Below are 142,096 nucleotides of genomic sequence, written 5' to 3'. Positions count from 1 at the left end.
TTACCCTTCACTGTAAGGTAATGGCATGGCCTTTAAGACCAGAATAGTTATTTCTCCCCCAAGGAAAAATGAAAAGGTCAGGTCAATAAGGCTATGTTAAGAACTGGGAAGAAAGATGGCCCCAGACTGAAAGCTTGGAGCACAATTTCAAGATGCTCCATGGCAGGAACAATGATGCAGGCAGGATCTCTTGGTGCATCTGGCAACTGGACCGAAGAAACAATCTGAAGTCATTTTCGCACAAACTACATGATGGTATCATGAGGCCATTGGGAGCATACCATTCTGAGTTAACCCCCGTCCTAGTGAAGGTAATGGGTGTGATCCTGAATGAAAGGTGGATTTGTGACAGACACATGGCATGTGTGACGCATGCAGGCTCCAAAAAGGAGAGGACAGTGTGACAGAGATAGTAAATAGGTGTTCTGGTTGAAAGATTTGAATATTGATCCCTTTTTGACATTTTGGTGTTTCTAAAAGTATCTTTCTCATGACAGGGAGATAGCATAGGGAATGCCAGCTTGGATTTGTTTGTGCCCAGTGTCTTAGATTGATCTGTGCATATTTCCATCTGGGAGTACATTTGGATTTATTTAATTATCCAATAGTGGTCCATTTCATGTAATTTATCTCTAAACCATCTTGACTGAAAGCACTGAATTCTATAGATTTGTTCTATAACTTCAGTAATTGTGCAGTGTTAAAGGTGGTTAAGAGTCTATACAAGAGATAATGTAAAAGGAGTTTAAGCAGAATCAGATCCAGCCCATGGTCCACTGGCCCAGAAGAACTTTTATAACCTCAGAGGTTTTATGTTGCACGGTGACAGTGGAAGCTTGCTATCTAGAATACTGTGAGACTCGTGTTTCTGAGCTCTGACTGTTCAAAAGCCTCAGTGAAGCTTGTAGTAAGCCAAACCCATTCCAGGATGAAGACCTTCCTCATGAAGACAAAAAAAGCCTTATAAGAAAGGTTGTGTGACTGGTGGGAATAAAAGCAATGGGATTTTACTGTGATTAAATTAATATTCCCTGTATTTTGGGGCTGTCTTTAAATAGCTTCACTTCACTCATAAGCATCGTGGACTAGATAATCAAAAAACCCATCTGGATTTCACTGTTACTGCCAAAGACACATTAGTCTCTTTGGCTTCAGTATCCAGAGATGAATAATCTTTCACTAAGATGTCACTACTGGCAACTGTCTGAGTGGTGCCACACTCCATAACTAGAAGCACAAAGGCAGGAACCAAGTAGGAAATATCCACTATTTTTCAGACACATAAGGACCTTCATACTTAGAGATATTATGGTCAAAAACATGTATGTATGTGTGTGTGTGTGTGTGTGTGTGTTTCTTTATTTAAACAGGGTGGTTTTCCAATCGCCCCATCATATCCAATCTCCATGTGTTAATTGGATGTCTTTGCATTGAAGACCTCCATCTTTTAAGTGTTAATAGCTAAACTGACTGTCTTCTGTCATTGGTCCAAACTTTTAACTATAGCTCCTTTTGAAAAATAATTTAAAATACTGCATGCCCACACATGCTGGCTCAGAAACACTCTTCGATAATGACTTCCCAAATCTCTAGACACTGATCATGGCACCCGATGCACCATGACAAGCCAACGGGCCAAGATATGGGTTGAGCTGCATCTAATAATGTGCACGTTCACTGCAGTGCACAGCGGACACGCGTCAAGGTCTCTAGCTGTGGTTTCAATTCTCCTCTTCTCTCCCGGGGCTAAAAAGCTGGCAGTTTTGGAGGCTCTCGGTTTTCCTGGTAAAAGTAAATTCAGCCAATCGTTCTAATCACCAGTTCTGTTTGTTCCAGAAGAAAGCTCTGCAGAGGATGATGGGAGATTAATGACGCAGGAGATCCAATGTGTGCGCACACAGCTGAGATATGTATATATAAATAAAGGGGGGGAAAAAAAAAACACTTTAAACTGCTCGTCTCAGATGCTAAAATAAGATAGTTTAATGCATCAAATAGTCAGTCCCAATTAAAGCTTTTACTTGTTTTTGATTAAAGATCAGATAAATGCGGTATTTATGTGGTGTACAGTGTATGATGTTCAGCAGACAGGAGGGGAAGATTAGAGAAAAAGAGAGATCGAGAGAGAGAGAAAGAGTCAGAGATGGAGAGAAAGAGCAAAAGAAAGGGAAGGGGGGAGAGTGAAGGAAAGAGAGAGAGTGCACTTTACAATTGTTCTAGGGCTAAACAAGCCAGTAACTATGAACCCTTGTCACTTCCACACAACTGCCTCGGAGGCTGGAAGCATTTATTTATTTTAAAGAGCATAAGCTTACGACAGTGTAGAGGGATTACAGTGTAGGTCATCTGATTTGCTTAGATACTGGATCACTATAATATCTTACTGTAATCATTTTATAATAAAAAAAAAAAATCTCTTACACAGTAACAGCAGCTCACATATGTTCACTCTCAGACTCAGGATCCATTCAAAGTTCAGTGTATGTTCACGTTTCAAGGTTTTGCAAGAACCCTTTAAACCCTGGGGCTCACATGGAGACCAGAACCGCCATTTCCCTCAGTGCGGAACGCTCCAGCTGAGCCACTGAGCTTCCTGCCACCGCAGTAAGGGTAGGGACGGTTCTGTCTGGCCAACAGAGGGATGAATGGCCATATCCTTGTGCAGCAGGTGAGCATTCATCACAGTGGTACTGCGCCTACCTCGCATCAATCTGGCAAGCAGAGCACAGCCCTGGGGCGATCAATCAATTTTTTAACACCTAGCTAAGCATATTGGAGAACTGGGGGAGTTTCTGAGATAACATGAATTGTCCAAAGATGCTGGAAGAATTCAAGCATTTAAATAAAGTCATGTGACTGGACCTCACGAGATTTGCAGCTTCTGGGTAATAAACCCTCGAGGCTGTGAAGGCCTAAAGGAAGGTTCATGACATGAGGACTGCACCCAGAACCACACGCTACATGCCATAAATGGTGCCAGTGTACGAGTGTGTGCTGTTTATGATTCAATGACTGTTTCAAATATCTTTGAAAACTACCAGATCAGTACACAGCATGGGAGGTGTAACCTTTATGAGGAAAACAGCAAAATCATTGGCAGGAAATCTGAATGGCTTACTATTTTGACATACTGTTTAGTATTGTAGTGTGTGGTTTTTGAAGGCAGCCTAGGACTTTTCCGGCTGTCTGCGCCACTTCTACAAATCAGACGGAATCAGTGCCGTGAGGGTACACCCACAACTGTCACTTATTATGGCAGCAGCTGTGCGGGGAGGCCTGTTCTTATCCGTTTCAGCTGCTAGTCCACACTGCTTTTATGCCACACTTCAGCTCAAAGAAGCATTTTCTAGTTATTATTCTCAGTTCTGGTCATGACAGTAAAAGTTTCTTTAAAACAAACTGAATTGAAGTGAACAGGGGGTAGGGTGGCTTATTTTCCCAGAGGCGTCAAAGTGGTAGGGATGTTTTAAAAATGTAACATGCAAAGCAATTCTGCATGAATTAGAGAGCATTCAGGATAGGCTGGGGAGAGAATGAGAAAGAAGGAGGCTCAAAGACAAGTGAGTAAAGAGTGAAACGGAGGCAAGTGGAAAAAGAGAAAACAGGGAGGGCAGACTTTAATCTGAATTGTCTTACTTTTTGGCGAGAGCTCTTCTTTCCTCAGGGGTGTAATCAAGTGATCCTATCGCTCCCTCTCCTTTAGTTGGCATGAAACCTATAATCGCTATTAATGCTGTCCGGACTGTAACACAAACACACACACACACACACACACACACACACACACACACACACACACACACACACGAGTCATGACACGTGGTTCAAAAGAGATCTGCCATACCGCATTACACAACTGTGGAACAGGATGATGTCCGTCACGGACAGCAGTACACACTGTGGCGCTTAGCACCCTGGTTTAGTGTGTGCGCGCGTGTATTACATAACACCATGTAATGCCTTGTCCACCGCATCTAAAGGAGGACTTGTACTGCAGGCAGCTATATGGCTGGGTGGCGAACAAAGACTGTAGTGTTACAGTTTAAAGAGGGACCACAAACAGAGTCTAGCGAAATATGGGGTGATGCTCCGCAAATGGTCCAAGCCAAAGCCGGATTTATCCCCGCGCTGATGGAAAACACAACCACGTCGTCAAACAAGGCCGTTGGTATTTCTTCCCAGTACCAATTAAATCCCACATTCTTGAATGTGTCTGCTCTAATACGCATAATTAAATGCACAAAGGGCTCGATAATTAGGGTTGGATGAGAGGAGAACAATGACGCAAACAAGCTCATGGTAGTCATCACCCAAGGGCTGGATTCCACAAAGCCCAGACATCAAAACATTTGACAGCAAGCACAGGGGGGGTTTGATAAGAAATGGTGCCAATACAGGTCATGAATACAGTGCTCAGCAGTGCAGAGGTGTGCCCCGTCACTGCAGTAAAAGACCCACTGACTGGACAGAAACATGCGTGGGTGTGGTTGTCCCCTGACATAAGCGACACAGCAGCAAGCTTGAGTTTTCAATTGCTAATGGAAAATGAAGGCATTTTTCAGAATTGTGAATTTGGGATCAATCGACTGATCGATCGATCGATCTATCCATCCATATGAATGAATATATGAATGAATTAATGATCGGTAATGATAAGATCATTCAAGATTACTCAAACTATTTCCAGATAATGTTTTATCAATTCTAAATAACTATCACTGCATTTGTAATTTGCTTCTTTCAAGAAATAAATACTTCTAGGAAGTAAAACTATATGCCAACAGGGTAAGAAGTTTTCATTTGATAAAATATCTAGAAACAGGTTAAATAAAATTTAAATCAGAAATATAGCAGGTGAAATAAGTTTTGAACACGTCATCAATTTACTAAATAAATATATTTCTAAAAGGTGCTATTGACATGAAATTCTCACCAGATGTCGGTAACAACCCATCCAATCTACATATGCAAAGAAATCAAACCATAGATGTCCATAAATTAAATTAAGTTATGTGTAATAATGAGAAATGACTCAGGGAAAAAGTATTGAACACACTTACTGAAATTTATTTAATACTTCGTATAAAAGCCTTTGTTAGTGATAACAGTTTCAAGACGCCTCCTAGTCGCATGCATTGCTCAGGTGTGATTTTGGCCCATTCTTCCACACAAACACTCTTCAAATCCTGAAGGCTCCTTCTATGAACTCTGAACTTCTTTCCATAGATTTTCAATTGGATTTACAGAACCACGGAACCTGCAGTTTCCTTGGCTGTGTGTTTGGGATCATTGTCTTGCTGTAATGTCCACCCTCGTTTCATCTTCATCATCCTGGTAGATGGCAGATTTTCAAGAATGTCTCGGTACATTTGTCCATTCATCGAAGTGTGCCAATGCCATATGCTGGAAAACAGCCCCACACTGTGATTTTCTCACCTCTAAACTTCGCTGTTGGTATGGTGTTTTTGGGGTGCTATACAGTGCCTTTTGACCTCCAAACATGTTGTATGTTATGGCATCCAAAGAGTTCAATTCTGGTCTCATCTGACCAGACTATATTCTCCCAGTATTTGACAGGCTTGTCTAAATGTTGTTGAGCAAAATTTAAATGTGCATCAACATGTTTTTGCTTCAGCAATGGAGTCTTGCATGGTGAGCGTGCATACAGGCCATGGAGGTTGAGTGTATTGCTTATTGTTGTCTTTGAAACAATTGTACCTGCTGATTGCAGGTCTTTCTGTAGCTCTCCAGAAGTGGACCTTGGCTCTTGGACAACTCTTCTAATAATTCTCTTCACTCGTCTGGCTGGAATCTTGTGGGGAGCTCCTGGTTGTGGTTGGTTTATGGTGAAATGATGTTCTTTCTACTTCTGGATTATGGCCCCAACAGTGTTCACTGGAACCTTCAGTAGTTTAGAAATTCTTCTGTAACCAATACCATCGGTATGTTTTGCAACAATAATGTTGCGAAGGTCTTGAGAAAGCTCACTGGTTTTACCCATCATGAGATGTTTCTTGTGTGGCACCTTGGTAATGAGACACCTTTTTATAGGTCATCAGTTGAACCAGCTGATATTAATTTGCACTAAGTGGCAGGACTGCGTTCTAATTACTGATAGATTTCAGATGGTGCCATGACTTTCCATGGCTTTTGACACCTCTTTCTTCATGTGTTCAATACTTTTTTTCCCCTGAGTCATTTCTCATTACACATAATTTATGGACAACTATGGTTTGATTTCTTTGCATGTATGGATTGGATGGGTTGTTACCGACATCTGATGAGAATTTCATGTCAATAGCACCTTTAGAAATATATTTACTTAGTAAATCGGTGACGTGTTCAATACTTATTTCACCCGCTGTATATAGTGCCTTGAATATGTTTTCACTTGCTGAGACAACATTTGATTTGTTTAAGGAGAAATACTGTTATCAGTGGGGGAACAATGTTGAGTGAATGGATATAGAAATTTCCAGTGGATACATTCATGTGCTTAGAATGAAGCCAAAATGTAAAAATAGCACTGAACCAATCACTGTTCATTCTAACTGGTGCCAACTTTGCAAATCTCTCTCTACAGCTGCTCTTGTAGGTGGTATAAAGAGGCAGCATAAACTGGAGGGTAGAGGGAAAAAGAGAGCCAAGTCAGACGTCCCACGAGTCATTTTAGAACACAAGGCACTGACATAAAACTTTGAATACAGTACCATAAAACAACAACAACAAAATAAATAATTAAAAAAACAAAAAAACAAAACAAAAACAACCCCCACAGCTTTTAGATGCCAAGGCTACAAAGCACACAAAGAACACTCAGAGAGATTTCAAACATAAGGTGTTAAAAAATACAGCTCCATGTACTGTATTCAAAGGCCTTTCCAAGTCTTTAAATCCACTTTCGAGGTTGATTTTCTAACTCTGAAAAATACAGCTGCGAGTGGTGGATAATAATAATATATTATTATATAAACCCTCCAATAATGCAAGAGGATCCTAAGGGACAGAAGCCCTTTTAGACATGCTGGGGTTTAAAATATAAATCTGTTTGCATAATTAAACACAGGCCTTTCTCAAAAAAAAAAAAAGGATGTGAAACACATACAAGAATATTGTGTGGATGCAAAATGCTTAATGCAGAAATTCTGCTACTGACTGTAGTCTGGCGTCCATACTTAGAAGGCAGGATGCAGGTTTACTGCATAAGGACCAACATGCTGAGAAGGTTAGGGGAGTGTGTGGGTGCAGGGACAGGGAGACATTCTACGAGCAGAGAGGGACGCCTGTCCTGTCCCACGTCTCTCCTGGGCTCCTTCAGTCTAATCAATTACGAGCAAGGAGAAAATGTGCTAATAGAACAATGTGGAAGACGCCCATGCCTGAGGACATTAGCATGCCGACTTCATTTAAATTTAAATGAACCCCTTAATCCCTCATTTGCTCTCTCCCTCTCTTTCATGTACCAGCCGAGCATGGAGAGCTAGCATTATGTTTAGTCAGGCTGTTGGTGCTAGCCCAGAGTGAGTGTGCGTGTGTGTGTGCGCGCACGTGTGTGTTTTGCCAGGGGGATACCCACTGCTCCAGGAGGGCTGCCAGGTCTCAGGGTGATGGCCAGATATGCTCAGACAGATCTTTTTCCCGACTTCAAACCTCCCATTGGGCTGAAAGGGAATTCAGCACTGATTAGAAACATGGCAACCTGTCACAGCAAAACAGAATAAAGGATGTGGAATGATTAGGGGAAAATTAAGATGGAAATCGGATTGATGGTGAAGGGCAAGGAAAGCAGACACTGATGTCTGAAAATCAAGAGGACTAGACAGAAGAGGCAACATAAACTGCCTAAAATGCTGGAAGGATTCAAGCATTCACGCAAAGCACAAGACAGAAGAGTGAGGCAGAAGCCCAAATGAAATAGTGAGGCAGAGGACCAGAAGAAAGAGGACCAGACAGAGGAATGAACAGAACAATAGGCTCATCCTTGACAAATGCAAAATCTATAAACCAAGCAGAATGAAACAAACAACAATGTAGTCTAATGAAAGAACTACCCCTATACACAGGTAGTAAATTTAACTGCATGAACGACTCTGGTACTGTGTATGCTCCTCTAAAGAAGCCCTACTGACTGTCAGAAAGGAACATGGGCCTCCCCACAGACAAATTCACATTCTGGGGTGCAAAACTTAAAATAGCTTCAGATCTCTCATCATGTCAGGCAGTTGCAGCCAGGGCTTTGAGGTCTTCATGTCCTCTTCATCTAATGTTGCCTACTGTCCCAGAGAGGGCAAAAATCGGGAATGGGAGAGGCAAGAGAAAGTCATACAAAAATGGTGTGTATGGGGTAATCGACACAAGAGGTTTTGGTATTACTATCTTTCATGATTTAATAATTAAATAAGAAGGGCAGCACTAAAGCTATTTCAGTGACAACAGCGTACTCTTTGGAGAATTTTAGTTTTACTCTAAACATGAGTGACTGAACTACACCCCAGATCCATGAAGCAGCTAATAAGAACCTAAGACTTCTGGAATTTATAGAGATTACTGTGCCTCTGATATCACTGTGTATTCATAAGATTTGTTAATTTCTCTGAAAACATGCAAACGCCTCAACATGAAGTGGCAGGTTTTGAGGTAAGCTGTTCCTTTCAGGTTGGGAACTGGTCCCTGGGGAGTGAAACGACTTACAGTGAGGAGGATGATGCTGGGGGGCTTCATCGGGTACTCGGGGGGGAGAACGATGCGGCCGTGGTAGATCCCACCATCGAAGTCTGAGTCTGGAGGCCCGCGAACAGAAAAGTGCCACTCAAAGAGGTTGTCCTGAAGGGTGATACAGACATGAGCAATCAGCATCTGACATTACCACATGACGATCTGTTAACATGTAATGCTATGGAACACTCAGGAGGATTGAGAAGTTTTCTATATTTCAAACATGTTCTTAAATGGTTGTTCAACCTAACCATTAAGGAATAAAGGACACATTCTTGTATGCAGACAACTTTAACAGGCTTATTACATTTACAGCATCAACCAGTCTGAAGATATTTGCTGGATGCAATGCCACCCTGACTTGACAGAATGACAGTGACCATTTTAGTAAAGGTTGTGCCCAACCGAATGTAAACTGATCCATGTTAATTTACTGTCATTTGTTCTTACATTCTGCCATAAAATCAACATTGTTTTTCAACTTTACAAAGGACTGACTACAATTTATTAATGTTTTAATGTTTCCCATTTATTCAGAATAAACCCTGTTTGTCAGGCAGGCTGAATGTCTGTCACCATGCTCATATGTGCAGTGTCTGTGCTGCTGGTGAGAAACAGCCAGACTGGGATTCATGTGAGACTCACCTCCAAAGGCTGGGCGTGGTAGTGCTCTGTGGGCTCTCGGAGTTCAGCCGCCTCCTTCATCAGCCTCTTCACAGCTGCCAAACAGAAAAACACCCACATCAAGCCAAATGAGCTCCTCCGCTGTCCCAACAGCAAACTGACTGCTTGTAAGCTTAGATTTATGCTCAAAAGATTTACATTCTACACTTGTCAATTCATTTATTGGCTGTTATATTTAACAGGAATCATGTGCTTACAATTGTTCCATATTTACTGATTTTGAACTGAAGATGATCTGTTCAGAAGTATTTACTTTTTTGCAGTTCAACTGCTGATTTATTCTGTTTATCTCTGCAGAACTGTGGTAAGCTGAGCAGAAAAGCAGAAGCTGTGGTGACAGCAGAGCATCAAAGCATGAAGAGAGGAAAACACAGCCACACACACACACACACACACACACACACACACACACACACACACACACACACACACACACACACACACACACACACACACTCTCATGGGTGCTCATGCACACGCGCGCGCACACATACACAAACACATGCAAACTGCACTGTTCATAGATTAATCCACCTGGGGCCACTCTGTACAGAGGCACAGAGGACACAGCGTCCTGACTAGCATTCGGCCTAAGCAGGAAAGTGTGACGGAAGCACTGGAAAGACAGACCACTGATGCTTTTCCAACTGTCAAAGCCTTGGATACTTTTATCACATTTCTCAAGGGAAAAAGCTTGCTAGTGAAAAGCTGGCCAGTTAGAAGTCTTCCTGTCCTAAAAATGAACAATCCCGGTACTGTCACAAACACTTTAAGCATTTAAAAACAAAAAGGAGAAGCTGCAACAGTAGTATAGTAGTGAAATGTGGGAAGATGCGAACAAAATAACAGCAACTGGATACTGATACAATTACAGAGTGCAACATGGAGCACAGATACAGACCAAAATTTGCATCTGTCTGAGTCCCTCAAAGGAACAAGACATGGTTTGCTAGTTTCCAAATGAATGAGTCCTGTGGTGTAGGATCGTGATAGATGTATGAACGTGCTTGATTTAATGATGTCTGAGGTAACTACTTTACAAGCCTGGGTATTACAACAGCAAGTTTTGCCTGTTCACAAAACCCATTTAAGTCAGATTGACACCCCTGCTTGCCTCGTACAAAGCAGGTTGTAACCAACATCAGTCATTAAACTCCCCATTACACAACAGCCCATCCCACCTGCTTCACCCCCTCCCCCTCTCTGTAGAAGGGTACAGTAGACGAGGGGCTTAAAAGTGCACACTCGTCTTTTCCTTTAACAACAGGGACTACAGCTATAACTGAAATTGGAAAATAATTGACAAAGTGGAACAAACTTGTTATCACAATGAAATTGCTTCTCGAATTAAACTGAATTATGAACAGGGAAAATGCAACAGAAGTGAATTCAGAAGACACAGAGAGAGAGAGAGGAACAGACCAAGAGAGGGTGGGAGTGTGGGACAGATTGAAGGCAAGAGGGTAAGAGAAAGAAAGAGATGAGACAGAAATACAGAAAAAGTGGTGAGAGAAAGAAATAGACTGCCGCCTGCCAGTCAGAAAAGAAGAGTAAAGCAACTAAAAAGCCAAAAAGTAGGAATACATATGTTTTATGTTTTATATAAAACACGCCTAGAATCCGTATAGCCAGTGTGTCCAGCGGTTGGTAATGGGGGGTTGACGCTGCACATTCCCAACTTCAAAGAGAACATACTGGAATAGCGAGTGACATTTGCAGTTCTGTTCTTGGATCCAACCTGAAACATTGCCGTGCTGCAAGGCGGGAGCGTTGTTGGCCATAAAGACCAACAGCGCTCCCCGGCACCGACATGAACGAGTCTGGGAAGGCCTGCTAAAATCATCAGACGACTCCTTGATTCTTGCTGCTATGCATTCACACTTCACAGCGTGGAAGCTGTTTTCATTGTCACAGTGTGAGCGTTGTGCGGCAATTAAAACGGAGCAACGCACTCACGCATTCTCCGGGGACTACGCTTACACGCCACGGGTAGCGGGATATTAATGACAAATTACGAAACGTGTTCCGCAAAAGTCGCGTCGAGGCACGCTCGCGTTAATGAAGAAGTAAAATTGCGCCCTAATTACCGCGCTTAGATCGCTCAGAAAATGAAAAAGAGAAGTGAAACGCTTGAAATAGAAGCGATGCACAGCTGCGATCCGCAGTTTTCACTGCTGAGAACTTTCCGCTGTTTCGGACAGTCTGTAACCGCTGACACAGGCGGGGCGGCTGTTATAAATGGGCTAACTAGTGAGGCTAAGTAATAGCCAGCAGAATAATCTATCATATTTTTTATATATCGTATTATTTGCTGTTAGGAAATGCCTTGAAGCAGGTTATTTTGGATTCATGGGCACCCAAGAACAATAACACCACCTAAAGGTCATACCAAAATGATGAATTAGCCATAACGGGCTGATTTGATCTAGCCCCGAGCTGTAGCCTATCTGACAAGCGTGTTGGACGTATTACACATGAAATGCCCCCTTAATTAGATATAGATTTGGTCCATTTTTTGGCCTTCCACCTTCCCGCCGTCTGCATTCAGTAGTCTATTCTTTGAAGTAGACAGGCCTTTAAAAAGAAACACAATGACTATAACAATGTTGGAAGTTAGAGAAAATACATGGACGACCATAGCAGTGAGCACGTGGTAGCCGTTTTTCAGTTTGTTCACGCCCAGAAAGGATGGCAAATTCTTAACTAGGTAGCTAATGTATTTCGTGTAGGCTATCATTAATAAATAGCTGAATGATACAGAACACTGGGAATGATCGCAATGTATTGATTAATAAGGCTTAATTAGTGAGCAATAAGTAATGTATAAATTAACATGCCCCTGTGACGGAGCCACTTGTCCTAGCCAGGCCGCCCCCCCCCAAAAAAATGGTGCGATTCTTCTCAAAATCCAACTCAGATTATGATGGAATAACCTGGGGCGCAAAAATAATCCGGCTCCCAAAGCAAAGGCTAGAGTCTTATCGCGTTATCCGCGTTTGACAGAAATCAGAAATGATTAGGAAGTACGTCTTTCCCCTGGCTTTTCACCCGTTATTACTGAGTGACGGCGGCGATGAAGCAATAATTTGTCGAGAAGACGATAAAAATAGACGTGTCGCTCCTTATCCGGATCTGTCAGTTTAAAAAGAATGTCACGGGGACGGTCTACTCGCCTGTTTATTCACTTTTGTGTCAGGTGTTTGTATCAGAAATCGTTAGGTTCCGGTGAGATTTTGTTATCTCACCAGATTTTGTTCACTGGTGAATTTGTCATTATAATCTGAATAAATGTGTAATTAATATTCGAGTACATAAAGCATTTTTGGAACGGCCCGTGGGAATAGGCAAGCGCAGAGTTTAACTGAAGCTGTCGCAATATGCCGTTGGTGACCCCAAGATTATCATATTCATATCATTTTTAAAAACAAAAATCCAGTCTACGTTGTACGAACTCCAACATTGTTATAGCTCATTGTTTTTTTCTATTCCAATGAAACGCGGAAACGCATTCTCAAGATATTGTTTGATTACTTCTTGTGATTACCAACACCGAATCTCAGGCAATTCCACTGTCATTATAAGCAGTACAGTGTTAATTTAAAACTGGAATCTTTCAAACCGCAATAAGACCAGTTCTGAGTGCGCCTTGATAAGGAATGAACAACACAGGACACGCCACCACCCTCAGTGGCGCTCGTTGGTCCGTAGTGTTGAGTAAATATGCCTGGGGGAAATGACCATAATTAATTTGTACCGCATAGCTGAAGCCATCAGTTCAGTTACGCTGCTCAATGTATTAAAACTGCTGAATTTAATATTATAGTTTGGTATATGTAGCTGACTTCTGTCATATTCAGCCTCTGAAGAAATCCACCCGTGCACTTCAATCCCATTCCCGTGGAATTAACTGCAATTTGGAGTTTCATGTTATCTATGTAATATGGAACCCAAGTATCCATTTTACTTTATGATATTCAAGCTAATACCATCCACCAATAACCAATTTGTGTATTTATTTGGACTCTGGGTATTTTGTTGTTTTCTTGTTTTTAAAAAAAAATTTTTTTAGGCACATCAGTTATGAGGTGTGCTTTTCTTGTGGAGCAGTGGAGCAATTTATCATAGCCTATCCTCACTCTAGAAAGAATGAGCATCCTCTGTGCTGGCACACTGGATCAGTTTGGCCTGCGAGCTATGACATCCATGTCCACACACACTGGACTGCAAGAAAGAGAAGAAGACAGGGAGAAAGAGGACCGGAGGAGATCAGGTCCTCCAGGCTCTGAAGCACAGCAGGAGTCTCTCACAGATGCAGTCACATGTACAAGGCATGCTGGGTAATGAGCACAGAGAGACAATCTTGAAGGCCTTTGATCAGGAGAGGAGAAGATGGAGAGAGGGAAGGAAGGGGAGGGAGCGAGAGAAAGAGAGCAAGCGAGAGAGAGAGAGAGAGAAAAAAAAAGATTGCAGAGAGAGAAGGCAGACAGAGACAGGATCATCTGGAGTCGTGTTAAGTGGAGTGCATAACAGAGGCTGCCAATGGCTCTGTGGGAACTCATCCAGACACCAGCATGGATGCCTGGGCATGCCCAGTGCTGGTCTTCGAGCTCCTTGGACCAGCCTTGCCCAGACAAAGGCCAGAGAGGAGTCTCGCTCCAGGACAGCAGAGGAGTTGGAGAAACTTGAGACAACCCTGCTTAAAAGTGACCATACAGTTGCCATCACATGAACTTGGCATCCCAAGCAGTTGTTACTGAACCATATATATTAGGCTATGATATGTTGCAGAAAAATTCAGCATCATGCACCATGTGGTAAACTAAATGTGGATAAAACAAAGGTCGTGTATATATAGAAAGTAGGATAAGAATTGCTTCAATGTGTGTCAGAGTTTTTTTTTAGGGTGATAAACATGCAGCAAAAATGTAGGACTACAATGTGGGACTGTGCAATGTGGCATGCTGTTGTAGCACTCTGAATTCATTATGAAGCCATACTAATATCTCACTCAGCTAGGAACCTTTTCTTAAAAGCATGCCATTTAATCATCATACTCTAAAAACAAAATGAGAGGTGAGAAGACAGAGAGAGAGAGCGACACACACACACATTAAATATTTGAGCATGTGGGAGCTCTAAATCGGCTTGGTCTTGAAGCACCCTCACGCCTCCATGTCCTCTACTTCCTTGTCTTTCTTACCTTCCATATGTTTGTGTTTGCTGAGCTAGAGGCTTAAAAAGGACCATGAAAGAGAGAGCGAGAGCATTCCCTCCTCTTCCTGTGATCCTCCTAGCAGCACTGCTTTTTTTCTCCCATGCCCGAGTGGCTCGGCTCTGCCTGCTTAGGCCGCTTCACTCGTGGGTCAGCCCCCCCCCCACCTTTTAGTCTCAACACAACTCCATCTTAATGGCTCCCGTGCAGTGGCGGTAATGCAGCCAAACACATTGAAAAAACAGCCTGCCTAACAAGAAGCTGTTGCAAGCTTCGTTTCTATTAGGAGATACCAGTCTACGCCCTGATACTGCACCTGCAAGGGCCTAACCTGAATCTGTGGTTTCTTTCTAATTAGGTTAATCTCAATCTTTTTGGCACACACTGTAAATATGCAGAGCAAGTACGCTGAATAGTTTCCAAGCTCAGTAAATGACAAGCGCAGTAAATTTATTTAGCCACAGTTCCTCCCCTTGCAAATGTAAGATGACTAAACCTCAAGTCGGATAAAGTTTATATAAATTTACTCCACCTTCAGAAAGCTGAAGCCCCTACCATGCACTCTGCTTTCTCACTCTCTTTGAGTCTAACTAACCTAACTAACTATCTTGCAAGTTAAAGTTCTCTAGCGAGAAAAAACCTTGTACAGTATAACTTGCATTTTTGGGATAGCTCTGCTTAAGGCCTATATAAAACTGTGCCATCAAACTGAAATGTTGATTGCATAATTTCTACACATAGATCAATATACTGAAGTAACAGATTCTATGCAGATCTAATTTGATTTTATAGATTGTACTCTCACACACACATCAAGGCATCTCAGTGACACCTTTATATTCACCTCTGTTTGAGTAGCATAGTAGGCTGCAAGTCTGTGACAGCGATATGTCAATCAACTGTGGTTTGGTTGGTTTTTTTGAGCAGTGATTCATCATATTTCTGCTGGGGTTTTTTTTGCATGAAAATGAATGTTTGCTGAATGTTTAACAATCATTTTGTATGATACAAACATTTTCAATACTCTATATATTCCCTGAGTCTTTAACAATTCCTAGATTAAATGTAGCCTTTCCTCTCATTACTGAAATGTAACACCTCTCTATGAAGAGCTCGGTCTAATTACTCATACTGGAAGTATTAAAATGTGATGAAGCCAAACTGTCTGTGTGAGGCATTCCCAGAAAATTCCACAAGGTGACACTTGGACAGAAAGAGAGAAGCCCAGTCACCAATGGCTTGGGATGGGGGTGTCTGAAACTGCTCTCCCCACCCCCTGTCTCAGTGATACTGTCTCTACAAATAGCACAATCCAATCTGACTACAAAGTTCCTGCCTGCTTATTCTCCTGCCTGTATATTCTCTACTCCCCCCCCCCCCCCATTCATTCCCTCTCTGTGCCAACACCATCTGTCAAGAAATGGTGACATGTTTAGGTTCCACCTGCAGTTTGGCCCCTGGCTCAGGCGGTGGACAGGGTGCTTGGATGCTCACTGACCCCTAGGGGAACAAGCCATCCATGAAATCACCTTACATATCACTCACGCTCCAAGGACAGAAGTGGTTAATTTACAGGTGTGCTAAAACACGGCAGCCCTCAGCCCTATGCACATCCTCATATACTGAATGACACCATTACAGTGTGCTGTAGCAACCTTTGTCCCCCTCCAGTGGGCAGGAGCAGGCCGCCCAAGATGGTGAACAACAATGTGTTAACTTCATTGGCAACAACATACATGTTTTGATGTTGTTACTCCAGGGAAGCTATCATAATTTTAAAATTTACCTGAGCATGATTCGATCTGATTAACTGAATATGTAAAAAGAGAAAAGGGGATGTGACATAACCGTTTTAAGATGCGCTGAGAAACTAATTGTTATTTCTGAACTGTTATTTCTGAGCTCAGTTTGTTGCAAAGGAATAAGTGAGATGAGTGATATAGAGAAGAGCATGTAAAATGCCAAGTACATCTGTGTAATAGTATTAACAGGGCTACATAAGTGATCTTCAGCTGAGTCATATTGTGAAACATCTGCACAAGTCACTAAAGTAGGAAGTTAGAAGAATGTGATATGCAAATAAAGGCAGTTGAACGATCTTGTAAATATTCTGCACATTCAGTACCTGCTTCCTGTTTGCACTTTATAACCAGCCAAATAATCACAGAACTTCCTGGTGGCAGCACCAGGTCTCGTAGAGACTTGTTGTTAAGCAATCAACACAGGCCTTAGTTCATGCTTCAATGACACAGGACATGTGGGCGATTTAAAAAACACCTATCTAGCTACCTTTTCGCGCAATTTTAAGAGGGCTCATTTCAGATTTGTACGTATTCAGATTAGCCAATCCGAAGATCTCAGCGATTTACAGGGACAACCCAGAGGTGAACTAAACACTAAAAAAGACTTGGAAAAACATATTTTGTATTTTCACTGATAAGTACAAGTGAGCCACAACAAAGGAACACCCCGGAACTCTAATTTCATTGGATTTTTATCCACAGTGCTTTGTTTACAAACACGAATTAGGTCGACAATTCACGAAATAAAAAAACACGACACAATCGACAGTTCACGGACCGGTCTGAGAAGTTAGGCACCTGTTTCTAGAAAAGACCATAGAGAAATAATACGGAGCTGCACGACAACATGATTTAAACTGTAGTTTCCATGTTACCCAAGAATTTCAAAATTCAAATTATACTAGACAAAAACATGAAACAGCGAAATAGCAATAATTCTTATTAGGTTATGATTAAAATGTGCGTAGCAAATCGTATTAACCTAGCTAACTATACAGCGTTATACAAGCTATTCACACCGGCAACCTAGCTTGTTAAATCACACCGATATAACTAGATTAGCTAGATAACTGTCAAAAAGGTCAGCATTTTCAGAAGTATAAAACCATCATTTAGTTTGTCCAACATCACAGCTGACCACAGCTACAGCTAACTAAGATAGTCAGCTAGGTTAGCGTTAGATATCCAACAGATACATTCAGGAAACGTTAACCTAGCTAGCTATAAGATATAGGTTAGCTACCTAGATGTCTTATACTGTGTACCGTAACGTTAATTACTAAAACATTAACTTTGGCTACCGAATTAGACAGTTATCTAACGCTCGAATATGTTAACTGCATATCTGGATGCTTTGTATAATTCAAACTAGCTTGCACCGACGGGAGTGAGGGGCTAGTTAGCTTAGCTAGCTAAACAAACAATAGCACAAACTGTATAATTTAGCTTGCTAGGTTAGCTAACGTTGAAACCGGAAAGTCTGGATTGTTTACTACAACGCGTATTATCAAATGGCATTTCATACTCCGTAACAATCTTTTTGGCTACCTGGACTCTTGAGGTTGTATTTGTTCTCCATCTCGATGAGGTATTTTGCTTCCTTTCTGCCTAGACACAGCCAGCCAGCTTTCAACTGCTGTTGTTAAAAATTTGTCAGACGAATGGCCTGTTAACCTAGCTAGAGGTCGGTTTTCCGTCTACTCTTTCAGCTAACTTGAGCTCTTGTCATGTCCTATCGTCGTATCGGTTTGCAAAATCTGACGTGGCAAAGTTTGTTTTCCTAGTTTCGAGCGGCAGCATTAAATTACAGACTGATTTCAGAAAGTCTCGCAAAACGAAAGCAACAGCTCATCAATTTTTGAATAATAAAACTTTATTTGAAAGCGTTATAATATAAACGTTATTCGGGAACGATATGTGTTCACTTATGTAACTAATTATATCAAAGTTAGGATGGCTACTTTTATAACCCCTAATAGGAGGACGGGTAACACTACTGTTACCAACTTAGTGACTTTGTAGTATATTTAGCGCCTTTTCAGAGCTCTTAGGGACTTTTTAAAAAGGCACCTAGCTAATGTCCGTAGTGATTTCTGCGTCTACTGTGTTCAGAAAGTGTCGGAGAAGCGTTCGCACGGCAGACAATGTTTGTGTGCGCGGCTTTATCCTGAGTGGCAGCTCAGCCGTGGCAGCTCAGCCGTGGCCTTTACATACCGTTATCTATCTGTTAATCATTCTCATATGTTTCCATCATTTTGTATTTGTGGCACTGTATTTGTTTTCCGAATTATCAGATAAAATGTATTCTACTTCATTACGTGCATTCTATTAAATTAGCACTTTGTTATAGTTACAATTCCAGTATTTTAATCAGCATGAACATACCGTTATTTTGAAAAAAGTAAATTTCTTTTGTCAGACAATATCGCGGTTATCTGAATTTTAGCAGTGTAGAGCAGCAGCTCTCAAATGACTGATGGTTAACATGTTAATAGGCCGCGTTTCAGCCACTATTTCACGTCCCGTTGTGTGACAAAAGAGACAGAAAATTATGTAGACTAAATCAGAACAGCATTATTTTGATTTCGTATTAAAATATACTGTATTTTAATAAGAGCTGACACCATCTGATATTAGGCAGCATGCAAATCCGATGCGAAAACCTCACAAATATGCTAATCAGCTGTAATGATGTAGGCTACTCTGGAGACATTTAGCCGCTTTGCGATACGACTTTAGCTACTTTCTATTAAAGGTAATTACCAACATTGACCACTGCACGCAAAATTAAAACCCATAATCTAGCTATCTTGCTAAGAGACCTGATCAATTTGATCTAGAAATCTGCAATATGAATCAATGTTTTACTCAGCAAACTCCATCTTCTTGCAGTGTTTAAGTCTGGCATAGTGTACAGAAGGTATTGAAATTAGTTTTTCCTATTCTTTGTAAGGAAAGGATGTGCTGAATGTGGAGAACTAAAGCTGCTTCTTTTTCATGTTTTTGCACTGCTGTAAACATCCTAATTGACTACCATTCAGTAGACTTTCTGCAGTTGGCTAGGAGGTGAGGTTGGAGGCGATCTGTTAAACACAATGAATGAATGTATTTACTTTTGACATGTATTTGATTCAGTGACACAATGAATGAATGTATTTACTTTTGACATGTATTTGATTCAGTGACACAATGAATGAATGTATTTACTTTTGACATGTATTTGATTCAGTGACACAATGAATCAATATTGATTAAAGGAAGGTAACTAACAGTTCATTCTAGAGGGAAGACAAGTGTGTGATCGTCCAGGCATTCGGTTGGATGGATGAGAGGGAGTTGAAAAACGAGAATGTCCAGCCCAAAAGCAGAGGCCTGCCCCCTATATCAGAGTGGTAAATGCATGTGAAATGCTGCAGAACATTTAAGTGTAGTACACAATGGTTTCTGAGAAACAGGATGTTTATCAGGTTTGAGTGCTTGTAATGCTACTCAATGTCTTCATTTCAAATGGAGCATGTTCATCAACTATGTAAGAAAGGTTTCGAAGCTTTGGGGGTTTTACTTCCTACTGTTTCAGAAGCTCTGTGCTTGTACAGCTGATAAAAGGCTTCTGACTGAAGTGTCCTGTTTCTAAAGAAACCTTGTACTATACAAGAATTTTTATAGCCTCTGCATTTACTGAGGCAATACACTTACTGCAGTTACTTACTGGATCTCTCTTTGACCAACAGACCAAAAAATATTTGTGTGTGTGTGTATGTACGCTCGCTCACACACTTGTTTGTGTTTGTATTGTAATCTATTATATTGTGTGTGAATACATTGTATTGTAATTGAAACAATGGTTTTCTACTTTAATTCGAGGATATTTATCTGCACCGGATGAATCTTTATACTCAATTACCCCATTTCAAAGGACCCAAAGTAATTAAAAGTAATAAATTGTGAAATGCTATCTAGAAGGGGTTGAGGAATGTAGCTGGATGTAAGATACTTCTGTACATTTCAGAAATAGTACTGCTGTGGCCAGTAGCAGACGCCTGTTGAATTAAGACAAGTGTGCTGCTTTCTACAACAGCCATAAGTGTCCATGCCATCATGTTTCTTAGATCAGGTGGAGCACTCTGTATCATGAGCTGTTCTTGTTTTTCTTTCTGCAAACCTTTCTCTTTCCATCGCTCTGGTTCATGTTAGTCTTCATCTGATCTGGAAGTCTTCATCTGATCTAAGATTCTGCCCCGGATATCTGCTGGCTGTTTTTTTATCCTTTGCTGTTCTTGAGCTTCAAGTGATTTGCATGGTTATTTGTGGTAACCACCGGAGCTCATGCTGGTGTATATGTTTAATTTTGCTATAGTCTTGTTCATCCACACAAGCCACAATGTTGGCTGTGCCACTGCCTCAGACTATGTCTCCCAGCCTCCACCTGCCAGCAGCGTGTCTGTCACTTCACCCCAATCCACCAATCATAGCTCTCTTCTTTGTTCTGCTTCTCCTAATTATTTTCTTACCAATATAATTTGTCTATTCCGTTAGTGTTCTTTTGAAGTATTGCCATGTGTCTGCATATCAACTTGTTCTGTTTACTGTTCTGTTTCTGGTTTCTCCTGTGCTGGTATGTCTGTGTACCAGTTTGTTCTGTTTACTAGTTAGCTTCTTTTTTTTTTTTTTTTTTTTTTTTTTTTTTTAATTCTCTTTGTCCTTTTTAGTTTGGATGCTTGTTTTGGCTGCTTTTCCTGGTATTTGGACGGGACTGTTTTCTAATTTCTCTCTTTGCCTGCCTTGAATGTTTTGGTTGTTTTCGCTCTTGTTATAGACCCTTAACTGGTCTACAGCTTTTAATAAAATGAATGTGTTCGTTCCTGTCTGCAGGTATCTGGGTAGTGTCTTTTTGTGGTAGAATAGTGTGCATATGGTCAACCTTTTTCTTTATGGATTAAAGTATTTGTTGGTTATTTTCTACTGCAGGATTTCTTCAATTTTCTGATATTTTGTTGTGCCTACAGCATGGCTAGTCCAGTATGAATCTACAGGCCCTTGAATTAGAGCCACTTTAACTTCATGATCATTGTTTCATTTTCTGTCCAGAATACAATACCAAAAAAAAAAATCACAATTTGTCATTTTCCAGTTACTTAAGGACTGTACTGTATATACTGGAACTGCATTCCAACAAGGAAGGTGTTCAGTTTGGAAGTGATCGCAAGCCACGCTGGAGGACGGGATCAAGCCTGTGGAATTGTACTTAGATGAGCTAAGTGATGTGCCTTGCCACTCAAAATAGGCAGTTGATCAAAGAGAGGGAGAAATGTGTGTGTGTGTGTGTGTGTGTGTGTGCGTGTGCGCGTGTGCGTGTGCGTGTGCGCGTGTACGTGTGTGTATCCCAGTGAGGATTTCTTAGCTGTTACTCTGCTCATTCTTGACTCATTCATTTCATGTGTTCTTTGTAAACTCTATTCACACTCATTCACACTTTTAATGTTAATAATTCACAGGAAATTCACAGGCAATGTTATCTACTTATCATGTTATCGCAGTGTTTCTCTTACAGTTTAATCCTATGCCATTTATAGTTCTGCAACCTAAGTGTCTTAGCCAAGGCCAGCTATCATATTAAATTTATTCCTGGCACTTTCCATTGGTGGTGCATGAGATTCACTTTGCCTTAAAGCAAAAGCCCTTTGAGTGCCCAGAAAAGCAATAACTAGACAAGTGTGACTAATCAATCATTTGCAGAAATTGAGTTCTTATTATATGGAATGCTTAAAGTAAACAACACTCTGTAGAGTTTTGAAGGGAATGGCACACAGCCTAGTCACCAGAAATTAAATGCTATTTCATTAGACCTGTGAGTTGCAAAATTGCAGTCATTCTTAATTTTTTTCATCAGTTTTTTTTTTTTTTTTTTTCATTTAATATTCCAGTTTCCTTTTAACAAATACTGGTGCACAATTATTTGCTGTGATTTTACAGCTTTATTTTTGGTAGCAGTGTATTGAAGTGAAAAGCAGATATTCTCTCAGATTTCAAGGAGGCAGCACCCTGATGGATCATCGCTCTCTCCCCATGAACTATTTTCTCACGATAAAAAAAGTGTAATTATAGAGCTTCAAAGTTCCTGGCAATATGAAACACAGAACTTACCATGATATTAACCTGTGATGTGGGGATGTGTGTGTGGGTGGGTGGGTGGGTGGGTGGGTGGGTGGGTGGGGCATGAGATATGTGATGAAGAACCTTTGAATCATGGTAAGATGCGCTTCTTCAGATAGAGAATCTGGTCAAAGCTGTGTGGCTCTAAAAACAACAAGACTTACTTTTTCAGAGACTACTGAGGTTTAGACAGAGTCAAGGTAGCAGCCTCCAACTGTGATTATCTTTATTGTGGACTGACAGGCCGATTAGCTCTCTGATCCCGTACATGTGTGATTGTCTTTGGTTACGTAGCCTTAAATGAGCATCAAAATACTGACCTCTGACTGATTTGTTCATAACCAGCAACAGTTCCTTTCTGCTTTCATGAATCTTTTATCTTTTTGTTCTAGAAGTAAGTCATGGGCCTCATAAGGTTGTCATTTAGTAGCATATGAACAAGATCCATATTTTCTCTCAGACAAAGCTGTGGGCTTCCTATAAAGAGCAGTTCTTGACATATGGAAAATCTGTCTGCCTCAAACCTGATTGAAATTTTTGACATTCATGAGGAATGTCCTAACATGTTAATTCACGATTTCACCAGAATGAAATGCAGAGAATTCGTTTACTGAGAATTCTTTAATGAAGCCTTCTAGAACACTAACACTGCTCTGGCCTTCCATCCACCCAGATGCCAGTGTCATTTCTTACTACAGTAAACACCTAATGTGCCATTGCTTGGCAGTAGTTCAGTGCTCCATCAACAAGCTCTATAAATGTTAATTCTGTTTGAGAATGCTATGTGACATCTGAAGAAATTTGTTTTCTCAGTTTATTCATCACCTCTTAAACAACAGTAAACTGCACATGAGTTAGCCTAACATGATAAAAACACAGATGAGTGCACAATAGCAATGAAATGGTCTGAGGTACAAAGTCAAGGGACAAGAGAATGTCAGGGGAAAAAAAACAACCAGTGTCAAAATGGTGAATTAAAGTTGTCTTTCAAAAACACCAGTGCATGGTGTAGACAAGACTCCATCTGGAAAATTCTATATACCTATTTCTTGTCAAGGGTACAAAATTATATGAAGCTTCAGTATACCTTCAGATTTTGAAAAGCTCCTCAAAGTATATCATAGCTCAAAGACCTCTGGCTTGACACAAATCGAATGTGGTTTATGTCAAACTGGAAGAAACAAAAAAAAGCTACTGTCTGAGATAATAAAATACACTACTATGTGAAAACATGCTGTCTGAAGTCAGGAAACCCAACTGTGAGATTTTGGCAGACAGTTGAGTATAATGAGAACCCATCCTAATTCCTAACCGATGTTGGTTCTGGCCAACAGGGTACTGCAAAAACTCACAGACCAGTTCTTCTATTAGGTTTATGGGCCATGGTGCACAAGCCATAATAAAAAATGGCCATCATGATAGCCTGGCACCATTTACATTTACGGCATATGGCAGACACTCTTATCCAGAGCTTACAAAAGTGCTTTGTCATTTACTCTTAGAATCCTAGCCAGTACAGTAGGTTAGAGATCAAGATACCACTGAACTAGAATACTGTTGAAACACAGGGATCAGTGCTGATGCCTAGAAGTCAAAACACGTATAAGTTCTATCTCAGACAACGATGGATGCAATAACAAACAATACCCTACAATAACTATTAAAGTTTCAGTTTCTCAACATGGGTTCTTTTTTTATAATTCACTCAATGTCACCTTCCTTTAGTAACTGATCTTCTCTCTATGAAAAGTTGTGTTTACTCAAAAAGAAGTAAATTGAACCACAAAGGTTAATGTGATTGACAGGCTAACTAATTGATTCATCTTAAACTAAGTAACTGAGCTCAGAAAAGGACATTTCCTTCAATTATTAACTGTAAGCAGGGATGGGCACAAATACATCAAAAATGTATCTTGTTACAAATTACGAACACTTGGCCATCAAATGTATCACAATAAAATTCAACATAATGAAAATGTATTTAATTAAGGTGCAAGTAATTTGTCATTTGAAAATACAAAACTACATTCTATACAAACTGATATCAACTGTAGGAATGCAACTGGAGGAACTGAACATTTAAGTCACGATGATGCAATAATTCTTTCAGATGACCCTAAGCCTGGCGTTTTGCAGATGCAAACAGTACCATTACAGCAGATTATGTGATCAGTGGATATGAGACCAGTCAGGAAAGGACCTTTCTGGGGTCCTCCGGAAAGGGAAGGATCTCCAGCTTTGCTTTGTTGTGGCTGGGCAACATTTCTCTGTCCAACAGCTCCTGTTCCTGGGATTGGAGACAGTAGAGGCAAACAGGGAAACATCTTTATCTTAATTTAACCAAACATTAGTGGGCCAAATGAGCACGAATGAAATACAGTAGGTCGCAATTAGCAGGTTTCTGGCTAACTCATTTCCCCCCGCCCGCCTTACTATGCCTCTGATTGGCTGGTATTTACTGCCTTTGTTGGTTAGTTTGGATAGGTTTAGTCATGAAAGGAGTAACATGGCAGGTATCTATAAAGGTCAGAGCCAGTCAAAGTACGAGTGGTAAGGAAACAGGTAAGGGAAAAAAAAAAAGTGCCAGCGCTTTGTAGACCTGACAGGACATGTCATGTGACTCACTTGAATTTAGCCAGAGATTGCAAGTAGGCTAATTGTAGTACTTTAAACATATGGATAAAATGTGTCTTATTTGAAAATGTCACGGGCGAAGAATGTGCTTAAAGTAAAGAAAGAAATGCGAGACTCCAACTGGACAGTTTTTTTTTAAAAAGACGAAAAAAAAGACGAGGAACAGAAACGTGCACAAACAGTAATTAAAGAAAGCCAATGTAACGTTGATGACGATAGACGGCCATACTAACACAAAAGTTTATAAAAGGAACAACGTATCGACACACAGCTGACACGGAGCGAAGCTCAACATGTGCCACCTGTGTGGGGCGTGGTGCAGAACCAAAACATCCAACACATGCAGCAGAAAATGACAACATAAACAAAAAGTCAGAGACACCGTCACAAAATTAAATTACACAAATTAAGCATTTCAAATCACAAATATAAGTTCTTAATGTATTGTGTTACAAATTACATCTTATTTTTTTCTGCCTAGCAAAAGACAAACTCAAACGTAATTAAATACATATTTTAAATAGCTTACATTTAATTTAAATACTGCCCATCTGTGACTATAAGTCTGATAAAGAGTAGAACACTGTGAGTTTGAACAATGTGAATGCCAGCCTTTATGCCAGGAGTACCCCTTCATCACGCTAGAACATTTTGTTTATGGCATCTGGAAAGTGATGCTGTCAGCACAATTCTCATCAGTTTGTCTGTGTAAGGCTGTAACTCCAGTATGGCATTTATGCTGATGGTATGAATCTCTTCATAACTGTAGTTACAACATGCCCTCTATGATGCAAGATAGCTGTTAATAATCTCTACATTGTGATTTCCTCTATCCATCCTTATATGATTTTTGCCCATAAAGAAAATTTTGTAAATACATTGGAAAATGGAGTAATAATCAAAGACAAAATGATAGGTTGTGCTGCAGCTGCAGCTGTTTCATTTAGGCAAACCTCTGTAGTTGACTCCAGAAACTACTGTAGCCATTGGCATCTCATCTGCAGTTTTAGATGTACTTTATATGTGTAGAGAGATGTGTGTTTATATGTTCAGCTTTGGTAGGTGACAGGCAAAGTCAGGCCAGAGGCCTTGAGACATCACAGCCAATGCCAACTCCTGTCACTGTGTTCACTGCACAGCCCCATCTCTCTGAAGCTTCAGAAACAGACGATCACAGGCTACCTAAGGGCTGTGCAACTGTAGCAGCAACTAGTGTGGGTCGCTGTTGAGATATAGTAGAATCAGTTAGGTCGCTTTTCTATAGCCACTGTAAGTATCTGAGTCAGAGATGTGAGAAGGCAAACAGCCAGTCAGGTGTCAGTTAAACATGACACAACGCCACAGATAGTTTAACTTTCTCAAGGACACGTGTCGCTAGTTGTGCACAGGACTCCTTTCTTGTCACTGGAGTAATTACAGGATATGCACCATGTAGCCTGTTTGGCCTACTAAAAAAAAGGCAGCTGCTTTTGCAGTATGTTGCCTTTGAGCCTCGAGCACAGCTCAGTTTGTACCACCATCCTGACTTATTAGCCAGGGCTTTAGCCTGACAGTATTTTGACACAATCATATTTATGCTAGGATATGTATTTCTCAGTCTGCCAAATGCTGTAAATGTAAATGCAAATGACAAACGACAAGACAATTAGTGACTCTTTGTAGTATTTTGAGTATTTTGTCAAATATGCACATTGGTTATATCTTTGAAAATAACTCCATCATATATATTATATATATATATATATATATATATATATATATATATATATATATATATATATATATATATATAATAAATTCTTACCGTTTCTTTGGGCTACAGCGCCACATCTAGGACAAATGTTTTTCTTATAACTGTCCACAAGTCATTTATTTTGAACCTAACAGCATTGAAATATAGAATTTAAATGTGACTCATGAAATATAACACATCTCCTCATACTTACCACCTGAATAGAGTGATAGGCCTGGAATATAAAATATGTGAGCAAACGGCGCCGCGTGATATTTTCACCACTTGATGGCACCAGTGGGTACGGATTGCCCCTAATGAAGGGCGCTTGAGAGGTTTGTTCTCGGCGTTCACCTGAACTTTACCAAGGACCAGGTCACTTTGCAGCGCACTGTTGTTGAAACCAAACCTACGGAGTTTACTCGACAAGGATACCCTAGGCGCAGTCGATCAGTTCCTTCTATGAGGTAAGTATTGTTTCCTGGCCCTGCGTAGTCTGGGCTGATGTTATGGACGTTTACTAAAGATTTCAAGCATACATTGCGTATTGCGCGCTTTGTTTTATTGTTGACCAGCGCACATGGCGACGCTCGGAGGTCGAACACGCTAGCCAAAGCTGTGGTCTGGTGGAGTTGACGTGTTTCCAGGTTTCTTTTCCTAACTTCATGCGATGTGTCGTACTATTGGAAAGTTAACTTTGCCGTGGCTAGACGTGTGTATATTGAACTGCGCGTTTAGGTGGAAACACCCTTGGGATATTCCAACGCGATGAAGTAAGAATGAAAGAGTGGGTCGTAAATCGATGCTGCTATCTTTATCTTTGTCCTTTCTTTTTGCGCTATGATGGGCTTGGTGGTTTAGATTGCAGAACAGCTCGAACAGGCTGTAGTCTGTTGGGGAACTTGTACACCTACGACCCGACAACTCATGTATATGCCATAAACAAGAACGCACGTGATTCACGTTACTTTTAAGTGAGCATGTCTGGACAAAATGCTCACCAGTTGACTTCTTAGTTTTCGGTGACCCAGAAAATAGAAAGAGCTTGTGACATCTTAAATTGCAGGTAATAGGTGGTGGGGGGGGGGGCTTATCTCTTATCTCTTATCTTGGTAGTTTTTGCCAAGACATGTCCCCGTTGCTGCTGGTACCCTTTTTACTGTCAGGTCTGCTTGTAGAAGCTCCCTCAGTAGGTACTTTCTCTCTTCTTGTTCTGTTTCTCTCTCCCATTCTCTGAGATTTACGCCCCTCTCTCAGTGCCAGTTTATCTTTGAAATGGAATCAGTGGACAAGGGAAAGATGTCTTCCAAAAGCTGTTTTTGATGTGCCTTATTCAGGGCAGTTTTGCTGAATGACTTTAACATGTGGAAATCTTTTGGTCAGTGTTTTTCAGTGTGGAAGACTAAACGTTCTGGCACATCCTGCAGCGCTCAAGGGGATAACTTGGACTGTGATCACTCAGATTTGAAACCTAGCCCTTGAGAATGATGAAGATGTCCTTGTGTGTCGCTTGTGCCCGTGGGGGATGGGCGTTCTTTGGCACCCTAGGACTGAGCAGACTGAATGAAACAGCTCTTTGGCCATTTTAGAGTTCTTTCCTTTTGGTCAGTTCAGGCTGGGGGGTGGGGGGTGTGGGCTGGGTTTTAGAAGTTAGCTGACCTAAGGCTCAAGTTTGAAGATCTGCCCCAAGATAAACTGGTCAAAAATACTTTGTGACTCATATATCTGAGTTCTGACAAATGGAGGAAAGAGAGAGAGCAATGTATATCTGTGAATCACGGGTGCTATTTCAACACCTACATAGTTAAACTGATCTGTAACAATACTTTGGGTATTTATCATCCCTTGACAGTAAAACAGTATGGTTTTGTAGTTGATAAATGAACACCTAGCAGGCCTAGTGGAGACTGGTTTAATACTATAGGTTTTTATAGCTAGTAATTTTACCCCCACTGACATAACACTTCAGGATGTTTATATTTTGGATTAGCCAAATTTTGCAATTACAGAGAATGTTACATGACTGCAATTTACATTTACACGTATGGCATTTAGCTGACGCTTTTATCCAAAGCGGCTTACAATTATGACTGAGGTTTAATGGTCTTGCTCAGGGGCCCAACAATGGCAATTTGGATATTAAGTATTGAGGGATTAAGGGATTAAGGTAGAAGTATGTTCCATTTAATTCCATTTAGCAGCTAATGGCTCTTATTTGTAAAATGATTCGGGTTTTGTGTTCGGCATGGCTCTGCATGCTGTTTCAGGATCTTGCTCACATTCAAAACAATGCAGATTGCACCTGGTGTGTGTGTGTGAGAAAGAGAGAGAGAGCTATACATTGGTTGGACCAAACACAATAAGGTCAGGCTTAAACTCAGGTGTCTGGCACTCATTAGGCGCTGTAGTTGGCTCTTGTTACAGATCCCTCCAGGGCAAAGATGGAACAGGAATTATAATAAAGACACACATGCACACATAAATACACTTACACACACCCTCCACACAGACACAGGACTCATTCTATCAAATCCGAGATACAATTTAGCAGCTACTTGTTAACAAATCTGCTTTGTGTAGTAGCTTCTTTAGAGGAAACTGACAAGATTTTTCTTTGTCATTACCTTTTCTCCAAGGCATTCTCTTCAACCACACTTTCTTTATATGTGAAATGTCTCTTCGGTGGTCCATCTTTTCAGTCTCTGTTCTGTCTCTGCTCTCTCTCTCTCTCTTTTCCTATGTCTGGTCCATAAGCCTCCAGGCTATCAATCTCCTGTAGTATTCCACACCCCCCCCCCCCCCCCCCCCCCCCCCCCCCCCCCCCCCCCCCCCCCCCCCCCCCCCCCCCCCCCCCCCCCCCCCCCCCCCCCCCCCCCCCCCCCCCCCCCCCCCCCCCCCCCCCCCCCCCCCCCCCCCCCCCCCCCCCCCCCCCCCCCCCCCCCCCCCCCCCCCCCCCCCCCCCCCCCCCCCCCCCCCCCCCCCCCCCCCCCCCCCCCCCCCCCCCCCCCCCCCCCCCCCCCTCTGTCATATCTCATTTTGTTGACCATCCTGCCGAGAATCCCGCCAATCCAGCCTGCTATTCCCCTCCCTGCGGTAACCGGATCGCAGGAGGGCGTGGCCACTCCTCTGCAGTGACGAGGTCTGTTCCGTGCTGCCGCTGCGACCTGTGGAACTTGAGCGGTTCTTTATGACATAATGCTGTCCTGATTCTGCTCTGGAAGAGCTCACTCTGCTCTCTACACATGCATTAGTGAAGTCTCCTTAGCCCCGTTTATCCACGGCAAGGAAGAGTTAGTATCTGCACCTTCTCTTCTGTATTCATAAAACCGTTAAGAGAAATGAAGGATAAGGAGTTTAATGTATATAACCATTTTGTCTGAGATTACACAATGCAGACTTCCTGAAGCCAGTAATTGTTAAAAGCTATCAGCCCATTCCCCATAATACATGCCCTCAGTGTTTGCTCATGATACATTTATTTAGCATGTCCTAGGATCCTACAGTGAAAGCACTGTAGTGCTATTGTCAAAAACGGCAAGCACATTTTTGACACGTGATACTCCTCTTCCCAAGCCTGGATTTCTCAGTCTCCTGATGTAATTTAAGCCCTTACAACTCTCAATTCAGGTATCGACCAATGGCTCAGAGCAAGAAACAAATCCGCAAAACAGCACAATAGTGTCCATGAAGGTGGAAGGTTGGTTGCGTGGCTTTTGCTATCAGATGTAACACAAATACCAGAGCAAGCCGGATGACTAACTTTTTGGACTTTGTCGTCGTTCTTTGATGATAAACTGTCAAAAACTCTCTCGCCCAGCTGTTGTAAAGCACAAAAGCTGAAATGCTTAAACGATTGAAACTCTTTTGTGTTTCGTATTCTTTAGGGTGACTTATGATACCTAGTTATTACGAATGACTGACCTGATAATAAACAAATAAACATAAATAAATAAATTTTTCATTTATATCATATAGCATGGACGGCCATGTCTTTCCTGGAATGTCACGAGGCGATAATGTGTCCGCACCCGCGCGCTCCTGTGACGGTACGCCCCTCGTCCTCGCGCTGTTGTCACAGCCCGAAAAGCTACAGACTGCGAGAAACGTATCCGCGCCGCAACACTTTTCATTGCACTGTGAGAATTGTCTGCTGCCTTCGAGTAAACCCTGCTAACAAGAGAACAAAACGCGATAAATCGGTGGTTTTTTGCTAGCAATATTGCTTTGCCGACCTTTTCATCTTAGATGTTTCCGACATGGTTGTGTGCTTCTAATAGATCCGTACGTTAGGAGGATGGTGCATATACATTAAAACGCTCAGGTGGAATGTCTGAGATCAGGGGACAGGTAGTACACACAAACAAACGGAGGCTCATTCTGCATTGAAATGTGCCGCTCTGATTTTCGGGAAGTGCTGGAAATTGGAGGCCTGACCCTAGAATTTGACCGCTCCTGACTAATTTCCCAGAATCTGTGTTGAATGTTGGTCTTATGTGTAGTGAGGTAACCAGGACCGCAGTCACACCTTTAGTATATCCGTTTTTAGAATTCAGTTTGACAAAATCAGTTTGGGAACATCAGTTTTCGAACAGAAGACCATGGCTAAGTCCAGCTATATAGGACATTTGTGTTTCCTGTTTTTGTATGTGCGCGCGCGCGTGTTTAAGTGAGGAAAGAGTGATAGATTAAGCGACCCCAGCACTGAACATGCAGGTTTTTTTTTGTTGTTTTTAAAAAAAATAATTTTGGAAAGCTCATATAGGGTGGGTTTTACAGCCACCCATGTTAAACAACTGTAAAGTGTAAGATCCAGATTAAAATTTTGGTCTGAAATGTTTGGTTTGCTTGCATGTCATCTTGGTGTGCATTACATGTGATGACCTCATCGTAAGTTGTTCTGCAGCCTCTTAGAATTTTAGGAAACCATTTTATCAAATGTATTTTTTTTTTCCTATTTGATAAAATATCCACCCTGAATTGCAACTTTTAACTTGCAACAAGTACCTTTTAAGAAGCTTAGACTTTCATTCTTAGGCTGTATGTGCTATTTCAGTAACCACTCTTGGGGAAGGGACTGTTTCAGAGCCCTACCTATAATTGAGTTGGGAGGTGAAAGATTTGCCCACTGTGAGAACAGGAAGGTTTTAATGTAGAGTTTTGACAGTTGTGGTGATCCAGTTTAAAAAGGTGGAATGATTTAAAGTTCTGACAAAAATGAAAAGGGGAATAAAAGCTGCCTTGTTTTTGCTCCTGTTCCAAAAACGGCTAAGCCCCTTTGCTCAGCCGGCAAGCTTTCAACTAAAGCAAGGGATTAACCGTCAAATTCTGCAGCCGGTTTCATCAGAGACGGGGAGGCCGGGAGCCGGAATGGCGGAGTGTCTAAGCCACTGTGACGGAACGCCAGAACACGTGAGTATTCCCAGGAGGCCCGTCTTAAAGCCTCCCAGCTCTAACCCCTGTCTGACCCCCCAGTAATGACTCACCGTTAGCGGGCTCCTCCCAGCCCTGCAGGATCCATCAGCAGAGCCTTTCAGAAGAACTCATGTACAACCAAGGAATAGCCGTCAAAAGTAGCACTGTGAGATGAAATTAGCATTGTGTGTGTTTCTGTTCAGTGCCAGCAAATCTTCAGCCTGGCCAACTCCACACTCTTCATATTAACCGCCGGTGTCCCATGGTAAAGGATACCATCTGTGTCCAGCAGAGAGAGGGCACCATGGGGGGGGGGGGGGGGGGGGTCTTTAATTCAGGGGCTGACGGCACATTAATTCAGGGGGCTGTTGGGGGCTGCCAATCTGTCTGTAGATATGCTAATGCAGCCTGACTAAAACATCAGACCCTTCTCTTTACCAGACTATAGTCTGGGAGAACAGTCACCCTCTCCTTCTGTCTCTTTATTACAGCCTCATGGGCCTATGTTAGCTTATGGCAAAGCAGTAGCCTCGATTTTAGGGATCTTTTCACAGAGGCCAGGCAAACTACAGGAATTGCTTTGGTGAATCTGGAGTGTTCATGCTAAGGATTTATCTGTAACATCAATGATGAACTAGCTGTTTCTACAGGTAGGAAAGTACATTTTGTGGCACATTCCCATCTTGGAGCATACCATTGTTGTTAAACTGTTCACTTGTCAAACTCTTATTAAACTTCAGTAGTTGGCACAGAGTTGTCTAATATAATGAATAAGAACATGGCAGGCTGCCACAGTTATGGCCGTGTGTGTGACGAGAAGAGAGAGTGTAAGGTGCATCCTCATTTGTATGGCAGACCTGTGGGAAGCAGGAATGTGAGAGGAGCCTGTCATGTTGCTTCTGCGCGACTCAGATGGTCAGGGGTAATTACCACAGCAAGAGCCAGCAGTGAGCTGAAAATCCTCTTTGGTGTCCACCAAACACCCCCTCACTGGAGGCCCTGTGCTTCCGTAGTTGACTGCATTCTTCCACTGGGTTTATTCTCTGCTTAATCTGTAGAGACAGAGAGTAGGCAGGGAGTAGGCAGTAGACAGGGAAGGGAAAGATGTATGCCTCAGTGCAGATGAGCAGTCAAGGAAGATTGAACTGAAACATCTTGTTACATTGTTTTCCATTCCACATGAGTGGTTAAATGTATATACAGAATATAAACTTGTCACAGACACAGCTAATCACTCTAGGTTTCCTACCTAGATGCTACTGTAAAACGGTCTGGATGGTGTATACGGCTCCGTTAAACCATCCGCGTGCGGTAGGACATGCACGGCGAGGTGAATCGCAGTCCATCTGCTTCCAGCCTGTTTGTCTTGCCTTTGGGATGAGGTCCTGGCATGGTAAGGCAGCAGCTACTGGTTGGATTAATATTAAAGTACCAATCTTCTCATACTTCATGTTTCACTGTTCTTGGGAGCTGCTGGGTAGACTTTAGTCACTTTTAAGTCTCTGCCATCCAGGGATGATGTCACACAGAATGGGAATTAGATCAGAGACCATTTCCACAGTTTGTGGTTTGATCTCAATCATGCTCATGTTTCACTAATGCCTTAAAAAGGCATCCCTGCAGCCTCGGCCATGCAATTAAGTGCACTTTGTGTGAGTGAGTGAGTGAGGGGGAGGGAGTGAGAGAGTGAGAGTGACAGTTGCTGTCTATGTTGCTGTTGGGAAGGGGGCATTTTTATGTATTTGCAGATGGTGTTTGTGTGTGCATGTGCATGCATGTAGCCTGTGTTCTGTTCCCTGGGGTCTGCAATTAGTAGCAGGACAGGCCTGTGGAGGTGAGTGGACAGCAGGTGTGTAATGACTGACTGATGGGTACTAATGGACGTAACCGGACACAAGCCACAGGGACTGTTAGTGCTGTTAGCTTCCTGCTGGGGCTGCATGATGGGTGTATGCTGGGGTGGGGGAAGGGTGATGCACGGTAGAGGCTGGCTGGCTGGCTGGAGGATGTGGGTGGAGGCCTTTGAAAGCCACAGCAGCACTAAGACATGTCAACGTGGCAGAGTAGGGGGTGGTTACGGAGGGCATTCCAATTAGCACATGCTCGTTTCACCCTGTGGCCGCCTTCAAAAAGACATGCCTACTTCCCGCCAAATGGAAGAGCATGACATGAATTACATCAACTTGTGAAATGTAACTTTTCCATGATAAATTGTTTTGACTGGCTGATATCAATTTGTTGTACTTGTAATTATGGATGGGCTTCATTAATTATGTGTTACATGCAGTCCACACAGACTTCAAGATGGCCTACTGAAGCAGGCAGTGAATGACCCCATGACCTGCTGAAAGAGGCCTTTATCCCTGCCAGGCATATTTAGACACTTTATGGTCAACTCAGAAAAGCGAATGCTACGTTCTCCTCTGCTCTCTCTTTTGTGTGTGTGTGTGTGTGTTGTGTGTGTGTGTGTGTGTGTGTTGTGTGTTTATTTGTACCATCACCCAGGAATTCCTTGTAGCAGTAGCACTTAAAGCACAGCCTTTTCTTTCTGAAACACAAGGAACGTTTTGTGTTCTCAGGAACAATGCCCTGAGGCCAGCTTAATAATGATAACTCTCTTGGCCATGCTATGCTGCAGGGAGCTGCCTCCAGCCGTGGGCTTTCTCCATACAGTGACTTAGTAAGTAATAGTACTCCTGTCTTTTGGCAACATACCTTGACCAAAGGGGAGATATATAAATGACTAATTGCTCAAATAACATTTTAAAGGTGTGAACTAGGAAACTACAGTTTCTTCAAGACTGATTTTTTAAAAGCAAATTTTGGGTCTATTTTCTCAGTAGTGTCTGCTTCAGTATATACTTTTTAATCACTAAAATTTGGCAAATGTCTCATGGGATAATAGTAGTATAAGTCACTAAAATTTCAAAGTAAATTGAGTATGTTTAGGTGTGAATAATAGTCATGAGAACTGAATCCATTTTAATGCCTTCTTTAAAAATGGTCTCAGTTAAAGTGATGGCCTGCCTATAGCCCTGGTCTCACTGGGACTTTTAAATTGGAGTCTTTATTCTATTGATTTCTTTTATACTCCAGAAAGACTCAAAACAACCAGATGCATGGCACTGAAACGGTTTGGTAAGGCTTGTAGTAAAATATGCAAACTAGAATATAGTCTCTCTTATCGCCAGAATGAGGAAATTAAGCATGTGCTATTACACGAGCAGCGTTTTTAGGAGGTGGCCAGCTTTGCCTGAGTGCTGTCCCTCATTTACCTGCAGCTTCAGGGTTTGCTGAGGATGGGGAGAACCCACACAGTGAGTGCCCCAGGCATATTGTGTGCATGCCGCATTGACTTAGACACAGATGGGAAAAGCCTGTCAGTTTGGAATGGCTTTGTGTTATGATTGGTAGCGTGTGACCTAGAAAGTGAAATGGTGGGTTTAATGTCAAAACTTGGGGCTAGAGCTGGGTGAAAAAATCTTTGTTTTTATTTTTTTTTAATTTTTTTTAAATTTATTTATTTTTAAACTCATGGAAATTTCTTGATTATGATTTAACTTTTTTAGTCCTTATATAGTGTAATTGAACAATGAAAATTTAATTCAAACTGTATTGTTTTTATTAGAATGGACTTTGGATGTGCAAAAATGATAACCAGCCCAAGCTATAGCAGGCATTTATTGAACAAAAACCTCTTTTAAATCTCCTCAGAACAACATAATTGTTCAAGTATAAAAGCTATGCAAGAAACGTTTTAAGCCATTTTTTTTTTGTGATTCTCATTTGGTTTTAGTTTTGTTTCTGTCTCCGCCCTCGTCTTGTTTTGTATACCCCCACCCTTCACCTTTGCGGGCTGTGCACTTGCACCTGTTGTTTTAATGCATTAGTAATTCAGTCTTAGTAATTATCTCTGTGTTTCAGTTTGTTTTTACCGTTTTCTAGTTATGGGTCTTTTGTCCAGCAGCTATCTGACTACGGACTGTATGAAGGATAATGAGTGGATTTACCTTCACTATCACCGCACATATGTCCCACCACAACTCACTTTGTTATAGTATCGCTCACTCTCTTTTCTGTGAGCTCTTCACTTTGCCAAGTGCTGCCTGTTTCCATTGTTGTTGTTTTTTTTTAATGAACTTTTATCATATTTTGAAAATCGCGTTACATACACCTATAACGTACTCGGTTGTTAATCTGCAAATTTGTTTTGGTACAAGTTTTTCTCTGATCAGGCTTTGAGCCCTCTCACTTTGAGAGAAGAGGGGAGGGGGAAAGAGAAGAGGATGTCATGGTTGTAAATAATGGTGCCCCTCTCCCTACATGCCTGGGAATTGCAGCAGTTTCCAAAAATCACTGAACAAAATCATCTGTCCAGAAGCTGTCCACTGAGTGCTCTCTAAAAGCACTTGGACCAGGAATTGTTCACCACTTTTGGGCCTCGTTTCATTTAGGTCTGGGCACCCCTGCTGTAAGAAATGTTCTTGTGAGAGACTTGATGAGTGTTAACGTCTCTGTATTGATACTTGACGTAGGACATGTTGCCTTGCAGGTGAACTGAGCACAAAACTATTGTAGTGTACTGGGGATAGCGTACCTGCATAAAGCATGACATGGCTTGCTGTGTTTCGGGACTGTGCCGGTGATGGCACACACGTCTGATCTCTTAGTCCCCTGCAGTGCAGCCAGTGGTGGAATGCACAACCGTCTGGGTGGGCCATGTAGGTCAGCACCTCCTTTAGTGTTCCTGTCATTCCTGATATGTTTCATTTATCCCTAATCCCCACCGTCACCCTTGGGCACCTTCAAACAGGACAGCTTTGCATTAATGTATTTAGTTGGACGGGTGACACCTCCTATGCTTTGGCTTAACAAGAAGAGCTTGTAAATTGCCTCCTATTATAAATAATTTGCACTGTGTTCATACACTGGGTCTCAGGGGTATGTGTTAATGTGTGAGCTTCAGACTTCAGAATTTCATATTTAGAATGTCTGATACCTGTTGTACCAGGTGTTGGCTAGCTTCTTAATGCTTGGATTTGTTTCAGTAAAATATATATAAAAAGCATTACTGATGGTAACCAAGTGAATGAGAGATGGATGTTTTCTGTTTTAGTGCAATCAGTGAAAAAGCATTAGATTTTATACCACTGAAAAACATTTGTGTCATCCTGGTATTGTAGACAAGCTTCAAGCATTTAGTGTTATGTCTTCTGACTTCTCAGTTGCTCAGAAACAACTTCACCCATGTTTTCTGAGCATTATTTGCCATCATCCAAAATAATGAAAATATTTTTCCTTATAAAACAGATAATCTGAGCATGTAAGATTAAGGGTTATTTTTCCTGTCCAGACTCATGTCATTGAAAGGTATTGCATTCACATGCTTCTGAATGTTTGACAGCAGTTTGAACTTCAAACTTTACCTTACTCGGCAGCCAGCCTGAGGCTGAAGTTTCTCTGGTCTAAAGCAGTGCAGAGTGTAAAAAAACAAAAAACAAAAACAAAAGCTCAGTTGCCTAGCTGCATGCGAGGATTCTGGGCCCGCTTGCTATTGTATGGTCCTGTGGCAAAATGAACAGACCCCTTACGGAGAATCCTGCAAAAATGTAGAGGGAGGAGGGGAGCGAATGTTTCTTCAAGGAGGGGTCCTTTTCAACCGTGGCTAGTTTTGGGACATTTTACTGACGAATAATGGTCTCTCAGACTTGACAAAAGAGGATCTGTATTCGATTTCTAGACTGGCGTAAGAAGGGAAACGGGCAAGACTTCTGCTTATTTTAGGGATATTTTCCTAAATCCCAGGCTTGCTTAGAAGCTTTTAACAGTTTTAACACAGTTTCTACATTACATAACCGCTGTTACAATAACAATATTTGTATTTCATTCTGTTCTAGCTCTATTACCATGTTGTTACACTGTAACCTATGGTTTAGTTACATTTGTCACAGTCAGGTGTACAGTAAACTGTAACCAGAATGTCACATAAACTGGAGACTCTCCCACACCAGCACCGTCCATGTTCACAGTGTATTAAAGTTGTATTGCTTGTGTTGTATTTTAAGTGCTATACCATGTAGATTATTTGATAATTAAAATATAGCTGTCCACAGTTAAGGTGTAGAATGCTGTCTGTGTTGTCATGGAGACTTCGGTAATAAGGCATTTAAGCAGGTGTTTTAACCAGATGTTTAACCAGCTCTTTGCGGCAGCACTGTAATTATCGTAAATGTGTGTAAACATTAAGATTTTTGTCTCTCATTATTTTAGATTTTGTCCTTACAAAGTTAGTGCAGGGCCCACTACAGTCTTGGTGTACAATGCACAGGGTTCAACTGTACTGCTGTATAACATTTTGTTGTTCGAGTGTTTTTTTTCCTGCAAGGAAAAATCAAGTGCCGCTGTTTGTTGCAATAACAGTCCAGAGCCTGATGAGGTTCAGCACCGCACAGTTTAGTATTCTCGCACTCAGCTAAGGCACACACAATCATTCACTACACCATTATTTGCAATGCTAAAGCTCCAGAGGACCCTGGTGTAATATTTCCTGTTCTACAAATCTCTGTCTCTTTCCTGTAGTTCAAACCTATGTGGTTTTGGAGCTATTCCTTCTTTTACAGGCCCAGGCCTTTATGATTTAAAGCAGCACAGCCTGTTTCACTTTCATCTTGCTAGTTTGCTGCTGAATTGGTCCTGCTATGGTGACAACCCCTGTCATTCTATAAAGGGAACTGACTAGAGTCCTACCACCTACTGTAGCCAGAAATCCAACCTGCAACCAGCCACGTAAAACCAGCCCTAACTGTGATGCTTCCTAGTGGCTTTAAAATGGTTTCAGTGCATTAAAGGGGTTTTAGCAAATCAGTGGGGAGGAATGAAAGGCAGGGTTAGGATGTGGTGTGGAACTGTCCCACGTGGACAGCCTGTTCAGGCAGTTCAAGGTCACTGTTCTCTGTAGTTATGGCCCAGAGGTGACCTGCCCACAGTACAGCCCAAGCCCTGGCTGGGGACTGAATAATCCTGCCTCGGGGTTCACTGATGAAATGCATAAGAGAATCTCGTGGTTGAATAGTGTGGAATCATATTGCCACTGTGGAGTGGCTGGGGGGAGCAACCACTACTACTGCATGACGAAGTCGCTACAGACATTGGCGCTCGGGCTTCTGGAGAGCCATGTCTGGATGCACATCTGGATTTTGGAAGTCTGCGATGCTCGAACCACACGTTGAAGTCTCATCATTTATTGTTGCCTGTTGGTACGTCTGTTAGAGGCATTCCACTCTTCAAAGAATATAGACAAATGAGGTCACAACACATGCGCACACATGCACCAACACACTTGCATTCAGACAAAATATACACTCACCAGTAGGCTTACAGGAGCCGCCTTGGTAAGTCATAAAATAAGTGTACAAGAAATTTTTATGCCATTGTGGTACACTGAACTGAGCAGAGTATTTCAGGTCTTCGTTTCTAACCCATAATTACAACTCTTTATATGTTCCTTCAGCCAATCAGGAAATTGTGGGAGGTGGAGGCTCAGGAGGAGCCTTTAATGGGTTCTGCATAAAGGCCCCCAGACACTGATGTCAGTTTCTTTGTGCTGCTCAGTTTTTGCACTGTCAGTAACAACTTGCAGTTGTGAAACACTCGGTAATGTTAGCAGTAAATGGTGTGACTTTCCCTCAGCACCATGGTGAGATTGAATGAGAAGGTGATGCGGTGCTGGCTAAAAAGCAGGCTGTTAGTAATATACGTGGAACAAACAGATACTTTTCCCCCGTCTGTAACTTCATTTGAAACAATGCCCTTTACCTGACACTCTCTTGGAGACACATTTTGAAACGCCACTTTGAACCAAAGCATCGCGCAGCTTCGAAACCATTACTGTCTCTGTGTTTCATCTCCTCGTATCTGCATCTTGGCACAAGATCCTGTAAACTCCTGTAAATGACAACCACAAGCCTGATTTGTGGCTCTGACGTTTTATACACCCTGCTCAGAAAAAAGAGTAGTCTAGCTGCTGGCTCAACTCGTTGACGTCTGGAAATGAGAGAGGCAGGTGTTTTGTTGAAGCTAAGAAGCTTCAAGTGGCGTACTGAGACGCCTGTGGTCATATTGCGCGTCTCCCACACAGATTGCAGCATTGTACCTGTGACAGCTGCGGCCATGTAGTTGCATGTATAAATTGTAAGTTCTGAAGTGTTGCTCCTGGTTGTGTTTTATGTTCATATTGTATCGCCAATTCATTTTACACCTCAGGAAGGTTTGATATTCTTACATCATCTGGAATGGCCTGATTTTTTAAAAAAGAGGTACCCTCTTGTATGTATTTGTTAACATTTTAATAATAGATCTGGATCTGTTTTTGAATTAATAAAATGAGTTTTTCATCTTCTAAAACAATTTTGTTTTTTTATGAGTTGGAGAAAGTACCTGGGATGTGCTGGGCAGAGTCCAAGAAAACTTCACTCCAAACTGCACATTCCTCACATTTGTTGTTATTGACACAAAGACTACTGTTATTTACCTGTTCAGCACATGCGTGCCTGTTTTCACACCTGGTTTTGCGTGCTCTCTTGCTCTCGCTCCATCTATGTCCTGCCCAGGCCCGCGGAAGGACATGCCGGTTTGATCGCCCCAGCGGCGGACGTCAACGGTGCCTCCCTAACTCTGCCACCCCAATCGGCAGACATGAGTTAGCGGGGTGCCGGCCCTGCGCCTTCCTGCACGGGATCCCGCGCTCCCGCACGATCCACGCCGTGCTTCATGACCCAGCAGGATGCATCGTCGGTGCGCGCACTCTCCGAGCGTCTCTTGGTCGCCTCACACAAGGGCCACGCCGACCACGTGGTGCAGCTGATCAACAAAGGCGCCAAGGTGGCTGTCACCAAAGTGAGTGGCTCAACACATAGAGATCCGCCAGCTGTATATACGAAAACATTAATGTGCTGTCTGCGATTGGCATATAAATGTTCCCTCAGTATGCAATGTTTGTTTTACTTTTTTGGGTTGTTGTTTTTTTTTTCCCACTGAATCCTGCAGTTATGGTTTTGAGCTGTTGGGCAGTAACAAACAAGACAAAGGGCGGTATCCCAGTCAGAGACAGTCCTCTAAACTGCTTTAACCTCAGTGAGAGGGAAAGAGGGTGAAGGAGATCAGCTCCCCAGAGAACCCTCTTTTACCACACCTCTTCAGTACAGCCGATACATTATTTATCTGCTCCAGGCTGCACCAGACATGGTTCTACCATTCCGGGGTATTTAACACCTGTGAAAATTGTCATACAGTGTAATTTGCCTGTTTTATGTGGCAAATTACTAAAATGTGTCTACATTAGACAATGTACTCTGAAGTGGCCTCTTTCTATAATTGAACATCTGAATAGGTGCCACCCTGATGTGTCTTCTGTACTTTGCAGTGTTTGGGGTCTAGCTGCAGGAAGACTAAGCAAATTCTATCATGGGTTTACACTGGCAAGAGCCCACTGAGGGAGTCAGTTCCAGGATGGATCAGAGGGTACATACACAAAAGGGCAAGGGAGGGGAGGGTCTCACCAAATGGGAGAGCGCATGTGGCAACCCAGGGCGGGGCGCCCCCGGTGTTCAGCTAGTGCCATGCCAACAGGGGTCACACCAGGTCACAGCATGGTAGCTATGGTGACTGTGCGCCCATAGCCCACGAGGGGCGTCCACCTGGAACTTGTGTGTGGCAGCTCTCCAACACAGTGCCCAGCGAAACCCAACCCAGGAGGCCCTGCAGAAGCCAAGCCAATCCCTCGACTCACTGCCCCATCCCCGAACCCTGAAACAGTGCACCCTGCAGCCTGTTCAGAGCACTTACACCAAAACAGACAGCTTTTTCCTCCAGATGAAAACCTTACTGCAGACAATGCGAATGTTCCTAATTGCAAAGTTAGCAGGGCGCAGCTAGCATTGTTTTAACAGCCTCTTGCTAATGTGCTTCCTGCTAGCTTTTATTAAATGAGGTTAGAATCATTATAATAATTAATTATAATCTTTTTTTATACTCATTCTTATAAGTCTTTGAAAACAAAGGGACCTGAGAGAGACCACCTTCTAGGTTTGTGATGCTGGTGTGTGGTTGGACAAGAGGTTCTTGAATTAAACTAAATGTATGTTTGCTCAGTGGCCAGAGATTACAAAAATTTGTGTAATCTTCTGCTGTGGTGGCCAAGACAAAAATAATCTAGCACACAGCGGTGGATGTCCACAGCCCACTCATCACCCTCAGTCCGTAAAATGATGCGTCACGGTTCTCATCAGTGTCTGACTGCCTGTCTGTGTGTGTGTGTGTCTGCAGTATGGTAGGACTCCACTGCATTTGGCTGCATATAAGGGCCACATGGAGGTGGTGAGGATTCTCCTGATGGCCGGCTGCGACCTGGACATTGAGGACGACGTGAGTGTGAACTCCACTCTAACCACTATACCTCTTTTCCACACTGCTGTAGAAACAAAAATGCTTAGACCAGGGCTGAGTCATCCAATGTTGCCTATCAGCAGTTTCAACACAGAATTGTGTATCTTATGGAAATTATGATGAAGTAGTTGAAATTGAGTTAATGTTTGAGCCATTGTAAACTATCCTTGATGTGAACATAATTGCTGGAATGTATTCCAAAAGCATTGGTATTGAGTACAAACTACACTCAAGTTAAATGATTTTGGAAACATTTAGGCTTTTTGCATATCAGGAGTGTTTTTCGTGCTTGAGCACATGCAAAGCCTCTTTAATAGCCCTGAACAGGTGCAGTTGCAGGGAGCAGTTCTCAAAACTACATCAGCACAACCACTTTTCAGCACCAATATGGCAGCAGCAGATCCACTGAAACCACTGTGTTGTGTTGATGTTATTTCTGTTCAGTGTTATTCCTGTTCCTGTGCCAGACTGTAGATATTGTGTATTTGTCAGGCACGCATTACGGGATAAACTAAAGCTAGCGGATTTCCATTCGCAGTACGTTTGCTATAAAGCTCAGTTGCATGCGTGTGTGTGACTGACAACTGAGAGTAATGACATGCTTTCTCCATCTCTCCTGCCTTTGGGCAGGATTCTTTCTGTTGCTGCTTTAATTACCGTTTGCTGCTGTTGTGGGGTTGGTGATCTGGGAAACTAACGTCTCACACAGTGCAGCCTGTTTTTGCATTGCGTGCTTTGCATGGCCCGTAGCGAAAGTGGCTTGAATTTTTTGGCTAGTATGTGTTTGTATGAGATTGTGTGTTTGTATGGGACAATTGTATATATTAGAACTGCTCAGTGTGTGTGTGCTGTATTTTAGGGGTTACTTTGAACACTGGTGATTTTACAGTTCAGCAAGAATCACTCTAAAATCAGCTCGTCCTCTAACAATAACTAATGATGCTTTGGAGAACAGTGTCATCCTCTGGTGGTTTGGAGTGGGATTACTATAACTGGCAGTGAGAGGAATCTCCCATCAGACCTCCAGCAGACTTGGATCCAAGACTAGAACCAGAGCTCAGGGGTCCCTCTCCCAGTTCTCCCCAGGAATCTAACCCATGGCTCAGGCAGGTCTTCATCCACCAGCCCCCTCTGCAAAGCTGCATCCAACTGCATCCAACAAGCACTCAAGTCTCCCCATGAAGGGATACATTTTAGGGATGTTCACCCTAGTTCACACATGGCCCTTCACCCTATTTCTCTTGACCAATCAGTCCTTTTCTCCATTACATGGACGTTTAAGGCCAGCAGCACAACACCTGCTTTGTTGGGATTTGGCTCCATATGGCCATGGTTTAGGAGAAGGGAATCAGTCTGTTGTGAAATGCTCTTTATCCTCACCACCACCCTCCATTCTTTTGACTTTTGATTAGCTCCCCACCCAACCCACCCCGGCCTTGTTCTGCACTGCTGAGGTCACTGGCACCGCTAACGCCCACACACCCCCTAGGGGGCCTACTAGTTCTGGCCTGCATCCAGAACTGCAGAAAAAGCAGTTTGGGCAGTTCCATAACTGGACACCTGCTGGATCTGTGTCTGTAGATACTCGAGCCCTGATCATGTTCCATGCCAACTCCAGGGTCGGTCTTGGCAGAATGATCAGTCGAGGCCTCGCTGAAGCGGCAGTCGAGACATTTTTGCATTGGAAAGTGGGGAAGGAAAGCTGCTGACCTAAATTCTGTGGGTGAAATGGACTGTGGGTAAAAAATGGGCAAAGGAAACAAAAACAGGAAAAGTGTGCTTTCACATGAATTCCCTTTCATGTGGTTTTACTTGGTCTTTTACTTTACTCTCGTCTTGTGTCTTGTTCACACTTTGCTATTTGGCTATGGCTTCTTCTTTTCTCCTAAAGTTGTGTTTTGACGGACAAACTGTTTGCGTTCCTGTATTTGGTCTCCGTGCGACACTCAGGCTTGTTCACGAGTGACTGAACTGCTGTTTGAGATGGGGGTCGGGGGAGAGAATCAGGACTTGAATTTTGATCCTGTCAGGACTCTGACACAGCTGACCAGTATTTGTGCTCCTCTGCTGTTACCAGGGCGACCAGACGGCCCTTCACAGGGCAGCCGTGGTTGGACACAATGATGTCATCTCGGCTCTCGTTCAGGAAGGGTGTGCGCTGGACCGGCAAGACAAAGTGAGAGATAGATAGATAGATATAATATAAAATACACACACATAAATGCTTTCAGTATGTCGATGTGTGATTTCCCTTCTTGCTGATGGTTTGACAGGATGGGAACACGCCGTTGCACGAGGTAGCTTGGCATGGGTTCAGTCAGTGCGTCAAATTGCTGGTCAAGGCCGGTGCCAACGTTCACGCCAAGAATAAGGTGCACCAATGTTCCCGGGCCACTAACCTGCACGAACACGCATGCAGAGTGTATTCTCTCTTTTTCCTTCTTTTTGTATTTTCTCTCTCTGTCTCTCCCTCTCTCTTGTTCTCTGGTTCTCAGTGTTGAGGCTCATTTATGCAAACACTGGTTGTTAAATGTTTCTAGAGAGACAGTGCTGAGGGTTTGGAATCACTGAGGAGCTCAGGCTGCTTTGTCAGCTGCTGCACTCTTTCAAACATGCTATATTTTAGTAACTCTCATTCCCCTATTCTGACTGACTGCTCATGTTAATTACAGAGAACATCTTGTAAGAGATTTGCTGTCTGAAATGCTCTTTTAATCCTTCTCCCGTGTGCTCTCTCTCTCTCTCTCTCTCTCTCTCTCTCTCTCTCTGTCTCTCTCTCTCTCTCTCAGGCTGGAAACACAGCTCTGCATTTGGCCTGTCAGAATGGCCATGCCCATGGCTGTAAAGTTCTTCTGTTGGCAGGAGCCCGCCCAGACAGCAAGAACAATGTGAGAGCCTCTTTTCCTACCCTGCTGTACCCATATCTCTCTCTTTTGGACCCTCACACTAACTCTCTCTCTCTCTCTCTCTCATTCACTCACTCACTCACACACACACACACACACACACTAGCCATGTGTTAGTGTTATGTTACAATTGGGCCTGAGTGCAACACACCATCAGTACTGATTCAGGAGATATGCTTTTTTGTGTGTGTGGCCTTAGGCCGGTGACACTTGCCTGCACATCTCTGCACGCTACAACCACGTGTGTGTGATCCACATTCTGCTTGGAGTGTTCTGCTCAGTGACTGAGAGGAATCAGGTGAGTGGCAGTAAATCCAGCTCTCTCCTGAGACCAAATGGTGCTGCCTTTGTCTGATTAGAAATGTGGACAAACACTGGAGTCAGGGCATTTGTGGATGAACTCAAAATCACTCAAGTGAAATAAAGCAAAACCTTTTTCATCCACGGCATTTGGAAGTCCACCCATTTATAAAGAGGAAATGTATTTCTTTCTTGAATATATGCCTAGATGGATGTATCTGAAGTGTGTGTACTGTGTATATGTAATAGATATGTTTAATGTGAATGGTGAATTGTGCTCTGGGTTGAGGATGGTCATGGTGTGTTCTATAGCAGTGTTTCCCCACCCAGTCCTCAGGGACCCCCAGATGCTCTGACCCAGCTCCTGGCCCACCTGAACCAACCAAACAAAGTGCACCCAAGACCTGGTTCAGGTGCACTAGGAGCTTGGCTTGACCAGATCACGTAAACTATGGATGGGATTGGGAATCACTGCTGTGACCCGTGTTCTGTTTGGCTGGCGTCGCAGGTGGGAGACACGGCCCTGCACGTGGCCGCCGTCCTAAACCACAAGAAGACAGTCCGTCTGCTGCTGGAGGCCGGTATGGACAGCGGCATCCAGAACAACGTGAGGCCCTCTGGCATGCAAACTCGCACCACCTTTCTTAAATGCTTTGCACTGGCCACTTGTCACGGACCACTTGCTTGTCTGGCTTGCGCCGAGGCGGTTTATTCCAGCCCCCTTTTAAAAATGATTCACGTGGTGCCTGGTCATAATGAAATCTGGACTTAATAAAGCAAGAGGGAACGATAAAGGGGAGAATACTTTATGGAAAGTTGAAAAGTATCATTACGAAACTTTATTAAAGACTTTATGAAGTCGAATTTATCTGCTTGGAGTGTTCTGCTCAGTGACTGAGAGGAATCAGGTGAGTGGCAGTAAATCCAGCTCTCTCCTGAGACCAAATGGTGCTGCCTTTGTCTGATTAGAAATGTGGACAAACACTGGAGTCAGGGCATTTGTGGATGAACTCAAAATCACTCAAGTGAAATAAAGCAAAGTGGGGGTGACCTCAGACTAGGTGGATTTGGTGCTGTAACTGCTTTAAAACGGGAAGTCTTGTGATTTTTTATTTAATATTTTGAATACAGCATGGGAAAAAAAAACACCTTCGTCTCCTGTGTGAAGAGATAGACATGTTTAGAGGTCTATGTGTGATTTTAATTGTGTAAAGCTCATTATTAGTAGATTTACACTGGAGTGTGTGGTTTTTAATTTTTTTTTTAAATAAATCGGTGTGTGTATATAGAATACAGGTCTGGTGGGCATTAATCATGTGTGTATGGGGGTGGGGTATACAGGCAGGACAGACAGCACTGGACCAGGCCAGAGAGCATAACAACCCTGAAGTAGCCCTCCTTCTGACCAAAGCACCACAGGTGCGCACACACACTGTTTCACACACATGCACAAACACAAGCCTTAGCTGCTTTGAAAAACACCACACATAAAAGTTCATAAGTTTTACAAACTTTTCCAAAGTGTTGACACAGATTCAGGCTGCTTCTGACACTGAAGCTGCAGGCACATTTAATGAAGTTGACTGTGGCAGGTTTTAGGTGCAGCTCATAAGAGCACAGCACATCACAACACAGATTGTGGTGAAACTGAAATTGGATACAAGTACGGGCAGAGACACAGAGGTGGGGCACAGTTGATCTAAACCCATGTTGTTTGCCCATGCTGAAACCATAGAACACTGCAGAATCCACACAACAACCACCACTATGAAAGAAGTGGAACCGCCTCACTAACCTTTCTTTGGAATCTTTGGTCCTTCAAGTATCATTCTCATCTTATTTTTATTGTACACCTTCTTCTCACAGTTTGGCAACCAATAACCCTAAATAATAACTCTAAACTCTAAAACTAGCAACTAAAATAGCCGCACCCTCCTCTCTGGATTACTGTAAATTATTGAGGTTATGATCAGAAACATGGTAATTATGAAGGGTTAGTCAGCTTTGTCAAACAGCCTAGAACTCAGCTAAAATAAAGTTGAAGCTTCTAGTTTATGCACCCCCTATTTAAATGGGGGGGTGTGTGCATAAATTAAAAGCAGTTTTTAAATGAAATATTCATATATCTGAGGTTGGGTTGGTTGTTTGGGTTGTAGCGTTCTATAAGGAGTCTTATGAATGTCACCTGTGTCTGTGTGTGTGCGTATGTGTTCAGATTCAGAGCTTCACCCGTGGGAGGAATGTGCGGAAGAGGAGGGACAAGCTAAAGGCTGAAGGACGAGCACAATCAGTCCCTCGGGATGAGCTGCTCCAGAGTAAGGTAGAAAGAAAAGCATACACACACACACACACAAACACACACACACACACACACGTGCACACACACACACACACACACACACAGACACAGAAAGCAACTTTCCCTTTATTCTTTCTCTCTTCCGTAACTACATACACATTCAAGCAGTTCTGAGATAGAATGTGAAGTTAACACTCTGACACCAAACATGCAAAATAGATGCCTTCACGAACACACGCACGCCATCTCTCTCTCTCTCTCTCACACACACACACACACACACACACCTAAGTCCTGGATCATTGATTTGTGAAGCAACATCTTATAGGGTCTCAGTTCAAACCCAGTTCTTGCGTTTAGAGTAGACCTAAAACACAGCAGACCTTGAGTACCAGACCCATAGCTGGGTCAGGTGAATCCCCAAGACTCCTCATTGAATTTCAGCCTGCTCAGTGGAACTACCTTGACAGGCTGCAAAAAATCGAAATCAGTTACTGCAGATTATTGATTACCATTTACGTCAGAAGCATTTGAGATTGGCAAATTACTTAATATGCTGTCCAAATGTCCATTGACTGAATCAAATCATAACATTCATGGGGTTTGGGATGTTTTTTCCTTAGGCACTATATTAAAGTCAGAAGGATTTCATTTTTTATAGGTCAACCAATCTGAAACTTTTTCGCAAAATCAAAGTATACAGCATATACAAAATCAAAGTACATTATTTATATAAGTTAATAAATCTGAATATAGAGGTAATCAAAGTTACAGTGAAGTTAGGATGTTTCAGACAGCTGGTGGAATGAAGGACGACTTATACATATTTTAAATTTAAAATGTCTGATTAAAATGTATGTATTAGCACCTCAATATGTTGTCCCCATAGACTCATCTGAAACATGGAATGGCCACCACAGAAATGTCTGGGACTGTTGTTTTTGTTTTTTTTTTTTTTTTTTTTTATTGCTCTTTTAGCCGTGTGCCGACATCCTAAGAATCTGCTCTGGTTCCAGGAAAGCGTCTCCCCGGAGGACGACAGTCACGGCAGCGAGAGGAGCGTACGGAGACGCAGTGTCCGCGCCAGTGGGCCCCCTGGTGCCACAGACGCGCACCCCAACACGATCCGCAGCAAAAGCCAAGTCAAAGACAAGGTGGGACATATTACCCTCCTTCAAAAAAAAACATTTGCTACACAGTATCGATACTGCAGAGGCCAGAAAATCACAGATCGTTCATCCCTATGCCGTAACGCCCGGGTCCTGGCCGCACTGATTTTTTGTTTTGTGTGTGTGTGTGTGTGTGTGTGTGTTTCATTGCAGCCCTCCCTGTCTGACCCTGTCTCAAGTAGGCAGAATAAGCATACTGAGGAGAAGAAGAGGAGCAAACAGAAGGCCCCGCCACCCACCACGTGCGCTCCACCGCACAGCTACAAGGCCTACCAGCTTTACACGCTCTACAGGGGCAAGGATGGCAGGATCATGCAGGTAACGCTGCCCTTCTCGTCCAGCGCCCCCTTCAGGGAGCAAAGGAAAAGCTTTGCCAGCTTCCTGAGCCCCAGGGCTCAATGAAATCAAACTCCTTTTAATGGTTTCATATAAGGATGCGGTGGCGCATTAAGTTAAAAGGCATAGATCACCCAAAGAGTGTTAATGCAGCGCACAGTACATTTCCCAATTGTTACTAGCGGCATCGTTTTTAAAGTTCATATCAAATCCAAATGGTCATTGCGCTCAGTTAAAGACCCAAAATCACCTCAGTGCTGGAAATCACCAATATGCATTGTTTATTTTAGTGGTGGTGTTTTGTAAAGGCTTGACTATGCACTGACTCACCACTTACAAAGACTCAAGTGACTCCTTGGAGTCTTGATTATATGGCTGACTGAGTGTTTTGGGGCACTTGGAGCACCCTGCCGAATGTGAGGCAGTGCTGGGGTGTAGTGCAGGGACCAAGCTCTTTATTGTCTGTCCTGGCATCCTACAGGCTCCTCTGAATGGCTGCAGGTGTGAACCCCTCATCAACAAGCTGGAGAACCAGCTGGAGGCCACCAAAGAGGAGATGAAGTCTGAGATACACACTATCCAGGAGCTCATGAACAGTAAAATGGGACAAGTAGACTGCAAAAGCCAACATCAGGTACGCACATACGCACGTACACGTGCGCGCGCGCACACACACACTCACATCAGTACCTCTCCCTTACAATAAAGAAGATGCACTGTGAATCCTTTGTGAATGTTTCAAGAGGCTTTAATTTATGTTTACATGCACATTTCAAATTAGAATAACTTCTTCACTTTTTTAAAAAATAGACCATCGTAGTTCTTGGGTGGGGTGTCATGGTAAATGCATCCACAATTATGGTATATCTGCTGATGATGATAGAGAAATCATGTAATCAGTGGCATTGTAAAAACAAAAGTGATGTCCATAATGATAAGTGAGGTGTGATATTGTTGCTGATCTCAGATCAGGGCTCTAGACAAGCTGATGATGGAGAGAGTGTCTGCTGAAAGGATGGAATGCTTGCAGCGCATCGACCAGAGAGCCAAGCAGGAGCAGCTGGCAAGCAACAAGAAACAGGTAACTGGCATGTTCTGCTGGTGGCCCTGCCCACAAGGCCTGCTGGTGCAGATGTTCCAGCCTCCATGCAGCTGTAGGTCAGGGGTCAAGCAGCCATGCGCATCATATGTTTTAATTTACAGCAAGCAAATATATAAGCTGGATTTGAAGGTCTTGTTTTTGTACTTGTGTAAGAGACACTTAAATTGTGCAGGGCTTGCATGAGGGTCTGAGGATGGCGCAGGACTAAGTGATAAACATCAATAACATGATTGTGGAGATAAACTGAACTCAAATTTGGGTGATGGCAGTGTCACTGCAAGCATCCCTACTACCTCACATCACTGCTACTGACTTTTTGAGCTGAAGTTGGTTTAGAAGCAAAGTGTCAGTGACCTACAGTGGTGACCTCCTCTCTCCAACTAGGCCTCCATGGTGAGCGAGCTAAGGAGCTGGTGTTTGTCAAAGTTCCAGCAGATGGAGGCGCGCCTGGCATCAGAATCCGGGACCGGTCCCCTGCGCCACACTACCTCCCTGGCCAACACACTCTCTGAGCAGGACCAATACGGGGGCAAGGTCCTGGGGAGTCAACCTGCGGGATTCCCCATCACCAACACCCTTTCACGGCCCACGGACTCGCCTGAACCTGCGGAGCAAAGGGCTGCTGGGGGCTTGCAAGAGGACTGCTCAGCCAATCACTACTTTGTGGTTCAAATGAACAGCTCTCCTGGTAGGTAGAACACACATGACTTGTAGAGGTAGACAATGTAGCACATGGTAAGATGTGCTCCCATGTGCATATGCACACTATAAAACATGAATCATAAATCCAAACATTATCTCTGTGTGTCGCACCCTCACACAGAGATAAGCAAAGCAGGCTTCTTCACTCACACACACACTCTCTCTCTCTCTCTCTCTCTCTCTCTCACACACACACACACACACACACACACACATGCTGCTGTCTCACGGCCTACCAAACCAGAAAATGGCCAAACACTCAAGGATTTCATTTTACTGCATGTTTCATTAGAAGTATAAATCATTGATAGTGTCTGCTTCCTCGAAGATGACAAGCCGAATGTCCGAGAAACGTCCTGCCTCCAGGCTCAGAACAAGTCTATGCCGTCTTCTCCCTGTGTGGTCCGGCCAAAAGGGCGCATGCTGCTCTCTGCTGAGCCCAGCTGTCCACAGGTGGAACTGCAGGACACGGTTATAGAGGAGGTGCAGCCCGGCGGCCGGCATCCGGACCGGGCCAGCAGCCTCTCGCCGACTGCAGCACGCCGCAGTGGCAGCAGGCGGGACCGTGACCGTGGGCGGGACCACAGCCGGGGGAGGCACCACAAGCTGCACTCCCGTTCGAGGACTAAGCCGCGCACCAGGCCCCTCGAGGTGTTCAGCAAGCGCACGGTGGGCGGGGCCTCGTTCTCAGCAGAGCAGGAGAACATGCATGCACTGGAGGTGACGCAGTGCTACTTCGAGGCTATGTCAGCACATATGGAGCGCTGGTATGAGAAGAAGATCGAAGAGGTGCGACAGCAGGCAGACCAGCGTGCACAGGCTGACAGCGCCGCCCTGCTGGAGAGGATCAGCTATCTGGAGGATGAGCTAAGGCTTCTCACGACTCAAGCAGGAAGGGAGCTAATGGCCAGCAGTTCTAAGGACAGCTAATGCTACATGCATGCTCTGTCAGAGATGGCACCTGCTGACCCTGCAGAGGCATGTATATACAGGCTAACACAGAGCTAATGGCAGAGTGGCAGACTTTTAGAGCTGAACACTTTTTTTCCAGAAATAGCCCATATGTAGAACTCTGTAAAGAAAGTGCATCTGTGGCTGGGACATAAGCCACATGTGATCTTAAACCTATTATTTTGTGTTGCCATAATTTACTGCTCTCTTCACTATTCATGTGTTGTACAAATTCAGTTTATATAACATATTTAAGGGCTTAGATATGAATAAAAATGTGTTTACATTATAAAAAAAACAATTACACTGGTAGTCAGTCAGACATCTAGCCTATAGAGGAGCATTGGTTTGACTTGGTCACTTTGAAAGATTTTTAAAAGTTAATAGTGTATAAGCTGTTAAGGGAGAGCAGTGCAGGGCGTGAATGGAGTATGATCCTTAATGTTTATTAAATAACTGCAAATAACTTGCCCATGTCAGTGGATAAACCTAATATTTGCTATTGACTTATTTTGCATGCCAATATTAAACTATGTGAGGAATGATTTAGGACATGTAAATGACCCAATTTATTTAAGATGTCCACAAATAATGGGGGCTAACAGAATATGTATACTCATCAGAGCACAAAGGAGTCACAGTTATTGTTTTAGTATTATTTACAATAAATTGAAGTCTTGACTTGTGTTGCAGTCAGTCAGTCTGGAGTTGGATCACCCTTATCTATTTTTGGAATTTGTTTATAGCAAATTCCAGCTTGTGTAAAACAGTGGTCTAGCTCATTAAGAAAGCATATTTCCATCATTTGAAATAGAAAGCCAAACCATCTGTATCACGCTAATATTAGAAGGCTTTGCCCTTTCCCCAGTTAAAGCCATTACGAGACAACAAAAGGACTTGTAGCGTGCTCCATGGTCTGTGACAAGCCAGTAGAAAGGCAGGGTGTTCTGACCCAGTCTGCCTTCAAGGCTGCCATTGCTAAGCTATTTAACATGAACCGCAGCTCCATTTCAAAAGAAGCTTGTCTGGCAAAGGGGATATTCCTTCAAATGTTGTATGATGGAGGTTTAAGTTTTATGTAAAATGACAATTATTTGCTTTTATGCTGCCAAGTGTAAACCAAGAATCTATGATATTCTGCTTGTATTATGTTCTATATTACAAACGGTTGTAATAGGACATTTGCCTGTATATAGTAATATATTGACTGCTGTAGTGAGGCATTGTTTGCTGTTGACATTTGTATGTGGAAGGACATCCTCTGTATTAAACACAACAATGAAACATTTGATAAAGAAACCATAAATTAATGCAAAATGCATTTTTATTCTCATCTTCACCCCCGAATCACCTTATTATAAACAACGTGATTTGAACAGTACACACAAGCTGATCTGATTGGCAGATTGGCCTTTTTCAAAAATGCACATTAGTAATCATGATCTGAGTTGAAAACAAAGGCTATGGACCTCTGTTACAGTGTACACAGGGTTAGCGACCTTGTCAACTGTGCCAAGCCTCTGTTCAGTTCAGATCATGCCATGTTCCAAGTCTAGCTAACAGCCTTGGCTCATATAACATCACCACCAGGCTATTTAGTTCTATTCCTGAGATCAAGACAAGCAGAGGGGACAGGTTTCTCCGTGTGCCACGCCACTGGTGGTTTTGGATATCGCCTTTGTCTGCAGACCACAAGTCAACATCCTGCCAGAGCAAGGGTTTTTCTCAGCTCGCCAAGGTGGTTCTGGGCTTGTGTGATCATCATACGAATGTCGTCCTGTGGGAACACGATGGAGTAGTGAATGTGACAGAACGGCACTTTGCCTTTGAGTTTGCGAGCAAGATACACATAACACGTATGTTATCTAGTCCCATATTTCAATTGTTTACTGATGAAATATAATAATCATAAAAAGAAGAAACATTTTAGGTCTAGTTCACTTGGTGTATGAGTAACGTTGGCTAGAGGACCTGGTTGGTCGCATCCTTGTTCCTCTTGAACTCTTCTCTTGCCCAGTCCCTCAGATATTTGCGATCGGCGTCATCGGGAACCTGACGAATGGTTCTCAGCATATTGCGGTACAAACTTAACACTTTCTGTCTCTGTAAAAACTGAAAAATATTATTAATCATGACGGCTTACTACCCACAAGACAGTTGGGTTAACCTAACGCTAGCGAGGTTGGCTAAACTAGTTAGGTTAACGTTTTCAAAATGTCAATCATCACAGCCGTTACATTGCAAAGCTTTATAAATGTGTAGAAAACAGAGCCGTAGACCAGCTACTGTTACCTGCTTAAAGCTCAAGACAGCAGGTGGTAATTTTGAGACGGACATTTCAGACCCATGACTCCCGAGTCCCGGCGGTACATGTGTTTTCCTCGTTTTTTGTTTTTTTTGCCGTGTACCGATTGCGTGCAGTTTCGCCCTCTATCGGGAAGGAGAAGCAACGTTCAGACGCGCATTTTACACCCGAAATGTTGCGACGGGCGCGGTAAAACCGCAGCTACTACGAGACGCTGTTTCATCATGAACCCGATTTACCGCGGTAATCCGCAATGAAGATGTTTTTCCAAAGTGAAAGCGGGAATGCGGACGAGTTTTCCGGCAACACAGTCGAGTGAGAATGATAGTAAAATATCTATTAATAACTCGCTAATGATGAGGGTGTTTTTCACGTATGTTTTTAATCTAAATTAGTATATTTGCTCAAGTGTTTTATCATAGCTTTCTTCCAAAAATTTAAAACACAATCAGAACAGCTCATTTGTCTCACATCTGCCTTAAAGGCGCAAACAGCCCGTTTAATTCTAAGGGATAAATGGTAATAATGAATTATTACTATTGTCGGAGCATAAAAACAAACACCTACGTGGACATCAAGTAAAAATCTAAACTAAAAGAAAAAATGTAGCATACCAACCCTTTAACATCAAATTTTAAGTTAAAATATTTTAATGTCTATAGTTTTACTTAAATATAACTAGAATTCACCAAATAGTTTACCATAAACATAACCAAGGAAAGACCAAAGCTGAAAATACATGTGCATCATGGCACATGTGCAACTTCATATTTAACCTTATCCTTTGCTCATGCATGCACGTTGTGGTTGCCAGCTCCCTTGAGTATCTACCCCATTGTCTTACGGAAACCAAACCAAAATAAGCCTTATGTATTCCATCATCTGCTCGCACAATATGTATTGTGAAACATGGCCTTGTGGTATCAACAACACAGTGAAAAGATGTGGTTTGTTTTGTTCTGTACTTTAAATGTTTTTCAAATGGAGGGAACTGGCACACCACATATCAGTAGCTTTCCTGTTAAGATCACTAAGCTCAAGGACTTGCTGAGGTCACTTACATGTGTTAGGGTGCAGCTTAGGAACCACTGGGGTACAGGAGAAAAATAAAATCTTTTTCTGAGAACTGACATCATGCCTGGTCTCTGTTTGTGTGTATTGGCACGTCAACAGTGAATGTGTGCATAAGAAACAATGTTAGAAACAAAACACAAAAGGCCCGATGACAGTAAGAGGAAGGGAGCTTGCCCTTGGGTTTATTTCCTACACCAACAGAATCAAGAATGAAAACATAAAAAAAGTACAAAAATGTACACTCCATAACTTATAAATACATTTTTCAGCATATAAATTAGAAAATACACAGAAGGCTAATAATACATTACACAAATTTATCGCCAATCTTGCATAAACTAATTGTCAGTTCAATTGACCAGCTAAGATGCTACTTCCCCTCGAGTTTTTGGTGAAATAGTGTAAAATAAAAGGCACAGCAATACAGAGAGTTAATGATTCAACCAATCCCTGTACAGGCCATTCAAGGCCAGGTCAGAGCAAGAAAGAAGCCTATTCAATCATAAATTAACATGTAATTTGTAAAGAAGGCTGAATGATGTTTTCCACTAATGTCCTCATTTTACAATGTTTTAAATAAATTAAGGCTTAAAATGGGCTGGAATGCATCATTCATTCAGACTCCACTGTTAAGAGTGCAATCAATAGAATAAGTTATATACAACCACGTCATGTAAAAGCAGACTCAAAATAGATGTGCGGCTGAAACCCCCCCCACACACACACACCCCCACACGCACACCCTGACCAACCCACCCACCTCTTTGTGCAGAACCAAGCTAAACATAGACCAGGTCCCGCCCATGTCCCACCTCCTTTCCATGGGTGGGGATTTCAGGCTCTTCCTCCCCCTCCTCACTGTAGTCCTCATACTCGATGGGCTTGGGGCAGCTGTACGGGTGGCCATTGTCGTCAAAGAAGCGGCGGAAGGTGAACTCGTAGAAGGCATGCTCCGGGTGCTTGCCGTTCTTGAACCAGAAGCTCAGCGTGTCGTTGTGGCTTGTGTCATCATCGCTCCACAGCTTACCCGGGTCAACTGGGTCGAAGTTGGATGTGTCCGTGCAGTGGGCGATCTTGGGCACGTAGGGCGCCGGGTGGTGCTGTTGTCGCAGGTCCACGGAGAAGTCGACGCCTTTGAAGAAGGGGTGGGCCTTTATCTCGTCGGCGCCATTCTTTCCCAGGCGGTCCTCAGGCCCACGACACAGCTTCACAATCAGGTCTGATGCCTGCGCGCTCAACTTGGCCTGCGCCGGGATGTGCAATGTGGTCTGCCAGTTTATCACCTAGGACACATACGTAGAAGGACACTCGAAGCTGGAACAGATATCTTTGAAACACTGTCTACTTGCTACAAGTTTGGGGGTCACAAAATGGCACTCTTATTCCAAAACATTCATCAACTCACCAGCTTTAGTACAGTACAGTTTAAGCTTTTTCTGTATTAAAAAAGGTAGTTTTGACTCAGCAGCTATTCATCCAGATCTTCTTCAGTTAAATCAATTGTGCTTGAGCAGGAGTATAACGGGAGTATAAAAGAATATAAAAGCACGACCATAACAGGGCTGTTTTACTGTGTGAATTTTTGTTCGCTTTTTGTGTTTTAAGTTTTACATAGATCTTGCCTCACCTTCATCTGGGTCTCCAGGGGAGTGGTAGCCAGGAAAGGAGGCTGGCCGATCAGCATCTCGTACAAAATGACGCCCACACTCCACCAGTCGCACAGCTGTGTGTAGCCTGCCACAGCACACAGAGCAATATAGTGAGTGTATGCACTGTGAATGGAGTGTGCACAGAGAGGAATGTGGGCAGCAAGTGTGTGCATGGAGGGAGGGCTGTACCTGTGCGCAGGAGCACCTCTGGGGCAATGTAGTTGGGCGTGCCCACCAGTGAGTGGGCCAGGCAGCGTTGGTGTTGCCTAGCAGCCCGCCGTTCCAGTGGCTTGAGCCTGTCGCCGCAGCGACAGTTCGCAGGGTCCTCCCACTCCCTACTAAAATCCATACTGTCCTGTCTCACATGATCACCTAAAAAGAGACAGACAGAAGTACAAACACATTTATTATAACCCTTACCAATCTGTGTCCACTACACCTGAACGAGAGGCTAAACACTTCACGTGTCTTGACAGCATCCCCCCACCCTCCAGCCACTCACCGCTCTGGTAGTACTTGGAGTCGTGGGTCCAGCGGAAGCCCGTGCACAGGCCGAAGTCGGTCAGCTTGATGTGGCCATCGCGGTCAATCAGGATGTTGTCGGGCTTGATATCGCGGTGGATGAAGCCCATCTTGTGCACGCTCTCCACGGCGCACGCCAACTCGGCGACGTAGAACTGCGTTAGCTCCTCGCTGAACACGCCCAGCCGGATGAGCAAGCTCATCATGTCACCACCGGGGATGTAGTCCATCACAAAGTACAGGTTCTCCTTGTCCTGAAACGAGTAGTAAAGGCGGACCACCCACTCATTGTCTGCCTCGGCCAGGATGTCCCGCTCTGCCTTCACGTGTGCCACCTGGTTGCGGAGTAGCACGTCCTTCTTGCGAAGCGTTTTCATGGCGTAGAGTGCGCCTGTGTCCACCTTCCGCGCCAGGCACACCTCGCCGAACGCGCCCACACCCAGCGTCTTGATCTTTTCGAACATGGACTTGTCCATCTTGGCACGCTTCAGCCGGATGTAGTTAGACTCCTTCTGGGAGAGCATCATGCGCATCTGCTCCTGGGCGTCCTCGGACAGGCCCACCTGCAGACAGGGTACAAATGTCTTGCAACAGTGTTCTTCAACACGGTCCTTAGGACCCACAATATGGTGCATATTTTTGCTCTAACCCAATATGCCTGTGCCAGATATTCAGTCTCCAGAGCAAAAATGTGGAGCATCTGGTGGGTGCAAAGGACTGGGTTTAGAAAAACTACCTTAATACCCACAAACCCAACACACACATACAACACTGAAATCAGACCACTCTTTTATGATTAGAGCATACTTAACCCACACAAAATCACACAGTACACCTTTAGAGAGATGGACCGTCACATTAAGGTTATCTAGAGCAAACTGGACTGCACATCATGGCATTGAAAAGAATACCTCACCCAAAAACATGAACATGGAGTGAGAGAGCAGGTGCAACAATAAATGGTCCCCAGCAGTGACGCTCTTCATCTTCAGTAGCTTTCAATTAGTTTTTGTTAGCAACAGCAGCATTTTGATGTGAGGTATTCCATTCCATTCATAAGAACACCACTTCAGGCAAGAGATGCTTGCATTCAACTGGATCGAGCCATGCAGTCATGCATTCTGCACCTTAGCTACAGAAGCACAATGTAAGCTCTGTATGCATTTGATCATGCTAGAACAGACTTTCACATGCTGTTCAGTCACCACCTCTCCGTCTACGGAGCCTTACTTTGTCAGCCAGATGTGCGGACTATTCGGCTGCCGGCAGATAACGCTATACCCTCAAAAACTGCTGCCACAAAGAGAAAGCGAGAGAGAGAAAGAGAAATAGACAGGCCTAGGAGCAAAGAAAAACACCAGAGAGTGGAGGAGAATCTCCCACAGAGTATGATGTGAAAAGAGATAGATGGAAAGAAGGAAAAAAGAAGAGAGTGAGCAACAAATGGAGAGCAGGACAGAAGAGGCGGTCCTAACCCGCTGCATCTCGCTCTCCAGCTGTTTCTTGCGCCGTATCCGCTGCTGGTGGTTCTTCAGGATGTTCTCCACGTGCTGTTCCATGAAGAACTTGAAGGCCTGTGGTGAGTAGAGCTGCACGCGGCCCTCCCCCCGCCGCTCCTCATCCCGCTTGTTCCGCCTCACAGGCACAGGCGATGTTGAAATCTGCTTCTTGTCACGCTCCCGTTCCACACCAGCTACCATCGCTGCCGGACCTGCCGTCTCAGAGATGTCCATGCGCTCACTGGAACACGTGCTGGTGTCGTCTGCTGCATCGTCTTCACCTTCTTCCTCCTTGCCCGTGCTGAACCTACTGCTGGGGTTGGGATCGTAAACTGGGCAGGGAGCAGGTGCTTGTTGCTGCTGCGGCGGAAGGAGGTGCTTGGGGTAGGGTGGTGGCGGGCCCTGGTAGCTGGGTACCTCAGAGACAGCTGGCATCTGGGAAGAGGTGAGACCAAGCCCTGGGGCGTCCTGGTAGGCAGACGGAGGAGGTGGTTGCTGCTGTTGCAGCCAGGGCGGGTGTGTTGGGGCCACGGCTGTATGCAGCTCGGGCTTCTGCACGCGCATGCTCTTCACCGGCTGCAGAATGGGTGCCTGGGTGATGGCGGTGACGGTGGTGGCAGAGGGCTGGGAGCTGGGTGCTGGTGCGCATGGGCGTCCCCCTGTCGCAGCGTTAGTGAAGGAGTTGGAGCGTGCTGGGATGTTGTGGGGCCACGAGTGGGGAGGCAGCTCTTGATTGCTGCCGTTTCCAAGGGAGGGCTGTGTTGGCTGTGCCGGAGGCCTGGGCTGGGACAGGGCGCCCAAGTTGTACATGTCCAGGTTGTGGCTGTTGCGGCCAGGCGCCAGCATGGATGGCGGCAGGCTGGCTCCATTGCAGTAGGGCGGGGAGGGTGCAGGGCTGGCTGCCTGCATCTGCTGGGCCGTGGGACTGTGCCTGCTCGTCTGGCTCAGTGGATATGGAGGAGGGGGTTGCCTGCTACCACTGGCAGCCATGCTCATATACTCAGCCTGTGCAGAGCCATTCTGGGGCCAGGAGGGGGGAAAGCTGAACTTATTCCCCCCAGATGAAGGCATGATGATGGGCTGGCGGCCCATGGGCACCGGGCTGAGTCCACGCTGAGCCTGGGCCGGAGCAGCCACGTAGTTATCGGCCCACTGACCCTGGGGTACAGGTGATATGCGGGGAACAAGGTAGTCCATGTTCCCAGAGTATCGCTTAGTGGAGGGGTTTGAGTCCCAGGAAGAGGGGGGAGGTGTGACACTTCGCACTTGAGGCGGGAGTGGGGGGTTCACCCGCTGGGCACCGACCCCTGCCACGTGGCTCTGGGGGAAGACAGAATTCCGGGGCAGCTCGGACTGGGGGCTGGGGCTGCTGGAGCGGTACATGAGGCCGTCGGCCATGAGGGGTCCATGCCGTTGTGGAGCCAGGGACTCCTTGGAGCCCTTCCAGCTCAGCCGCCGCAGCACAGGCTGCTGGATGTGGGTGGGGCCTGCATGGGAAAACACATGAGGGAAAATACCTTCAAACAAGACTTCATGAGAAAAGACCACAGCATGAGCAGATTTAAAGCAGGCCATTTTAATAACATACACAATACAGATACTAATCCATTTGGCATTAACATATCAGAACTTTCCTACATTTTAGAAATAATTATGAACAATTCTGAAATGAGAATAAAGGCTGTCCAGGTTCCTGATTACTACAGCATTCCTGCAAAAGATCTGAACCATAAGCACAGAGTTATACTAAGGAGGAGTGAGCCGCCACTGCACCCACCGGCTGATTTGATGGCCGCACTGGTTGGGCGCACTGCTGCAGCTGCCATTTGCTCCCACACTGGGTCCTGGTAGCTCATCTTACTGATATACTCTATAGCTGCCCCGACACTGCGACTGTTGGTGTGCTTCAGAGCACAAATCACCATCTCCTACTCCCACACACACACACACACACACACACACATATATACATTTTAAAAAATGCACAAATTCTGCAAATCAATCATGCTGTCAATCACAGGACTCTGGGTCTCATTAGTGAAGTCTCCTGTCTGAGCAGCACATAAGAAGCAGCTCAATCAGGTTAGCAGCAAATGAACCAGATCAGATGTGGACAGGTTTCTCATGAATTAACCATGCATGTTATGTGCAAAACAAGTCTGTCTCCCAGGTCCTCTACAAAACCATTCCTCAGATACAAAACATTACTAGAATCTTTTCTCCAAGAGAATGCTGCTTTCAAAGGAAACACAAAGAACAAGGATCGCATACTTGTGGTCAAAAACAAGTCAGCATAATGATTCGCTGAGCCTTGTACTACAGCTAAAACCCGTTTGTCCACATACCATCGCTGTCATACCAAAGCTATGCCAAATGATCACCTGACAAGGGAACATGCATATCTTTGGCCAACATAAGGCCCATGTGTTCACAAGAAAGAATAACAAAACATACATAGGAAGACTGCTTTGAGTCAACCCTGTGTTGTTATTTGGACAGTTCTCTTACCTCTTCAAAACCAGCAGCCACCAGGTCTTGTAACATTTGAAGGTTGACCTCAGATGTGCGGCCAGTTGATGCTGGTTCATTAGCAAATGGCATCAGTGATTTGCGGATCTCCTGTAGGGCTTTGTGGTAGGGGTTTTTAGGGTTGGTGCTGCGCCCTTGATGCCGGGCATCTTCAGGCAGTCCTTTACTCCCACCCAAATCCATCTTGGGAACATCCGACGGCCGTGAGAGGTTCCGCAGGCTCTCGCGGATCTCTTGTAACATCAGCTGGCTGTTGCCACTGTAGTTGCTTGCGGGAAATGTCTTGGGCCGCATTTGCCTGTATCCTTCAGGTTTTTCGCCTCTCTTCATGAAAAAACATGTACCTTGCAAGCCAAGGAGTTGAATGAGGTTGGAGGAACAAGAGCGATACTGGGAGGGTGTTAACGACGCACTGCGTGTTTTACCTGCATACCAGATGTCAATGAGTCTGTATTCAAGTGTTTAAAGAGAGAGAGAGAGAGAGAGAGAGAGAGAGAGAGAGAGAGAGAGAGAGAGAGAGAAAAGAATGCGGCGTCATTACAATGGCACTGCAGAAACTAAGGAATCTGATTTAATGAAACTGAGATACAAGATCCAACTTCCAGAATTATTACCCCGATTATACAGTTCCAGCTAATTACGTTTGAAGACCAGATTATATCTGTACTTGCTTGAATAGTTTCCCAGCCCAACCATATAAAAGCTATGGCTACGTTATCCAGCTAATCTTGTAAATGGTTTGCTGTGTAAACACTGCTGAAACATATTTGAGCAGGTGCTGACGATATTCAAGAACTGCCGTTGTCACTGGCATGTAGCGATACAGCTATAACTCGGCTGTCATGAAACAGGCAAAATGTGAAATACTTGAGCCAAGTATTGACATTCTTTATTCTTTAGCGCATACTTACTGACTAGTTAGATTAACCAAATAATTAAGATGGCTAGCTAGTTAAATTGCTAGCAACTTCAACAATAAAGGTAAATGCATAAATTAAGTCTAACGTTCCAATTTCACTACACGATTGTTCATGGGTTTGTTCAACTAAGGATTTTATCAAATGTCAGCTGTGACTTACGCCTTACAGAGTCCTTGCTAATGGGCCCAGAAGAAGAGAGAAATTAGCTAACAGCTAACACTAACTAGGTAGCTATTACGAGTAGGCTGTTAAGTAGCGTTAGCTAACCAGGGTTTAGCTATGCTAGTTTGCTCAGTTCATAGCTTCGCTAATTAACGCTGTCAGTGGAGGAATGTTTTATTTTACCTTGCAAAAATATCACACGTCGCTATTCCAGAACCACGTTTTATATTTGGTTTCTAGTCAATGAAGTCAAAGAAAAGTTAGCTAGCCACATATCCCTCGGATAAGCTTCAAACCTGTTGACAATACGAGTGCGTGGGGCCTAACTAACGCTAGCTATTAGCACTGAAGCCATCGGTGAGCCACACAATGGATCGGTACTTACCTTTGACTAAAGAATATCCATTTTGTTCACACCAGACGCCTTTCAAAAAGTATCAGTTGGTGGAGCTAACAAAATCCTAGCAAACCAGTCTCTGGAAACTCGGACAGCCAAGACCTTGTTGCCTTTATATTGACACCGTCGCCTTGGTACTTAGTGTCTGTCAGTGCCACTGGCCGATACCCGGATGCGATTCACTCCACACTTCACTCCATTTCCCAATATGCTTAGCACCAAACACCTTCCAACCCGTGTGAACGATGCCTCACACTTCACATGGGCAGGGTTTCTAGTTTAGTCATCGTTTGGAGTAATAAACTAATTAATTTCATAAGGAAAATACCATGGAAGGTTATGCCCTGTAAACAAGCAAGAGCTGAAACCATTATTACAGTGATATTTCAGATGTGACTTAATTCATATCAGTAGAAGCCCAACAAAAACTAGCAAGAAGATATCGTTTTATTTTTTGCAAGTGCACTGAACAGTGGGGGGGGGGAAAAAACAGCTAGTCAAAAGCGCATTTCGTCACAATTATCAAAATCCATTAATCCCCCACATCATACAAGGACCCGTCTGTGTATGTACACGGCCTCCCCATCAGTCCCGCACACCAAGCACTGTCCGAGGACATCCAGGCTGTTGACGGACAGCGTCTGGCTGGGCAGCATGTGGGTGGTCTCCAACCGGCCCTTACTGGAGTCACCACTGAGCCACGCACTGATGAGCGACTGGTTTCCTCCCGCTGGTGCCGTGGCGCTGCGTGACATCATGCTGCTATTGCGACCTGACAAAGAAAAAAAAAAAAAAAAAAAAAAAAAAAAAAAAAAAAAGCACACTAGAGTGAGGTAAAACAAGGTAAAAACCAAAAACAAAACTCTGTTCAAGACACTGGAAAAGTGCACATCATATGGCCTCTCCGTCTCAGGAAGAGACAACCTGTAATATCAACCAAAACAAGCTTCCCTTTATATGCAACATTATATGATGTCCTGTGAAGTATAGTCTTAGATCTGTCAGCAACATTTGTTGTATAATTGCTTATAACCTGGTCTATACATAGCCAGTACCATATGTCTGAATTTGAGTGTCATGGATTTTTTTTTTTGGGCCTGATATTGGCCAGGCTGTGGAGTCCACGTACCCTGCAGGAAGGAGGGTGTGTCTGACCCAGACGAGGTCTCCCAGTGCAGCAGGGAGCCGTCCTCCGAGCAGGTGAACAAGTGGTCTGGGTTTGATGGGTGAAAATGCACCTCCCACACTAAAAGGGAAAAAAAGACACATTATCAATGCTAGATTCCATGGACTTACTGTGTGCAAATTAAGGGATGCATAATATTTTGTGTCATTTGTTACAGCAATGTCAGCTTTTGTAATATTGATATGATGGGAGACTGCAATACACAGATTAGCCAACTAACAAATTGCTTATTTTTGTACTCTAATTTTTGACATTTCAGATGTTGTGTTGTTTCAATCATTTCCATCTGTCAGAAATCACAGGATTAAAATCATATGGGCTGATTGTTAACCATGTCACATCAAGCATTCACACATGTGAACTTAATACATGGCAAAAGCATATGTCAGCCACTATATTTATTGAACCCCCCCGTTATTTTGTCCTCATCATGATGCAGCCCTACTACAAACATCTCTACCACTGAGGAACAGGAAAAATACACTTCGCCACATCTCTGCATGCATTCACTAACAGATCAGGCACTCACTTTCAGCAGAGTGGGCTTCCATCAGAGAGAAGGGCACACTGCCCTGCCTCACGTCCCAAATGCACAGCATGCCATCCTGGCCTCCCGTGGCCACTATATGCTGCTGGTTTGGGTGCTTGTCCACACAGTGCAAGGGCACTCTGTCCCCCGTGCTACAGAGACAACACGATACAGTGTGACTACCGTGCATAACCAAAACCATCTAAAGCCCGAAGCGCAGCTGGAGAAATGAGAGGTAAAAGATTTAATTTATGGTGACATCACACCTGTGCTTAAAAAACAGAGCGAGGGCTAAACAAACAAAAAAACAACAACAACAACAAAAAAAACAACAGTCTGTCAAAGTCAGAAGATAACTTTTGACACTGAAGCCAAGAGATACATTCTGAAGCTCTGTGTTGTTTTGTTATATCCAAATTGCTTATATTTTATCTTAGGGTGTGAGAGATTTATACTGAAATAAAATAGCAACAAGGGAATTTTGGCTTTAAAGCATATTTCCAATAACCAAAAAAATTAGTTGTTAGGTATGTTTGTAAACATTTTGAAATTTTAAAAACCATGTACCATTAATGGAGAGGAATAGTCTACAGAGATATACAGGTTTACATGTCTCCTCTATTCTCCATTCAGCCCTTTAAAAATCATAGCATTCTACATTTTGTGTGTGTGTGTGTGTGTGTGTGTGTGTGTGTGTGTGTGTGTATTGCAATGTCACTCTGTAAACATTAGGGGGAGACACCACACCAATGGTGTGAGGTTTTCCATAGAGTAAATTATTCTCACAGAGTAAGGATCTGTGCAGGCTCGTTGCCCTGTCTCAAGTCCCACAGCTTCAGCTGTCCAATAGAATTCACCGTCAGCACTTCAGCCGTACGAAGAAAAGTCACCGCATGGATTGTGCTACTATCCGCGTTTTCTGGAAAAACAGCAGCATGCAAACATACATTTTCAGCATTTGATCCTACCCCGTATCCCCTCACTGCATCATTAAAAGACAGACTGCATATAGCTGCCACTGAATTGAATACTATTCTGTTGTTTTCACATTTAAAAAAACAACAACAACTCGCTCAGCAACTGCGAATGAGCACGCTGAGGTCAGGTGAGGCAGGCATCAGTACTGACCGATGGTGCGAACGATCCTGCTCTGGTCGGCTTTGTAGAGGACCACCCTCCCGTCCTCGCCAACGGACACCAGCTCCGGACTGCTGCAAACCACCGCGGTGCATGGCGCCCTGGCACACTGGTAGTGATGTGCCCCCTCCCATGTATGCAGCACAGACAGAGTCTGCAAAGTACAGCAAACACCAGAGACATTCTCATCTGTGGAGTCATGCCTGCTGAACCACACAAGTCATCAATTAACAAAGCAAAAGCAGCAATTTGCAGACTTTATTGTATGTGAAAATAATAATGTTAAAAATAGACATTAAAACTCAACAGGTTGACCAGCAATCATAGATGTGGCTGTCAGAGAACTTGTAAACATTAATTGGGTTCATAATCATAAATAGGTTTTTCTAAATCTTTCATACCTGGCTTTCAGACTTGAGATTATAGATAGTCACCGCTCCTGAGGAAGATGCTGTAACTAGCCTGTCTTGATCCAGAAACTGGAAGAGATTAAAAAAAAAACCAAAAAAAAAAACCTGGTAGATAAGTAAATAGGACATTTAAACACTAAGACATATTACTATATCCCACATCAAAAGTATTGTCCATGTCAGCTTTCAGAAGAGAGGTTAAGCTTAGTCTTGTGCCAAACCACAGTACACCTGTAGTTTAAAGTAGGGACTAGGCTTAATTTAGATTCAAAAGTCTACATGTCTGCCTAATGATGTTGCAATGCCAATCCCTTTTCCATTATTAAAAAAGAAAACGGTATCTGTGAGGAAACGATCAAATGAATCCAATTTATACACTGTCAACTGTAAGTCAGTAGGCAACGCAACATTTTTGACTGCGTTGTTTGGGAATGGTGTCTGTTAGCTGTACCCAAGAGCAAAGGTTTTCTGCGAAAGCGTGTACAGTTAGCTAACCGAACCCACCTGAAGGTCCAGCACGTCGCCGCTGGTTCACACTCGCCACAGTAACTGGGATCTCCTCAAATTCATCCTCCATATTAGACCCTCCATTCTCTCCGACAGACCAGATGGAAACTTTATTATCCTAAAACACCATTAGTAACGCATTGAAAACAATAAGTGCATATACATTTTATGCATTTTGTTTTCCCTACATCTGATTAACTATCAAACTTGCAAAGCAGCGTTACCTAACTAACTAGTTTAATTAACTAGTTTATTAGCGTTAGCTAGATAGCTCTCATTTGCACCTCGTTGTCCCACGATCCTGTAGCCAGTAACTCAGGCTGTTGTAATGACGACGCTGAAACGGGTCTCCATCGCGTTTTACTAATCTTCTGTGATACATATTTAGCATTGATACAATCCATGATTCCACACAGATCTTAACTTGTGCTTGATTTTATGAGTTACGGATAGTTAGTTGTTTTTTTTTTTTGCTTTTTTTTTTTTTACATGGGTCAGGTTACGATTTTCCTGTATCCCGCCAGCTCCTCCCTTTCCGCTGAAGTACGGCGGCTCCATTACGACAAAACTGATCTTCAAAAAGCGAGACAAAAAAACAAAACAAAAACAAAATAAACAAACAAACAAAAAAAACACTTTCAAGCGGAATTCGAAATTGCATACTAGTACATACTGGTTACTGCACACTTGTAACAGTATACAGTACAGTATCCAGTGACATACAGCATGCAGTGTCCTGTAATATGACTACCATGCTGCGGAAGTATCTATTCAAGAACTGTTAGAGGGAGAGTTGTCAGCTGCAGCTGCCAGCACCTAAAACCAACACCAAGGCAACAGCATGGTGACAAAAGAATGGAGCAGTACTCTAATGGCATAACTCCCTAAATTGTATACATTTTCATTATAAGCAAATTGAAAAAAGGGAAATTACTAAATTCAAAAACATTCTATCGATAGCCCACCATATACCATAACTATAACTTTTCACAGGGCATAGTAAAGACACTTTACTCTTTGTAAACATCACAAATGGTGTTGGACATCTTGGTTCTTGACATCTGGTGGCGCCTCATATTGTCGGATACACAAGAGATCTGGTCAGTTACTGACATTTTACCATAGAGTAAATACCCTTGCATGGAGTCCAAAGGGAGCCTTCTTGAAATATTTACTGGAGTTGGCACTGGGAATACTGAGAAATTAATGTTGGTAACATCCCGCATACTACTTGCTTCTTTTGGCAAAAATTAGTATGTGACCAAATGTAAAACATGCCATTTTGAACAAAACTTCTCGTTCTCTCGGTTCTCTTTAATTCTTAAACAAATACATTGCCCGATCAGTTCGTTAGTTATAAAATAAATAAATAATTCGAACAACAAATTAATAAGCTAAGTACCATTTACAGGTTATTGTGAAATTAGTTTAGCTTCACATGAATCTTTTCAGACATTGACGTTTTTTTCAAATAAAACAGAATATTGAATTCTACCATAAGGAACCTAAATAATAGCTATTATTTTTATAACCGTGTTGTTAACTGTAGCACTTATACAATAACTGCTCTTTTAAAATTTTTGCAATCAACACAATACACTCGCTGTGTTTTACTGAAATAGCATATTGTTAATACTACACTTCTGGGGTAGTCTCCTCTGAGACTGCAATTTCTCAGCTGGTTCTTCTTCGCAGCGATGCCTCTAAAACCACTTGTCTAAAACCAATGTCTACATGAAGACCGTATAGCTGTCTGTAGAAAGACAGTGGATGCTTAGAACAATTTTCAACCACACGCACTGGGGCCATAGAAAATGTGCGAAATTCAAAATCTGACACACCCAAAAGTCTCAGAGTCACGTGTTCATGTATGTCCCCGTGTTCTCCTCCTGGTGGAGGCATGTGGCAGAACCATTCCCGCCTCCTACGATTTCAAATTCCCCCGCTGTCAAATGAACAGAAATTCAAACTGAGGCATGCATTTAGTGGGCTCTGGGTCGCTCCTGGGGATGCACGGCGACATACTGAAGTGTTGAAGGATCTGGTGCACCGACATGTCCAGTGACGTCTCGCCTGCCTCCGTTTGGAAGTCGTGAGTGTTGTAGGAAAGGCGGTGTGCGCAGGGCGCGGCACTCACAGCCGCTCTTTACTTGATCCGCAGACTGTGTTTAATAATGGCCTGGAAATCAGGAGGAACCAACCAAGCAGAGCTCGTAAACAACCTCCGCAGTAAGTTTTGTTCTCTTTTCCCCCGCGCCGACGAACGGAAAAGGATGGTTCTAAGCATTAGAGACGTCTACTTTACTTCAATGCTTGGATAGCTCGGTGAATTTGTTTATTTAGTGGAAACGGTACAGTCAGCTAGCAAGTCCAACGAAACCTTCCTGTAGCCATATCACTAACCACCGGAGCTGGGCTGCTTTTGGTCTATTGCACATTTTATGGCCCCGTATGACGGGACCATACATTTATTGTTGGTACACGCAAGCACATACCTTTGCTCGTTTTTGTCTCGTCAGCCAGGCTAGCTTGCGAGCTGTTAGCTTTGCAGTAACGCGCATCGGTTGCTTGCTAACTGGCCACCTGCAGGCATCTGCCGTCAGAGGAATAAGACCATGACGCAGTGTTGAGGAAATCGTGCGTGTCGAGTACAGCCGTTCGTGTCAGGTGAAGCTGTTTACCTGTATACCTGTGGCCAAACAAGCTAACGTGGCTTAGTTAGGCGAGCAGCACTGTAGCTAGTTGGCTAGGCTATGCTAGATGGCTAGCCAGCGTGAATCTAGAATCAACCCTTGAAAACCCTCATCTTGCATTCATAAGCTCCAAAAGATAACCGTCCAGACAGACCAGTGGGCATCGCCCTCACCGGCGGGTTTCGCTTGACTGCTGCTTATATTTATATTATTTTAGCTGTCTAACCTAGCTAGCAGCCTGGCTAAGGATAGCGAGCCATGTCGTTGTTTGCGATGTGGGCGGGGTTCGCACTGCAGGTTAGGCGAGGGGAGACCGGGGCCGTCAGGGTGGACACGCCTGTCGTGGTCAATTTAGGGAGACGGATATATTTCTGTCGTCTTATGCCGATATTGACATCTGACACTCCATGGAAAAGAGTGTCGATTTTAGAATATAAATCGTGTAAACATAATTTTTTTAGGATATGAACATGCTCCCCAAGGGGTGTATGTAAAGCCGTTGGCTATTTGATGATACGACACAATATGCAAAGATCTGATAGCAAAGTAGAGGGTAAATTAACAAAACCTATGATGTAAACGATACAGTAGGTTCAAATACACTGTGTTTAGCGTTTACCAGCGGATACCCCGAAACACGCAGACTAGTACATCCACATAAACAATGCAGTAATAGCATTTGTTTGTATTTTCTGTTGTTGTTGTACAATTATTTTTACGTACGTGTACAAAATGGTCTTTGTAAGATTTAGAGGAGATTTATTACATTTCTGCATAATATGTAAAATGGTAAAAATAAAACTGGAAAGAGTTTGTTGCAAATTTACTTTATTCCTATTATCTGGTTGTTTATTAAACACTTCAAATAGAATGGGTTTCAAATATACTTTAAATCGTTATGACAGTGCGCGTGATTTACTGTGGCCTGCATGTATTGCATCTGACCACTCTTTTGCACATGAATACAGAATTGCATAATGACCCTGTAACGTGTCTATTGTTTGTCACTGAGATTATCGCTAACGTTAAGCTAAGAATACTCGCACTAATAATATTTTTACTTGCATGTAACTCATCCTCCTGGGCTTCTGTTTTTCATGCTGCGGACAGTGTCCAGTGCACTATATTTAGGATAAATGTGCGACCATAGATGATGAGGGCTGGGCATGTGAAGCTGCTCTCTGAAAGGACTTGGTGTGTTAGCAGAGCAAAATGTTGAGACGACTCTCTACCTTTGTATGGCAGCGCAGATATATTTATAGTGCAGCAAAGGGCAGTGTGATTCGAGACAAGCCAAGGTTAAATCGAACAGAAAGGATGTTGGGCTGCTGCCAAAACTGTTGTGCCCTAATTCCAGCCAATCTGAAAGGCTCAGACATGAGGCATGAGCTCAGGCTGTGAAAGGTGATGCAGAATTCCTCGCATATGGGAAAAGAAGGGCTAGGTTTTAGGATTGGCATAGACGTTAGGTCTTGTGTCCTGTAGTGGAGCACCTGTGTGTAAACACACTTTTTCATTCATTGCTCTCATGGCAGTCATAGCATTAGGTTTTAGTTGCTGAGTAATCCTTTGCTTATTTCCTTTGTCACTTGTACTGCTGTGTCTGAATCTTTTGCTCTGGCCCCTGTATTGCACTGCTGTTTTGGCGTATCCATATTTGGCTCTATTGGAGCTGGTTCTTATTCAGCGTTCTATTGGTCAGGGGAAAATGGGTCCGTGTCACGGTGTCGCATAGTACTTCTGGACGTGAGGTGGCCTAGCAGATTCCGGTAGAGGAGTTTAGATATGCACAAGAATAGCTCTGATCATCTTAATGGTACACACAGCTAAATTGTTTATCTGGACCTGAGTAAATATTTCATGAACAAATGTTAAAACAATTGTTGTTGTTTTTTTTTTAAACAAATGTTAAAACAAATATTAAAAATAAATAAATAAATACTTTAAAAATTATTTTACATATTAGTGCCATGACAGCATTTCCAAAAAAATGGTGTTTTTTCCATTGTTTCTGTAACATTGGGGGGGGGGGGGGTGCGCGTGTATGTCTGTCTGTGTGTGTGTGTGTGTGTGTGTGTGTGTGTGTGTGTGTGTGTGTGTGTGTGTGTGTGTGTGTTGAAGAGGGTGACCTTTTGGCCTCTCATCTCTTTTGTGCTGCATACCTGTTGGAAATAGCCAGATCTCCACAGTGCTCAGCTTGATTCTACAAGACTAGATGTACATTACATGGCTTCCACATTGTGTCATGACTTTTATGACTATATGACTGAAGTTATGACAGAAGCAATGTGATGTTTATAGCACTTATCATTGTTTAAGACAGACCTTATGTATTTTGCACTTCTAGGTATCAGCATTCATCCCTGTATTCTAGTTCATTGGTATGTTTAATTCTAACCTACTGTACTGTCCTTGGATATATTCTATGAGTAAATGACAAAGCACTTTTGTAAGTCGCTCTGGATAAGCGCGTCTGCTAAATGCCGTAGATGTAAATGTAAGTTTCCTATTCTTATGTTAAATAATAGGCCTGTTTTATTTAGGCTGTGCTCTGATTTAAAGTAGTCAAACTATTTATTCAGTATTGTTTAAAAAATTTTTTTAAATCGAAATTAGGTTCTCAGCATTCACCTGTGTGTGTGTGTGCACGCGCACACGTGTGAGCACATGCACTTGAATTTAACAGCAGCTGCTTCAGGCACCTCCAGCTTTTGCGACCACTTGTCAGTCAGACTGCACAAAGATATTCTTATATTGTTTGTGTGTGTGTGTGTGTGTGTGTGTTTTGTCTTTCCAGAGAATGGCATCATTAAGTCAGACCGTGTGTATGATGTTATGCTGGCGACAGACCGTGCCCACTTCTCCAGATGTAACCCTTATATGGACTCTCCACAGTCTATAGGTATGTGTGTGACTCCAGTCATTTGTTAGTTCATTCATGTGTTCATTCTTATGTTACTTCCTGTAACCCAGCTGCATTTTAGCCACTGCACGTCAGTATGCCATGAATGTTTGTGAACGCAGCTCTTCTGAACCTCCACAGGCTACCAGGCAACCATCAGTGCACCACACATGGTAAGGTCACCGTGTTTTAGTCTTACAACACAAGCTCTTTGTGAGCCAGTTGTTGCTGGGCCACTGCAGTGGGAACAGGTGCTGATGAGTTCTGTGTTCGGGCTCATGTGTTCAGCACGCCTATGCCCTGGAGCTGCTCCATGATCAGTTGTATGAAGGCGCCAAAGCTCTGGACGTGGGTTCTGGCAGTGGCATCCTGTCTGTCTGTTTTGCCCGAATGGTGAGTCCCGTTGTGGTGTAAGGGTACAGGAGGTGAAGGGGGGTGAGTAGGAAAAGTATGCCCCCCCCCACACACACACTTACCCCTCTACCTCAGAGCTCTGGACCTGTTATAGAGTACCCCTAGTGTATGCATTGTGTGCACACTCTCTTATAGCTGCGTTATCCTGTGTGTGTGTGTGTGTGTGTGTGTGTGTGTGTGCATGCGTGTATGTATGCAAACACGTTTGAATGTTTTGACGTTACAGCTTGTGTTCTTATTTGCAGGTGGGGCCAAAGGGAAAGGTCATTGGGATTGATCATATAAAGGAGCTGGTCGATGACTCAGTCAATAACGTGAGGAAGGACGACCCTACGTTGATATCGTCAGGACGTGTCAAACTTCTTGGTGCGTGAAAGTGCTGCAGTCAACAAAGCATTGTCCAAAATTCTTAGCATTTGAGAATTATCTTAATCAGATGATGGAAGATATGTTAACTGCTTTATATTTGGAAACTTTTTTTCTCTCTGCAGAATAATTGCAGAATAATCTGTTAATGTGGACTAATTATTGACTGTGGATGTGAGTGTATGGGTGAAGCTAGCTGAGTTGTAGAAGAGCAGTGTTGAGTGATTTGGTCAGGAAGGATCAGTGCTGAGTGCCTGGGCTGTGTCTTGATCACGCTGAATCATTCCAAGGTGCTGGGCATTTTTGCACTCATATAGCATCACCACCAGACTGGAATCACTACGGCAACCTGCCCTTCTGTTCAGGGATGAAGCCGGCACTGAAGATACCCTGGTCGTGCTGAGTTGCACTAATGACGTGTGTGTGTGTGTGTGTGTGTGTGTGTGTGTGTGGTTGTTGTTTTTCTTGCTGTCAGTTGGAGATGGAAGGTTGGGCTATACAGAAGAGGCACCCTATGATGCTATACATGTAGGAGCAGCTGCCCCTTCTGTTCCACAGGCTGTAGGTTCCCCTCAGGCAACACAAGCATCACTTTAGTTCCTCCTTGTTAGCCATACACTAAATAGCATGTGTATTTTTAAAAATATATTTGTCCCAAACAGCAGATCTATGCTAAGTGTAAAGAGTTATAGATGTGCTATTTAGCATTTAAATGTGTGTAGAGGTGTGGGTGAGTGTGTGAATTTGACTCTTTGGGACCGATGTGGCCAGTGGTTTTTGCTGTCATCATATTACATAGGATAATGTCATAATGACCAGGATTTGTGTGTGGCGCTGTTGCCTGTGTATTTGATGTTCCGGTACGTGTGTGCTGCTGTCATAGCTGCTGGACCAGCTGAAACCTGGCGGCCGTCTCATCCTCCCCGTCGGGCCCGCAGGTGGGAACCAGATGCTGGAGCAGCATGACAAGATGGAGGACGGCAGCACCAAAATGAAGCCCCTGATGGGGGTGATTTACGTGCCTTTAACAGACAAAGACAAGCAGTGGTCCAGGTGGAAGTGACTTCCTGTCCCCTCTTCTCCCCCTCCCCTTCCGCAGGGCACAGGTGAAATTGTGTAGTCCAAAGCAGAAGAGGCTGCATCTGCTGCTCCATGCCTTTTTGTTTTGCCAATACAATCCCCCCCTCCACCACCACCATTGCACGACTTTAACTTCCCTCCACCCAAAGATGTCTTGATTCTGTAGAATTAAAAAAGGAGAAAAAAAAGTTTTTTTTGGTTTTTTTTTGGTTGTTGATATTTAACCATATAACCCTGTTCTTGTTTCTGTTTTCCTGAGGATGGGGCTTGAGTGCTGTAGGCACTTAGTGAATGCTTAGTAAGAGAGGCATGGCTCCCACAGCAGTGCTTTAACAGGCTGACTTTCAGCCCTGTCAGAAGTCATGGAAGGTCATAGTGATGCATTTGGACTGACAGTTTGAAAATAGATGCATAAGATTTATTTTTTTTGGTTTTTGTGTGTGTGTGTGTGTGTGTGTGTGTGTGTGTGTGTGTGTGTGTGTGTGTGTGTGTGCGCGCGCGCATGTGTTGGATGTGGAGGCCAGGGTTACTGGGTGCTCAGAGGCGAGCATGTTCTGTAAGGACGTTCTGTGGGCACGCTGAATCTTAACGCTCATTGCATGATTGACAGCCGTGGTGTGTGTGTGTGTGTGTGTGTGTGTCCAGAATAACCCTTTTCTCTTTGTCTCTCATAGGGATGAACTTTGAATCGACAGTCTGGCAATATTCATTCATTCACTCACTCACTCACTCTCTCTCTCTCTCACACACACACACACACACACACACACTCTCTCTCTCTCTCTCTCTCTCTCTCTCTCTCTCACACACACACACACACACACACAGGAGTAAAATACGCCATCAATCTGGACTTAACAACTAACTACATGATGGTAACAGATGGAGGGGGAGGAGCCATGCTGATTGCGCTCTTGGGACAGCTGTGTGGCTAACGAGTCCTCAGAAAGGATGGAACAGACTGATTGCTTAAAAAGGAAAAAAAAAAAAAAGAGTGGGCTTAGCCATGACATTTTCATGCCTGCAGTTTGCTTTGTGAACTTTTTCCTCTTTTGATTGTTGATTGGCAGGTGCACTTTTTTTTTCTTTTTGTGATAAATACAGTATTGGGGTTTTCTTTTTCATTTTATGTGTATTTCAGCTTGTTTGAAGCTGAGGGTAAGAAGGAGCTGATTTTCTGTGGACTGAAGGAGTAAGTGGAGGGTGCCTGCACTGCGTGCACCGTGCTAATTTAATATTCAAGGCGTGCGCAGTGTTTCTGAACGGGAACTGCATGGGGGCTAAAGATGTCTAGGCTGAAGCGCTAGCTCAAATTGTAGACTCTAAAGTCCTAGCTGAGAACTAGCAGGTGCTGGAATACTAGCAGGGAGTTCTAGAGTTGACTGACAGCACGATCTCAAACAGCTTCCCAAACATTTTCAAACGAATTCTTGAATGAGGACTTCACCACATCACTAAAACTTATAAATGAATTGAAATGTTTTTTCTTTTTCATTACTTTTGTTTTTCATTGACGTAATGAGTAACAAAACAAGTGAATGTCCTTGGTTAAACAGATGCTGTGGTTCAGCTGGTTTTACAATTTAGGGAGTACCCTATATTGGGGCAGTGATAGCTCAGTGGTTCAAGCCCTACCATTGCCAAGTTGCCGCTGTTAGGCCCCTGAGCAAGACCCAGAACCCTCAAATGCTCAAGTTGTACTCTGTCATAATTTTAAGTTGCTTTGGATAAAAGTTCCAGCTAAGTACCATAAGTGTAAAAATGAAACAATAAGAATGATTGATTGATTATTGGCTTATAATCAGTCAGTGCAAACATAATGCAACTACTCCTACCATTTCACTGGATATAAACCAAATTTCTTGCTGAGTTCTTAACTTCAACCATACCCATTTTTTAGGTTTTGAAGTGAATTATCTAGTTGGTCTGTGCAGGGGTGGAATCCCTGGCCTGTGACTTCCTTGCGGCCCCCTGTATAGAACCTCTGCTCTGGATCCCCATTCAACTCCATTTAAATTTTAGAGATGAGTTAGTGTAGATTTGCGCTGTCCTGTATACCTTGCTCACTCTAGAAAATTGACCTGCAGCTCGTGCTAAATGTAATCTTAGCTTGGCTGCGCGTATTCGCACTGATAACCTGCTACTGGAGGTGTACGCCGCATACAAACAACACAAAAGCCAAATTTCGTCTGCAATCCACCACGCAGAGCTGAGCTTGTGTCCCTCGTTTACTGGAAGCGCTGGCTGCCACTGGTCACCATGCTGATTTATCCGCGCAGACGGTGCGTCCCCTGCTTTCGCACAAACGTGGCTTTGTACAAATAAAACTCGACGCAGTGCAAACCCTCTGGCTGATGACCTCTTATTTTTTTGCTGTGCCGCCAATTACAAGTAATGCCGAATAACAGAAATTCAACCCGGCTTGACGTAACTAGAAGATTCACTTAAGTCTTTGTCACTTAATTAGCAACATATGTTTTAGGTACGTTTTGAAAAGTTTATAATTTGCTCACCAGTTGGCATGCAAATCTAATAAACCATCTGTTCATCACTTGTAAATCTACCACAGGGCTAACGCACTGGATATTATTTGGCTTTCGAACGATCTTTAGGATAGCCATGGCTGGATTAACAGTGTATAGACTGCATAAGGTCTCACATCAAGGGGATAAAACCCCCAAAGATTCACAACCTTTTGGCCATTTACTTCACTCGTTTTCACGTCCTACCTTTTCTACTAGTTAGGTTCAATTTTTGCTTTTTGCATTTCATCAGATAAGAGTAAAATGTATTATGATGGCACCAAATAGGAAATTTGTGAGTGGGGTCAACAGATGAAAACTGCATCAAGACACAAAACTAACTGTTGAGATAATGTATAAAACTAAACGAATCATGAATTTCAGAAGAATCATTTTATCGATAATTTGCTAGGCTATATCCCAGTTCAGATTGTGCATATTTTATTTTCATGTTGCAAAGGAATTTCTAGGCGCAATATTTTTCGTTTCGTAATGGCTTATTATACGGTCCGTCTTTATGAGGTGTATATAATCTTTCATATCCTAGAACCTCAAATGGGTTTACCAGACTGACACCGAGATCTGAGTTGCGTCACTCGTTGGTCAAGACGCGAACTGGAAAAAGGTCGTTTCTTTTAGTAGGCCCATTTCACCCATGCACATGAAACGTAAAACATCTGACCAGTAGTTGATAACGTTGTTACACTCCCCGCGGGGAAAAAAAAAGGCAAGCTTTACTCATCCTAGCAAGGACTTAAGTGGACGCCAGAGAAAATAATCGCAAATAAAACGGATTGTTCCTGCACATACGCCAATAGAACGTTAGGAACATGTGCGCCCTCAGTTTTGTAAGTTAGATTTTTTTATTGCAGGCTATTAAAAATTCACGCACATCATATTTTGATGTCATTTGTTAAACACGTTGAAAACGATGTAAAATTAAGTAACGACAAATTATGAATAACATCTTATTTAGTAAATCTCTAGATTTCTGATCTCCTAACGCGTGGTCATTTAGGCTAGTCTGCGTCCCAAAATAATTTACAAAAGATATGACTGACGCCCCTGTTCCCGCAGTTCTGACCTCTTTTCATGCTTAATTCCAACATAAAGAATATAGGATGCTTGCAGAATACCCTGCGGAGGTCTTTCTACTTTAAACAAATCAAAACACAGTGCGTTTCCTTTTAAAATAAATGACCCATCATCAATCATGTAATTGGCGCTTTAGTATACACATATTTTTATTCAAATATAATCTCTTCCCACAAACATTGCCACACGTATGCATACATCGTTACAGTTCGGAATACAGCAACGCATTTACAGTAGCAACACTGAGCAGCTAAAGATCTGATGACCAAGCAGGACTTCACAGAGCCCATCACAGAGCGGCCTTGGTTGGAACTTCTTTCCTGAGATTAGACTCGTTCATTACACACACTGACTAGCGTCGACATTCACAGACCCGCACAGTTCGCTACCTTTGGTCAAACACTCGATCAAGCTTGTCAGCATGTCGTTGAACGACCCAACTGTAGTTCTGGACCGAGTTTGGAATCAGCGAGTTCAGAGCATGTATGTCCCAGAAGACAAAAGTGAACTCGAATCAACATCTGTGAAACCGTGTACATATACCCATCCGGTATATGTTGGGGAGGGGCGTGTGGCCTCAGTTGGTAAGCACATTGCGCTATCGATCATTCAAAGTCACAGGTGACCTGAGCCTAAATTAGCATTACCGAAAATCTCAGACCGTCTCTTGTTTACAGGCAGGAGGCAAAAGCAGGTGCGTTTCCTGTTGGCAGAAATGTCACATGGCGAAGGATAAATATTTCAAGGAAAAGGGAGAGGTTCGTTCTAATACTGGAACCATGTCTTATGAAATATGTCTTTAATCGCAGAGGTTTTGTAGAGCTTGCATCTTTGATAAAAAAACCAAAACAAAACAAAACAAAAAAACAGCAGGAGCTATCAGGAGCCAGAGGCCCTGGGAGCCTCCAGTGATGCAAATTGAAATAACTAGCAAATGAAAATGAGTTAAGCCGGATCTCCAAAATTACAAGTTCAGTAAGACACAATAACAGTAAGAGACTTGGTTTGTTAGAAATAAAGAAGAAAAAGAAAAAAATCCCACCCTCTGCCTGGTCCGTGTACTTTTTGGTATATTAAGCGGACGGTTTACATAATTTATGGCTTTGTCATGTCTTACTCCAAATGTGCATCGGAGTTGACTCCATTTTCAGCACAAAATTTCCTAACTCTACTTCAGGAAAACCTATTTCTTTCCCTAAAATTCTTCAACATAGTCGAAGATATTGCTCTAGAAAATAGTCCTCTTCTCGTCTAAAATGATTTTGAAGTATGGGTCCACAGCCATCCTGCAAACTAGCTATCATCTCTGCTAACAGTAAGAGTGAATTGCCTTGATGATGGCTTTTTGAACAAAAATATACAATCTAAAAAATATATACCCTTTTTGTATTCATTATACCCTTTTTGTATTCATTATTCATTATGACTTTGTTTTGCAAAAAAAAAATGTAATTCACTTTTTGTATATTTGTGACAATAATGAAAATTAACTTGTTTTTCTTTTTTCATGTTCGATTTTGAAATGATAATCAAATAACTGTTTTTCATTTTTTATTTATATTTTTGAAATGAAAATAGAATGACCAAAAAGTACATGGACCTTGTCTTCTCACCTTAATATTCTTATTGGAGTATTCTGAGTGGAGAAATAGGTCATTTTAATAAATGTTTGAATTTAAAAAATAAAAATAAGAAAAACCACGACAGGCATCTACTCTGGACAACTAAACAGTTTTCTAGATTAATCTACTGTCTGCCTGAAGTAATCCACAGTATTTAACAGCTATTCTCATTTGAATTAGTGATAAACTGAGATAACAGACAACAAAATGTTTCATTTTAAATGTAGTGTAAATTACTGAAAAATGAAAGTGAAAAGAGCAAATGTTTCCCCCTCTGCATGCCATTAAATGCTGTTTGTCCATAGAGGGCTTTTATTTTGATTACTTTTCGATACTTGAATATCAAAACGGTCAGCCAGCAGTTTCAGATCTGAAGATTTTGATGGTGTGACTGAACTCAATGCACTGGATGATGTTCTATATAATATTTCCAGAAATTCTTCTGTGCCAGCCAGCGTACACACGTGCTGACTGTCGGGGCCTCTGCTACAAGTACATGCCGTTAATGAGGTAGTCTGACTCCTCTGTTGTGAGGGGCTGGGCTTTCTTAATGCGGCGATGCACGACACGCATCCTGCAGGCCACCATGAGCAACAGCAGAGCACTAATAATCACCCCCAGGATCAGGGGCACGATCGCACCTACACACACACACACCCACACCCACACACATACACACCCACCCACACACACACACAACATATATATCCTTGGTCATTATTCAGCTTTAAACTAACCTTAGCCTCTTTAGGTCCAGACCCTCATTCCTCTTATTAGTTTCAATATAGTTACTGAATAATTCCCAGTAGCTGCTGAATGCAATGCCTTAAATGCCATAAATGTTAATGTAAATATTAAGATTAATAACAGTAAAAAGCTGTAAGGTTAACCTGAGTATTGCACAGACCTGATTCAGGTGGCGGCTGTCCCCCTGCTACCACGTGAGCTTTAGTAATTGGCTGAGCATTGCGGTAATCTGACACAGCTTCCTCATGTTTGGCTTCTGAGCTGGGTAACTTGGCATCTATAGTTGCACAAACATTTCAACCAAACAGTTAGTGGTAGTGGCTAGTGTAAGACAAATATATTAAACCCTTACTGATATTTAGATTGTCACACAAATTATGCTTATATTTGAAACACTGTCTAACAACAGAGCCCCTGTTAAAACACCCATATTCTTAGCATGAAATGTGTGCAGGACTTATTGCACAGTAATTACATATTGTCATGGTTAGGAATCTATGTAAAATATTAAATACATCTGAAAATATGGAAGATAATTAACATATTCTGTGCAGGTAGATATGATAATACCTGTAACTGTCTCTCTGGTAGGGGTCGGTGCTGCAGTTGCTTGCTGAACCCGTGGAGCTGAAAGGTATTTAAAACTTCATGAGGGAGAAGCTCCGTCATAAATTAATGAGAAAAAAGGGAATTTCCTAATATTTTCTGGTGTGGCACCTCCTTTCACACACACTCACCAGGTTTCTGGATGCACTCGTTCACACAGTCTCCCTGCTGCAGAAAGTTGTTGTGGTTGCCTTTGCAGCCACCATAGAGGAAGTGCTTGCACTCTCCAGCTGCGGGGTCATAATACCAGCGAGGGAAGGCACCTTTACACGGACCGACCACTGGGGGCGCTGTGCAGGGATCTTGGAGAGAGGGGAATTGGTAGAGAGAGAGAGAGAGTTGGTATGTGTGTGTGTTTAAATGGGTTAGACTGAGAGAAAGGCCAGGGAAAAACTGAAGGGAAAATGGAATGGAAGAGAAAGGGAGCCCTCAAAGTCAAGCTGCCAGTCTTTGCTGTGTGGCAGCTTTCGGCTCTGCAGAAGATCAGGTAACAGGAGACACAGAAGCTTTGTTTTTCTCTGAAAGAGACAGAGAGAGGGAGAGCGAGAGAAAGACAGACTGGGAGCAGGGAGGAGGGTGAACTCGAAAATCTAACAGCTAATCTCTTGTGATTAAAACATTGACATTCTGTCTGCCCAAAGAATTCTCCCAGTGCACCATTAGCTGACAGTGCATGAGTCATCGTAATGTGTTTTGTAGCCATATGCTCAATCCTAATGCTGGCTGAACTATAGAGGAGAATCTCTGCAGTTATGTCTGTGTTTGTGTATACCCTTTGGCAAACTGCCACGACAATACAACTTTTAATTGTGAACTTGTCCATGTGTCCATGATCTGGTTTGAATGTTGTGTGGATAGACTGGTTGTTCTATAGACTGCAGGGTTGGTATATTCAGTATTCTTTCCTAGCTGCCTGCTGAGATATAAGATCACCTTTGTTATTATAGGTTACTGTAAACTTATTATTGATCTTATGGGCCTGAAGAAACAAGGATGCTACCATCTTGTTAATCTTCTCTTTGAACTTGAATTGAACAATACATAAGATCACCTTACTCTAAGTGTATCTACTGACACTCAGTTACTGAATCAAAGCAGTAAATGTGAGCAGTCTTGGGTTCTTTTGTGAAAATACAGGGGGAGGTTTTGAAACATTTTAAATTAGGGGGTTGAGTTGGTAGGTATTAACAACCCACAGTTTAGATCTATGTCTGGGTTAATTTAAATAACTATTAAAGATGCACTTCATAACATTAACTTTGATGTCCAGTGTAATTTGTGTTAAACAGAGAGTGTTTACCACTGCTAAACTGGAGCTTACAAAAACAAAAAATGAAATCTTAAGACACACATAATGGGCAGGGCTAAACAAGGTAAGTAAGGTTAACACTGTTACCTTGGCTTGCTAGTCCTGCTTTAGGGTTAGTATCGTTACTCACTGTACACTTTCCATGAGCATACCACTGTTACTCACAGGAGGCCTGCTGTGACGTAAGCGTTGCTACTCTGGCTGACCTTAATGTTACTTAAAGGTACCACTGTTACGGATCGCAGAACTGTTCTGAGGCAAGCGCTGTTACCTTGGCTGACTGCAGGCTGGTTTTGCTCACTGGGCTCCTCGGAAATCTCACCATGGTGAGGCTCAGCCGGGATCATGGCTCGCCCGTCCGCCTCTCGCGCTGGGGCGTTCTGAGAGGGAGCGTTGTTTGCGTGAGTTACGACCTTACGCCCTCCGTCAACTACCAAATGGAGAAATGCACATGAACAAAATCCTGTTCAGCTCACCTGCTTTCAGCCATATTTGAAAATCCTGTCATCATTAGAAACATAGCTTCACACTTCACACCAAAAAAACACTATTCCAAGTCCCGCAGGCAGAGTGAGTGCAGCTTTATGATGACGTTGACAGTTATAATCCATATAATTAACCCAATACTCTACTTGGTGAGATGCTAAAAGTAGCCCGGAAACCTGGTCAGGCTGAGTTTTAAGGCAAAAGCTAGCAAATGATCTGAAAGGCTGAAAGTGGCCTCTGCCCACAGCACGAGGCCACGGTGCTGTGGCTCAGCTACACGCACAGTGCTGGCAGAAGTCCTCGTCAGAGCGGTCAGGGCACTGCTGTTTGCCATCACACGCGTAACTAATGTCAATGCAGCAGCCGTCATCGCACATGAACTGGTAGCGGGAGCAATGGCGAGTGCATACTGCAGGGAAACACAGATGCGCGCATACTTAGGGTTAGAATGTACACGCATGCTCAAGAATATATGCACCTAAAGCATTTCATATAAAGACTTACATACAGAGATGGGTGGACAGAGATAGAGAAAGAGAGATATGTAGGTACAGAAAGAAAGAGAAAGAAATACAGAACACAGAAAGAAAGAGAAGGAAAGATGAAGTCATGAAACAGACAGTGGGAGTTTTGGAGGGAGGCTTTTGAACCTTCTGCATGGTGTGCAGGTGCCAGCACAGTGACAGTGACGTTGTCTGAGCTCCTCTGCCCGATGGTGTCAGTGACGGTCATCCGGAAGGTGTAGAGGCCCTCTCTCAGTCCGCCCAGCTTCAGCAGGCCCGGGTGAGTCACCTGAGCGGGCAGCAAAGGGGCCTTAGCTGGACCGACCACACATTACGTCCAATAATACCACACACGCTGAGACCTTCGTCCTGAGATTCACCTCCTCCAAGTATGAGAGCCGCACACTGCTCAAAGCAGTCTCAACCTCGGAGGAAGTGAATGCAACACTGTGGGGCTCCGTTCATCACCAGAGATGGTACTCTGTGGCAGGGTTCACATGTCACAGGATGCAAGTTTGAGTGAGGTCGCATTGTAGTTATTGTAGCATTTGGCTGAGATGTAATAGATATGCAGTTAGATGACCTCAGTGTGAAACGATAAGACATGCTACGAAGAAACCAGTTCAGTCTGTGCATAGCTTTTACTGGCAAGAAATCTGATCAATGGATATATTATCTGATGCAAGACTATTCTTATTATTGCAAATGATCTATATCCTAAAACTGATGTATATGAGCATTTAAATATACTTTCATTTAAATATTTTATAATGCAATGACTATCACTGTTAATCTAGCTACAATGTATTGCTACAATGTAACAAATCCTAATTTATTGTATGGGCCACTAGAAATTACATTAAGACTCACTAGTAAAGAGCTCTTAAACTAACCTAAAATGACATATTTTGTAGCATTTACTAATTGGCTGAAAGTTCCAAACCAGAAACATAATTTTAAAAGCGATAGTTGGGGAATGTTAAAACAATACATGGCGAGCGTGTATTAACTGAAGGATACACTCTGTATGAACCGTGAACAATGCAGGTTCAACAAGACCTTTATTTTTCTGCTTAGCAGGTGAAAAGGAGCATAGCTGCGTGCGTGTGCGTGCACACACACACACACACACACACACTCACTCTCACCCCCCCCCCCCCCAATTATACCAGCCTTGTCTAACCATGTGCAATATTGCAGTGTCAGTCATGGCTGATTGACTCTCTGCGTGCATATGACCCCCAGTGTGTATTCACTAATTCACCTTATCAGTTATTTCTATACCAGCCTTGAATATCACTATATATATATATATATATATATATATATATATATATATATATATATATATATATAATATATATATATATATATATATATATATATATATATATATATAATATATATATATATATATATATATATAATATATATATATATATATATATAATATATATATATATATATATATATATATATAATATATATATATATATATATATATAATATATATATATATATATATATAATATATATATATATATATATATATATATATATATATAATATATATATATATATATATATATATATATATATTATATATATATATATATATATATATATATATATATATATATATATATATATATATATATATAAACACACACACACGCGCACACTTTAATCATGGTGCATTCATCATGCTGGTATAATGGGTATAATGAACCTTTATCTTGATTTAGGGAAGAATCAGTGTGACATAGCTACGTCCTCCATCATGTAGCTCGCACCACATGATCTTTAAAATAACTTCCTTGATAAATCCGGAATGAAGTGTCTATTTGTGTGTTAGTTAAACTGTGTAAGAACAACTCAAAAAAAGTTGAAGCCAGACTTTTACCATAATCCATTTCATCCATAAAGTCACTGATGAGCATTTACCTTCATGCTGACAGAGGGATCTCCTTTAACGATCGCCCATTCGTACCGCGTGACGCCGTGGTCGTCAATACTGTCTCTGCCGTCCAGGATGGCCCAGTCCGTTGGAAGCTGGACCACCACGTCGAGTCCTGCATCGCTTCGTGGGGGTTCGTCCAGTTCTGACGAAGACCAAACATGAGCGCATAATTCCTCAGCAGTACTCACCTCCAAAAAAGGAATTCACTTTCATTTCAACCAAACAAACATCAGCTTTATCTGGTATGTACCACCAGTCCAAATACTCTCTGCCAGGTTCACATCCTAAATACTCTATAGGTTATTTCCTACTTGCTAAGACCACTACCTCTGGTTTATAATGTTGATAACCAACCTAGAACACTTCACAAAATGTATGTTTTGTTTTATCCGATCACAATACTAATGATTATGTGTTTTTAATTCACAGAACTTGGTAATTTATTTGAAACCAGAATATTAGGATGTACTCTCTCTCACATCAAAACGTAATTGTATCAAAAGCTGCTTTATAAGGCTTGAAAACAAGAATTGTTCTGTAATGATTAACACCAGACCAAACACCACGTCAGCTGCTGCAGAAGTGTAGGGTGCAGCGTAGACAGGCTTTGTAGCCTAACATGTACACCTAAACAATGCCATCTGCATTAGATTTCAGATTAAACAAAATTTAGACCTATGGAAAAAAATGAAAACAAACAATTATAATAACTGTTATCAATGGAATCTGTCTCTCAGTAGAGAATTTCAAGCAGCTTTTTAATAAGGGTATTGTGGCCTACAAGTACAAAGGCCTACCTTGCATAGAGGAGTCGCCTTGTCCATTTGCTTCATCTAAAGGCCTTCTAACACCACTACTTTGCTTGTTTAAAACACCGCTGCCGACTGCGGTTGTCCGGTGATGCTCTCGAGATACGGTGCCATTGCGTACCCCTCGGCTGTAGGTGCTGAATCCTTGCTGGAAGGAGAACTCGCAGACATTTTCGCCTCTGTACGTACAGTTGAACAGGTAGCAGCGGAGGCTGTCGTCCGCCTGCTTCAGGTCCTCCTGCATCACGACCACGGTACAATGCGGCTCGGCGCAGCACGCGTGAAGGCAGTCCCTCCAGCTATACACGCGGCTCGGGGCCGACAGAAAGGTGGCCCCCTGCTCTATTGAAGCCATCGCCCGTATGATGCGTTCCTCTACCGCCTCAAAATCGCCCAAACACGCATCCGCCCCGAGTTCCTCTTCTTTTGAGTAGGTTTGATCCTGCTGAAGCTGTTTACGGAATTCTTCCAGTAACTCCTCCACACCAGATATTTTTGATTTTAAATCCGAAATTTGAGAGGATCGGGAAAGGCATGTCCTCAGGATGCAGAAGAGGATAAAGCACATCAGTGGTCGGTGCTGATGCAACGCGGGAAAAAACATATTTGCATTCGATATTGTTATTCTTCTGTTTCACTTTGCGATAAAGGAAGCAGTCGCCTTTGATACCGCTGTAAAGGAACAGATCGGCATGATCTTAAAATAATCAAATTTACCGTTTCCGACTGTAACGAAATCACAGGTGAGCGGCTTTGTCTTCGGTGGAGCTGGGAGCCTGCGATGGTGACATGGTGGTACTGCAGCAGGCAGCAGCACAGAGACGGGAAGTCAGACGGCGCTAAGGCAAGCGTGTACGACGTCAGGATCTTCGCAACACGACGATGCTCTTGCCTTATTTCATCCATCTTTTCTAAAATCACACTCGTCAAGTAATCTCCAATTCTTAAAAAAAAAAAAACTAAATTCTTTAAAAAATAATTTACATTTTGATTAAACGTGACACTGACCCAAATATTTTATTAATAATGGCTGAGTTCTACACAAAGCGAAATATTCCCCTTTTACCCTAAATTGTCCGAGTAGAAAGTCTGCTGTATGTGTGAGGTCCTAACACCCTAAGTCTCTCCCCCCTCCGCCCCCCGCCCCCCGCCCCCCGAACCATTAGCCACGACATACCACTAGATGTCAGCATCATGACTTGCACGTCAAGTTTCTCACAATAAGGAAAGTTATTCGCTTAGCTCTTTTTCATCTCAAAGATGCCTTTTCACAATCTATAGACATTCGATTTAATTTATTGTGCAATCTCAACGTACACTGATGCATATTTATTTCATGAGCGGTTAACACCATAACTTAATAATAAAGTTGCCTTCCGTGCGCTACGTTTGCAGTACGTAGTCTGTAATCGCGAGAGAACTGGAAACAAACTTGTAAGAAAGCTTTCACCTTCAGATAAAGGCGCTCCCTAAATGGCAGTCACCAGCCTGTCAGTGGCTTAGGCTCCGCCTGTTTTGCATAAGTGGTGTGTAGAAGATAATAGTGGCAGTAGGGCAGGGTCCACGGGCAATGGGAACAATACGTAAACGTTTGTTTTCGTTTTTGTACGGTCGTTCGACTAGAAGTCTTTGGTCCTTAACGTCGAGTATCGTCGAGATTTCGAAAGAAGATGGCCTCCCTTTCAACTGCTTCTCAAGGAGTTTTTTGATCTGCAAGCCTACATTCTGTGTTAACTTTGGGAACTATGTGAGCTCGCCGAGGAAACGCAAGGCTGTGTTGAAATGCCTGGAAACACCTCTATGCTCGGAGACTAGATCGCTACTTGTGTCCAAGTCTTCACTTGAGTCGTGACGAGCCTTTGGTTGACAACAGCAGTGCGCTCTGATATTTAACCACGCTTTATTTCAGTTAAAACATGTTTTCTTCAAGCGCGAATATTTTGCAAATATAATGACAGCATGTAGTAGTTTAAAGGAAGGTGGTCTACCAACGGCGAACAGTATTTCTATGTTATTTCTTTAACATATCGGCGAAGATGAATCCGGATCGGGAGGTGATTTCTCTCTCAGTCCCATCTCTTGAGGAATCCACGGACGCAGAGAGCTGTGGAGGCGCCTTGTGTCACTGCAGGGAAAGTGGTTTAAACAGTAGCTCGGCGATCCCCGCTGCCGGGACGTTTTGGCAGGATCCCGCTGCCGGTAGCAGCGTGACCACCACAGGGGTTATAAGTTGCTCCGGAGACAGCGGCAGCTTGTTGACCACGGGGAAATGTAAGAACCGAAACGTGACCGTGGTTTACGTGATGAACTCGGAGATGAACCAGCCTCAGAGCGCCGAGAGCATGGCTCTGCAGTGTCTGAAGGATGCCTGCGAGATTGTCGGAAGCAAACTAGAAATAGTCCTTTTTGGTAAATTGGACTTTGGCGAAACCTTGGTGCTTGACCAGTTTTACAATGCAGGTAGGTTCACGCGAGTCTCGCTGCCTTTGGAGTTACTTTGGGTCCTTGCTAGTAAAGACGCTTGGTAATGTGGCTCTTTTGCTACAGTAAAGGTACACTTAAGTGCTGTATTACTGAAGTGGGAAAAGCATGATACATTTTTAGTGAAGTGGACTTGCCATATGCTTGGTGATTAAACACCAAAGGTAGCATTTCTTCACAGTGCGCAACATTTGCCCATTTCTTTGCAACTTTATAAAAAAAAAACTAAATTTCCTCTGATAAAAAATCAAACAAACCTGGGCTATACGGGGCTGACTGCACCCATATGCTTCTGGACTGGCCAGAGCTAGGCTTTGCCAGTGTTCCTTATGTAAATAAGTATGTGGGTGGTGTGCAGTGGGTCACCAGTCCACACGTCCTGACATGATGCTGCAGGAGCTGGGCACCCGAGCCTTCCACTTGGTCCTGATCCAGCCTCAGAGACCTCCATCCAGAAGATGGGAGAGATGTCTAATGCTCTTCATGGCTTTAGAAGTGTTATTTAAAAACAAACAACAAACAAACAAACCCAATTAAATCTTGCTTTTTCCTGCAATTTAATTCACTTGAGCACATCAAAGCATCAAAGCCACTCTCCTATCCTCGCTTGTGCCAGCATTAAGTAGAAGCTCCTGACTTCTTTTTAAATAGCATAATTATACGATGCATTCCTATTGATGTCCATTTGTGGAGAAGCAATATTTTCAGGGTCACTGGTGCATGCAAGACGTGCAGTAGAATCACCAGTGTGTGAAGCAGCAGTCAGGAATTCATGCAGGCAACAGGCCAATCAGGAATGAGGACAGTTGGCAGGCAAGTTAGTAGTCCTTCGATCATGGGGAATTTTGGTGTAACAACAATACTCATACAAAAAACGTAGTACGCACCTTTTGTTCCATTGTGTAGGCCTAGACTTTTCTAATTGGCTGTGTCAATGGTACCACATAGAAGTGCTTCTGAAGTCTCCAGGACTTCCTCCAACACAGAGAGGGTTTGGTAAATAGGTGAGGGCTTGCGGGGAGCCGTGTGAACACTAGACCGCCTGACAGCCGCCTAGAATGAGACTGGAGCCACTGCAGTCCGTGCCAGCGGGATGGGTGTGGGGGATATGGTGTGCACTTGAGAAACTGGTTCAAAAATCGGCAGGAAAAAAAAGAAATCGCATGAAATGACAATTCGACCTTTTGAAAGAGTAAAGGGAGTGTGGCGGTGCCGTTGTGGGTCAGCCCCCTCCCACATGAAAGGTCGGAGAGCGTGTGAGAAATGTCAACCAGTGGCACTATGAGGGAGCGCTCTGCCACTTATTGACTGTTTGGTAGAATGGGAGAGCCAGGGGGAACGGGAAGGCAGGAGGAGCAAAATAGAATAGGGGCGGATGGTAAAAAGCATGTGTGTAGGAGAAGAGTCTCCAAAGGATGTTTCCTCCTGTTTCCTGCTGCCAGGAATTCCATGCTGTTGAGCTGGAAACATCACACCACATCAACAAAATAGCTGAGCTAAAATGATGTCAGTAAGGGCTGTACTGTGTACCATTACACCTAGGGGTGTAATGATACACACACACACACACACACACACTTTCATGCTGTATATAATTTTCATTTATGAGGTTTGATATTTTGCATGTTAAAAAAAGATATTTATTGTACAGAGCTCTAATTGCATACCAATACTAGACACACACACATACAAGACATAGACTAATTTTAATCCTGCTGGATATGCATTGACAGAGTGACTGACATATGAAAGCAAGATTAATCTGGCTCTAGAAACATCTTAATTTGGCTCTGGACACAGGCCTGAAGTTGTTTTAGGTTATTTCAATGATTGCCCAGACATTCTCTGAATTCTCTCCACTCTCTGTTCCTGGCTCCTTTTCCTGCAAGCGTCCGGAACATTCCTATGAGCGGCTGCCTGGGATTCTTTTCATGGGGTTGTGAGGTGGTGGAGTGGTTAAGGGGCAGCAGGGGGGCAAGTCAAGGCACATCAGAAAACACACCGCTGGCAGGATTAGTGCCCCTTCGCACACAGCTGGGTCACTGCCACACAGCTGTGCTCACCATGGCAACGCAGAATGTGAGGCATAATATAACTGCTCTGCTGAGCATAATATCGTATGCGCATTTGCACATGTACAGTTTGAATTAAGCATATGAGACAAATGTGAACTTTGCAAACATTGCTTTGCAGCGAGCATTTAATAAGGGCAATGGCAATACTGAGAAATTGAAGTGTTCTGGCTTTATGGTCGCGAAATATGTCAGTGTGAAAGTATTTGATTTGTATTTGATCTGATTATTCACTATTCTGCTTAAAAGTGCAGATAGGAAATTTACTCCATCCACCATTCCCTGTCAGAGACCAAATTAAGTCATCTTTATGATGTTGTGGAGTGGGCCTCAGAGCCTCTGGAGGCCATGGTATAAAATACGGTAAACAGTGCATTTTCTGATCTAATCCAACAAATTATGAGCTAAATATGAAGCTGTTTGTGAATTGAACATGATATGAGTTCTATTAGAGCAGTTTAAGCACACTACGTCCAAAGATGTTGAAAACGGCCATTGTGTCCAATCAAAACCATGTCTATTTTTAGTTTTCTTTTACATACTTCTCTACTTATGGTTTGAGTTCTTGCACCACTGCAGTATTGCAGTGTCAACTGTGCAAACTAAATGGGCCACTGTATCTTCTGTCTTGTGATGTCACATCACAACTGCCAAAGTTGTTGTAATGTTCCACTGGTAACCCAACAGTAAAATCACATCACATATGGTGACCAGTGAACTTCAAAGCAAGAGATAAAGGATAAGCGAGAGTACAACTGGAGTGGAAATATTTTGGGTCTTGTAACGCTTTCGGTCTCTCTGCTCATTTGAGTGTGCTTGTCCCTCTATGTGGTCGTCTGAGAGAGTACCCAGAGAATTAGAACTAAACAGGAAATGCCTGAGAAGATGATGTAACCAGAAGAAGGATAGTGATGCTCATTTCTGTATGTCTTCATTGTCATGAGTCCGTTTTACTCAGATGGCTGATAGATGGGCAAGCTGACATCTAAGGTGGATTCCATACTGCGTATACCTAAACATAATGATGATATCCTTCCCGTTTCCAACTTTCATCTAACCATCCATCACCTCCTGATCTTTGAGATTTTGTACACATATTTGCATCTAAGGCAACCAGCCATTGTCCTCATTGTTCAACAGTTCTGTGGTAGTGGGAGAAGGAAAGAGTGAATAAGCATCAAAGATCAAAGGCCCTAAACAGAAATGACACTATGCAGGCACACATACATTTGTGCACACCATAAATGCAGGGCCAGAGAATAGGGCATGGCCATGAGAATCTGCAGTGCACTTGTGAGAGGGTGTGCACCGTTGGGTCCACCGGCAGTGTGGGTCTCATCCAGAGCCTTTGCTCACTTGGCCTGGGAACTCAGAACTCGCGTGCAGTGTCATCCACTAATACCTGATATCACTTTCTTGTAGCGTAATTATCCCTTTACTGCTTTCATAGACAGTTAAAACTCTAGCGAGTATGGTCGGGGGGCCCTTGCCGGTATGTACTTGTAAATCACAACCGCAGCACTAATTGTTTATAGACAGCAGTTGTAATTATTGGCCGGAAGTTTGCCCACTTAAATCACACCAGCGAATTAGCCAGCGGATATTAACATCCAGCTGATGTCTGATGTTGGGAGGATGTCGCAGGGAGTTTCTTATACTGGGTGTGCCATACTTAAGCTTACCTAGATGTAAAGGTAGCACATTTACTTTGAAATTTACATTTATTCATGTGGCAGGAGCTTTAATCCAAAGCGACTTACGGCTGAGGCAAAGCACAATAGCAACTAAGCCCCCCTTTCTTTTTCAGTGCTTTTTATCAAAGGCCCTTTTGAAAAGGCAAGATCAAGGGAAAATCAAAGTATTGAGGAGAGAGAAAGGAAGTGAACGACAATGGTGCTGATTTGAGTTGAACCTATCTATGTCCAGTTTGTGACCATGTATGCCACCAGGAAGCAGAGCACCATGGGACATATACACAGCAAAACCAGAACTCGCCCATGCGCCCTGTGAACTAGACTGTCTGGGGACAACGGTTTTGGATCATGGTCAAGTTCTCCCCAGATGGCCCAGTTCACTGGGCGCATGGGCGGGTTCTGGTTTTGCAAGAAGTGGGCACTGTTTCTGCTCCCAGTGCTGGGTTAGTCCTCTCTGCATGCGCCAGAAAGGGAGGAGAGAGGGCGAGATCATATTAGCCAAAACCCAGGAGACCTGCTGAGTTACCCGAGGGTGTACTTGTTTTTTTATGTTAATGTAAAGGGAGAGGACTTCGGTGACCACAAAGGAGAGAGAACGTACCGTTCTGGTTCATCTTGTAGCAAAGGCAGCGTCATCGTGCTTCTGTGAAGCTGCTGTTCTAGGAATCAGCTAGAAGTGCATGAGGTCAGGGCGTCCATGGCCTGCTTCCTCGCTTTCTGCTCTGCTCTGCCTGACAATGCTCAGTCATAAAAACCACCCTCTTCCTCTGTCTGGAGGTCTGAAAATCCCCCCAGACCTTGGGGGGGGGGGGGCATGACCATTCTTCTACACACGTCTAGTTGTTTGTCCCAGCAGCCTGTATTTATGTAATTCACCGATATTTAAAAACATTTTTTTTATAGTAATTCCTCAAATTTCTTCAACAGGCTGAGGGTGTCGCCTTCCCGTTTTAGCTGCATGAGTTAATACCACCGAGCTCAGCGAGCCCTATTATCGGGACACCTTGCCAGGCAGCGTTTTTGTGTATCTCTTTGTTTATTTATTTATTTGTGTGCAGTGTAAAAACAAAACAAAAAAAATAAACAAAAAACCTGGGATTCGAAGGTAGCCAGTAGAGTGGCACTGTATCAGGTTGCGTGTGCTGCCATTGGGCCATGTTGGAGCATGTCGGGTGAGGCAGGTCCTTTGTGTGCGAGGTGTGTCGCTGAGCCTTTCCTTAAATTGTGCCAGGTCCCTCCCCGACAGGCAGCTCTCCAGTGTGTCCCCCTGTCACATCAGAGACATGAGTGACATCGCACCCGTCCCCGTGTTCATGCATCCCGCTCGCCTCTGAAACGCTAGACCTTAAACTCACTTGTTCCTTTGGTATGAGATTGACTTCCCATGATGTCTTCTGCCCATCATTCAATAACCCTAACAACAGGGATGAGGTGAGAGGTGGGACTAGACGTAATTCTTCTGTCATGCGTTAAGTAACTTCACATACTGTGCCCTTTGGAACAAAGCGGTCAAAGTTATGTTGTTGCTGTTGTTGCTAAGTTCTTTGGACTGAACCCAAACTGGTATGTGAAACCAAAGTGCAGAATGTCAGCCTTCAGATGTAGGTGTTTTTGTGATCATTCCGATTGTAGTTGTTTTTATTTGTTATTGAGTCAAAGTACATTTTATGTCAAGCCCCCAATTTCTGTCGAGCAAATGAAACAACAGTATTGTGCATTAGCAGGCACGATGGAAGACACGTTGCTCCTCAGGACCGTTTTTGGAGTGTCAATGATGGTGCTTCTGCACTACCAAGCAGGAACTCTATTCACACCCGGGTGTAAAAAAAAAACCGAGGTGCACAAACCTCCGCCATCTGAAAAGCCTCTGTTGCAGTATTTTTGGTAGACAGATTTACATGTTGTCTCTCCATGCCAAACTAACACACACACACACACTGTATCTGAAATTCCACGCATTGCTCAGCAAACTGAAGATTCTCTAGGCCTATCGGGCTAGACAAACAGTCTGAGGTAAAGGGGAACGCCTTCCTCTGTACTTTCCAACAGTCATCAATGACACTCATAAGGCCTGCAGCAAATGTTGTTGCCGTACCCTTCAAGGCCACAGTGGCGACGACGTAGAACTTTATCTGGAGTAGGGGTTCAGTTGCATGTGCAAGATCCCCGAGACCGTCTTAGCTGGGCACCAAGTAGATCCAGTGTCCCTACAGGAAAACTCATGCCTGTCACGTGTGAAACTCTACTGTGTCTTATGGGTATGGCAACATATCTGTCACGTGCAAAAAAAAAGCCCCAAACCTCAGCACTAAATCATGTCCATTTTGGCAAGGGGTTTGAGGTTTTAGTTGAGGAAATGCATTTTTCCTATAAGTGAAAGTTTTAAATGAGAAAACAGAAGTGCATGCTTAGTCAAACACGTGTGCAGGCTAACAGATGTCTCAAGGCTAACAGATGTCTTACGCTTTTTCATAATCAGAAGTTTGCTCCTTTGATCCACTGCTAATGGACCTGTGGGGCTGTCTCACAGACCAGAGCGAATTATTCTGTGCGCCAAAACCGCCAGCCACCAACAGCCCCCATACCACCCCTGTGTAGCGTGTGCGCACGTGTGTGTGTGTGTGTGTGTGTGTGTGTGTGTGTGTGTGTGTGTGTGTGTGTGTGTGTGTAAATATAAAGGGGGAGAATGTTTTCTTTCTCTCTCTATCTCTCGGTTCCCCTTTGCAGACATTGAGTTCAACTGAGGACAGCGGTATGGCTGTTTGATCAGTTTAAGTTGAATTGAAGGGTGTGTTTGATACTGAACAGGCATAAGAGAAAGGCAGGCGAGTGGAGGGGAGGGGAGGGGAGGGGAGGGGGTCTGCAGCCAATGAGATGAAAGCATCTTGTAATGCCATCAAATCATGCAAGCCCAAGTTCCTAGCTCCACTAGAACACAGATCTGAATGCAAGACAGGCAGAGGGGGAAACCCAGCATGCAAACAGAGCTAGAGAGAGACAGTGAGAGTCAATGAGTTACAGTAATGTTACAGTAATAATGTTGGTGCACAGGGTTAATATATGGGTGCATAAATCACATCCATATATTAATACAGTTCAGGCATGATTCAGTTGTCACCAGTGGCATTTCTTCAAGATATGTGATGAGTTTGTAAAGTGATGTTTGATGTAAAGTGTTGCCTATTGTAAAGTGTGTATTTGTGTGTGAGAGAGGCACAGAGACAAAGTGAGAAGAGGGAGGACCTTTTTTTTTTGTGTGGGTGTGAATAAGGAGATTTTATTTGTGCGCAAGTGTGTGTAGCTCTGGGTATAGGTGTGTCCTTGCCTATTGTACTTTACCATTTTTAACTTCAAGGCATTAGTAATTCAGAGAAGAAATAAGTATGAGAGTAATCTGAGCATTAGAGATTAGTGAGGCTGCCTAGCCTGTTCGACATCTCCACCGGCACTTAATGGGGCACTCCCTCACCCTGAATAATGTTGTTATTGTGAAACTACAGGAAAGAGCTATAGACAACTCTCTCACAACCTCCAGCACATATGTATGCACTCTGGACATAGCTTACCTTTCTTGCATTTATTAGGGTTATTTTTGACAAAGTATTTCTTTAAATGCTATATAAGCAGATGTCTTCTAACCACTTTTGGGTTTATGAGCGAGAATTGTTTATGAGGGTGAGAACTGGCAGCAGGTTAGCCTGCTGGTGCTCTGTGTGGATGGCCATGTTAATTAGGATTTGCTAGCTAACCTGCAGTACAGTATGCAGTGTGCTGTGTATACAAAGTTCTACCCTTAGCCCCTTCGCTTCAGTTTAAGTGTGTTGAGTTTCCTTTTCGTTTATGTTTCCTTTTGCTTAACTATGAGCAGAAGTTGTGTCTCTCACTTGCTCACACACGTCAGAAGAAGTGACTTCCTGCAGGTATGTACATTCAAGGCCTCAGAACTTGGTTTAGGGACAGGCCCTATGGAGCTCTGCCTCTCAACACACATTTGTAAATCAAGTAGGGTAAACACAAGACATTCTTTCTGCTATCTAATATATTCAATCTAAATATTCCTGTCTCCTTCTGTGTCTCTCTGTCTGTCTGTCTCCCTCTCTCTCTCCCTCTGTCCCTATTCTTCACTCTCTGTCTGTCTCTTTTTCTGTCTCTCTTTCTTACTCCCTGCAGACATTGCAGTGGTGGAGATGACCGACGCTTTCCGGCAGCCGTCACTGTTTTATCACCTGGGAGTGAGAGAGAGCTTCAGCATGGCCAACAACATCATTCTCTACTGTGACTCAAACTCAGACTCGCTGCAATCTTTGCAGGTAGGCACATAACATGGGGCAGCGGTGGCTCAGTGGTTCAGGTACTCAATTAGTGGTCAGAAGCTTGACGCTTCAAGCCCCACCACCAAGCTGCCACTGTTGGGCTCCTGACCAAGGCCCTTATCCCTCAATTGCTCAAAGTGTATTCAGTCATAATTGTAAGTTGCTTTGAAAAATGGTTTTAGCTAAAATGCCATAAATGTAAATGTACAGGTAGCCTAAGCTTCCTTCGTTCACAAGATGCCAATGATTCCTCCCAATGTGCTACCAAACTCTCAAAACTATCCCCCGATACATCACAAGTCACACAATATGACAGTGATGTCAAGACTTCATTAAGATGTCAAGGCTGCATTAAGTGATTTTTCCAATAACACCTTTTGTAGAAGCAACTGTTTTTCAAACCTTCTATTAGTTATCCATAAAATTGTTGCTCTGTTAAAAAAAAAAAATGCTTTGTGACTGTCCTGCACTCTGTAATTAACAACTGAAGAATTCAACTGCCTGCATTAAGCAAACAGGATACTTCACAAGAAGGCAGTTATTTTGCATATTAGAATAAGATAGATGCTAAGAATGCATGCCTTTGGAGGGAGAGGCTTTGGAGAAAGGCTTGCACAGAGGGAGTGGGATCGAAAGGAAAGAGGTGTACTTCCTTGTCAATCAAGGTCTGTGGAAATTAGCTCAAGAATTCTAGCTAGCATTGTTCACAGCAGCTGTAAAGCACAGCTTGCAACTCTGACAGAAGAACTGAGGTGCACTCTTCTGTTCCTGAGGTCAACTAGATGAACACACAGAATCACAGAATTAGAATGAGTGCAGTGAACGTGGCCCTGTGTTGTGTTGCGGTGTCATATTGGAAAGGGCTTTTGCCTAGCGTGGGCCAGAGTTTGAGGCAGCTGCTTTCACAATATTGCACTGCCACGTTTTGCTGCCGTGCTCTATTTAAAGCCCGAAGTATTTTAGCGTTTAGCGTTGCACTGGTACGTTTAGCGCTGAGGATGAGTCATTTCAATTCCAACGCCTTCCATTGTGCTATACAATGAGATCGATGAGTTCCCACCGATGCCTGTTTCTTTTTCAACCTCATGCAAACAGGCTTGTGAGGAGTTAATGTGTATTGCCATGCAGGGACACTGGTATTCGGGCATCGCCCAAAGAGACACACTCATGCCTTATTCTGCTCTTGCCACATGTACGTGTAGGTCGCTGTGGCTACAGGGGTCACATAGCTCGCCTACAGTGAAGGTCGCAATGCAGATGCTGGGAATTTGTGGTTTGGCTGCGTTGTAAGTTGTAAATTCACAAATGTCCCATGTGTTTCTTTTTGCAGGAGATTGTGTGCCAGAAAAACACTGTGAGTACATGCGCGTACGCACGCGCACACACACCCACACCCACACCCACACCCACACCAACTCATATAATGGATGGACCTCAATTGAAGCTTTGCAGTAAAGGTTTATTGTCATAGAGCCACTGTTATACATGTTTTACATCACTGCTGTAATAAATCCAATAACAGCAGTCACACAGCAAGATAAAAGGCATATTCCAGCAAGTCGCACCTATCTGGCCCAGTAATGGATAGCTCTCTTCCTCCCCACTGTCTTTCTCTGTGTATTCCCATCTGTTTACTGCTCACTTTCCCTCTCCATCCCTCTCTCCCTCCATCTCTCCCTCTTTCTCTCTCTGTTTCAGCACAGATGGGGAGAGCAGGGGTTAGTGAGTAGCTCAGTGGGGCTTACTGAGGCTATAAGTGGCTTTAGGGGATCAGATGTCTTTTGCATCTGCAGGTACTAGGAAACCCACTGCCTCCCCACTCTGTACCTGTCTCGCTCTCACCCATCCACTCTGTGCTTCTCTCCCTCGCTATCTCTCCTTTCTGCCCCTCGCTATCTCTCCTTTCTGTCTCTCACTCTGCCTGTCTATTTTTTTCTTCTCTTTTTCTCTTCCTTCCGCAAGCACCCACCTCTCAGCTCCCTAACCTCCATCCTCTGCGTGACATCTTCATCAGTGCCTGAACCTCTTCCTGTCAAAGACGAGGGCTTGGTTTTGCCTTCTTGCTTTGCTCTGCTGTTCAGTGGTTTTGTTGTGGTGGCGGGGCCGGCTCACACGGGTTTGGGAGAGGCAGAGCAGGTGGGCTGGGGTTTGGCACACATAAACTAAGGCCTGGTCTGGCTCAGATGAAAGAGAAAGGGGTTGTTAGTGCTCTTGTCATAATGATTAATAATGATCTCAGCAAATGGAGCTTCATGGGGAAATACTGAGTTTCAAATTGCTTGCTTTGTAAATCAGTCATTGACTGAAACAACCACTACCATGCTACCATGCTATATATATATTACATACATACATCATTTTATATATATATATATATCTCCACACACATGCACACACACACACACACACACACACACACACACACAATCTCTCTCTCTCTCCCTCCATGTCCTGACTTCCTAAAATATGAATGAGCTTGTGATAGGGCAGCAGATGATGCAGCCAATTTGTGTGGGTGTGCGTGCGTGTGCGTGCGTGCGTGTGCGTGCGTGTGTGTGCGTGCGGAGATATATATATATATATATATATATATATATATTTAATGATGTGTGTATGTATGTATGTATGTATGTATGTTTTTATATATTATATATAAAATGTATGCGGGTGTGCAGGTGTGCGTGTGTGCGTGCGTGTGTGCGGATATATATATATATTTATTTAATGATGTATGTATGTATGTATGTATGTATGTTTTTATATATATATATAAAATGTATGTGGGTGCGTGCGGAGATATATATATATATATATATATATATTTAATGATGTATGTATGTATGTTTTTATATATATATATTATATATAAAATGTATGTGGGTGTGCAGGTGTGGGTGTGTGTGCGTGCGTGCGGATATATATATATTTATTTAATGATGTATGTATGTATGTATGTATGTTTTTATATATATATATAAAATGTATGTGGGTGCGCAGGTGTGGGTGTGTGTGCGTGCGTGCGGATATATATATATATTTATTTAATGATGTATGTATGTATGTATGTATGTTTTTATATATATATATTATATATAAAATGCGTGTGCGTGCGTGCGGAGATATATATATATATATTTAATGATGTATGTATGTATGTTTTTATATATATATATTATATATAAAATGTATGTGGGTGTGTGTGCGTGCGTGCGGATATATATATATTTATTTAATGATGTATGTATGTATGTATGTATGTTTTTATATATATATATAAAATGTATGTGGGTGCGCAGGTGTGGGTGCGCGTACGGGTGTGGATCTGCATGTGTGAGTGTCTGCTCCAAGCTCTGAAATCTTCTAGACATGTTTGAATTCCTTCAGTCATACTCTGCTCCTTGTCCTCCTTTTCCTCTCCTTGTCTGTGTATGTCTGTAAGTGTGTGTGAACCACATTTGTCTCCCATTGCTGACATTGCTGAATCATATGCTCCTTCAGCAGTAACCATTATTCTTTATAATGGCTAATGTATGATGTGCCTGATACACTCCCCCCTCTCTCTCTCTCTCTCTCTCTCACTCACTCTTCGCCTCTGTCTCTCTGGCTCTCTGTATGTCCAGACGTGCGCTGCTAACTACATGTTCATCCCATACATGGTGACACCCCAGAACAAGGTGTACTGTTGTGAGAGCAGCCTGATCAAGGGGCTGAGTGAGCTGATGCAGCCCAGCTTTGAGGCTCTGCTGGGGCCCATCTGCATGCCCCTGCTGGACCGGCTGACCCAGCTCCTCTCCAGCACACAGACCAGTTCCTGGTGAGGGCGGCTGTCGAACACACACACACACACACACACACACACACACACACAACACTGCCATTTCTCAGTCACTCTCTGTCTTTCTGTCTGTCTTTGTTTTTATTATACCCCGGTTAGGTTTCTGATTTATGTTTGCATACCATGATTAAAAAGTGTTAATGATTACACCTACATTACTCATCACAGGGAAGGTGCAGAAGTGAATGGACTTGCAGGTCCATGTGTGTGTGTTTGTACAATGTGTGAGTTCCTCTTTGTAACATTGATAGCTCTCTGAGTCATAGCCACTATACTGAGAGAACTCGCAGTCCCTACCGATCAGATTTTGAACCACCTGCAGAGAGAGAGCTAAGTTTACCAGATATAAAGAGAAAGCTTGTGCATGCGTGTGTGTGCATGCGTGTGTATGCATGCGTGCGTGTGCGTGCGTGCGTGTGCGTGCGTGCGTGCGTGTGCGTGCGTGCGTGTGCGTGCGTGCGTGTGCGTGCGTGTGTGCGTGTATGATTGTGTATGTGTGTGTGCGTGCGTGCATGTGTGTGCGTGTGTGCGCGCGTGCGTGCGTGCGTCTGTGTGTGTGTATGAGTGTGTGTGTGTGTGTGTATGTGTTTGTATGTATAAGTGTGCGTGCGTGTGCATGCGTGCGTGCGTGTGCGTGCGTGTGCGTGCGTGCGTGTGCGTGCGTGTGTGCGTGTAAGATTGTGTATGTGTGCATGTGTGTGCGTGCGTGTGTGTGCGTGCGTGTGTGTGCGTGCGTCTGTGTGTGTGTATGAGTGTGTATGTGTCTGTATGTATAAGTGTGCGTGTGAGCGTATGTGTGTGTGTGTGTTTGTATGTGTGTGTGTTCATCTGTGCACATGTATGACATGTATGACATGTTTCCTGGTTTTTGCGCTATTCGATCCTGTCCATGTCACCAAGATGGCGGCAGGATTAGCAGCTCTGTAGCCTGTGAAGAGCAGCTGCTCATTGATACTGAACAGAATAGGGTGTGAACTCATATGTCTGCCGTATGTTTCACACAGCTGCACCTACTGACACACCTCATCAGTTTCTCCGTGAATCTTTACTTCTGTTTCATGTAGAATTGTAGAATCTATATATACAAGGTATATGGATTCTGGGTTAGCACAAACACCTTACATCTCAGAACTTTAGTAGCCCATTTGCATTAACCACCCTTAGTGTCAACATGTCAATTTGTACTAAAAAAATGCATCATGGGTGGGTTTAGTGACGTTACAACTTTATACGAAATCCAACCATAATGTTTCCACTCCTTATTTATTCTGCAGAGTTCGCGTGTGATGCCAGAGTCAAGGCAAAGTGCCTCGAGTTCAAATCTAGACAGCATCTGCTTCAGTTTGGTTATTTCCAGACATGCTCTACTTCAGCCGTTTGTAGATGTTGCTGTTTGCTGGGTTGGTGTGTGAATGATGGTCACTTGGTGTGCTAATGGGTTACTCAGAAGCAAATGTTCTAAAATATAGAGGTATTTTCTTACAGGCTTAGCCAAGAACAGTAAGTGATAAACTGAAACTGTATCTGAACAGTAACTGAAAAGCAGTTTTAAACATTTGGTGTATATAATAGAAGTATGTCACATTTTCTCAAAATATTTTAATCTTTTTTTTGTCTTTTTTTTATTTTTTAGAATTGTACCTGTAGTTGAGACTTAAGCTGTTATGAGTCCATTTTAGCTTCTTGACAGAAATGTTGTAAAAAGCTCTTAACCCAGTGTTCAAGGACTGCCATCCAGTCAGCAGTTGTATTTTCCTGGACCTCCCAGTGCCCTTTCAGTAATGCTAAATGACTCTAGAGTTGCACCCTGTCTAGCTGGAGGGCCATCTGGGCGTGATCAGTGTGGTCTAGCCGGAGATGGGGCTAAAGACCTGGATGGAGAGAGGAGGCCCGGACATTGAACGCTGGGCTGAATGTGCCGTGTTTTGTGGTGTCCCTGCAGCCAGTACTTCCGGGAGACCATTCTCAATGAGATCCGGAAAGCACGGGAGCTCTACACTGGGGCGGAGCTAGCGGCAGAGTTGGGGCGGATCCAGCATCGATTGGACAATGTGGAGTGCCTGTCAGCGGACATCGTAATCAACCTGCTGCTGTCATACAGAGATATACAGGTATAAACTCAGGCTCTCAACCACCCTTGAAAATGTTTAACTATACATTTTTCTTGAAATGAAACTCATTATTTCAGTGCTAATGTTACTATATGTCATTATATTCTGTCAAAAGCAGCATACCCATGGCGTTCTTAGTCAAATTTTGTTTGCACAGTAAAAAAAAAAAAAAAAGCTGCATTCACCATGGAAACCTTCTCAAGAGTGTGTAATTATTTTCTAGTGCCACAGCAGTTCTGAACGTTCTCTGGTGCCGTTGCAGCGGAGCTCATCTACCATTTGAAACAAATTTATAATCAATAAACCCTCTGTCACTTCCTCTAGCCACTTCTGCTAGGGAACTTTGAGGGGGGGGGTATTACACAGTTTAACCCTTTAAATAGCTCAAACAAGCAACATTTGTCAAGATGGATGAAGGGTTTTTCTTGACAGTTAATGTTTGACCACATCAGTTCAGTAGTAAATTGATTAGAAGTGACCTGGGGAAATGCAAAGCATGCATGTTTTGAGTTGGAACCGGACCCTCTGAGTGCCTGCGTGTAAATGTTTAAGGAGTTTAAGGAGCTCAGGCTGTCTCCAGACTGTTTGTCCTCAGCCCGGCTGTCTCAGATTTCCAGCTGGCTGCGAGCCTAAAGGAAGTAGACCATGAGTGAAATTTTAAAGGAGACAGAAAATTTGAAGTATGTAGACCAGTCTAATTTTAAAAAAAAGAAAAAAGAAAAAAAAAGACAGTTCAGTCTAATAGATGCAGGCGTGATCCAAACATGTATAGTCTAATCAACTGGAGTTAGAGAAAGTCCAATCAAGTGGAAGTCCAATCCGATGGTGTTTGTAACTCCTATAGGCTAAAATGTATCAAACAGCTATATCTCCTAGAGCTGATCTGAGCACTGTGAAAGGAAACTGGGAAAGGTGAATATAGGTAGACAGGGATAGCTTTACAACACAGTAGTGGTGGTTGTCGCAGCCTGTTTTGCAAAGATTTAAATATTTATTCACATATTTTTGGTGTATTGTGTGTGTGTGTGTGTGTGTGTGTGAGACAAGGACCCAGAGATATGAAACTCAGCTCAGTCTCGAAGGCCTTCTGTCCATTGATTTCCCCACTATACCCTACCTATCAAGGTTTACTTTGCCATGCACAGAGCCACTGTCATATCCATCATCAATAAATAACAACAATGAATGATAAAGGTTAACTGAATTATTTAACTTGGTTATTGGTGCATGATTGTTGTGCAGTTGGATCAGAGCACATAGGAGCATAGGAGGGTTTCAATAATAGTGCAAGTTGCTAAATATGAAGTGATAGTTTATTGGTGCATTCTAAACAGTGTAATGAATTAAGGACAAATTGTTTAGTCCTAAATTTAGATAGGATTTTAAGACTCTGTAGAAGGTTGTTGTTCATTGTGAGCTTGGATTGAATCTTGACCATCAAATGATCTTGATCTTGGCCAATGAACGATTTGTAAAATGATTCATATATACCAATACTAAAGACACTGCTGGGTGTCCCTTGATTTTTCCTTATCATTGAATAAAATATTTACCAATACTAGCTGCTATGAATGGAAATTAAAACATGATCTTGTCACTGTCATTTAAATAACAGAGATGAATAAAATGCATTTTAATAAATAACAAAAATCACAAAACATTTTATGAACCATGTCTTTATTAAATAAATGCTTTACATAATCAAGCTCATTGATGGAAAAGGTGTGATTTATTTTTTAATGTTTTCTGGATTTTTGCTGCAACTAGCTCAGTTGTTAAGGAGCTTGTGTTCTAATCGGAAGGTTACTGGTTCAAGCCCCACCACTGCTAAGTTGCCACTGTTGAGCCTCTGAGCAAGGCCCTTAACCCTCAATTGCTCAAGTTGTATTCACTCATAATTGTAAGTCTTTTGATAAAAACATCAGCTAAATGTACAATGTTTTTTTTTTGTTTTTTTTTTAATACCTTGGAACTCTTAGATAACTGTGATTGCAATCTGTCCACACAGGCAAACCAAACCATCATTATATTCTCTCCAGCTTCATAGCTGGGATGAGGTTTAGATGTTTGTAGATATTTGAGTGCAGTGTCTCCATATGTATTGCTGTGTACAGCTACCAAGAAGTTAAATGTTTGTCTCGACTGTCCACAGAATGCCGCTCGAGTAGTGATGTGGAACATCTAGGTGGTAACAAACCTGATATTGGCAGCAGTTGTTTTCAGTGCTTTTTCCATGGGATCCTTCCACTGATAATTGCAGTCACCGTTGATTATCTTGGTCAGTGTTTTTCCTATACACACACGTCGTTAAGTGCCAGGAATGTGTGTAGGCCCGTAGCCACCAACCTCGGGATCGGTGTCACATGACTGATGATTCGGTGGTGTGCTCTTTTCAAGCATGTAGCAACACTGCTGGATTCCAGTCTTTAGAAATCCTTTTGCAACCTCCTCCAGTCTTGTTAGCCTCAACAACTGTTTTTCCTCTAAAATTTGAAGGTCCTCTAAAATTTGTTTTGGTTAGACAGTATTGCACCATATTGCATATATTGGCTCACAGATGTTCACTTTATCCATTAATAACCTTGATTATTTGAATAATTTCTTTAATAAAGATGACATATAAAATGTGTTACATAGTAGAAGATCTGAGATAATAACATAGAAATCCAGGCCACAGAAAGTTCACAGACCTTTCCTCACAGCGGTACGTCAGCTTCAAATCTCTGTGGAGGTTCTTACTCATACGTGTATTTCTTTTACAGGATTATGAGTCTATTGTGAAGCTGGTTGAAGCCCTAGAAAAACTACCAACATTTGAGCCTGTGGCCAATCCTCACATCAAGTTCCACTATGCCTTTGCCCTCAATAGGTGAGTTGCGTGTGTGTGTGTGTGTGTGTGTGTGTGTGTGTGTGTGTTTTTGCACATTATATCTCTAGAAGAGAGGGCCTGTGTGTGTGTGTGTGTGTGTGTGTGTGTGTGTGTGTGTGGATGGATGTGTCAACATGCGTCTACGTGAGGATTGTTTGTTTGTGACAACACCAACACTGTGTGAATATGCAAATGAGTGCTTTTCAAGTGTTTGCGAGATTTCTTGTTTGTTTGCATGTGTCTTATTTTCCAGAAATATTGGTCCATGTGTCTATGGCAGTAATATGCTCAAGGCTGGTAGCTAGATGCCCTTTACAACCTGTTTTTTTTCTTCCAAACACTTGCAGTGTATTTCATAATGTTTCCAGTTCCCAAAAATAATACAGCAGTTGTCACAACTCAAGTACCAATACTCAAAAAATAGCTGCCTGTTCTGTGAGGGGAGTTTTAATCATACTCATTTGCTGCATGAAAAGAGAGGTTTTGCAGGACCAAGGGACTCTAAACTCTCAGGGGAACATTCAATTCTCTGGTAATTGTTGCCCTGGGGACGGTTTATCATGTCACGCCTCAAAGCCAGAAGTGTTGAGTGACTCATGTGTGTGTCACGGAAGAGATGGAAAAAGAAAAAAAAAAACCCTCAAGCTGATGATGTCATCTGATGCTGCTGTATAATGGATAGCAGAGTATTACTCTCATGCCTGGTGAATGAGGGTAGTGGAGCAAGTGCATAGAATTGGCCTGTAGAGAGACAAAATGAGGATAAAATTGTGAAGTAATTGGGGTATTCCTACAAAGGTAAACCATTCTCTAATCCTTAAGTCTGTCCCCTGCTCTTTTCTCAAATAAGTCTAATTTTCAGCTTTCTCTCTCCCCCTCTTCTCATTCCCTCTTCCTAATTGTTTTCTCCCCACTTCTCACTCCCCTGCCTCTCTGTCTCTCTCCCCTTCATTTTGTCTGGGCTGAAGGCTAGAGCACATTGAATTCATTCTTTGGCCTTGCATTAAGCCGGCTGGTTTGGAATATGAAATATGTGACATCACTGCGTCAGTCGCCGGTCAGTGTCCACAACCTGCAGCTCCTGCCTGTTGCCACAGCTGGGGGGAGGGGGAGCTCGATGGAGGAGCACATAGCAAAGAAAAGAGAATGTTGATGTAGAAAAAAAAATCTGAAATTAAATGCTCTTTCCTTTTTTTTTTTCTTTGTATTTTCTTTCTTTGTATTTTCCCTCCTCTGTCACTCGCTCTTTCACTGTCTGTCCCACCCTTCTCTCTCTCTTTTTCCCCTTCTCTCTCTCTCTCTCTTTCCACACCCTTTTCTCTCCCTCTCTCCCTTTCCGTCCCTCTTCAGGAGGAACCAGTCAGGGGACAGGCAGCGTGCTCTGGACATCATGCTCCCGCTGTTTGAGGCCGAGGACCAGGTGGCGTCAGACATCTACTGCCTGGTGGGACGCATCTACAAGGACATGTTCCTGGACTCCCACTTCACAGACACGCAGAGCCGGGACAGTAGCATACAGTGGTGAGCAGACACTCCCCCTCCCAGCTGCACCGCTGGAGCCATTTAACGCCTTTCAGTTGGAGAAATTAATTTACTGACAATGGTTATCAGAGAGTGTAAATATTGACATAAACATTACACTTCCTTTCATCCTCTTCTTTCTCTCTCTATCTGTCTGATTCTCTCTCTCTGTCACTCTCTTCTTTTTCTTTCTTTCTTTCTTTCTTTCTTTCTTTCTTTCTTTCTTTCTTTCTTTCTTTCTTTCTTTCTTTCTTTCTTTCTTTCTTTCTTTCTTTCTTTCTTTCTTTCTTTCTTTCTTTCTTTCTTCTCTGATTTTCTGTCTCACCTCCCCCTCTCTGGTCAATTCAGTTATAATCATGCTTTATTGTTATGAATAAGTTATAAGTGGAGATGGGGATGGCTATTACTAGTGACAAGATGCTACAAATTTTGCTGCTTTCATAATCATCCCACAATCTCTCTCTCTCTCTCTCTCTCTCTCTCTCTCTCTCTCTCTCTCTCGCTCTCTCTCTCTCTCTCTCTCCCTCTCTCTTCTCTCTCTCCCCTGGTCTTATCTCCTCTAGGTTCAGGCGAGGTTTTGAGTCTGAGCCAACTCTCCATTCTGGCATCAACTACGCTGTGCTCCTGCTAGCTGCCGGGCACCAATTTGACTCCTCCTTTGAGCTCCGTAAAGTGGGTGCGTGCTGATCCTGACGCTCTGCTCGGAGGGAGGACCGAGGAGCGCCCATTGCGCCCACTACCGCCTCCAAGTCTCCTTGTGATCAGTTTTTGATTCAGAATCGGCGAGTCCAATGTCAGGGATACAATAAAGTCTGTTCGCCATTCCATTCACCCTTCATGATTGCAGTGGGTGAAATTAGCATGAGTTGACATAAGGAAACAGTAATGACATGGTCTGCTCAACAGTTTGTATCTGTGTATGGCAGAGTGGAACAGATTTAGTGTTGTGGGAAGATCAAAATTGCAGTGGTGATGAAAGGGTTAATGAAACAAAGCCAGTCACGTAGGGGAAGTTTATGTTTGGAACTGGACAGACAGCTCTCTCTCTCTCTCTCTCTCTCTCTCTCTCTCTCTCTCTCTCTCTCTCTCTCTCTCTCATTCATATATATATATATATTATATCTCACGCAATATGTGATTATGTAAAGAGCAACTCAGGAATAGTTATGAGGTCAGGGCCTTAGCATGTATAGTTTTAGTGGGTGTGTGTGGGCGTGTGTATGTGTATGCTTGGCCGTCTGGCCATTTGTGTGTTTTTGGGTGGTTTTGATGGTTTCAGGTTAGAATTAAGAGGTGCAGTGTACTATGGGCATGTGTTTGTGTGTGTGTTTGTGTGGTTTTGATGGTGTCAGGTTAGAATTAAGAGGTTCAGTGTGGTTGAGCTGCACTGTGCCCATGGGTTTGTGTTATAATTCCAACTGTGTGAGAGAGAGATTAAGTGACCATTATAACATGCATTAGGGGTGTATGTAGAATCTGAACAATGCATTTCTCTTTCTCTCTCTCTCTCTCTCTCTCTCTCTGTGTGTGTGTGTGTGTGTGTGTGTGTGTGTGTGTGTGTGTGTTGCAGGAGTGAAGCTCAGCAGTCTCTTAGGGAAGAAGGGTAGTCTGGATAAGCTGCAGAGCTACTGGGATGTGGGCTTCTTCCTGGGGGCCAGCATCTTGGCCTGTGATAACACCCGGGTTATACAGGCCTCCGAGAAGCTTTTCAAACTTAAAGCTCCCGTCTGGTACACACACACACACACACACACACACACAATAATGAAAGATTAGACAGATACAGACAACCCACTGGTCTCTGTAATCATTTGAATCATATAAAACTAATCAGAATGCCTTGTACTGTAATGTACTTCAGATATAAAGTGTCTTCAGAGAAATATAACGTTTTCAGTGGTAATGAACCTTTATGAGTTAACACTGTATGCATGTGTGTTTCAAGGTACCTTTGCTCGTTGGTTGAGACCTTCGTAATCTATCAGCACTTTAAGAAGCCTTCCTCTGAGCCACTGGGGCCCAGACAGGAACTGATGGACTTCTGGATGGACTTCCTGGTAGAGGCCACCAAAAAGGATGTTTCATCTGTCCGCTTTCCTGTATGAGCAACAGCCCCAGTGCAAACACACACACCTGTGTAAATGTAACTTGTAAAAATGCTACCAAGTGATAGTAATGCAGTAATTAAAAAGTTAATAATGCAGTAATTACCTTTGGACATTTGGGGTTGTGCAGGTCTTGATACTTGAGCCCACGAAAGTCTATCAGCCATCATACCTGTCAATCAACAACGACAAGGAAGAGAATACTCTCTCGATTTGGCATGTGGCTCCTGATGACAAGGTAAGCATTCATTCATTCACTCATTCACTCACTCATTCATTCATTCATTCTGTGACTCACCCATTAACGCACTTCATTTATTCTTTCGCTGACTTGCTCATTAATCGCTCACTCACTCATCCATCCATGCATCCATCCATCTACTGTCTCGTGTTCTCAGTCAATCGATCACTTGTTCATCGATTCAGTTTAAGTCTAATCTGACAGTCTTCCCACTACACACAAGTACATAATCTATGCTGCATCCAGTCTGTTCCCTCTGTGCTTTGTTACACACGCTGTACTGTGTGAGATCGCCTCTGGGAACTTATTACTTTAGGCCTGTTTTATGACATCGCACACCTGACTTATGATTGCTTCAGCCAGACTAGTCTGTCGATTACACATGTGACTGAGATGGATTTGTGTCAGTATTGTGTGTGTGTGTGTGTGTGTTTGTGTGTGCGTGCACGTGCCCACATGTGTGTGTCTAAAGAAACATTCCTTTAATGAAGCCTCAGTCTCCTCATTACCCTCTGCTTGTTACTGACACTCACTCTCACAATCACTCCCTCACTCTTTGACTGTCTCTTTCTCTAGCTCTCGCTCACTCTTTCTCTCACGTTCTCCCACACATACATTTTCAGATGCGAAGAAACAAGCTCGAACATGTGAGAAATCTTTGTCCATTATGTCATAATCCTCTCTCTACTTTCCTTTCTCTCCTTCTCCTTCTTCCTCTCATCCCATCTTTCTCTTTGTCCCCCTCCCTCTCTTCTGTCTGGTCCTCTCTTTCTCTCTCAGAATAAGGGCATCCATGAGTGGAATTTCAGTGCTGCCTCTGTACGGGGTGTGAGGTGAGTTTCTTCGACCATGTGGCCCAGATGAGATGGTGCTGGTCCTACACCTGCACTCCGGTGTTCTGGACGGCACTGCCCTGCAGGCACTGGCTCTCAAGACAGTGACAGCTGGAGGGGAAAGGCTGGTGGGCAGCTTCTCCAGTCCTATAGTGCTTAAAAGCATCCTTGTGAAGTAGTAGTGTGGACTGGAGTGCTTCCCCTGCCATGATAAGAGAACAGTTTCAAGGGCTCTTCCTCGGCTCACTGAATGCTGCCTTGTGATTGGTCTGGATGTTCCCTGAGTTGCTAGGGAACATTCACTGCAAGCCCACTTACTATAGAGGTTTACATGAGGTGCAAAGAGGAGACATACACGCACATACGCACACGCACACGCACATGCATGCATGCACGCGTGCACGCACATACACACACATTCTGTTTCTTCCACTCTCATCGTGGCACTTAAATGAGCAGTTGTTTAACACTCAAGCTGTCTAATTCTCACCACCAAACCCACTCCTCTCTCTTTTTCTCTCTTTTCTCTCTCTCTCTCACTCTCCCTTTCTCTCTCTCTCTGACACACACACACACGCACACACAAACACACACATGCAGAATGAAAGTCCCTAGAGACTGGAGTGCTGTAATTGCTCAGAATGAGATCTTTGATGATTGCTCTGTTCTGTGTTTGCGTATATTTGCTAGCTTTTGTACTGTGTTGAATTCTCCATAGTGGGCCAAGAAAGTGATAAAATATCATTTCCTTTTCATACGATGTTCACCATAGTTTTCTTTCTCTAATTGCAGATTTAAGTTAATAAACAAAATGCAGCCCATACTAGCAGTGTGAACATTTTGAGCTCTATGAACAGGATAAGGGCTAGAAGTCAACATTTAATTTCTGTTGCAGCATTTCCAAGTTTGATGAACGAAGCTCCTTCCTCTATGTAGTGAACAACTCAGAAGACTTCCAGATCTACTTCTGCACTGAGATGCATTGCAAAAGGTGTGTGTGTACATGTGTGTGTGTGTGTGTGCATGTGCACATGTGTGTGTGTGTGTGTGTGTGTGTGTGTGTGTGTGTGTGTGTATGTGTATACAAGTGCGCATTTGTGTGTGTCGTTTTGTGTGTTCTTTTGTGGGTGCTTGTATTTGTGTGTTTGTGTGCCTGTATATGAGTGCTTTTGTGTTTGTGTGTGTAGACAAATTAATAAATGTATTTTGTATTTTTTTGTAATGCAAATCAGTGAAAGACAGAACAGGAACAGTAGCAGCAGTTAGTTAATGTGTTCATTTTAAATATAAAACAATCCACTTCTGTTTGGGGAAATAAGATCACCCTTATATGCATGTGTGACTTTGTATGTGTACATGCATGATCTGTGTTTTGCCTGTCTTTGTGTGTGTATGCATGCTTCTGTGGTTTTTTTTTTTTTTGGTGTGTATATGTGCATGCATGTGTCTGTGTGTGCGTGTGTGTATGTGTGTGTATGTGTGTGTGTGTGTGTGTGTGTGTGTGTGTGTGTGTGTGTGTGTGTGCGTGCTGTAGGTTCTGTGAGCTGATGAACAGTCTGACAGAAGAAGCATGGCACGGTACGGATGAGACGGAGTGCGATTCTGAGGCTTTAGAGGTAAACGTGTATAATCATGGCTCTCACATAGTACTGTAAATTAACCCCAATCCTAAAACTATCCCTGAAACTCACTCTGAACCTAACTTTGAACTTCACCCCTGAACTATCCTATGCACTGTGCTTAAAAAGCAAGTACACATGTCTGCTGCATGTTCATAAACGCTTCCTTACTAGGCTCCCCATCACATTTTTATGTTCCCTCCTTTTCTGAATGGTGTACTTGTCTGGGCCCCCCTCTCTGGGGCCCAAAGTTCCACACTGCTAAGCATGCTCCTCTCTGGCCTGCTTCAATGTGGTGTGAGCCAGATTTACCCGGAGCACTGGGAACGTGGCAGATTTCTCTCTGCACACACATGAGCCATGCCAAAGCGTGTACCAAGAGATGAATGTGAGCTCATGCATGTGAACTTGTGCATATGCAGGAGTGCCCCGTGCTTTCACCTGTGCATGCCTGGGTGGGAACCTGCTGCTGTATGCTCTCTCTCTCTCTCTCTCTCTCTCTCTCTCTCTCTCTCTCTCTCTCTCTCTCTCTCTCTCTCTCTCTCTCTCTCTCTCTCTCTCTCTCTCTCTCTCTCTCTCTCTCTCTCTCTCTCTCTCTCTCTCTCTCTCTTTCTTTCTCCCTCTCTCTCCTTTTTTAGCCAGTGTGGGTTGATGCATCTGTATTTAACCTGTGCAAGTTGATATCTCATGGTTTTGATCTATTATTGATGCCCCGTATCTTTTACTTAAGTGTTAATTTGTTTTCCCTCTGTGTGAGGCTGTAGTACTATAATATTTTAAAAAGTACAGGAGAATATGGTATAATATAATGGGGGGAGTGGGGGTGTAACTTATTTAAATAAATTGTGTAACTAAAAGCGCAGAATTACTGTTCTTCTGTTGTTGGTAATCCTCACAAGTAGAATAATGCAGTGTGTGTGTGTGTGTGTGTGTGTGTGTGTGTGTGTGGGGCGGGGGGTTTGGGTGTGGGCGTACACATGCAGTATGATTATGAGTATGATGAACATGGAGAGAAGGTGGTTCTGGGTAAAGGCACTTTCGGAGTTGTCTACGCAGGTCGTGATCTCAGCAACCAGGTGCGACTGGCCATCAAGGAGATTCCTGAGCGGGACAGCAGGTATGTGCCCTTGTCAGTGTGTACGGTGTAAATCACAGTATGTATTGTGCATTTGCTTGTGCTGTGCCTTCACGGGATTCCCATGACATCGATCTCGCCAACTATGGTTGGAGCGGAGTAGAAGATCCGGGTGGTGTTCTGTTGCAGCAGCGGGTGGGCATGCAGGTTTTCTTCCAGAAATCGCTGAGTCATGAAGTCACTGAGCCAATATGGCTGATGATGACTTGACTCCTCTTTCATCTGTTCTATGGTAACGAGAGGAGCCAGTGGTGTTGGCTTGACTAATCACCACGAGGGAGTGTAGCACGTCGGTGCATGACGCTCCCAAGCTCTCTATCATCCTCCCCTGAGGAAGCTCTGGTCAACCTAGTGCACCTGCCCACTCTGACACATTTGGGCACGTGCAAACACACACACACACACACACACACACACACACACACCTGTCAAACAGCTGCATATTGTGTAACCTTTCTGTAATGGTTATGTAAGCACTTCCTGTGCGAGGTTATAAAGTAGGCAATTATCTAAATTGTTTTCTTGAGGGTGGCGCTGCATGCGCATGGTACAGAGACACTGGCTGTAGGCTCTCTCGCTCACCCTTTTTGTAGTTCTCTGGATCCACCGTCGTCATGCATCTCGCTGTTACTCTCCTTAACTGTCATCCTGTATGTGATTCTCTGTCACCTGCTTCCTCCTTTCTCCCTCTTTACATATGTCAGCCTAAAAACTGTATCCCTGTTTCTCTCTTTCTTTCTTTCTAGTGCTCTCTCTCTCTCTCACTCACTCACTCACACACATACACACACACATATTTTGGTCTTGGCACTCCTGTTTCACACCGGCTCATTTCTGAGGGCGGTAGAGACAGGATTCAGGCAGGGAGGGTCGCATAGCAACAGCTGCATACTCACAACCGTCCTTCCCCAGCTCTGGAGGTGGACAGCTACATGCACTCCTACAGGCAGCTAGCCTCTGCCTCAGAAAGCTCACAAGTGGCGCCCCCTTCTGGTAAAAAAGATGTCCGTGGCCTGGGTCACCACCATACTATAATAGATGCAACAAAAATCAAGCTGAAAGACTTTAGCCTTTTGCCAAATTGAACATATGCCCACTTCCTTATGCTTGTTACCATGTGCAAACACACATACTCTCACACCCACACATACATGGGCAGTCTTGCTGAGGTGTGCTTGCTGTGTGCCTGCAGGTACTCCCAGCCCCTGCATGAGGAGATAGCCCTGCACAAGCACCTTAAGCACAAAAACATCGTGCAGTACCTGGGCTCCATCAGTGACAACGGCTTCATCAAGATCTTCATGGAGCAGGTTCCTGGAGGTGAGGGCACAGAAACCGGGCTGGTTCAAAAACATCCTGCCTCATGAAAATTTCCTTTGTTTGCGGAACCTGTGGTTGTTCCGTGTGTGTGTGTGTGTGTGTGTGTTTACACAGGCAGTCTGTCTGCACTCCTGAGATCCAAATGGGGTCCTTTGAAGGACAATGAGCCCACCATTGGCTTCTACACCAAGCAGATCCTGGAGGGGCTCAAGTATCTGCATGACAACCAGATCGCGCACCGTGATATTAAGGTAACTGCCTCCACCCTCTCATCCGAGTTCCCACCCACCTGCTATGGGTGGTGGTGGTGCAGAGCCATTTATTAACCAATCAGAAATCCTCTCTGCAAGAAGGCAGTCCTATGCATTTTGCATAACTGCTAAGCATGTAGACGTTTTTGGAAGTCTTTGGATGGAGAAGGTTTAGTTTGGTGGGAGTGTTTTAAACTAACCCCACCACCACAAAGGACAGTCTCTGAATGGAGATTTTTTTAATGACATGCAAATGGAAAAAATGAAATGTTAATACAAAATCCCAACAAAGTAAGTAACTCACTAGCTATTTATAGCTGTAGACCAGAAGCAACAAAAGCAGCTTACATCATGAGAACTGTAATTTTTCGGTTGTTAGGAGTGGTATGTTTGACAAGTCGTGCTTTATCCCTGTGTGGGGTGGAGTCCAACAGCATGGCTCAGTTCTAATCTTAATCTAGTCTTAGTCTTATATAGAAGGTCATTATGGGCTCATGCATGGCTCTTTGGTGGTCTTGTGTCTGAAAGCACAGGTTCTCATGTAAATTTTAATGTTTTTCCCCCGTTGGCTTGACTTTGTGGACAGCTGCTGCTGTGTGACGCGTAAAACCCTGACAACCTCAAACCAAATCTGTTACTGTGGCTTCAAATGAAGCCATGAAATGAAGCACTCTGCGCACAAGAACAGGGCTTTGCATGATCACTCTATCTATTCACTTCTTCTTCCAGCCATGCCCTTTTGCTTTGTTTATCTTTTTTTTTCCTACATCTGCATCGGCACGTTTCAAGGTGCCTGATATGTGCTTTCACGTGACTCAGCTGTCGTGCGTGTCCCTTCTCCTAAACCACGCAGGGAGACAACGTCCTGATAAACACCTACAGTGGTGTGCTCAAGATCTCTGATTTTGGCACGTCGAAGCGTCTTGCTGGCATCAACCCCTGCACCGAGACCTTCACTGGTAACCCACACTTTACTGTAAACTTTACTGTACACTTTACTGTAGACCTGCTTATAGGTAACATGAAACAAAAATCAGATCACATTTCTGGGTGAAACAGTTTTATTAATCGCGATTTGATGACATCATGACAGCTAGAGATGATGTTATTGGATTATGTTATTTGCCCACTGTCTGCTCTACCTTGGCGTCACAGTCAAAAATCATAAAGCCATATTGCTTTGTTCTTTATTCCAAGTGGATGTTCTTTACGTTTGGTGTCCATTGGCTCAATGCAAAGATAATGTTTTTGTCCTCTGGGCATGTCTGATCAGGCCTTAGCCTGTCTGTAAAGATCTCTTGGCTCCCTTTGACTGGTTAAACGCTCCTGCAGAATAAAACTCAGCTTGTTTGTCCCGTGCCTGTATCTGCAGGGGTTCCCTAGATGTCCTGCACACAGCTGCGATGTCAGTACGCTGGTTTAGTTGATGTTATGAGTGTGTCACATTAGGGCTAAGGTCTACAGACTCTCCTACAGAGACTTTGAAATGCAGTTCTAAAATCTGCTGTTGTCCAAGTTTTGTTAGGTAGTTTGACTCAAAGCCCTTGCATGACATTTGTGATATATTTACATGCCATTTTTGATGAGTTTGGATGCTGTTTATGGTCTGTTTGTGTGATGAATTTGTGTGCTGTTTGTGATACATGTGTACTATTTGTGAATGGTTCGTGTGCTACTGTTGTGTGCAGGCACGCTGCAATACATGGCTCCGGAGATTATTGATAAAGGCCCCCGTGGCTACGGCAAGCCAGCGGACATCTGGTCGCTTGGCTGTACCATCATCGAGATGGCCACTGGGAAGCCACCGTTTTACGAACTAGGAGAGCCACAGGCAGCCATGTTCAAGGTCTGAGTCGTTCAGACGATGTCACAGAGTTGTTCATATGTCCATATGTCCATATCACTCAATCATTCTGAATGTTCTGCTTGGCTAATACTTTAGTATATGTCATAGGTTCCAGAGGAGATACTTTTGAGGTAGTAATCAATGTAAGGTAAAAAAAAAAGGACATGAATGTGATTCTCCCCCTTGTGGAGAATTTAATATTTATCATAAATGTGATTGCGTGTGTGAGTGTGTGTGAGCTAAAAACCAGGTCCATGAGGTGCTTATGAATGACCTGATTCAGTTAGGCATTTAAAGCAGCAGATTTCATGCAGTACATGCTGTTTGGGAAAATGTTTGAGATGCCAATCTGCACTTTATGTGCAATTCATAGAGACAGGAATCTTGAGAAGCCAAATAAACACTCCCAAGCATGTTTTCCTGAATTCATGAAGTTTGCCCTCAGCTGGTCATGCTGTGTAAGGGCCCTGCATTTCAAAATATCTTAGTGCTGAATAATTACTCTTTTTTTGCAGTGGGAATTAAAGCTCAATGTTTAGCTGCTACCTGTCAGGATTAGGTAGCTTTAGTGATGTAAATGTTTAGCTGGTTCTTTTAATGAAGTAATAGCTTTGCTGTTTTGTGTTGGCTGTCAGAGCTAATGTGTGTGTGTGTGTGTGTGTGGGTGGGTGGGTTTGTGTGTTTGTAGGTGGGGATGTTTAAGATCCACCCGGAGATTCCTAACTCCATGTCAGCTGAGGCCAAGGCGTTCATCCTGCGCTGTTTCGAGCCTGATCCGGACCTGCGGGCCACGGCCAATGAGCTACTGATGCACGAGTTCCTCACCGTCACCTCCCGCAGGAAACGAGCCAAGGGCAACAACTTCACAGGTGGGCTGCGCTGCGCTGGGTGCGTGTGTGCGCGTGCGCGTGTGCGTGTGCGTGCGCGTGTGTGTGTGCGTGTTCGTGTTCGTGTGCGTGTTCGTGTTCGTGTGCGTGTTCGTGTGCCTGTTCGTGTTCGTGTGCGTGTGTGCGTGCGCATGTGTGCGTGCGCGTGTGTGTGTGTGTGCGTGCGTGCGTGCGTGTATTGTATTACAGGCTACTATAAAGTTCTGTCTCTATTAAGCAACCCAAAGCTTTCGGAAAGCTGTCAAAGCTAATCAGGTTATACTTTTATGCATTTGTATATTGTGTTAAACAATTAACTATATTAACATTTCATATGAACATATTTATGATACTTTCAACTTTCTTGTTGCTTTTACAGCTTTGAGCCCTGGAACTGGTGAGTGTGCTTGTCTTTGCGTTTTTCTTTAGAGTCTGCTTGTGAAATGAAACACCTGTATGTGAAGTAACACTGAATTTAGTGAGCCAGCATGCTACAGCATCAGTGTGTTATTTCATCCCATTAAATAGCCCAGCAGAGTGTAGGCCAGTATAGTGCCACTCAGAATGACGTGCTCCTGCAGTGTGTTTGCTGTTGGAGGTCACGGTATCACACTGGCCTGGTGTGCGATGGTGTGTGGGAGCGCTAACGCTCAGAGCAGGTGCTTGTGGTGGGATGTGGGCACGCACGCCTGCCATGGCTTGCCTTCCGCTCCAGCAGAGTACCTGCGTAGCGTCTCGCTGCCCGTGCCTGTGGTGGTGGAGGACACCAGCAGCAGCAGCGAGTATGGCTCTGTGTCGCCCGACACTGACCTCGCCGCCAACCCCTTCGCCTTCAAGGCTGCCGGCAAGAGCTACAGCGAACGGGATGGTAAAGGGCCTCGCTCGCTCTTTCTCAGGTAAACGCAAAGAAAGGGTGGGAGAGAGAGAGCGAGAGAAGGGAAGGAGGGAGATAAGGAGGGGAGGGTTGGGGAAGAAGAGTGTGACAGGGTCTCTTCATTAATAATTAATCCCTTGTACTTGCATGTAGCCTGAAGCAGCACTAAACAATTAATTATTATGGCAAGCTGTTTTTAGCCCTAATTAATATTTTAGTCATAAAAATTGAATTAGTACTGGTCAGAATTGATTCATCACTGGTAAGAACTGAATTATCACTAGTAAGAATTCCACTTGTGAACATTAAAAGTTAAAATGACTTACTGTATAATACAGTAAGACCCATAATCCATTGCGACATGGAGGGTTGGGCTCTCTGGGGGTGGGGCTCAGTGTTCTCTGGGTGTGGTACTTACCTGGCGGGAGGTGGGTGGGAGCTGGGCGTGTTCTGAGTTGTTGGGTTTTTTTTTCCCCAGCATCCCTGTGGAGCAATTTGAGGACCACAGCGCGCCACCGTCGCCCGAGGAGAAGGATGCTGGCTTCTTCATGCTGCGTAAGGACAGTGAGCGCAGGGCCACGCTGCACCGCGTTCTTGATGAGGACCGTGACAAGATCGTAATCAACCTGCTGGAGGCGCTCACGCAGGTGAGCGAATGCATGCAGGCATGTGGGCAGACCACGCCCTCAGCTGAGTACATGTGTTTGCAGTGGACTAACACGTCTCTTGTCTCTCTGATTCTCTCCATCTGTTTCCTTCTTTTTCTTGCTCTTCTCTCTCTCTCTCCAGGGTTCTGAAGAGACCAAGCTGAAGTCCGAGCACATCTCCATGCTGGTGGCCAGCCTGGGTGAGTTTGTGCGCATGGCGGACCGGAAGATTATCGCCAGAACACTGTCCCAGCTGAAACTGGAGCTGGACTTCGACAGCACAGCCATCAGCCAGCTGCAGGTGGTGCTCTTCGGCTTCCAAGACGCCGTGAGTCCCCCTTCAATCTCACTCTTGGTTGTTTCCTTTGAGCCAGTCAAAGATAAGATGAAGAGGAGGGATTTACTGCCCGTCAACCAGTGTGTATAATGGATGTAAAAACTGCATGTTGATTGTAGTGTCCTTGGGTTCTGAAAAAGGTGCTATATTCATTCATTAATTCATTCATATTCAGTTTCATATTGAAATTACACCATCATGTCCAGACTTGTAGCAATGTGGGAGACTAAAATAGAGGCTTTGACCCAGTCCAAAAATAACACATATGTCCTTAGAGGATTCAGTATGCATATTCTATTAAATTCACATCATATTTAATCAAATACTTCGTTCAAAGGCATATTAAATGCTATGAAATTGCTTTTTACAATAATTGCTTTTATTACATAATGAAAGCACATGCGCGCGCGAACACACACACACACACACACACACACACACAGAGAGGAGGGGGGGGGCGCTTACGCAGATAATATTAAACATGTCTCCTTTCAGAACTGGATTAGCCTAGTCACTAATACTTTATTGATGAGGCGGGTGTTGTCGCTCTAAATCGGAAGTTCTTCGGATTCTGAAATGATGTCCACCTTATGACTGACAGGGTGTGAATTTGCATTGGTTGCAGTGGTTGCAGTGGTCAGACTGGGTCTGTATGTCTGTGTGTGTGTGTGTGTGTGTCCAGGTGAACAAAATTTTGCGGAATCACAATGTCAAACCTCACTGGATGTTCGCGCTGGATAACATCATCCGTAAAGCTGTGCAGACAGCCATCACTATCCTGGTGCCAGGTCCGAAATGCTCCACAGCACTAGTATATGAAGTAGTCAGAACTAGTTTGTCAGAACTCATACAGCCATTATGTACCAGGGCATTAAGGGATATAACTGCGCCCATGACTGGGTTCCACCTGTGGCATGCATGGTGTACTCAGGAAAACAAACAGAAAAGCAAAAATAACAGAGCCAGTGCCATTGGTTTTGAACAAGAATAATTAATGTGACCTCACCTCTCATATCACTTCAATGTAATGTCAGCTATATGCTCTGTGCATGTTTTTTTGTGTTTGTATTGATACGTCTTTATTTATTTATTCACCTGTTTGTTTGTTTGTTTGTTTGTTTGCCTCTTCACACCCAGAGCTTAGGCCACACTTCAGCTTAGCCTCTGAAAGTGATCCGGCGGACCAGGAAGAAGATGATGATGATGCTATGCCTCGTGGAAGCCCTGCCCATAAAAGCAGGGCACCTCCCATTGCGAGCCACGATGACACTGTGGCCACTTCAGGAGTGAGCACGCTCAGTTCGACCATCTCCCACGAGTCCCACGCAGTGCAGCGCTCTGTCACCATGGAGCTTGGGCGCATGAAGCTCGAGACCACAAGGTGATCTACTTTTATACTGTTTATCTTGTGGTTTGACTACTGATGACTACTATATGTGAGCTGTGTGTGTGTCTGTGTCTGTGTGTGTTTTAGGCTGTTAGAAGAGCTGCTGGAGAAAGAAAGGGAGTATCAGTGTATCCTTCATCAGGTTTTGGAAGAGAGAGAGAAGGAGATTAAACTGCTAAGGAATCGCTCGGAACCTGTCGGTCAGTATATTTAGTCTGCACACACACACACACACACACACACACACACACACACACACACACACACACACACACACACACAATTTTGTGTGTGTGTGTGAGAGAGCGAGATTTATGTGGAACAAAGAACTTTCTAAGAACAAATTTGGCCCTTAATTCTAACCTTAATTTCAGTAAACCAGAAACAAGTAACCATGCTTTGTAAGAAGAACTTCACCTTGTCAGGACTAATTTTTATTTACTAATTAATCTTAGTGTAATACCACAAGTCCTTCTGGTTTATCAGGGCTGAATGTGGTGTTTGTTCTTATTTCTGTGTGGTAGATGTTGCCACAGCATCGGTGAACATGCCGAGTTCATTTGGTGGAGAAGGTGATCCTGAGTTACATAAGTGGCTCCAGCTGCATGGAGCTGACGCAGTCTCTATAGACAGGGTAACGCCCCCCATTCTGTCTGTATCCACTCGGACCCCAGTCCCTGCTCTACCATCGAGTAGTTTGGGCTAAACCATCTATGGTCATGACATATATGTTGAGAAATTAATAAGCGATCATGTCTACCAGCACTAAATGACGGCAATGCTGAACTCAGCTTTCTGTTTTATAGATCTTGGCAGAGGAATACACCCTAGACGACATCCTTCACTACATCACCAGGGATGACCTGAAGAGCCTGAGATTAAAGTGAGCACTCCAATTCACATACACCATTTTCCCCCATGCTGTGTACCTTTCAGTAGCTGGTACCCAGCATCAGCTTGTGTTGTATTTGGTTCTGTTATGGTTGCGCTGCCCCCGCCCCATTGAGCTATTTCTGATTTTTTTATGCTTAGAAGTCAGCTAAATGGGTTGATTAATGAATTTTAGGGCAGCATTTTTTGACCAAGTCCCCACTGATGGCTTGGTTGAACTGTGTTGGGAGTCAGGATAGAGCAATAATGTGGTCTGTCTGGCTTGGGAAGGAATGTACTGGGCTGTATAGTGCGGGGAGCCTTCGGGATCGGGGAGCACAGTGGTGCACAGTGCACAGTGGTGAACTCAGTGCACAGTGGTGAACTCAGTGCACTCTTAGCTTTTTTCAGTTCAAAATCTGACAAGAGGTATTTGTGGAAGATCTAAATTCCAAAGGGGGACATGTCTACCCCAAACATTTCTCTGCTTAATCTAATCAAATACCTGCATCTATCCTGCAATGCTTGTCAGTTTAGCAAGCAGCTATAACAAAGTTTTAGTATTCCTTTGGTATTAAACTAGTGAAACTAGTGTTTCTGCTAGCCCAGTCTACATACATGAACGCTTGACTAACACATTGATGTATTCAAGACTTTACTATAGTTAAGGTAGGACTACACCATGACAAAAAAAAAAGAAGTATATTAGACAAAAATTAGACTACGGTAATATGAATATGTAGTGACTAAAATTTCGCAAAAATTCAGGAAATAAATAAATAAACTACTATCATTAAAGACTTCAAAAAAAGTATAGGACCAAAACTAAATTGGAGAATCAGGCCAAAACAATCACTGACCTGACCCTAAGTTAACTTTTTGTGCTGTCTTGCACAGGGGTGGAGTCCTGTGTAGGTTATGGAAGGCCATCATTGAACACCGAGAGAAGCCCAGCTGAGCCGGTCTTCTTTCTTCTGTACCATGCTGTGGCATGTCCCGGTCCAAGCCCTGTGAGCCCACTCCAGACGCAAATATGTCTGGACGATTCAAAACAGGACTACCTGGCTGGAACTCTGACCCAAACACTGTCCTTTGGGCAATTGGACAATGCCCGCTAGGCAGTGTTGCCTTGGGTTGTGATTTGAGTTTTATTACAGCCTGTACCCGATTTTTGGGTGAGCTATTCAGTTCACTTGCATTCAGTGGAAGGACTGTGTAGTGTGGTGTGTTACATTTTTTCAGTAATTGTTGGAGGTGTTTGTGTTGGAAATGTTTGAGTCATTCAGGGGTGTGCGCGCGCGTGTGTGCGCGTGTGTGTGCGCGTGCGTGCGTGTGCGTGCGTGCGTGCGTGTGTGCGTGTGCGTGTGTGTGTGTGTCTGTCTGTCTGTCTAAAAGGCTGTGTATGGAACAAACACCAACAGAGCTGATACTAGTATAGTGTATGGTGTGGCTTGGTGCTTCTTTATAAAGGAAAATTATGATTTGTTCACATGCTATTTGTTTACAAAACACATACTGAGACTGATTATTTGAAAACAAGGCAGAGTACTTTATTTAGATTGTCTAGAGATGCCCTTTAACCTGAAGCTTCCATTTCAAACATCTCACAAATGTTTTCATCCCTGACATTGTTTTATTATTATTATTATGATTATGATTATTATTATTATTATTATTATTGTCTTTCTCTGTTCTTTTTAGAGAATTGTATGCTTGATACTGATTTTACTATTTCAGCTTTTGTACTGGGTCCTGTTATTAGTGAAAGTATGTTTGTATCATATATTAGGTAACCAGCTCAAACTCATACCATTTTCAGTTGTATGCATAATACGTAGGTGTTTAACACAATTTTTAAAAGTTGTATTGTATTGGTTAAACAAATGTGACAATTGAAAAAAACAGTTTTAAGTTGTAAATATAGCAGCCAAATTCCCGTAATATTCAAACTGATGTAAGTTTTTGCATTTTCATTGCTGGTCTTTCTTTACTACATACCTCTGCTAAATATACATTATATCATGTGTGGCTTTCTTCATCTTAACGCCACTCAGCAAAGTGATTAACATATTTACTGTTTCCACCGAACATCATCCCTCTTTATTTAAACAATCTCTGTGTTGGATATTTAATGTTATTTTTGTTATCTATTTAATCATGATGGACTTATGAGATTAATTGTATAATGTTGTATGACAATCCTCAGAATTAACTGTGAAATTAAAGTGTGAAAAACACTTGGAAATTATGCATTTTTAAAAAAAATTTTTTAAAAGCACATTTCTTCATAGTAAAAAAGGTGGTGGTCTGGCTGCTGACTGTAATAACACTCTTAATGTCTCTGCCTGTACCTTTCATGAGGTCTCCTCATTTGAATATTTGGTGTTGAAGCTAACTGTTTCCTTAACAGTACTATTTTTGTTAATCTACCGACCACCCAGTACATCTTCAGACTTTCTGTCAGAATTCAGTGAGCTTCTCACTCTGGCCAGCACAATGTGTTCAGCGATGGTTGTGCTAGGGGACTTTAATATGCACGTTGACACTGATTGTTCACTTTCAGTTGAATTCCTATCTGTGCACATTTTTCTCTGACTCATGTTGATTTTCCTTCCCACTGTCATGATCACACATTAGATCTAATCTGCTCCTCTGGTTTGGATATTACTTCTGTTACTGGATCGCTAGTCGGTATCTCTGATCATAAACTTACCGAAGCCGCTGCTACCATCTCAGTCACTCGGCCACGCACCGAATCCCTCATCCCTTTCCGCGATATCAAAGCTGTTGACCCTCTCGCTTTCCCTGCTCACCTCCACTACTCCTCTCCCCTGATGTCCGTTTCAAAACTGTCCTCTCCTGATGATGTTCTCTCTATATAACGTTTCCATCTCGGAGCTGCTGAAACTCCAGCACTTCTCAAGTCTTCCCAGGTTCCCGCTGGTGGTTCTTCTCCATGGCCTCTATAAGAGAACTGGTCTCACTGGTCATAAAGTAGCCTATTCCGACCATATGCTGAATTATAGGTCAACTCAAAATACTGCCCGCTCACACTTTATCTCCTCTGCCTTCATCACACTCCTTATCTCCTCCTCGACATAAGCCCAAAACTCTCTTTTCCACTATTAATAAGCCCTTTCATCTTACATCTTTCTCTCCATCTGGTACTATTGAATAATGTGAAGGTTTTCTTAGATTGTTTAATGAAAATATAACCTAAATTAACCAGTTTTTTCCCCCTGCTCTCCCTACATCTTATGGGGACACCCTTCTCACTCCTGCTGCTGAACAATTTTCTGCCTTCTCTCTTACCCAACCTTCCCTAATCTCTGAGATTATAACAAAATCTAGTTCCTTTACCTGCCAATTTGATCCTGCCCCCAACACTCTTCTTAAGAAGTGTTGTTCTGCTATTTTTGCTCCCATCTGTCATCTCATTAATGCATCCCTTACCTTAGGTTATGTTCCTTCAGCTCTTAAAAACTCAGCTATCACTAGCGTTCTTAAAAAATCTGGACTAAATGCTGGACTTCTTGATAATTACTGGCCCATTTCTAATCTCCCTTTACTGGCCAAGGTAAATACACAGGCTCTTTTCAATCTGGTTTCCACTCCATGCACAGCACTGAGGCAGCCCTCTTACGTATTCTCAATGATCTTCTCTCTACTGATTCTGGTGACCTGAGTATTTTTCCTTCTTCTAGATTTAAGTGCCGCATTTGATAGAATTAATCATAACATACTCATTGCCCGCCTCTCAACCACTTGCATTACTAACACGGTTCTTGAATGGTTCGCGTCCTATATTTCTAATAGAACACATTATATTGTTTTAGGTAAACACAAATCGCACACTGCTACCATCACTCAAGGTGTTCCCCAGGGATCCATCCTTGGCCCTCTCCTGTTCATTATCTACATGCTACCAATCGGTCAGATTATCCGCAGGCAGGGTCTTACTTTCCACTGTTATGCGGATGACTCTCAGATCTATATTAACACCAAGGCTAACACTACCCTACCACCTCCTGTTTCTCCTGTCTCCAAGATCTCAAGCAGTGAATGAGCATAAACTTCTTAAAACTCAATTCTGATAAAACAGAATTTCTACTTATTGGCCCGAAGTCCAAAATATCAAAATTCTCCAATCTTAAATTAAATCCGAATGGTATCTTGATAAATTCCTCATCCATGGTTAGGAACCTTGGCGTAGTCTTTGACTCCTCTCTCTCTTTTGAACCACACGTCAAGTCTCTGGTCAAAAATGCCTTTTTTCACCTCTGTAATATGCTAGGCTTAGGCCCATGCTCCCCACACACGACGCTGAGACCTTGCTTCACGCCTTCATCACCTCCCGTCTTGATTACTGTAACTCTCTCCTCACTGGCATCCCTAACAAAACCATCCGCTCACTACAATATGTCCAAAACTCAGCTTCAAGAATCCTCCTTCATACAAGGAAATCACTCTACATCACTCCTAGTCTACATCAGCTACACTGGCTCCCGTCCCTAAATGCATTGAGTTCAAAATCCTCCTCTTTACATACAAAGCTCTGCACGGTCTTGCGCCTCCCTGTCTAGCTCAACTCTTACCCCCTTACTGCCCCACTCGTACACGTCGGTCCTCTAACGCAGGTCTCCTCTCCATCCCCAAGTTTAGACTGGTGTCTGTAGCAGGCAGATCCTTTAGTGTCATGGCCCCAAAACTATGGAACACTTTACTTCAATCTCTCCATCTCTGCTCTACACTCTCCTCCTTCAAATCTCAACTTAAAACACACCTCTTTTCCCAACACTTTTCATAACGTCTTTTCTTATCCATATTTGTTATTATTGTGTTGTCAATTTGTGTCAATTTTATTAACTTTTTTTTTCTTTCCCGACTATCATTGTAAAGCGACCTTGTGTCTGTGAAACGTGCTCTATAAATTTAAATTATTATTATTATTATTTTGAAACAAATACACACACACACACACACACACACACATATATATATATATATATATACACATATACACAGTTGTGTTCAAAATAATAGCAGTGTTTTTAAAAAAGTGAATAAAGCTCAAAATTCTTATAATAGCTTTTATTTTCACTCCACATTCTATTCCAGATCAAAACATGAATTAAAATTCCGGAAATTTATTACTTTACAGAAAGTGAAGAAAAGGGAATATTCAAAAAAATATTCAAAAAAATAGCAGTGTGCATTTTTCTTTACAATCTCAACCATTTACTGTATAAACTGAAAAATGCTTGAATATTTAGCTTTCCTGTGAATCACTAAACAAATTTTAAGATGTATAACCACTGTTTCTGAGAACTGGTTCACATCTGTGTTGTATAGAGTTGACAAACTTCCGGTACCTGTGAACAGATTTTCCAGATTCCAGGAAAGGACGATTGCACTACGTTCCACAATTCCTCTGCATTTCTTGGTTTTGCCTCAGAAGCAGCATTTTTAATGTCTCCCCACAAGTTTTCTATTGGATTAAGGTCCGGAGATTGGGCTGGCCACGTTAATCTTGTTGGTGTGGAACCAAGATGTTGCATGCTTACTGCCAATACTTCTTGCCGATAGCTTGGCTTCATATAGGTGTCTCCTAATTATTACTGTATTCACAGGTACCTTTAGACATTCTTTGATCTCCCTAGAGCTGATCATTAGCCGAGCCATTTTGGCTGTTCTTCCATCCATTTGAATGGTAGTTTTCAAATGATTGGTTTCAAGTGAATGATCTGGTTAGTGATTTTGGACTGCTATTATTTTGAACACAACTATATATATATATATATATATATATATATATATATATATATATATATATATATACATATATATATATATATATATATATATATATATATATGTTGGATGAGAAGGCCTGGCTCGCAGTCTCCACTCTAATTCATCCCAAAAGTCTTCTATCTGGTTGAGATAAAGACTCAGGTCAATCAAGTTCTTCCACACCAAACTTGTTCATCCATGTCTTTATGGACCTTGCTTTGTGCACTAGTGTGCAGTAATATTGGAACAGGAAGGGACCATCCCCAACCTGTTTGCACAAAGGTGGGAACATGAAATTGTCCAAAATCTCTTGGTATGCTGAAGCATTAACAGTTCCTTTCACTGGAACTATGGGGCCGAGTCCAACTCTTGAAAAACAACCCCACACCTTAATCCCCCTTCCACCAAACTTTACACTTGGCACAATGCAGTCAGACTAGTACCGTTCTCTTGGCAACCGCCAAACCCAGGCTTGTTTATCGGATTGCCAGATGGAGAAGCATGATTTACCACTCCAAAGAACACGTCTCCACTGCTCTAGAGTCTAGTGGTGTCATGATTTAAACCACTACATCCACGCTTTGCATTGCATTGGTGATGTAAGGCTTGGATGCAACTGCTTGACAATGGAAACCCATTCCATGAAGCTCTCTACACACTGTTCTTGAGCTAATCTGAAGACCACATGACATTTGGAAGTCTGTAACGATTGACTCTGCAGAAAGTTGGCAACCTCTGCGCACTATGCACCACAGGTGGCATCCTATCACGGTATCATGCTGGAATTCACTGAGCTCCTGAGAGTGACCCATTCTTTCACAAATGTTTTTATAAGCAGTATGTATGCCTAGGTGCTTGGTTTTTTACACTTGTGGCCATGGAAGTGATTGGAACACCTGAATTCAATGATTTGGATGGGTGAGTGAATATATATATATATATATATATATATATATGCTGAATAAGGAATTCATTGCAAGGTGCTCATTTTCAAAACTTTAATTTGACATTAACAGATGGTACATACACCTGAACACTAAATATATATCCACTCCATTTTGCTTCCCCACAACAGAAATACGTTTATGTGCAAAATAATAGCAGTGTGTTTAAAACAACTGAGAAAAAGCTCAATCCTCATAACAGCATTTATTTCCATGTACACAAAGGCACCGGGAGCGCTGCACATTCAATTCCAAATAAAAACATGAACAAAATATCAATTTTTAAACTGAAAATGAAAAAAAGAATAATGGGCTGTTCAAAAAAAAATAGCAGCGTGTTCATTTTCATTTACAAACTCAGATATTTACAGTATAAACTGGACGTTTACAGATTTAGCTTTTCTGTTGATCACTGAACTAATATTTAGTTGTATAACCTTTATGTCTGATAACTGCTTTACATCTGTGTTGCATGGAGTCAACTAACATCTGACATCTGTGAACAGATATTCCAGCCCAAGCTGACTGGAATACATTCCACAGCTCTTCTGCATTATTGGGTTTTGCATCAAAAACAGCATTTTTGATGTCGCTTTACAAATTCTCAATTGGATTGAGGTCTGGGGATTGGGCTGGCCACTTCATAACATCAGTCTTATTGGTCTGGAACCAGGATGTTGCCTCCTTGCTTGTGTATTTGGGGTTGTTGTCCTGCTGAAACACCCATTTCAAGGGCATTTCTTCTTCAGCATAAGGTAACATGACCTCTTCCAGTATTTTAATATATTCAAACTGGTCCACACTGCCTGGTATGCAATACATGGATCCGACTCCAAAGTATGAGAAACATTCCCAAACCATTATGCTTGCACCTCCATGTTTTACAGTCTTCACAGTGTACTGGGGTTTGAATTCAGTGTTTATGGGTCATCTCACAAACTGTCTGTGGCACAAAAAGAACAATCTTGCTCTCATCTGTCCATAGAATGTTGTGCCACTTCTCTTTAGGCCAGTCAATGTGTTCTTTGGCAAACTGTAAGCTTTTCAACACTTTTTTTTTTCAGCAATGGTACTTTACAAGGGTTTCTTGCAAATAGGTGTCTTCTGATTGTTGCAGTACTCACAGGTAACTGAAGATCTTCTTTGATTTCCCTGGAGCTGATCATTGGATGAGGATTGCTTCTTTGCCATTCTTGTTATTCTATGAGCTACAATGGATGGTAGCATTTCTTTTCCTACTACATGTTTTGGGTTTTGTTTGCTATTTTAAAGCATTTGAGATCATTTTAGCTGAGCAGCCAATTATTTTCTGCACTTCTTTATATGCTTTCCCCTCTCCAATCAACTTCTTGATCAAAATTCTTTCTCCTTCAGTACAATGTCTGGAACAATCCATTTTACTCACTGAGCAAGGGCAAAAACCAGCAGGTACAACATTTGCTCCTTTAAATAAGGGCCATAATTGACACCTGTTTGTTCATAGAATGAATGACCTCATTAATTGAACTCCACACTGCTATTAATTTGAACACATGCCTTTCATTAAATGAGTCAATTTCACCCAATTAGCAGCGTACATGTCATGACTGTTGATTCTGTTGGTTGCCCATTACTCGGCTACACCTAGTTATGAATTTTTTCCCATGTTGTATTATCTTTTCTGCCAAAATCAGTAATTAAATACATTAGTGATGTTAAACTGCTATTATTTTGCACATAACTGTAAATAATCAGTAAAATATGGCATGAAGTGAGTTAGAATGCGATTAATGCTTGTCAACATTATTTAGACATAAGGAATTAACCAATATGAATGTGAAAGCAAGCAAAAACATGCTTTTTAAAATATCTATTAACTTACATATTCATGCAAAATATGTAGGCTCAATTTTAACACCAAATCATCAGGTCACATTCTGTATTTTCTGTATTTAAAAAGCAGAGATTGTCTTGCTAAATTACTGTTTAAAATAGCAAGAGTGAATGAATCTAGACTATCAAATGGTGATGGTATGCGAAGAAGTTCAACCTGTTGCAGTCATGCGTTAAGAGCACATGTTAACGGGAAGTGACGCCATGTGACGCCATATGACGCCGTTTTAAACGAAGAGCAGCGTGCTGAAATACATATTTAAGATGCAAAATTCAAGGTAAAAAACCCTTCATTTGGCTTTATTAACTAACAACCTGTTTTAAACAAGTGATTTGAATGTTTACTTAAGATAGTATACTCAGAAAAATACTCACGCTCAGTGCACAAGACTTGGTCAGCACAAAAGAAATGAAGTCAAGCGAATGCAAGCATGCTAGCTACAGAAAATGGAAGTTTGAATAAGCGATTATTCACAAGATTCACTATCACATTTGAATAACATCTAATAATAGTTCTACTTTCACTTTTGCTTTTAGTAACAGAGGTTGCAAAACCGAAGCGAGTAATTTACGTATGTGGCATGGATATGAATTAAAACTTTTCGTGTGTTACCAGGATTACAGCTAACTGGCTATGCTTAAGCTTTTGATCATGATTATCCACTTTAGCATTCTGAAATGAAGCACAATCTAATACCTGCTGCAGTTTTGAGTAATTAATGTGATTAAATCTTAAGTCAGAACAAAAGAAAACACCATGGATTTGAGATGATAGCATTAGTACTAGCTCTGATTTACATATAAAGTAACCTGCTTGTGAAGTTTTGTCCCAGATCTGGATATGGAAGTCCAATCAGTAAATGTGAACCTGTGGCTGCATAAAATCTCATGTATGGTATTAAACATCTGATGGAGAGATTATAACTAAAGTATACCTTTTATGTTTTTGCCACTAGTTTCTATCTTTACATTTTAGATTAATACTGACTGTCCACTTTGTGCCCTACAAAATCCCATAATCAGTTCAGCTTTTGTTCCCTGGTAATATTTTATATGCTACATCTTTAATGCTTCAGGGAAACCTCACACTTCATCAGCATTTAACATCTTAACAGCATTTTCTGTGATTTAACAGAGCTTTCGATCCCAAGCGACGGTGCAAACATAGGACACCCAATGTTGAGAGTAAAACGTCCTTTTTATGTTCTTTTACAACTTTCATTGCAGTGCAACTTTTTCAGGAATTGTTGTCTGCTAGCATGCAAAATAAATCTATGCCCTCATTTCTCATTTTTCCAAATTTAGATCCAAAATCAGACAATTCTGCATGGTAATCTTTAAATTTAACATCTCCTTATTTTGAAAGCAGAAAGGATTTATTAAAAATTCTGACATTGCTAACTTTTAACATTGACACAATCTCTTTCAGTTCTCATTCCAATTCAGGGCTGCCAGAAGTGCTCATGCTGATGATAGGAGCTATGCATTCTTATATAAGGGCCGGTGGTCATCTTGGCTCATCCCAGTTGACCAACACATGTGTCCTAGATTCAATCTTGGCTGCTTTACATATTTGCTACATCAAATACCCAAACATAAAATCACTTTTACAGTCCCACACCCCATTCTCTGAAATCATGAATTATTTAAATGGTGAAAGTTACAATGATGGAAAGTTTCTTTGGCTAAAGAAGCTAAACAGGTTTGCACTAAAGGAACAAATGAATATTGCTGGGACTGTAAAAGACCATTTGCCCATGTTTGATGAACTGGTCTGTGCTAAAATCGATTATCGTCAAGAAACCCCAACACACAGTCCAATATATGAAACAACACTGAGGTAAGCAAGCATACAAGCAACACAGACAAATAAGAGGATAATATGCTTTATTTCTCAATTCTTATATAATCTCACATTTGCCATTTACAGCAAATTTAGGGCCTTTGGTAACGTGATGGCTTTGGGTGAAGAGTCAAATCCTCCTCTCATTCTAGTGGATTAGGATGCTGGGGTTGACCATAAACTTCTCAATCTTCCTGTATGCCCTGTGACAGATGGCCTTAACAGGTAGCTTCACCTACTCATTAAACACCAGAAAACAGGCCTGATGTCTGTTTTGCTATGCGATCTCCATTGTGCCACAAACACTGTCTCCATGTTTCTTTTAGGAGGTTTGAGCTGGATTTTCTGCTCCTTGGTAGAGACGGCCACATGGTCATGTGCTTCAGCTTCTTTAAGGACATGTGGTTTCTCTTCGATGATGACCCAGCAAGGCCTGCCTTTCGGATTTTTAACTATAAGAATGACCTTAAAGATTACATAATCTACTTGGCTGGATATGTCAATAAAACAGAGGCAAATGAGTATGACCATAGTAAGTGTTTCTGTGGTTTTACTAATGACATCTCAGTTGAGTGTTCACCCATATCTGTAGGTTCTGGAGTTGTTCTCCTTAGACAGTGACATTTGTCTTTGTTTTTCCTCTGTAGGTGTTCCTGAGACTGGAGTAGGAACAAAACCTTTTAATTTAGGAACAACACGACAGCAAGAGAATTGTTCTGTAGATCCTGTGGAAGGCCTGTTAGCAGGGTTCAGTAATCTACAATGTACTGGGGTCAGAGGTCTAATGTGTGACAGCTTTGACTCTGAATAAATGACTGAATAAATCTGATGTCTATAATAGACCCTGTGGATTAAACACACCTCAGTTGGAGACAGAGTTCTCCAATAGGTGCTGCTATGGCTAATATGGACTAGTAGATAAAGGTCCAGTATTGAGTGTGTATTTCATCAGACCCAGAATTACAGCTGGCCTAAGTTCACATAGTGTCATTGGCCTCTGGAATGGGCTGCAGATTCAGCCTTTATAAAGCTCCTTTATAAAACTTTGTTTTTAGAATAAGCCATTGATGATATCCAATTGATTGATATAAACTGGATATAAACTTGATTATGTCTTTTATTATGGAGTTTCAATCAAAGATCCTTGAAGTTTTCAGGCTCTTGGGGAGTAAAAACAAGTTTTACCTACTAAAAGGTTCATTAAGACAACATATTCTTTTTGTTTGAAAAATTACTTTTATCAGATACTATTATCAGATTACACAGTAAAGCTTGTATCTGAATATATTTCAAACAGATCATTACATTTTGGGTTTATTTTCACGTTAACATATCACTAGACTGATGAATATCTGACTGTTCTGTGTGGAAGCATCCTTGCTATCCTTGCATATAATATTTTTCCCTATACAGTAAGCAGTCAAGATGACAAAGAGGAATTTTGAATTTTAGGTCACTCATTTTAATTTCAGTGTTAAAGTCCTACTAGGTCCAATATGAATGTAGTTACCAAGGTTCATTAACATGATTTTGTTAACTTTATTTGGAATTGAAAGTTTACATCTATTGCTTGCTCAAATATGAAAATGAGTAATACAAATGGGTAAACATATGTAAATGGGTAAACAACTGTATAATATTAAGTGTGGTTGTCCAAACTGTCCAGTTAACCTGGGAAAGTTATATATATACATATATTGTACATAAATTGTTAATATATTTTTGTAGATATATAGAATATATATTTCTCTATGCACCCCTGTTTTCTTTTCCTCAGTTTGGACAGAGCACTCTCAACCATTTCACTGCCAGTTATACTGTGTATGACTGTGTATGTGACAAATAAGCCAAACTTAAACTTGAAAGGTCTGTGAGTGCTCTACAAGAAACCATCTTTCACTGTCCCAGCCTCATGTCTCTCATCTTTGGGCACACCTTAACACCTTAAATATATTTATTTTTCTCTCCCCAATTTTCTGCCAACTTTAGTCATTATACTAGTTCATTTTTATATTTACTTTCCTCACCATTGATAGCTTTAAACATGACCATCTATCAAGATGACATGGTATTTTATGTGATAATGGTTTAAAATGAACTTTCACTAAATCTTTCAACTGAGGTGGAAATTGTGATAGAGGCGGCACAGAGGAAGCGAGAGGCGGGGTTGCAGGGAAGTGCTCTGTATTATCCACAGAGAATAACATTAAAGAAGCACTGACGAAACCAAAAAAAAAACAACACAAAATGCAATTTCTTGCACGAAGGCAGAGCAGCAACATTCAAAGATCGTCAGGTCTGTAGTCCGCTAATGTGCAGCGGTGTCGTCACGCACCTGTGGGTTTAAATAGATGGGTGAACAGAAGGAACAGGTGAATACCATCAATACTCTGGTGACTGAGAACGAGGCCGGTAAGTGGGTTGATCCCTAGCATGAGTGGGCATTTCTCTCATGCTGGATGGCCAGACTTCTGTGACAGAAATAAAACTCCTAAATATCTAATTGCATGCTTGTGCCATTAAAATGCCCCCAAATGGAACACCACAGTAGGGCAATATGCCCTTAAAGGAAGAGCGTCTGATGTGGACCAATTCACCCTACAATCAGAAAACTTCAAAAAATATTAATAATCCTCAGGAGACAAGGTATGGATTTATCAGGGTCAGTAATACGTAATATCATCTGCATAAAGCCTAAGTTTATGTTCCAATCCTCCTGCCAAACCCACTGAAAAATCACTTTGGCCCCTTATAGCCTCTGTTAAAGGTTCTAAGACTAATAGCCTCTAAGACTTAAGACTAAGTCTAAGACTTATAGCCTCTGTTAAAGGTTCTAAGACTAATAGCCTGTAAGACTTAAGACTAAGTCTAAGACTTATAGCCTCTGTTAAAGGTTCTAAGACTAAGCAGAACATCAGTGCATAGAGAGGACAACTTTGCCTTGTTCCCCTCCAAAGTATAACAATCTGAAATCACTTTATTAGTTTGTACTGCTGCCTCTGGTTATTTATGTAACATTTTACTGAACAGTTTGGTCATTTTAGCTGTAACACTTGTTTAGTCCCAAATGTGTTTCCCTCTCTCTGGTAATAACAAATCAACTCACCTCCAAAACTGCACTGATGCTATTTATTAATTGCATATGCTAGTGGATTTTGAAACGGAAAAACCCAAGCTCTTTGTTCTTGGACTCTAGGTATCAGGCCTTTTTTATCGCTAATTTTTCTAACTGGTCTAGGGATCAGGATGACTAGTCTGTGAATTAACACAGTTTGGCCTGTGAAGACTTCTGGGGCATGGTGGCTTATAGTGGATTGCTGTAATGCTAATATGCACATTGGTCTTATTACACACCTGGTGGCAGATCCTAGCAGAACCTTTGATTGTGCTCCAAGCATGCATGCTGTTTTTTCACTTATTGTTATGGCTAATGTCTTTTGGTCAGTTCCGAGTAATCAGGGTCTCAGCTCATACTATTGGCTGGTGGCTCTGAATAACGCCTATGTTGTGCATCTGGTTTTACAGCTATTGTCCTCGAGGGGCAGCCAAAAAGTTGTGCCAGAATAATGGGCAATGATTAAAAACCACACAGCTGCATCACTGGAGATTAAATGGAAAGCCTCTCTTCAAGCTCTTTTAGTTAGTAAGCCAGCAGTACTGTGCCAAGAGTGTAAGGTCCACCCTAAACAGCGAAACAATGTGTGACTTTAAGAGGAGCTGTTTGATAAGAACTTTGTGATATGTGTTGAGTGCTCCCTACTTTTAGTGGTAGGTAGGGAAAGAATGTGGCTCATGAGTAGGGTTTAAAGTAAAGCCCATAGGGGTTATTCAAAAAATTCTATGTGATTATTGCCAGATATTGCTGCTATTGTGTGTTTATGTGTACTCCTAGAAACACCTAGGCTAAGGTGTTAAAAACTCCTGATGATGTGCTGGAGAGTTTGCAGAGTTTCCTGAAGCCAGCACAACCCTTTTCTCCACAGCACATTCTTTTCATCATGTCATTGTTATAATGTACTTTTTGACATGCACGCTTGTCTGAGAGTGCAGCTCTCCAATCGTTAGATATATCACCAAATCTGTTCTGTGTTGTCATCCTTCTATCCATATGAAGTGAACTGTTTTAAACACATTTGCCTATAGGTCAGAATCGAGTGTTGAGTGTGTTTCTCATCAGACCCAAAGTTACAGATGGAATACATTCATCTGGTGCACTCGGCCTCTGGAATGGGCTGCACATTCAGCCTTTATTAAGTTACTCTATAAGACTTTTTTTTTTTTTACTTTTTTTTTTCTTTCTATTTCTCCTCCATTTTTCTCCCAACTTTAGTTATTATGCTGATTCCAACTAATCAGCTATCTATCTCTACCCTGTCATACAATAGCTACCAGTCGTAGAGTGTGCAGTGAGAACGTGCTTCCTCTGAGACCAGTGAAGCCAAGTTTTATTTCATTGTTCTTTTAGTGCACTTCCAATTCTGAAGGACAAAGTAAAGCTTGTGATAGGTCATCTCCCAGAGTATGCCTCTCTATATCTTTCTATAGACATAAATATACACACTAAAGTGGGGGCGCTGTGGTATAACAGAGTAATGAATGTTGCCTTTAACAGAGGCAAAACTTAATATTTTTCAAATGACACATTTTAAACTCTTACAATCTGAAATATTTTTGTAAACTAGTTTACTGTTCAAGCAGGTGAAGGTGAAGATGCTGTTTCTCAATAGAAGCTTAATAACTAAAATAACTAAGTTATAACTTACATTTTAAAACCTTTTTTTAAAAACATTCCATTTCACATTTTTAAATCCAGGCTAAATAATTAGTTATTAAATTAAGCTTTTGGGTTACTCTCTGTATAGAAAGGTGCAGAACTTGAGGCCCCCAGTCATAGAGTTTTCTGGTAATCTGAGGTGTTGATGGCACTGTCCATCACTTCATGCGCTCATTTGGGCTTGTGATGATGTAGTGGAAGGAATGTAATATCTTATAGTGTCCTCAGGACTGTGGTTGCCCTCTGCTCCTCCCTTTTAGTTCTACAGTTACAGATACACCTGCTGGAGCTGCATGATATATGGACTGTTCATGTGTTCATCCTTACAGATCTAATGACATCTTTCTGTATTATGTGCACGTTACTGCACAGATGATGACGCCGATGGACTGGACCTGCTCATTGGTGACACAGCATCTAAGATAAAGCCAGAAAGCATCCCAGTGCCACCAGTCGATGAACTGATCTACTCCAATGGATGCAGAAACAGCTCACCCAACTTGTTTATTCATCAAATTATACCAGTTAACCCTTTACTCTCATCTGTGATAGAGCCTCCTCAGTTCTATAATTAGTTCTCCCTCTGGCTGTTTCATGATGGTCTCCCCTTTTTCCTTGAGTCTTCTGTTACACTTTTAGACATGATATTTCACTTCAAATCTCGTTTGATTAATACATTTCCTTTATTGATCTTGATTAGTTGAGTCTTTCTTTTGCTTCTCCTTCTATTCTTCAGTAACCTAGTTAGCTACCGTTTATCCACCACGAATAATTTGTGTTAATTTTGGCTTGGTTGCATTGTTATGATGGTTATTATAGTGATTCTATTGAAATTGATACTTCTGGTCATGAGTCAAGAGTCATATTCTACGGTTTGGTAGACAAGAAATAATATACATATCAAATTGGTGACTTTGGTGAAGTGAAATTCAATTATCACTAATCATTAATAAAGATTATTCATTTTTTTATGTAGCAGAAGTGAGGGAAAGACCGAGGAAGTCAGCAGAGCACTATACACAAGCTACATATTTTTACATAAAAACCAAAACAACAAACACATACAGAAGCAGAGAAGTTAATATTAGGAGTGCCTTACCTGCCTGTTGCTGCCATGTGTTAAAAGCATCCACCTGCATTCTGCTTTTCTGACTAACGACCTTATGCCTAATGCACGGTGTGAAAGAAAAGATGTCATGTGGTCATGGGTATGCAAGTATGGAATAAGTAAATATGAATAAGAGGCGTTTAGGAGTCTCTATCACAATATTTAATGTGTAAAGTTTTATTCAAACTGCCTAGGCTAATCAATATTTGAAAAGATTAAATTTCAACTTTTGCTTCTGTTTACAAGAGTTGATTGAACAATTAAAGGCTGTTCAAACACTGTATGTGGGTTATGTGTGTTATGATCCACACACAAGGAAGTGGATCTAATCGCAAGAGGTTTTATTAGGGAACTCATACAAATCAGAGGGGTCGGGCATGGATTTGTAGTCTGGGTGGTTCAAGGTCGATAGCACGGGGCAGAGTTTGGGGGGTGTCCAGGGGTCAGGCGGAAGACGAGGTCCGAAACGTAGGCAGGAGTCAAAAACCAGGAAGACAAAACTGCTTGGTACGCAACACGAGGTTGGCAATACTTCATGACGCTAGTATGGAGAGGAGCTTAAGTAAGGGAGCAGTGATGAGGGAAACGATGATCAGGTGTGTGCTAGTATTCCGGCGAACCAGATCGGAGGCATGTGTGGGAAGTGGTAGGAATGGCAGTGCGGGGTTGAGCATGATTCCTGGCCTTCGTAACAATGTGCTTGTAGATGAAAAAATACAGCTCCTACAGGGTATTGCTTCCACTACACTGAGGCAAGACATGGTGTTGTACTTTGAAAGTTAATGGATAGTTTATTTTATAGAGTTAACAATTCTATTTCAGGATGCAGCTAATGAAACCTTTGAAAGGAATAAGCTGAAGTACGCAGGCTTGGTGGCTAACGTGAGAGAACGTGGGTGGCAGGTGTATATAAGGCCTGTAGAGAGAGGTGCCAGGAGGTTTGTAGCCAAGTCTGACACATCTTTGCTTGCGGATTTTGACCGTAGAGGCTATAAAATAAGGGCAGCTGTGAAGAAATTATTGGAAGTAGCAGAAAGGGTTAGTCAGTGGTTATTGATGAAGAGAGCACAGGCTAGTTTGGGAAATGCACTATAAAGATGGAATACTGTTTTTTTTTTGTTCAGGTACATGGAGGTCTGGGCAGGTGAGTGGATTGTTGTGTCATGTCATTGTGTAATATGGTAGATTCAGATAGACCCAGTGTCACTAAGCATGCATTAACAGTGCCAGTGGGGCTGGGTATATCCTCAGTGACTGAGTAGTCATTGGGTGATCGTCATTGCTCATACCAGTTGACCAAAACGTGTCCTAGATGCAGACCTAACTAAGTCTTACACCCCAGTCTGTGAAATCATGATTTATTTAAATGACGGCTTTGGGTGATGAGTCAAATTCTGCTCTCATTCTAGTGGATTGTGATGTTGATGTTCACTATAATCTTCTCAAGCTTCCTAATCCCTGTGTGAAAGATGACCTTAACAGGTAACTTTATCTATTCACTAAACAGCATTTTTGAGTTAGATCAATCTTCTAGCATTTTTGAGCTGGATTTTCTGCTCCTTGGTAGAGACGGCCACATGGTCGTTTGCTTCAGCAAACAAAGAACGTGTGGATTCTCCGTGATAATGACTCAACAAGGCCTGCCTTTCAGCTTTTCAACTATTAGAAGGATCTTCAATATTATATTATCTACTTGGCTGAATATGTCAATATAATAAAAGAAGAATGTAAACACAGTAAGTGGTTTTATTGGCATTTCTGTTTGGGTGTGAGTGTACTGTAACAGCCCAAGTGCTGCAGGGCTGTTACAGCTGCAAGAAGCAGGATGTACAGACTCCCTTGATGGAAACAGACATTTTCCAACACATGATAGGAACACTGGCACTCATATGCAACATATACAGTGACAAATACGACAGACCGTGAATTCCCACTGTATGCGGTGGGCCGTACTTTGTGACCAGTGGGAAGGGGAGTGTTCCGTGAAAGTAACTCCCCACCCCCCCAAGGGGCTAGGCTCTCGACGCGTCCATCCCCGGGACAGCAAACACCAGGCCGCCACGCACACACTCAAAACACATAACATAAATGGCAAAGCCTGGTGCCCACCCAACACAAGGCAGGCTAGGAGCTGCCAACAAGGGAGGCTTCTCAGTACATGAGGGGGAAAGGCAAAGTCCCTGCCTCTCCCAGGGCAGTCCGGTTGTGCTCTGTGGTGGGTCAACCAGCTCCAAAGAATCAGCTGCACTTGTTCAGCAGCAGTTCCAGATGTGTGGCTATGACTTTCAGTGGATGCCACTTTTCAGTGGCAACAACAGGAACCCAGCCTGGACAAACAACATATTGCACACACATGTTCTGTGGGTGCACACAACAAGTAGATGTGCCTATAGACAAACACAAAAGACGCTTTGACGCAGCGCCCGCTGGAAGAGCAGGCACTGGAGGCGTGTCCCTGGTGCTACTGATGCAGTCCTCCTCCAGGGCTTTGGGCAGACCTGTCTAGTACTTGTGGTCTGTACTCAGAAGAGGGAGAACACAGGCTACATCCGTGCTAGCCAGGGGCCTAGCCGGCTCCACCAGACCACCTACACCGGGATGCCCGTGAAGCCCTTCAGCTCTCCGTGGTCCCGGCTCGGTAGCCCCCACCCCCCCAAGAAATTCCAGGGGACGTTCCCCTCCTCTTGTGTGGCCACAAAAACTGGTTGCAGTTCTCTCACCAACATCCAGGTGTCCAGGCAGCAGCTTGGGATGTCCCTGAGCACATCTCCGTAAGAAGTCTGTTTGCCGTAGAGGGAATAGGCATCCGGGGGAGATCGGCCGGAGTGCTGCTGGGCAAGAAGCAGGATATACAGACTCCATTGATGGAAACAGACATTTACTAACACATGATAGGAACATCGGCACTCACATGCAATATATACAGTGAACATGAATATGACTTTGGCTAACATGGATACCATGAACAATGTGAACATAAACAATGACCGACAACGATGCACACACCACCAGGGGTTTAAATACATACAGACATAATGAGACTAAACCAGGTGCAGGTGTGTGTAAACAACATAGGTGTGGTTACAAATGAAACAGTTGGAGTAGGAACAAAGCCTTTAAATTTAGTGTGGCCTTTGGATATCTGAGGCCCTATTGGGTCATATATACATATCTGAGAGTAAGAGGATACCAGTCACATCAATTAAAAATATATGTAGTTATTTTAACTTTCAGCTGGACTCATACACTTGTATGCATGCAGTACACTGAAACTAGCGTATGCATAATATGCAAATACGCTGTTTGGAAAAAAAAAAAATCATTATGCCATCAAAACTGTATTGTAAAGGGTTACAAATAGAATCTTCTAGAATGATATTTGGCCTGTTGTGCCTGTACTTACTTTGTTCACATGTGCTAAACCCTAGTACACATGTAAGCTAAACACTGGAACTTATCACATAGTGATAACTCACATAGTATGGTGGTACAGGCATGATCCAAGGTTTTTCACCTAAAATTGTTCGTTTTTTAACATATGTGTTAATCCTGCTTGTTATTGCGATGCCACCACCTGCTGGTCTTAAGGTACCATGACATATTTCCACAACCAGCTTTGTGTAGGCACAACTGGTAATCACCTGATACTTTAGGATCAACACAACAGCAAGATAATTCTTCTGTAGATCCTGTGGAAGGCCTGTTAGCAGGGTTCAGTAATCTACAATGCACCAGCACTTCTTCCCAGAGGTCTAACGTGTGACAGCTTTGACTATGAATAAATCTGATGTCTGTAATAGACCCTGTGGATTAAACACAGCTCAGTGGGAGATGGAATTTAAGCATAGGTGCTGCTATGGCTTATATGGACTAATAGATAAAGTTCCAAATGGTGTGAGGCCACCAGTGTGGCACAAAATACAAATAGTTTACTTTGCAAAGCTAGAATTTCACTTAATGCCAAGTAGCTTGAGAAAGACACGTATGGGCCGAACTGCATTTTATTTTTTATTTAAAATTATATTTAGCAAGTTACTAATATA

At 42.8% G+C, this 142,096-nt stretch overlaps 8 protein-coding genes and 2 long non-coding RNA genes across 21 annotated transcripts in view; 4 read left to right on the top strand and 6 right to left on the bottom strand.

Annotated features, from left to right (window-relative positions):
• ube2j1 (ubiquitin-conjugating enzyme E2, J1) overlaps positions 1-18,276 on the bottom strand; it is a 25,199-nt gene extending 6,923 nt beyond the window's left edge. Inside the window, exons 1-5 of the mRNA XM_035529213.1 lie at positions 17,962-18,276; positions 9,361-9,434; positions 8,692-8,823; positions 7,577-7,661; positions 3,637-3,742 (exon numbers count right to left, since the gene is read on the bottom strand). Coding sequence (XP_035385106.1) covers positions 3,637-3,742; positions 7,577-7,661; positions 8,692-8,823; positions 9,361-9,434; positions 17,962-17,992 — 428 coding nt within the window. The 5' untranslated portion in view covers positions 17,993-18,276. The remainder of the gene's footprint in view (positions 1-3,636; positions 3,743-7,576; positions 7,662-8,691; positions 8,824-9,360; positions 9,435-17,961) is intronic.
• Positions 18,277-27,265: 8,989 nt separating this feature from the next.
• On the top strand, positions 27,266-53,862 carry ankrd6b (ankyrin repeat domain 6b). Of its 2 annotated transcripts, XM_027029555.2 has the most exons (16): positions 27,266-27,399; positions 40,954-41,239; positions 42,668-42,766; positions 44,865-44,963; positions 45,061-45,159; positions 45,577-45,675; positions 45,893-45,991; positions 46,502-46,600; positions 47,335-47,412; positions 48,209-48,313; positions 49,309-49,446; positions 49,615-49,779; positions 50,279-50,431; positions 50,765-50,878; positions 51,284-51,587; positions 51,930-53,862. In XM_027029555.2, the coding sequence occupies exons 2-16, from the start codon at positions 41,114-41,116 to the stop codon at positions 52,529-52,531; spliced, it is 2,379 nt and encodes a 792-aa protein (XP_026885356.2). In that variant the 5' UTR covers positions 27,266-27,399; positions 40,954-41,113; the 3' UTR covers positions 52,532-53,862. The 2 variants fall into 2 exon arrangements, with proteins under 2 accessions (XP_026885356.2, XP_035385322.1); XM_035529429.1 differs by lacking the exons at positions 44,865-44,963; positions 45,061-45,159.
• On the bottom strand, positions 53,859-54,937 carry lyrm2 (LYR motif containing 2). Of its 2 annotated transcripts, none has more exons than XM_027029556.2 (3): positions 54,845-54,937; positions 54,524-54,664; positions 53,859-54,329 (listed from the first exon to the last, which is right to left on the bottom strand). In XM_027029556.2, the coding sequence occupies exons 1-3, from the start codon at positions 54,887-54,889 to the stop codon at positions 54,249-54,251; spliced, it is 267 nt and encodes an 88-aa protein (XP_026885357.1). In that variant the 5' UTR covers positions 54,890-54,937; the 3' UTR covers positions 53,859-54,248. The 2 variants fall into 2 exon arrangements, with proteins under 2 accessions (XP_026885357.1, XP_026885358.1); XM_027029557.2 differs by having other exon boundaries at positions 54,524-54,655.
• Positions 54,938-56,080: 1,143 nt separating this feature from the next.
• Positions 56,081-63,775, bottom strand: lats1 (large tumor suppressor kinase 1). 5 transcript variants are annotated; one of them, XM_027029550.2, is made up of 9 exons: positions 63,598-63,775; positions 62,556-62,578; positions 62,110-62,474; positions 61,379-61,529; positions 59,578-61,088; positions 58,083-58,665; positions 57,770-57,952; positions 57,559-57,665; positions 56,081-57,214 (listed from the first exon to the last, which is right to left on the bottom strand). In XM_027029550.2, exons 3-9 carry the CDS (start codon positions 62,458-62,460, stop codon positions 56,711-56,713), a joined length of 3,390 nt encoding a protein of 1,129 aa, XP_026885351.2. In that variant the 5' UTR covers positions 62,461-62,474; positions 62,556-62,578; positions 63,598-63,775; the 3' UTR covers positions 56,081-56,710. The 5 variants fall into 5 exon arrangements, 4 of the variants coding, with proteins under 4 accessions (XP_026885351.2, XP_026885350.2, XP_026885352.2 ...); XM_027029549.2 differs by having other exon boundaries at positions 62,110-62,578; XM_027029551.2 differs by lacking the exons at positions 56,081-57,214; positions 57,559-57,665; positions 57,770-57,952 and adding an exon at positions 59,333-59,440 and having other exon boundaries at positions 58,577-58,665; positions 62,110-62,578.
• Positions 63,776-64,038: 263 nt separating this feature from the next.
• On the bottom strand, positions 64,039-67,886 carry nup43 (nucleoporin 43). The gene is given in 9 exon segments (XM_027029546.2): positions 64,039-64,381; positions 64,739-64,855; positions 65,325-65,476; positions 66,111-66,243; positions 66,453-66,615; positions 66,863-66,940; positions 67,376-67,430; positions 67,432-67,496; positions 67,663-67,886. Coding segments are annotated over 9 exon segments (1,110 nt in total). The 5' UTR covers positions 67,783-67,886; the 3' UTR covers positions 64,039-64,154.
• Positions 67,887-68,671: 785 nt separating this feature from the next.
• LOC118241859 lies at positions 68,672-70,347 on the bottom strand. Its single transcript, XR_004776379.1, has 2 exons — positions 69,874-70,347; positions 68,672-69,557 (listed from the first exon to the last, which is right to left on the bottom strand). It is a non-coding gene; the product is annotated as an uncharacterized LOC118241859 (long non-coding RNA).
• On the top strand, positions 69,468-76,369 carry pcmt (protein-L-isoaspartate (D-aspartate) O-methyltransferase). Of its 2 annotated transcripts, none has more exons than XM_027029548.2 (8): positions 69,468-69,607; positions 72,869-72,973; positions 73,115-73,146; positions 73,262-73,366; positions 73,633-73,753; positions 74,229-74,314; positions 74,637-74,859; positions 75,508-75,595. In XM_027029548.2, the coding sequence occupies exons 1-7, from the start codon at positions 69,553-69,555 to the stop codon at positions 74,814-74,816; spliced, it is 684 nt and encodes a 227-aa protein (XP_026885349.2). In that variant the 5' UTR covers positions 69,468-69,552; the 3' UTR covers positions 74,817-74,859; positions 75,508-75,595. The 2 variants fall into 2 exon arrangements, with proteins under 2 accessions (XP_026885349.2, XP_026885348.2); XM_027029547.2 differs by having other exon boundaries at positions 69,524-69,607; positions 74,637-74,806; positions 75,508-76,369.
• Positions 76,370-79,884: 3,515 nt separating this feature from the next.
• Positions 79,885-87,502, bottom strand: lrp11 (low density lipoprotein receptor-related protein 11). 2 transcript variants are annotated; one of them, XM_027029559.2, is made up of 9 exons: positions 86,481-87,501; positions 85,668-85,825; positions 83,871-84,012; positions 83,504-83,629; positions 83,006-83,164; positions 81,557-81,727; positions 81,390-81,446; positions 80,980-81,096; positions 79,885-80,713 (listed from the first exon to the last, which is right to left on the bottom strand). In XM_027029559.2, exons 1-9 carry the CDS (start codon positions 87,094-87,096, stop codon positions 80,559-80,561), a joined length of 1,701 nt encoding a protein of 566 aa, XP_026885360.2. In that variant the 5' UTR covers positions 87,097-87,501; the 3' UTR covers positions 79,885-80,558. The 2 variants fall into 2 exon arrangements, with proteins under 2 accessions (XP_026885360.2, XP_026885362.2); XM_027029561.2 differs by lacking the exon at positions 83,504-83,629 and having other exon boundaries at positions 86,481-87,502.
• A 437-nt stretch (positions 87,503-87,939) lies between these two features.
• map3k5 (mitogen-activated protein kinase kinase kinase 5) lies at positions 87,940-124,048 on the top strand. Of its 2 annotated transcripts, none has more exons than XM_027029545.2 (30): positions 87,940-88,952; positions 96,910-97,049; positions 98,383-98,406; positions 100,673-100,866; positions 102,830-102,998; positions 105,761-105,867; positions 107,218-107,388; positions 107,952-108,064; positions 108,959-109,118; positions 109,334-109,487; positions 109,624-109,731; positions 110,515-110,567; positions 111,463-111,558; positions 112,102-112,183; positions 113,170-113,303; positions 114,514-114,641; positions 114,756-114,892; positions 115,746-115,851; positions 116,581-116,738; positions 117,427-117,607; positions 117,984-118,001; positions 118,323-118,500; positions 118,957-119,125; positions 119,268-119,453; positions 120,145-120,250; positions 120,600-120,843; positions 120,937-121,049; positions 121,374-121,483; positions 121,656-121,732; positions 122,617-124,048. In XM_027029545.2, exons 1-30 carry the CDS (start codon positions 88,529-88,531, stop codon positions 122,675-122,677), a joined length of 4,101 nt encoding a protein of 1,366 aa, XP_026885346.2. In that variant the 5' UTR covers positions 87,940-88,528; the 3' UTR covers positions 122,678-124,048. The 2 variants fall into 2 exon arrangements, with proteins under 2 accessions (XP_026885346.2, XP_026885345.2); XM_027029544.2 differs by having other exon boundaries at positions 118,320-118,500.
• A 6,459-nt stretch (positions 124,049-130,507) lies between these two features.
• On the top strand, positions 130,508-133,841 carry LOC113589760. 3 transcript variants are annotated; one of them, XR_004776400.1, is made up of 7 exons: positions 130,588-130,606; positions 131,464-131,513; positions 131,634-131,658; positions 131,758-132,168; positions 132,259-132,396; positions 132,498-132,703; positions 132,819-133,841. It is a non-coding gene; the product is annotated as an uncharacterized LOC113589760 (long non-coding RNA). The 3 variants fall into 3 exon arrangements; XR_004776399.1 differs by having other exon boundaries at positions 130,508-131,658; XR_004776398.1 differs by having other exon boundaries at positions 130,517-132,168.
• The last annotated feature ends 8,255 nt before the right edge of the window (positions 133,842-142,096 follow it).

This window comes from Electrophorus electricus, chromosome 8 (genome assembly GCF_013358815.1).
Source record: "Electrophorus electricus isolate fEleEle1 chromosome 8, fEleEle1.pri, whole genome shotgun sequence".
NCBI lineage: Eukaryota > Metazoa > Chordata > Actinopteri > Gymnotiformes > Gymnotidae > Electrophorus > Electrophorus electricus.
This window is presented reverse-complemented; position numbering and strand designations above follow the sequence as displayed.

Bases quoted from the DNA above. Each gene is read 5' to 3' on its own strand.
- ankrd6b (XM_027029555.2), top strand. From the start codon at position 41,114: ATGACCCAGCAGGATGCATCGTCGGTGCGCGCACTCTCCGAGCGTCTC. The intron at 42,767-44,864 runs GTGAGTGTGAAC...TGCTGTTACCAG, and splicing joins ACCTGGACATTGAGGACGAC to GGCGACCAGACGGCCCTTCA. The intron at 49,447-49,614 runs GTGGGACATATT...GTTTCATTGCAG, and splicing joins AAAGCCAAGTCAAAGACAAG to CCCTCCCTGTCTGACCCTGT.
- lrp11 (XM_027029559.2), bottom strand. From the start codon at position 87,096: ATGTTTTTTCCCGCGTTGCATCAGCACCGACCACTGATGTGCTTTATC. The intron at 83,630-83,870 runs GTTCAAAAGCCT...GTTTCCCTGCAG, and splicing joins ACCTGCACACCATGCAGAAG to TATGCACTCGCCATTGCTCC. The intron at 81,097-81,389 runs GTATTATCATAT...GTGCAACTATAG, and splicing joins TACCAGAGAGACAGTTACAG to ATGCCAAGTTACCCAGCTCA.
- lats1 (XM_027029549.2), bottom strand. From the start codon at position 62,460: ATGAAGAGAGGCGAAAAACCTGAAGGATACAGGCAAATGCGGCCCAAG. The intron at 61,530-62,109 runs GTAAGAGAACTG...GTGTGGGAGTAG, and splicing joins TGGCTGCTGGTTTTGAAGAG to GAGATGGTGATTTGTGCTCT. The intron at 57,666-57,769 runs GTACAGCCCTCC...GTGCTGTGGCAG, and splicing joins AGAGGTGCTCCTGCGCACAG to GCTACACACAGCTGTGCGAC.
- pcmt (XM_027029547.2), top strand. From the start codon at position 69,553: ATGGCCTGGAAATCAGGAGGAACCAACCAAGCAGAGCTCGTAAACAAC. The intron at 69,608-72,868 runs GTAAGTTTTGTT...TTGTCTTTCCAG, and splicing joins GCTCGTAAACAACCTCCGCA to AGAATGGCATCATTAAGTCA. The intron at 72,974-73,114 runs GTATGTGTGTGA...GAACCTCCACAG, and splicing joins GGACTCTCCACAGTCTATAG to GCTACCAGGCAACCATCAGT.
- lyrm2 (XM_027029556.2), bottom strand. From the start codon at position 54,889: ATGTCCGTCTCAAAATTACCACCTGCTGTCTTGAGCTTTAAGCAG. The intron at 54,665-54,844 runs GTAACAGTAGCT...AATATTTTTCAG, and splicing joins CTGTCTTGAGCTTTAAGCAG to TTTTTACAGAGACAGAAAGT. The intron at 54,330-54,523 runs GTCCTCTAGCCA...GTGTTCCCACAG, and splicing joins ACAAGGATGCGACCAACCAG to GACGACATTCGTATGATGAT.
- map3k5 (XM_027029544.2), top strand. From the start codon at position 88,529: ATGAATCCGGATCGGGAGGTGATTTCTCTCTCAGTCCCATCTCTTGAG. The intron at 119,126-119,267 runs GTGAGCGAATGC...CTCTCTCTCCAG, and splicing joins TGCTGGAGGCGCTCACGCAG to GGTTCTGAAGAGACCAAGCT. The intron at 120,251-120,599 runs GTCCGAAATGCT...CTTCACACCCAG, and splicing joins CATCACTATCCTGGTGCCAG to AGCTTAGGCCACACTTCAGC.